This window comes from Barbus barbus, assembly GCF_936440315.1.
Source record: "Barbus barbus genome assembly, chromosome: 12".
Classification (NCBI taxonomy): Eukaryota; Metazoa; Chordata; class Actinopteri; order Cypriniformes; family Cyprinidae; genus Barbus; species Barbus barbus.
Genome location: NC_136740.1, coordinates 11671281 through 11815459, shown reverse-complemented (window position 1 = coordinate 11815459; position 144179 = coordinate 11671281). Strand labels below are relative to the sequence as shown.

The following is a 144179-nucleotide window of genomic DNA, read 5'->3' as shown; positions in this document are numbered from 1 at the left end:
CTCAAGTTTACAAAAATACAAATAGAAAAAGTACAGTAACCATATATACAGAATAAACTAGCAATAAAATAAAATAACAAATAGATATGAGAATAAAAAATAGAATATGATTCTATATAGATTCTATAAAAAGTAAAGTGTATGTCAGTGATAAAGTGTCCGTGTGCTGTGCTGTGCAGTGCAGTAAAGTGTATAAGTGAGTAAAAGGATACTAAAGACAAAGACAAATGGTATGTAAGTCCCACTCATTTATCCTTCCGTACCTTCTACAAATTAGTGCAGATTGTACTTGAAAAATGTGCAAAGTGGAAGTGTGGGGTGATGTGATTAGAGTGGAGAGTGGTTTAGACTCCGAATGGCCTGCGGGAAGAAGCTCCTCCTCATTCTCTCTGTGTTCGCCTTCATGGAGCGGAAGCGTCTCCCTGAACGCAGCAGAGAAAAGAGTCCATTGTTGGGATGGCTGAGGTCCTTCACTATCTTCCTGGCCCTGGTCAGGCACCGCTTGCTGTAGATGTCCTGCAGGTTAGGGAGCTCGGTGTGAATGGTACGTTCCGCTGAACGCACCACCCTCTGGAGGGCTCGTCTGTCCTGCATAGTGCAGTTCCCGAACCAGGAAGTGATGCTGCCCGTCAGGACGCTCTCGATGGTGCAGGTGTAAAAAGTCTTAAGCACCCGAGAGGGAAGTCTAAAGTCCTTTAAGCGTCTCAGATGGTACAGACGCTGCCTGGCCTTCTTCACCAGGGTGCTGGTATGACAGGACCAAGTCAAGTCCTGCGTGATGTGAACACCCAGGTATCTGAAGCTGTCCACTCTCTCCACTGGAGTCCCGCTGATCGTGATCGGCTGGTACGACCGCTCCTGCTTCGTACTGAAGTCCACTATCAGCTCCTTAGTTTTGCTGATGTTCAGGTGTAGACTATTCACCTGGCACCAACTCTCCAGGTTCTTAATCTCCTGTATGTAGGCCGTCTCGTCGTTGTCTGAGATCAGGCCCAACACAACAGTGTCATCAGCAAACTTAATGATGGTGGTGGAGTTGGAAGTGGCCACACAGTCATAAGTGTACAGTGAGTACAGCAGGGGGCTCAGAACACAACCTTGAGGGGCTCCAGTGCTTAGGGTGATGGAGGATGAGGTGTGTTTACCCATCCGTACGGCTTGCTGTCTGTCCTTCAGGAAGCTGGAGATCCATTGGCACAAGGATGTGCTGAGACCAAGGACCTCCAACTTGGAGGTGAGTGTGGAGGGAATTATGGTGTTAAACGCTGAACTGTAGTCCACAAACAGCATTTTTACATAATTCCCTTTTCTGCAGTCCAGGTGACTTGTTGTGGTGTGGAGGAGGTGTGAGATGGCATCCTCCGTGGAGCGGTTATGTCTGTATGCAAACTGTAGTGGATCCAGTGTGTCTGGTAGTGATGCAATGATGAAGTCTCTGACCAGTCTCTCAAAGCACTTCATCACCACTGATGTGAGGGCTACAGGGCGATAGTCGTTTAGGCAGGTGGGCTGCGGTTTCTTGGGGACAGGAACAATGGTGGACTGCTTAAAGCATGAGGGGACTATGGACTGTTCCAGGGAGAGGTTGAAGATCTCGGTGAACACCGGTGCTAGCTGGTCAGCGCAGGCCTTCAGAACCCGACCTGTGATGCCATCTGGTCCTGCTGCCTTCCTGATGTTCACTCTCCTGAATGCCCTCCTCACGTCATGCTCCGTGATGGTGAATACGTTGTCCTCACCGGCTTCCTCAGCGTGCATGCGGTTAGCACTGCTAGCGCCGTTAGCGTGATTAGCTGCAGCCTCGAAGCGAGCATAAAAAGTGTTCAGCTCGTCAGCCAGAGAGGCGTCCGCATTCCCCGATCTGGAGGGTGGTGTTTTATAGTCCGTGATGGTTCTAAGTCCCTGCCACAGGCTCCTAGAGTCGCCATGTTGGAATTGCATATAATTATACAAATATAATTATACAAATATAATTATACAAATATAGGTATACAAATATTAAAAGAATACAATTTTTCAAAAACCTGTATTAGTTTTGCGTAATCTTGTTTATGTTGATTAAAAATATTTAAACCAATATTTATACAAATATAAATATCTTTACAAAACAAGACTTATTTATACTTTAAAAACGTTTGTCAACATATCATTCATGTAGCTTGTGTCTGTTTTGCTTTAATTAAAATGTGTTTTCTACCACAGGAACCTTGAGTGTCTGAATCTTCTCCTCAACACGGGAGCAGATTTCAACAGGAAGGACAGCTTTGGAAGGTGTGCTTACTTTGCACTTCCATAGTCATTCATTATGCAATATGATATTTCTGATTGTGAGGCTTGAGCGTACAAAATCTTCTTTAGGACACCTTTGCACTACTCAGCTGCAAACTGCAACTACCAGTGCCTGTTTGCTTTGGTGGGTTCAGGAGCCAATGTCAATGAGCTTGACAAGAGGGGCTGCACCCCCCTCCACTACGCCGCTGCTTCTGACGCAGATGGAAAGTGAGTTACTGTTTTGCATACAAGTGATTGGTGTGCATAACTTGTTAAATGACATGTATTTACCAGTCTCTCTCGTTCCCTAACTAGGTGCCTGGAATATTTGCTGAGGAATGACGCCAACCCAGGGATCCGTGACAATCAGGGCTACAATGCAGTGCATTACGCCTCTGCTTATGGACACCGCCTGTGTCTGGAGCTGGTGAGATGACTTAAAATCATGTGATTAGGTCTATGTTTTTAATATTTTCATCTTAAAATATTTCTGTATTCTTCATCAGATTGCGAGTGAAACTCCTTTAGATGTGGTAAGTGCTGTGATGCTCAGCATAAACCTCTTTAAGGTTGTCACGGAGTGATGAGACCTAATTAGATCTGATGTGTCTTGTTTTAAAGTTAATGGAAACCTCAGGGACAGACATTCTAAATGACTCTGATGTACGTGCTCCTGTGAGCCCTCTCCACCTGGCTGTGAGTACAGTCTCCATCTTGTTTGTTCACCAAATGTTGGGAAACATTGTAATTCTCTTTTGCTTTCTGGCTTAGGTTCTTCTCAGATTATATTTAATGGTTATTTTAATGCTTGTCCTCAGGCGTATCATGGACATCACCAGGCTCTTGAGGTGCTGGTTCAGTCTCTGCTGGATTTGGATGTGAGAACAGCACAAGGACACACGCCGCTGGACCTGGCTGCCTTCAAAGGCCACGTTGAATGTGTGGATGTGCTCATCAACCAGGGGGCTTCCATCCTAGTGAAAGACTACACGCTCAAGCGCACCCCTATCCACGCCGCTGGTAAGGTGTACGAAGACAGATTACGTGAAGTTCAGTTATTTGCATAATTTGTGACCAAACACAGTTGGGAATCTGAATTATTTTTATTGTTTAATTACAAGGAAAAAGTCATATTTTATAATAAAACCAAAGACTACAGGTGCATCTCAATAAATTAGAATGTCATGGAAAAGTTCATTTACAAACCCGATTCCAAAAAAGTTGGGACACTGTACAAATTGTGAATAAAAACAGAATGCAATGATGTGGAAGTTTCACATTTCAATATTTTATTCAGAATACAACATAGATGATATATCAAATGTTTAAACTGAGAAAATGATTCATTTTAAGGGAAAAATAAGTTTATTTTAAATTTCATGCCATCAACACATCTCAAAAAAGTTGGGACAAGGCCATGTTTACCACTGTGTGGCATCCCCTCTTCTTTTTATAACAGTCTGCAAACGTCTGGGGACTGAGGAGACAAGTTGCTCAAGTTTAGGAATAGGAATGTTGTCCCATTCTTGTCTAATACAGGCTTCTAGTTGCTCAACCGTCTTAGGTCTTCTTTGTCGCATCTTCCTCTTTATGATGCGCCAAATGTTTTCTATGGGTGGAAGATCTGGACTGCAGGCTGGCCATTTCAGTACCCGGATCCTCCTCCTTACGCAGCCATGATGTTGTAATTGATGCAGTATGTGGTCTGGCATTGTCATGTTGGAAAATGCAAGGTCTTCCCTGAAAGAGACAACGTCTGGATGGGAGCATATGTTGTTCTAGAACTTGAATATACCTTTCAGCATTGATGGTGCCTTTCCAGATGTGTAAGCTGCCCATGCCACACACACTCATGCAACCCCATACCATCAGAGATGCAGGCTTCTGAACTGAGCGCTGATAACAACTTGGGTTGTCCTTGTCCTCTTTAGTCCGGATGACATGGTGTCCCAATTTTCCAAAAAGAACTTCAAATTTTGATTCGTCTGACCACAGAACAGTTTTCCACTTTGCCACAGTCCATTATAAATAAGCCTTGGCCCAGAGAAAACGCCTAAGCTTCTGGATCATGTTTAGATTATGGCTTCTTTTTTGACCTATAGAGTTTTAACCAGCAACGGCGAATGGCACGGTGGATTGTGTTCACCGACAATGTTTTCTGGAAGTAGTCCTGTTTTCTGGAAGTATTCCTGAGCCCATGTTGTGATTTCCATTACAGTAGCATTCCTGTATGTGATGCAGTGCCGTCTAAGGGCCCGAAGATCACGGGCATCCAGTATGGTTTTCCGGCCTAGACCCTTACGCACAGAGATTGTTCCAGATTCTCTGAATCTTTGGATGATATTATGCACTGTAGATGATGATAACTTCAAACTCTTTGCAATTTTTCTCTGAGAAACTCCTTTCTGATATTGCTCCACTATTTTTCGCTGCAGCATTGGGGGAATTGGTGATCCTCTTGCCATCTTGACTTCTAAGAGACACTGCCACTCTGAGAGGCTCTTTTTATACCCAATCATGTTGCCAATTGACCTAATAAGTTGCAAATTGGTCCTCCAGCCGTTCCTTATATGTACATTTAACTTTTCCGGCCTCTTATTGCTACCTGTCCCAACTTTTTTGGAATGTGTAGCTCTCATGAAATCCAAAATGAGCCAATATTTGGCATGACATTTCAAAATGTCTCACTTTCAACATTTGATGTGTTATCTATATTCTATTGTGAATAAAATATAAGTTTGAGATTTGTAAATTATTGCATTCCTTTTTTATTCGTAATTTGTACAGTGTCCCAACTTTTTTGGAATCGGGTTTGTATTTCAGTAATTCAACTCAAATTGTGAAACTTGTGTATTAAATAAATTCAATGCACACAGACTGAAGTAGTTTAAGTTCTTTTAATAGTGATGATTTAGTCTCACATTTAACAAAAACCCACCAATTCAATCTCAACAAATTGGAATACTTCAAAAGACCAATAAAAAAAACATTTTTAGTGAATTGTTGGCCTTCTGGAAAGTATGTTCATTTACTGTATATGTACTCAATACTTGGTAGGGGCTTCTTTTGCTTTAATTACTGCCTCAATTCGGCGTGGCAAGGAGGTGATCAGTTTGTGGCACTGCTGAGGTGGTATGGAAGCCCAGGTTGCTTTGATAGCGGCCTTCAGGTCATCTGCATTGTTGGGTCTGGTGTCTCTCATCTTCCTCTTGACAATACCTCATAGATTCTCTATGGGGTTCAGGTCAGGCGAGTTTGCTGGCCAATCAAGCACAGTAACACCATGGTCATTGAACCAGCTTTTGGTACCTTTGGCAGTGTGGGCAGGTGCCAAGTCCTGCTGGAAAATGAAATCAGCATCTCCATAAAGCTTGTCAGCAGAAGGAAGCATGAAGTGCTCTAAAATTTCCTGATAGATGGCTGCGTTGACTGTGGACCTCAGAAAACACAGTGGACCAACACCAGCAGATGACATGGCAGCCCAAATCATCACTGACTGTTGAAACTTCACACTGGACTTCAAGCAACATGGATTCTGTGCCTCTCCCCTCTTCCTCCAGACTCTGGGACCTTGATTTCCAAATGAAATGCAAAATTTACTTTCATCTGAAAAGAGGACTTTGTACCACTGAGCAACAGTCCAGTTCTTTTTCTCCACAGCCCAGGTAAGACGCTTCTGACGTTGTCTCTGGTTCAGAAGTGGCTTGGTAGCCCTTTTCCTGAAGACGTCTGAGCGTGGTGACTCTTGATGCACTGACTCCAGCTTCAGTCCACTCCTTGTGAAGCTCTCACAAGTGTTTGAATCAGCTTTGCTTGACAGTATTCTCAAGCTTGCAGTCATCCCTGTTGCTTGTGCACCTTTTCCTACCCAAATTCTTCCTTCCAGTCAACTTTGCATTTAATATGCTTTGATACAGCACTCTGTAAACAGCCACACCTTTCAGTAATGACCCTCTGTGACTTACTCTCTTTGTGGAGGGCATCAATGTTCATCTTCTGGATCATTGCCAAGTCAGCAGTCTTCTCCATTATTGTGGTTTCAAAGAACAAGAGATATCCGGAATTTATACTGTAGAGATGGTCATTAATTGAAACTCAAATGTAAATATTCTAATGTTTTGAGATACTGATTTTTGACTTGCATGATCCGTAAGCTCTAATCATCAAAATTAAAACAAATGTTTTACTTTACATGCAATGAATCTAAAATATATGAAAAGTTTTCACTTTTTTTAAATAACTTGCAAGAAAAACTTTTTCACGACATTCTAATTTATTGAGATGCACCTGTATAGATATACAAAGACGGTTCAATCCTATTACTTATGAATGGGAGAAACTGCAACGCGAAATATGTTTGGATGCCCAAAATAGCTGCCCGGAGGCATTGCAAATATGGCCGCTGTGTGAATGCTTTCCTTGAAAGGGACTTTAATAAAACTCCGTCTAAGGAAAGTGTCCTGTGGCAACCGATATGGATTTTTCAATAGCAATATTGATAACTAGAGAGATATGGCTGATTTTTACATCTTAGTTATTAAATATCACTATCATTAAGTATTAAGTAATATTTATTACTATTAATTATTTCTGTTTATTACTATTACAGTTTTACTATTATTTTTTTTCTTTATTTTGAAGTGCTCTATTTTTTTGTAACTTTTTCTCAAAGGATAAAGATGTTAAAAATGAATATGACCACATACATGCTGGAATGAAATATTGCTAGTGTTATCTTTTCAATTTTTTTTTATATTTACACAAAGAACAGTGCTTTTAATTATGACAATGGTTAGAAATTAATATAAGCTCAATTTTATTTTATTTTTTAATATTTTAATATATAAATGTCTTTATTTTTACTCAACGGATTAGATATTTAAGATGGCAGGTAATGAAATATTTGTAAAATATTTAAAATATACATAGGTAAAATATACATGTTGAAATATTTGCAAAAATTGTCATTTAAAAAAATAAAAAAATTATATTTGTGTATATACTCAAGGGTAATGGATTTAATGATAGAAATTAATTTGATCGCAAATGTTGAAATTAAAAATTCTTAATTTTCTTATTGCTATTATCTTTTTAATTCTTTAAAAATATTTTTATATTAATCAAAATTCTTAAAAATGTTTGGAAACAGAGAATGCTTCTATTGACAAAGCTGTTTATGGATTCTTAACACAAGGCAGAGCTAACATTTTTGTTGTTAATCAGCCAAGCAAGAACAAGGTCAATACTGTTGACAGATTTATCATCCGGGTGGATGTATATCAGTCTATTGCAGATGCCAGAATGTTTTACTGTTCATGTATGGGCATAGACTCTCATGACGCATATATCTCTTTTCTTTTGCCTTGCAGCCACAAATGGTCATTCTGAATGTCTCCGTTTGCTCATTGGAAATGCTGACCTGCAGAGTGCAGTGGACATTCAGGATGGGATTGGCCAGTAAGTACATGACACTATTTCCCAGTTTCTCCATGTAGAAAATAATGGAAATTATAGATTGCGGAGTCATATTCATATAAATGATTTTCAGGACGCCTCTGATGCTGTCAGTGCTGGGTGGACACACAGACTGTGTTTACTCCCTTATTAATAAAGGAGCCAATGTCGATGCCAAAGACAAATGGGGCCGCACTGCTCTGCACAGAGGGGTAAATCACGACTGATTTTCTTCTGTATTTCTACTGGCACTGGCTCTCACCTGTGCTAGTGCTTCAAAGCGTGGCTCATGGGTTTGTGTGTGTTGTTCCGTTCAGGCGGTGACGGGCCATGAGGAGTGCGTGGAGGCCCTGCTGCAGCACAATGCCAGTTTCATGGTACGGGACTGTAGGGGGCGCTCTCCAGTGCACCTTGCGGCCGCCTGTGGCCACGTTGGGGTTCTGGGGGGCCTTCTGCATGCTGCCCAGTCAGTAGAGACCATTCCTGTCATCACTGACCACCCGGGCTACACGCCCCTGCACTGGGCCTGTTACAACGGTGAATAAACGCACTTGCCAATCACAGATCGATGCACCCTACCTGTTTAAAGGCCTGCTTGCACCAAGTCTAATGAAAATAATGCAGGGTTCCCACTGTCATTTGAAATGTCAGGGATTTTTAAAACTGGTTTCAGACATGGAAATGTCATGGAAATTTCTATAGTCCTGTAATGTAAAGTAAATTCTTACTACTTTGAATTTCTGGTTATGATCTGTTTGAAGGCTCAGGAGGTCGAAACCTTGAGTTACATTCAAATTTTAGCTTGTTTGCCTTTTTAGGGACTTTCATTCACTGACACGCGTAATTATGCGTAATTTTATTTTAAGGAATAGTTCTTTGCATACAAATGTAAATCCTCTTCAGCAATCTTTATGTAATGATAATGTAGTAATTATTACGACTGGACAAGTCAAGGAAATTCATTGGTCAGAAAGGGTGGGAACCCTGTAAATGGTACTTTGGTGTCTATTTGTTTGTCATTCGATGCAAAATGTTAAACCCGAAATGAAAGCATGTTATTCTGAAAAATACAGATGTCACTTGCATTAATCTGAGAAATGACTCATTGGGAAAGGGTTCATAGGAATGCAGTTTCATTTTAAAATCTCTGTTGAAATCCCAAAGGTCTGGTTTGCTGTGACTAGACCCTATAAGGTGAAATACCAACCAGCACAAAATATGATCGCCATGATTTCTTTATTTATTTTTTAGCAGGATTCCTGAAGCTTGTTAGATAAACTGTTATTACACCAAATTCTCTCTCTGCAGGTCATGACACATGTGTAGAAGTGTTGCTGGAGCAGGAGTTATTTCATAAGACTGAAGGGAACACCTTTAGCCCCCTTCACTGTGCTGTGTAAGTGGATTTGGTTTAGGTTGGTATGTGTTTGTTTAAAAGGGCAAAATATTGAAGCTGTTTTTTTTACCTTCAGTATAAATGACAATGAAGGAGCAGCTGAGATGTTGATAGACACACTTAGTCCTGCCATCGTCAATTCAACAGATTCCAAAAACAGGTACTGGTCTTATTCTGTTTATTCAACCTTTCATCAGTTAAGATCGATTTGGCTTGTGAGAACACGTTTTCATTTCATTTCTTTTATTTATTTATATATATATATACATATACATACACAGTGGTGTGAAAACGTTTTGGCCCCCTTACTGATTATTTTGCGTGTTTGTCACACTTGGATGTTTCAGATCATCAAACAAAATTAAATATTAATCAAAGATAACACAAGTAAATACAACATGCAGTTTTTAAATGAAGGGATTTTTTAAGAAGGGAAAGCAAAATCCAAACCCGCATGGTCCTGTGTGAAAAAGTATTTGCCCCCCCCCCCCCCCCCCCCCCCCCCCCTCACACCTGAGTTCAGTTTCTGTAGCCACACCCAGGCCTGATTACTGCCACACCTGTTCGCAATCAAGAAATCACTTAAATAGGACCTGCCTGACAAAGTGAAGTAGACCAAAAGATCCTCAAAAGCTACACATCATGTTGAGATCCAAAGAAATTCAGGAACAAATGAGAAAGAAAGTAATTGAGATCTATCAGTCTGGAAAAGGTTATAAAGCCATTTCTAAAGCTTTGGGACTCCAGCGAACCACAGTGAGAGCCATTATCCACAAATTTGCGAAAACGTGGAACAGTGGTGAACCTTCCCAGGAGTGGCCGGCCAACCAAAATTACCCCAAGAGCGCAGCGACGACTCATCCAAGAGGTCACAAAAGACCCCACAACAACATCTAAAGAACTGCAGGCCTCACTTGCCTCAGTTAAGGTCAGTGTTCATGACTCCACCATAAGAAAGAGACTGGACAAAAATGGCCTGCATGGCAGAGTTTCAAGACGAAAACCGCTGCTGAGCAAAAAGAACATAAAGGCTCGTCTCAGTTTTGCCAGAAAACATCTTGATGACCCCCAAGACTTTTGGGAAAATACTCTGTGGACTGACGAGACAAAAGTTGAACTTTTTGGAAGGTGTGTGTCCCATTACATCTGGCGTAAAAGTAACACAGCATTTCAGAAAAAGAACATCATACCAACAGTAAAATATGGTGGTGGTAGTGTGATGGTCTGGGGCTGTTTTGCTGCTTCAGGACCTGGAAGACTTGCTGTGATAAATGGAACCATGAATTCAGCTGTCTACCAAACAATCCTGAAGGACAATATCTGGCCATCTGTTCGTGACCTCAAGCTGAAGCGAACTTGGGTTCTGCAGCAGGACAATGATCCAAAACACACCAGCAAATCCACCTCTGAATGGCTGAAGAAAAACAAAATGAAGACTTCGGAGTGGCCTAGTCAAAGTCCCGACCTGTATCCTAATGAGATGCTTTGGATTTTGTTTACCCTTCATAATAAAAAGCTTCATTCAAAAACTGCATGTTGTGTTTACTTGTGTTATCTTTGATTAATATTTAAATGTGTTTGATGATCTGAAACATTAAAGTGTGATAAACATGCAAAAAAATAAAAATCAGGAAGGGGGCCAAAACGTTTTCACACCACTGTATATAATATTTATTTATATTTTAAGAGTTCAAACCGTTTACAGGGGTGCAAACTTGTCAACTTTCGGCGAAATTTGAAATGAAATTTTCACCTTGAAATAGGTCATTGACGTGAATCGTGTAGATCTGTAAAAAAAAAAAAAAAAATTTGAGGGGATGGGGGGGGGGGGGCGGAGTCATCTGTTTCACATCACTCAGGGCTTAAAGTTCGGATCTCCAGTGTGTGGGGTTTGGCAGTGTAAAAAAAAAAAGAAAGTCCGTGGTGATGATGGCGCAGTGGATAAGACACATGCCTTTGGTGTGAGAGACCCGGGTTCAAATCCACTGTGAGACACCAATGTGTCCCTGAGCAAGACACTTAACCCCTAGTTGCTCCAGAGGCGTGCGACTTCTGACATATATAGCAATTGTAAGTCGCTTTGGATAAAAGCGTCAGCTAAATGAATAAATGTAAATGTAAAATGTAAATGTAAAGTCCTACATTTAAAAAAACTTGTTGATATCACGTTCGAATTCATTAGTTTGCCTACCAATGGTATGAGAGGAACACAGCTTTCACTCTCAACCAAACTAACATTACTAGCCATCAGAAGTTTTTGCTCATATAAACACGAGACGCGCATAATAGCAGAGGAATGGAAAAAGAAGTGGCTGCGTCTCGAGCGTGCGACACATTGAAAAGGCTGCGAGGCGCAATGGTCAAAGATGTCTATCTAGCGCCATATTTACAAAGAAAAGCTATTTAAAAAGCAGCAGAGCTTTGTAAATAGCTCAAAATAATTGTCATCTCCATAAGAACTATATGATTAACAGAACAACCGGTAGTTTTGAAAAGGATTTTAATTTACCAGTAAAGACTGTGTGAAAGGGCCTAAACTCTTCCTCTGCATATGCGGTGAGTTTACGTTCATCTGGGAAAACCATGCGTTATCTCACTAGGTTTGTAATGTAAATCATTTATAAACCTGTGCCTTAAATCATTAATAAACCTTATAAATATTTCTAATTATGTGATTGATTGTACATTGCGATTTCAAAATAAATGTTTCTGACTTTGCATGTGGCCAAACATTAAAACACTTTTTGTGGTTGAGATCCATTTTGTTACTTTTTCTCTCTGTGACAGGACTCCTCTTCATGCTGCGGCATTCACTGATCATGTGGAGTGTCTGCAGCTCTTGCTGGGTCATAACGCACAAGTGAACTGTGTGGATGCTGGAGGCAAAACCCCACTCATGATGGCTGCTGAGAACGGCCAGACTAATGCAGTCGGTAGGACTTAGACGCTCAAACCTCAAATGTTTTTCGTTTTTGTAGTTAACTGAGTTTGTGTTTGTTTTTTGATGTGTCATGATGTCTGTCTGTGTTTGGCAGAGGTGTTGGTGAGCAGTGCAAAAGCAGATCTCACGCTACAGGATGCCAACAAAAACACTGCTCTCCATCTGGCCTGCAGTAAGGTATGAGAAACACTGTTCTCTCGTGTCTCAATTCCTCATAAGTTGTAAGCATCTAGTATAGATTGTGTGATGTTCTCATAAATGTTACTGTCACTGTATTGGTTTTTATTTGATCTCTATAGGGTCATGAAACCAGTGCCTTGTTGATCTTGGAGAAGATCACTGACAGAAACCTCATCAACTCCACCAATGCAGCTTTACAAACGTATGGTCAACACACAGAAATTATGCACTTACACTGATGTACAAAAATATATTAAACTATAAGCCTAATATTAAATTGTCATGTTCCAGGCCCCTGCATGTGGCTGCCAGGAATGGCTTGACTGTGGTTGTCCAAGAACTACTAGCTAAGGGTGCTAGTGTGCTAGCCGTGGATGAAAATGGTAAATGCTGATGATTTCTAAAGTTATCATGACTATAGTTTTTAATGTTTGTTTAAAATGTTTAGAGATGGAGAATATGTTGGTGACCCTTTTATTTGTGTGCGTGTACTTGTATGTTTTAGTGGTCGACCGATATATTGCCAAGGCCGATATTTGGCATTTTTCAAATATAGGCATCGGCCAATAAGTTTTTCTGTTTGGCCGATATGTTTGAGGCAGGACTTTTTTGATGGCGTTGAAAACGGTAGCGCTTGAGCACACAGTGCTCTCATTCTCCCTCTTGTTCGGTGTCGTCGTTAAACAGTTCTGTCTAATACGGATAGAAGTCTGTCTAATAATCAAATAGAACTGTTAAACATGGGAATTAAAATGTATACAAAAAAGTATCATAACGATTGCTTTTATATTATTGGTATAAAGACATTATTATACTTTCTCATTTGCCATCAGCATTCAGCAAACACGCATTTATATAATTTAAACAAGTCTTTGAATGACTAATGAACATTTGATTTCACAAACCTTGCAAACTTAGTCGAATCCAGCTGAGAGATCTTGTGAAGTGTGCATTTGTTTATTGCCTGATCGCGTGTTTTCTGCATAATGGTCGGCCCGTGCAAATTGAATGCTTCACTGGAGATGCACGATCGACAAACTTTAAACGCGTGATTTCAAACTATGCTGCAATTTATCCATTTGCCCACTCCAATATTCATGTCATTTTCGTTGTATGTAAAATGAGTGTTACCTTGGCTTTATTTGAAAAAATATGATTCCCAATGCGCACAAACTTCCCAGAATACTAAGTGCCCTGTTGGTTACAGTGTTTACTTCCTTTTTAATTATATTTTTATTAAATATTTATTTGTGAGAAATACTTTGTCATCTAAAGTGTTTATTTTACACATTTATTTTTTTAATCCATTTTCAAATGATTTAAAATTTCTTAAATATTAATTAAAGGGGTCCTATTATGCTTTTTGAATTTTAGGCAGTGTGTATGTTTGGGCATAAAAAGATAAAGGCATAATGAACGCGATATTGCGTAGCTTGACAGTGAACTACGAAGTCAGCTCTGGCTACAATGTTCTTCCACAAGACGCATGCAGTTGTGTTTATTAACCGCTAGAGCACTAGAGCACCAAAAGTTACGGACTAAGTTACGGAGTAGGGTTGGGAATCGAAAATCAATTCCAATTCCAGAATCGGATAGTTGCAAAATTACATTTTCAATTCCGCCTATCAATTCCTGTGTGCTCTTTTTTTTTTTTTTTTTTTTTTTTTTCATTCAAAGAATTAATTCAGAAACACTGATTCATCCAGTAACAAAAGTAAATCTTGAGTGAGTCATTGAATCATTCAAAATTGATTGTTTCTTGAGCAGCAAATCAGCATATTAGAATAATTTCAGAAGGATCGTGTGACAACGAAGACTGAAATAACGATGCTGCTGACAATTCAGCTTTGCCTCTCTCAGGAATAAATGACATTCTACCGATTCTTCTTTTTTTTTCTTCAAAAATACAATATATTGTGAAACATAAAATTGTATTTTTGAGGGAAAAAAAAGAATTGGTAGAATAAGAGACTTTTTGAATGTTACTGTGTTTATGTGCATTTATTTTATTGTTTTGTATGTGAATTTTATCAACTTTGTTTTTTACTTGTATTTTACAGGCTATAATGAAATTTAGGAAATCATGGAAATTTTTAAACTATAAACTCATGTGATCCTGGAGCACAAAACCAAACAATAGTAGCAATAGCCAAAAATACATTGTATGGGTCAAAATTATCATTTTTTTAATGCCAAAAATCATTAGGATATTAAGTAAAGATCATGTTCCATGAAGATATTTTGTAAATTTCTTACCGTAAATATATCAAAACATAATTTTTGATTATTAATATGCATTTCTATGAACTTCATTTGGACAACTTTAAAGGCAATTTTCTCAATATTTAGATTTTTTTGCACCCTCAGATTCCAGATGTTCAAATAGTTGTATCTCAGCCAAATATTGTCAGATCCTAACAAACCATAAATCAATGGAAAGCTTATTTATTCAGCTTCCAAATGATGTATAAATCTCAATTTCGAAAAATTGACACTTAAGACTGGTTTTGTGATCCAGGGTCACATATTTTGGTAACAAGGTTTACAAATAAGCAAAACAAATCATTGATCTCCCAATTCATAATATATCTATATATATATAATTTTTTTTATTTTATTTTTTACTTTTGTTCTCTACTGTATAGATTATATTTGGATTTTTTTTTGACTGGTCTTCTCTCGTTTCTCTTAAAGGCTACACTCCAGCCCTCGCTTGTGCTCCTAACAAAGATGTGGCAGATTGCCTGGCGCTAATCTTGGCCACCATGATGCCAGTGTCTCCCGGTGGAGGTGCAGTGCCCAGCCTCACGTTCAGTGCCATCAATCATTACACCAGCCCCACCAAAAGCGTCACGTTCAACAGTCTGCCCATGCTCCGCTCCGAACACAGCTCCTACTGCAGTTTCAACAGCATCGCCCGCCACGATGGCTGCTACAAGGACGATGAGCTAAACGACTCTGACTCAGAGACGTACTGAGGAGGAGGAAAGGAGAGGCGCACGTCTTGTCTTAATTACCCAGCGGCCGGCCACTCCGCAGAGCCTTAAGAGTCTCTACACACATCACACACAAACAAACACATGTATGAGGCGCAGCAGGCTGGCCCTCCCAGCCCCCTTATCCATCAGCTCAACCTCTGCCAGCATATCTTGCCCTACACAAATATGACGGATAAGTGGGTGGGCCTCTCGACATGGCAATAAAAGACAAGAATCAGCAGCCTGGGACCAACTTTTGCACAAGCAGTTTGACACTGTCATAGTGCAACTGGAATTGGACGTTCAAATCCTCCGTCGCGAAAGACTGGGATATTTGTGATGCTTTCAACAGTTTCAAGTCAGTGTGCACTTCTGAATCGATCATTTACAACTTGGAAAGAAATGATTTATTTTTTAAAATGCGATTTTAATACCTGTCAATTTCTCTGTCCCTCTGAGGGGGATAAATAAAAAAATTAAAAATTAAAAAAAGAGTTTCGGTAGTTTCAAAACCACAAGGGCAAATTGAGGACATGAACATCAGCATTGTAATGCGTTTGGCCACAAGCATGAGTGATGTTAAAATGCTAACTGTCTCCATCTTCAGTTTTAGGATAAATTATTATTTTTATCTATGGTATTTATTTTTCCTTTCCATATTTCATCATCATTTTGTGCCTTCATAAATTACTGTATGGAGGGAAGGGGCAGCTTGAGAGAACAAATCTTCGATGCACAAGTTCAACATTATGTCTGTGAAAAGCACTGAAAATGAAGAGGCAAACGGCTCCCAGCATGCTTTGCTCCAGAATGAGGAACACTGTGTAAACCAATGGTAGAACAGCATTTGATCTCTTTGTATGTTGATATATGAATATAAATATATATTATATTTTTTCTGGCTCCTATTAACATTTTTGGGCAGGTATGCTCGCTTTGATTTAGCAAATGAAACCACTCGATCCTTCTGTGATGGCCTGTCAGAAACCTGTGTTTGTCTCTTTTCAAGCTTTGATTTTTGGAATGATTGAAACTGGAAATCTGTTCAATATAGCTTCCCGGCTGGGAGGGGGTCAGCAGGGATCTGTTTCCTTTCCTGTCCTTTTCTTGGGGAAAAAGGAGAGTGATTGGTGCGGTCGATGGCCGCTGCTGCCCCCTACTCACAACGAGATTCCTGTATATTTTATGGTTGATCAAATAAATAAATGAGTTCAGTACTTTGAATCTTATTTTTCTTATCAAATGTTTAAAGCTGCAGTCCGTAACTTTTTTTTTTTTTCTTTCAAATGTTAAAAAATTTATATAAGCGAGTAGATCATGAATCCATTTTCCAAATCGTGTTTTTGGTTTATCCTGAATCACTACGGTACACCTATAAGTTTTTATTACTGTCAAATGATTAATCATGATTAATCGCATCCAAAATAAAAGTTTTTGTTTACATATGTATGTGTACTGTGTATATTTATTATATATACAGGTGCTGGTCATAAAATTAGAATATTATGAAAAAGTTGATTTATTTCAGTAATACCATTCAAAAAGTGAAACTTGTATATTAGATTCATTCATTACACACAGACTGATATATTTCAAATGTTTATTTCCGTTAATTTTGATGATTATAACTGACAACTAATGAAAGTCCCAAATTCAGTATCTCAGAAAATTAGAATATCAATTAAGACCAATGCAAAAAAAATGATTTTTAGAAATGTTGGCCAACTGAAAAGTATGAACATGAAAAGTATGAGCATGTACAGCACTCAATATTTAGTTGGGGCTCCTTTGGCCTGGATTACTGCAGCAATGCGGCGTGGCATGGAGTCGGATCAGTCTGTGGCACTGCTCAGGTGTTATGAGAGCCCATGTTGCTCTGATAGTGGCCTTCAGCTCTTCTGAATTGTTGGGTCTGGCGTATTGCATCTTCCTCTTCACAATACCCCATAGGTTTTCTATGGGGTTAAGGTCAGGCAAGTTTGCTGGCCAATCAAGAACAGGGATACCATGGTCCTTAAACCAGGTACTGGTAGCTTTGCCAGTGTGTGCAGGTGCCAAGTCCTGTTGGAAAATGAAATCTGCATCTCCATAAAGTTGGTCAGCAGCAGGAAGCATGAAGTGCTCTAAAACTTCCTGGTAGACGGCTGCGTTGACCTTGGACCTCAGAAAACACAATGGACCAACACCAGCAGATGACATGGCACCCCAAACCATCAATGACTGTGGAAACTTTACACTGGACCTCAAGCAACGTGGATTATGTGCCTCTTCTCTCTTCCTCCAGACTCTGGGACCTTGATTTCCAAAGGAAATGCAAAATTTACTTTCATCAGAGAACATAACTTTGGACCACTCAGCAGCAGTCCAGTCAAGACGCTTCTGACGCGGTCTCTTGTTCAAGAGTGGCTTGACACAAGGAATGCGACAGCTGAAACCCATGTCTTGCATACGTCTGTGCGTGGTGGTTCTTGAAGCACTGACTCCAGCTGCAGTCCACTCTTTGTGAATCTCCCCCACATTTTTGAATGGGTTTTGTTTCACAATCCTCTCCAGGGTGCGGTTATTCCTACTGTTTGTACACTTTTTTTCTACCACATCTTGTCCTTCCCTTCGCCTCTCTATTAATATGCTTGGACACAGAGCTCTGTGAACAGCCAGCCTCTTTAGCAATGACCTTTTGTGTCTTGCCCTCCTTGTGCAAGGTGTCAATGGTCGTCTTTTGGAAAAATGTCAAGTCAGCAGTCTTCCCCATGATTGTGTAGCCTACAGAACTAGACTGAGAGACCATTTAAAGGCTTTTGCAGGTGTTTTGAGTTAATTAGCTGATTAGAGTGTGGCACCAGGGGTCTTCAATATTGAACATTTTCACAATATTCTAATTTTCTGAGATACTGAATTTGGGACTTTCATTAGTTGTCAGTTATAATCGTCAAAATTAAAGGAATATATCAGTCTGTGTGTAATGAATGAATCTAATATACAAGTTTCAGTTTTTGAATGGTATTACTGAAATAAATCAACTTTTTCATGATATTCTAATTTTATGACCAGCACCTGTATATATAAATGCACACACATACAGTATATATTTTGAAAATATTTACATATACATTTATATCTTATATTTTATATTCTATATAAATATACTTACTTTAAAAAAGTAAGTAAAAGTAAATATACTTAATATATAAACACATTTTTTTATATATACATTCATGTGTTTGTACTTATATATACATGATAAATATGCAAGCATGCACATATATTATGTAACAACTTTTATTTTGGATGCGATTAATCGTTTGACAGCACTAGTTTTTATATATGGGCTATTTTAGATTGGTTCTGGTAGGTACCGCTGCGGAGTAGCCCAGCACATGCGTGATTCGTCATAGACATAAACTGAGAGAAGTAGCTCCGGCTACAGTGTTCTTCCGCAAGAAGCATGCAGTTCTTTTTATTAACCGCTAGAGCAGCAAAAGTTACGTTCTGCAGTAGGGTTGGGAATCGAAAATCAGTTCCAGAATCAGATAGTTGCAAAATTAAAGTTTCAGTTCTGTCTATCAATTCCTGTGTGCGCATCTTTGTTTTTTTGGTAATGAAAAGAGGCTATTAAAAATGTATTCGAATCATTCATTCAAGAAATTAATTCAAAAACTGATTCATTCAGTTCTACCTGTGTGATGTTGTTCAGAGCAGTAACCTGAATCTCCTGTACAGGTTAGATACTTTTGGGTGGGTCCAGGATTTGCCATCGCAGCAGCAGTTTTGGAGCAGACGCAGAAGAGTGCTCAGAGAATGGTGTGTAGAGGGAGACAATGCCTTCGGTTTCTCTGGCATGGAGGTGGAGACAACGTGCAGGTGAATGAAACATCCAGCTATAGCTACACCTATAGGGCATTTATGCAGTATAATAAAATGGTACCGTTTTCCTCTGTCACTATAAACACTCTGAACTTATTTTTTTTCCTAATTCTGAATAGGTATAAACTGCCAGTCGTCATCATAGTAATCAACAACAATGGCATCTACAGTGGAGTGGATCCAAAGACTTGGAAAGAGATGGAAAAGATGGGAGACATGACCACCATGTGAGTCTAGACTAGAGCATTAAAGAAAAGGTCTGGGATCATTCTAGGTGCCCAAACCTTTTACTGCTAGGGCCAAAAATACTTAAATGTGGGTCTATTTTCTTCCCTCGTGTGATGAGGCAAGGCAGGCCAAATCAAAGGTCATTAGGGATCAACTTTGTCCCGCAATCCCTGGTTTGGACATCTCAGTTTTAAAAGGTTTAAAAGCGGAAATATGAAAAATTGTCAATAAGAAAAACTAAAAATCAATAACCGATCAATAACTAATATGGTTAAGATATTTTGTGCATCCCTAGTTAAAGCTCATGCAGGAATTTCAGTTGCACTTTATTTTACAGTATGTGAACTTACATGTACTTACAGTGTACCTACCTAAGAAAGTTCTGGTAATATAAGGTAACTACACAGGTTAGGGTTAGGTTTAGGGGTAGGTTCAGGGTTATTACCTAGTTATTGTTATTGCAAGTAACTAGTAAGTAAGTACATAGTATGCACAGTAACAAGACTGTAAAATGAAGTGCTACTGGAATTTCCCTTCTTCTGCTTTTAATCTCTCTTCTAGTTGGTAATTTTTCATTTCCGAGATATGTTTTATCTACGCTTCTGGTCAGATGGTATGCACTTCTCATTTTTGACAGTAGAGGGTATTGTTAGTTTTCCTACCAGGATATTAAAACATGCCAGACGGATTCATCCATGTTTAACACTTAATACTTGGATTAATATTATTTTATAATTCTAGATCTAATGTTTATAAATGTCAGGTCGACATGATACAAGATTATCTATAGCCAGGACAACAGAACCACTCTGTCATGAGACTAAAACAGATTTTCATTACAGATTTCTTGTGTTACAGATTTTATTTTAAGCGTTGCAAGCAGCCTAGTAAAATGAGTGTGACACTACTTATCTATGATTTATTTTGGACTAAGATGGAATGAAGATAATACAACAAATTGCTCCATGTTGAAAGACTGGGTTTAACTGCAAATGCAATGAGACGCTGTTAATAAAGTTAATATCTATCGAACCTAGAATGTATCAAATCTTGTGTCTTAGTGCTCCTCCGGTGACACTACTACCAGAGGCGCGGTACGAGCAGGTGATGAGTGCATTTGGGGGCCGTGGGTATCTGGTCCGAACAGAGGAGGAACTACGCAGTGCACTACAGGAAATTTTGAACAACACACAGATGCCCAGCCTCCTCAACGTACTTATAGACCCAGCCTCAGACCGCAAACAACAGGTACTTCACACACACACACACACAGACAGCCTTGCATTATAGTTCAATCAGCTGGAATATCATTAACAGTTTAGATAAAACACTTAATTTTATATTCTCATTTTAATCCTATAAAGCATACTGAATTGTATTTGATATGCAACCAGGGCCTCTAAATTGTCATCATGATCAAAACTTTGCTGAAAAACCTGTTATACACAATCTACTACATGCATTCTATCTCCTGATTGATAGTATATACTTAATAAGCAAATCAAATTTCAGCCGTCCCCCTTCAGGTTGTGGGTCACGTGTCTATTTGCTGTGAAATCTTTACTGAGTTTTATGAAGTCAATATAAGAATAACTTTTACAGTATATTGTGATAATATTTCAAGATGAACAATTACCACTTACTGGGCTGAAGCAAGGAACGTAGGTTCACTTGATTATCTATACATTGTTTTTTTTTTTTAATAATGTTAAAATGTAGTATCAAATATGATGCATCAGGCTTTTAAAGGGATAGTTCGAAGGTCTTACGTTTATTTGTTCATCTCTTAATCATCATTGTATTGCACTGCATTATATGTTTTGCCGATCACACTTTATTTTAAGGTCCAATTCTCACTATTAACAAACCATTAGCTACGGCTTTTGCCTCAATAAACTCCTAATTTGCTGCTTATTACTAGTTAGTTAGGCAGCTGTTAAGTTTAGATATTGGGTAGTATTAGAGATGTGGAATATGGTCTTGAAGAATAAGTGGTTTAAGCAACTAGTTAATAGTAAGAATTGGTCCTTGTACTAAAGTGTTACAATTTTGCCCCACAATAAAAACCACAGACCTTTGATTATAAAACTAAGCATTTAAATATCATCTTACTACGACAAATTATTGGGAAATATAGAGTGAAAACTTATATTTTTATCTATTTTATACAAGTAGTCTGCTATACTGTTATAATGATCTCAATGATTTACAAGCTTTCAGAATTTTAACATATTTTGTGGCAATTTAATTATCAGCAACTGCTCCAAAATGTATATTTTTGTTCCATTTGAGCCACTGCCTGTCATACACAATAATAGTCAGATAAATATTTGTTTATTAAACCTTTAGACAAAATCTAAAAAAATCTAAAAGAAAGTTTGCATGTGTTTTTTGCTCAGTATCATATTTGATAAATCAGGTGTTTATGGATAATATAGTATAACGTATATAGGAGAATATGGGGCTCATAGAGGGGAAAAAAACACCTACATTTTAAGTTATTGGAAAAAGCGCGGTGTGGTGTTGGACTTCTGACATGTTTGACTGTTGAAGTGAAAGTGAAGTGACATGTGGCCAAGTATGGTGACCCATACTCGGAATTTTTACTCTGCAACTAACCCATCCAAAGTCCACGCACACCCGGAGCAGTGGGCAGTCATTTATGCTGCGGCGCCCGGGGAGCAGTTGGGGGTTCGGTACTCAGTCGTGGTATTGAGAGTGGAGAGAGCGCTGTACACTCACTCCCCCCACCTACAATCCCTGCCGGCCCGAGACTCCAACCCGCAACCTTTGGATTACGAGTCAGACTCGCTAACCATTAGGCCATGACTAAAACTTCATAACATCACAAGACCCGTGTAACCGTAAATTTCAATGCTCAAACGTTTTTTTCTCCCCCTCTCACATACACACACATTAAACATAACTGACCTTTCTATTCTTGAAAGTTATGAGACCCCCATTATTGAAAGTTGTGACCCTCTATGTTGTGCTGGGTGTATCCTGGCAACCACATGCAGACATATTGAAGGATTGAGTGTCATAGCGGCCTGGAGCACTGAAACTCTCTGAATATGTCACACTGACACTCAAAGGGCTTCCCCAACGATGAATGGAAACTTTCTAATGTTACAAAAGCATTTCGAGATAAACAGGATCGACTTCAATGGAGTTGATTCATGTGCAAACAGAACTTTTGTTGTCTTTAATGTTCATATCATAATATGAGACTTTGTGTTTATCTCCTAGGAGTTTCCCTGGCTGACACGTTAAAATCTTTAGAGCTTAGACGGATATCGGATGAGATCGGATCATGTCTTGATGACCAAATGCTGTTTCTTTCACTACATTTGGTTAATTTACTGTAGGTGGCACCATTTCCTATTAAAAGAAAAGCTGTATCATTTTACATGATCTCAATCTCTAATGACTGAAATTAATTTCTATAGATTCCAGTTCTTTCTATAAGTACCTAAAGGGAAACTTAGCTTAAAAATAAAAGATCTGGCATCATTTACCTCGTCGTTTTAAACCTTTATGACTTCACGTTTTCTATGGAACACTAAAATATAATTTTTTTGTAAGAATTTTCACGCACATCTTTACATACAACAACAACAGTTCATAAGGTGCTGCAGGAATACTTGGGCACACGGTTTTACATTTATACCACCAGTTCCTTCATCCTGAAGTCAGTAGGTTATTGGTTAAATGGTTGAAATTATACAAGCTCAAAATACAGTACTGTGCCATTTCATTCATATTTCATATTTTCTGCAGTAATCCAAAAGCCAGTTGAAAGATCTTATTGACTTTTTGTCAAGGTAACCCTAGTAAAAAATATATTTAAAATTCTTGTATTTCATACTAAGCATAGTTCAAATTTACTGACATATCGCTCAAGACTTACTGATATAAAATTATAATTAAACTTTATTTGGAGTACTACTTCTGCACATGTCTTAATATTAAGCCTAAAATGTGTTTTAATGTCACTATTGATGAGGATTGTTTGATCTTTGAATAATATCGGTCTTTAAATGCAAGATATTTCAAGTGTACCTGAATTATACTTACAATAGTTCCACTTTAGCACAGTCCAATATACTTCAGTATTTCATTAGTTGGACTTCAGCAGTACTTCTGCACAATTAAAGTGCATTAAGCACAAAATTAGTTGTTCCAATTCAGCAGACTTTAAGTATACCAGTTTAGAATGTTAAAAGTACAAATGCAGGTTTTTTTATTAAGTGCATAATATGTAAATGTATTTGTAGTATACTTAGCATGAAACAAATGTATTTCAGATACATTTTAGTATGTTTATTTTTCACTGGGGAAGCCTAACTTCCAGGTTGGCTTATAAAGAATATGTCATCCCTGCAGCACTTCGATGTGACCATGTCTCTCAAACTTAATTAATTAATATGATTTGTGCACCATATTTCTACTAAGAGCTTCTAAAATTATTATTCACTGATAATATGTATATCTACCATGCCTCTTTTCCTCAAAATTCATACAGGTTTGAAATGAATTGATGATTTTGAGGTGAACTATTCCTTTTATAGAGAAAATGCAAACAATTTCTAATAACAAATTAAGGGTCATATATGGCAGTTTAGACTATGTACTGTATATTTGATTCTTTTAACCGTCCAGGTGTAGAAATGTTCCCAACAACCTTAAAACATATTTACTTATTAAAAGAACCATTTTCACAGCCAAATCTGAAAATGTTTGAAAAGGTGGGAATAACAGGATTGTACAAAAGCAGCCACGCTTTTAAAGCCTTATCATTTTTTAATTATTGTGCACAAACAAAAATGGCCTTACTTGCTGTACATTGTTATTGTATAAAGAATTATAGTGATTTAAAAATATTTTTCTAATAACAACTTCACAATTAATGTAATTTGATGTTCTTTGAAAGATTTTGTCTCCAGGGGAAGTGATGGGAAATTAAAATGCGATTCATAAGAGCCTGTCTTTCTCTGATTGTCTTCTTTGTTCTGCACTCTGTCTGATTGGAGGCGTTTACAGACTGCATCTCCCATCAGGCTTTTAAACGGCCCTCTTCATAATTGCTCTATCATTAATTCTGAGGGAAAGTAAAGGCGCCAATAAATTGTGAGTAGTGGGGGGCAATAAGTCCTGAAAAAAAAAGGACACAGAGAGGGAGGGTGAGATAGACGAGAGGGGTTGGAAAACATCTGTGATATTCCACTACAGAGCATGCAGGCTAATTCTGTCATTTTATGCATGTGTGTACATCACATGCCAGTGGAAGCCTGTCTCAGATTCAAGTCTTCCAGTTCAGACATTGTATATGGTCACACCAAGTTATCACACTGATTTTGATAAATGAACACCAGTGTGTAGTTTTGCCCACAGAAAATTTGACTCTCTGTCATTCTATATAAACTGAGATTACTAATAAAGTTGTGCTGATTTGCAAAAAGCTTACAATCACAAGTAGTTTCTTTAAAAAATAAGAATTAAGATTTTTCAAAATACTTATCAAAATAAAAGCAGTTTTAATGACAAAAAGACATTTAATGTATCATTGAGATACTATTGTAGTTTTCAGATTTTGAATCAGTTTTTGTTTTTATATTTTCCATTTTTTATTAATTTTTTATTTTAAGTTTTTATTGAGTTTTAGTTATTTAGTTAAAACCCTGCTTATAATCTGCGGAGGAATGGAAAAATATTTTAAAATAGTCCATTTAATGTCACAGAACTTAAACAGTTTTTAAATAACTTTTTTTTTTTACAAAATCTGCCATTTTCTATTGCTGTGTCCATGTTGTTAACAAGGTTGTTATAGTTATCTAAAATAAAATCGTAAAAAAATCATTTAAATATAAGAAATATTTAATTTCAGCTAGTTGTCAAAGAAATATTTCTCATTTTAATTTAGTTTAACTTGATGTACTAAAACAACTACTAAAACTGAAACAAAAATGAATAAAAACTACACTGACGTATAAAACAAAGACAAAAACACAACAAAATTACAAAAAAAACTCAAATTAAAATGAAATTATAAAAAAAACTAATTTAAGAATACAAAAATATAATAACTCATAATAATACAAACTATAACAGCATCTCAATTATGTTAAAATAACAACTGTAGTAAAACACCCACAGATATAGAAAAAAACAGCTGGGTTATGTTTGCATATTGTTTTAACTTTGGATTAGTCATATAGTCAGTATCTTCAAAATCATTCTTATATGAGAGAAAATAGAACAGATAGTTCTAACCTAGCTCAGAGGAAAATATGAATCAAGTTTCAGGTGTTAACAGATAATAGAAAACTTCTTCACCTTATGATTGTCAAAAGAAAAAAATGCTATGAAACATCATATTTTTTTGAGAAAGTTTGAAATGCTAAAGCAAAACCCACACTTTGGACTTTGGCACTTTAAAATCAGCACCCCAAAATGAATAAGTAACAAGTATTGGATTTCCTTCAGCAAAAAATATGCAGGGTGGTGTTATCAATAAATGAATGGCCGTAGTTTAACATTGCCTCTGGCATGAGATATCATCTTTGTGTCCAAAATGTTCGGCTGCAGAAGGGACACTTAGCCACCAGTTCCTCACATGTCACAAGCTCAATAATTTCTGGAACCTGCTGTTTGATCATCTTTCTGAGCTATATAACAGAACTATTAGGACGGATTATGGCATTGTTTAGTGTGGTGGCACCAGAAACGGAGCTGGACAAATATGAAGTACAAGCTGTTGCCCTCAGCATGTTTCTTGCAAAACGTCTGATTTTACAACATTGGAAGTCTGAGGCAGTGCCAACGTTTGATAGGTGCATTGATCATGGAGTTGGGAAAGATATTCCATTTGGAAAGGATTCGTTTTATTAAGGAAAGGAAAGAGCATGTGTTTTTTTTTTTGACCATGTGGGAGTCATTTATTAGTTTGATGGGCAAATCTGCAGATTGTGCTGGTGCATCATAGTTGCTGTAATGTTTTGACTTAGATCTCTTTTTTTTGGCATCATTGTTTGCTTTGCTTTATTTAGTTTGTTTATTGTCTCTTATATATCAGCTTGTAACCACCAAATGTAAGAAATTGTTGTATTATATAATATTTAATAAAAAAAATAAAATAAAACATTGCCTCTGGCATGACACCCTGTCATTTCAATGTCATTTCTATCCATACTGTTTTGTTTTCCCTGTCCATTTGAGGCAGGGGAAACAAAGGCAGCGCTGGCAGTAGTAACAGGCTAATATTGGCTACAGAGGGCAGCTGACCGGCTGCCTCCTGTATATTTAGCTCAGGGCCAATACATGGGAGAGGTGTAACAGACATTGGCTGGCATTCACTTCTCCTAAAGGCGTGGATCTAGTGTGTGTGCATGTGTGAGAGAGCGAGAGAGAGAAAGGCGGGGAGGGAGAGCAGTAGTGCAGGACTGCCTCAGATCACTCTTCGGTGCTATTGGAGGTAGACCTCAGCCGGCAGCATGATTCTTTTCACACTTGGACTATATTTTCAACTCCTCTGCTATGTGGCATCATTCTCATACGTGGATAATATATTCCCTCTTCCAACAGGTAAGACATCACTCTTTTTTGCACATGTTTGGTATATGCTGATATTAAGGGTTTTCTCTTACAGAGAGAAGTATGATTGCACATGACATGCAAATCAAATGAATTGCACTAATGAAACACCAACAAAAACATATTTGGCTGACTCTGTAATTTCACGAGTCATGCAAATTAAATAAATGCAGTTGCAGAATATTGATAACATGAATTAGGTTGCTCTGCAAACATGTTATGCTCTGAAATATGTGTGGCTTGAATATTATGGGGAAAATCTCAAGTACAATTTGTATTTCAATACTATACTCAACAATTTGGAGTCAGCAGGCCTGTAATAAGAAAAAAGTAAATATTTTGTCATAATTTTGCAATAAATTTCCCCAAAGGCATCAATGAATTATTTCTGGGTATTACCTCTAATGGCAAAATGGCTGTGTTTCAGCTTTGTCAGCCAACACTGCAGTGAAAAGTTGAATTAGGCAAGTGCTTGTTTTTGCAAAGTTAACATCTTTCTGGACTTTCTCTTTTAATATGTTTTCAAACAAACAAGTTTCAAATAATAAAACAATACATATACTAATGTTTGATTTAACAGTGATTGACAGATGTTAGTGGACCATATTCTTATACACTGTAAAAAAAAAAAAGTTTAGTCAACTTAAAATTTTAAGGCAACCAGCTTCAGCAGATTTTTGAGTTTTCTCAACTTGTTTAAATGCATCAGAAAAGTGAAGTTATTTCTAAGAAAAGCTCCAGCATTACATATTTGCAGATCGATCTTTAGTTTTAGTAATGGAGGACCTTTCATTACACTATTCATTTCATCTACCTGATAAGTATCGTAGTATCAAACACACATAGTCATGTGTTTCAGTCCCTCTTTTCCAAAACAGTGGAGAGAAACACTGTTTCGCTGGACCACGTGTCTATTGAACCTTATTTCCCCTCATCTAGATCTCCAGTTGCTGGAAACCAGGAAGAAATTCAACCCCTGCTGTTTACTGAGTCCACCTCCGCCCCCTCTCTTCCCTCCACCCCCTTCACTGTGGCGGCAGAGCCCTCTGGTGAGTCCTGATGTAAGACCCCTGATCAAGAACCTGGATTTCATGTGTAGGTTCCAGGTACTACAGGGTTCAGGATGTCAATAAGTACATTTATCTGTCTAAATGACCACAATAGTTTAAGCTGATAAAGAAATATAATAGATGTAAATAAAACCACTGAAACTGCTAAGACTGTAACACTTTATGGACTATTTTTTATTTAACATTTTCCCATTTCCATCATCGTTTCCAGATGTAAATTTCTATGACTTCTCTTATAGACTGAGACTGATGTTCCACCAATTGTCCCATGCAATCCCACAACTCATACATGCTCCCCTGGGCCTCAGGGACCAGCAGGGCCTCCTGGCCCTCAGGTATGTGCTTCCAATTTTCATGTTGAGGATGAACCATAGTTGGATGTCCATCTATGAAACAGGTGACTTTAAGGCATATTTACATCCATTTTTGACACAAAATGTACAAGACTTTAAAAAGAAACCATGAATCTGTAAGCAGCTTTTTTTCACATTGATTGAAATGTCATGCCGCAATGATCTATAGTTGTTCTGTTTGGAGGCTAGGTTGATTTTGTATACTGTTCATATGGCAAAAACTGTGTATAAGAACATTTGACAAACTAGACAGAAACAAGGGCCAATGGGGAAAAAAAAAGGAAAAATCGCGTTTAGAACATACATGTATATCGGAACATTCGGAACATGCTCATGTTGCTTTCATATTTTGAAAAAAACTTTATGCCATTTTTATACCAGAAGAGTTTCAGTTTAATGCTTTCAAATGTCATGTGGCGTAACAATCAAGTATCAAGTTTATCATGATCATTATTTTTTTTTATTTTTTTTTTATGAATTATGTATTAAAATGTCTGTATTTTTTATGAGAATTATTAATTCATACATTATGCTTTATCGCACCACATGACATTTTACAACCAAAACTTGCCATTTGATAAAAAAGGTCAAATTACTAATAATTTATTGCTTCTAATTATCATGTTTCTAAATAATGGCCACTCCACAAGACCTTGATTTGGTAATGTGAAAAAAAATATATTATTCAAATATTTCAATTAGTGAAGCAGTTTGGTTAAAATATTCTTTCTGAGAAATACTAATAAACAATTAGGCCAAACTACTTAAAAAATTACATTCTTTTAATAATTTTTCCCCCTTCATTATGACATCAGGACAGTTGTATCTCCCTGACATATATTTCGAAATTTAAAACTTAGAAGAAGAACACCATAGAAAATAATTTATTAATGCCATTTTTACTTTTATTTCTGAACATATGAATTGACCCAGACAAAATATAATGTCATATCACTGACCAGTTAGCTATATTTGCATGTACAGACCCTGACAAACCCAAAAGTTAAAAACTGTCTAACATTTTTATAAGTAAAAGCAAGTCACATGTGTAGTTGGTGCTTCAAGGAAGCAGATTGGGTTGTCACAATGCACTGTAAAAAAAAAAAAAAAAAAAGTTAAGCCAACTTAATTTTAAGGCAACCAGCTTCAGCAGATTTTTGAGTTCTCTCAACTTATTTTTGTAGGAGATTCTCAACTTTTTTTTTTGAATACACTTAAAACAACAAGTTGAGAAAACTGAAAAATCTGCTGAAGCTGGTTGCCTTAAAATTTGAAGTTGGCTCAACTTCTTTTTTTTTTTTACAGTGTGGTCAGTTCCAGAACTTCCAGCTCTGTAATTAGCCTTCATAACCCTCTCAGCATGTGAGACCCGTGTGAGTTCCCCAGACGTCTTTCTGTAGTGACACGGATGTGACCAGTTTGGCCCCCCGCGACACAGCAGGCCATTAACACGCCACATTTAGAGCAGATGGAAATAGACCCTTTTCCATTGCCAGCCTCTGCTCCATTCTTAGAAACAACCCCAAGAGAGACACCCACAGACTCTCAAAACCCCAAGAGAGAGTTCACCCCTGCCCTGCAAGTTCAGTCCAATCTCAATACAGTTTGATCTCTGTTATAGGTTATCAATTGTGTAGGGAATATTATTGAGATTGTCAGCCAAAAACGTTATAAATGCAATCTTTTGTAACACTGAAGTTTTCAACAACGATGATAATTTTAAAGGCGTAGTGCATAATTTTTTAATTAAAACATTTTCCAACTATAAGAAAGCCATTCATAGGCTGATTTCCACACAAAGTACCAATGCTGTGATGCTTTGGTCATTGTTTTGTTTGAGTTTTGGGTGGGACTATCGCTTTTATGTCAACCAATAGAATGCAGGAGGAGTGTTTGGGAAACATGTTTGGAAACAGTCATCATTTTGGCATTGAAATGGCTTACAATAATTATAAGTTGTAATCATCACTCTTTGTCAAAATTTACAAAAAAATATTGCTGATAAGGCTTTAGCAAAAGGTTTTAGATAAGCACTAAACAGTTATGTTTATTTTATGATCAGGGTCCTGCTGGACTGCCTGGACCAAAGGGACCAAAGGGAGATAAGGTACGACACATACTATAAAAATATAAACATAAATATAAACACACAAACAGCATGAAAAGCAATTAAGAATGAGAGAAATGAGGCTGACTAAGTGGTCCAGTGAGTTATGGAAGCAAATAAGATTATTGTTATGGTTGCACTTTATTTTACAGTCCTAATCAGCATGTACATACTATGTACTTATTATAGTAATTATAATAACTTTGTAATAACTAGGTACTAACACTGAACCAGGCTCAGAAAACACAAAAGAAGATATTTTGAAGAAAGTTTCAACTGTTTTTGCTAAAACTTTATAAACTTCCTTTATAAACTATTCAGTGACACTCAAGACTGTGTATACTGTAACACTCTGGTGAACTGACTCTGTGCTAATTCCCTCCTCCCCTCCTATATGTTGCTAGGGTGAAATTGGAAGACCCGGACAAAAGGTGAGACTCACTGTCCTCTGTTCTCCAATAAGTGGATTTACTTTGAAAAAAAAGGTAAGAAGAAGGAATGAGAGATGTACACACTTTTACAGCTGCAGCATAACGTGAGCTGAAGGAAATTCAAACCAAGCGCAACCTTGACAAGGATACACAGGTCACATGATTCCACATAATCTTCGGTATGTTATAAGCAGCAGAGAGCTAAACATCAGGGGACACTTGTGGTCACCATCATTAGGTTCAATCCACAATGGAATATCCCCATGGCTCCTGTCCCACAATCACATTGTGGGCTTGTGTGGTTTCCTGGAAGGCATTTGGGACCAGAGTCAGTAATACCTACAGCGGGCCTGTGGGTAAACCGAGAAGCCACTAAGCTGCTGCACAGGATTTTGGGTGTGCTGGTGCATTGTTTTACTCCAAACAGGCACTGAGAGTTGAGTGCTGCTGGTGTATGAAGCTTTGCAGCATTGCATAGTAATTTAGCTTAGTGCTGTGGCAGCCCAATAAATCATTCACTCTCCCACAATGCTGGGCTCCTGCCCTTAGCACATAATTTAATTAAAGCCAGGAGACTGATGGGGCTTGGTTTAGTTTGTTCTCTCTCTCTCTCCATCTCTTCTGATGACTGTTTTGTCCCTCAGAGCACTCAGAAGACATGTTGTCCTCACCTTGTCCTTACTGCCCTGCAATTGAGCGGACAATCGTCTTTAGGTGTTACACACATTAGATGCGTTGGAAAAGAGACGGCGGCCATGAAACCTAGCTGATACTCAGTGAAATCGTAAATATTTGATTTCTGTAGACCATTTGGGCTCTTTACATTTGGCCACATGCCTGTCTCAATTGCATTTCCGATGTACTGTACTCTATTGATGTTATCGTTAACTAATTTTCTGTAATTCAAAGCTTAAATTAAATAAAATTCAAATTTAAGAAGAATTCTCATGACTGATTCAGGGAAATACATGGCTCTCCTTTTAGAGGTGACATACTCCTGTTCCCGCTGCATGGAGACTTGTGTGGGTGTTACTGTATTACAGTGATTTCACTCTGATTTGTCAAAAAGATTTGTCTGGGGCAGCGCTAGGCAAGTTCGGTCCTAGAGTCGCTGTCCTGCAGAGTTTACCTCCAACCCTAATCAAACACACCTGAACAAGCTAATCAATGTCTTCAAGATTACTAAGGCTATAGACCAGGGGTGCCCAATCCTGCTCCTGGTGATCGACTGTCCTGCAAAGTTCAGCTCCAACTCTAATCAAACACACCTGAAGCAACTAATTAAGGTCTTCAGGATCGCTTGAAAATTAAAGGCAGGTGCGTTTGATTAGAGTTGGAGCTGAACTTTGCAGGACAGTCGATTGCCAGGAGCAGGATTGGGCACCCCTGCTATAGACCTTTTTCCTGAGTAACCGATGAGCGATGCCATGACGGATTCTAACTTCCGTTTGGGTGCTCTCGTGTTCCGGTCTCCATAGAAATCCGTTAAAACGCAGTAGCCCCTCATTGCAGAACAAAGATCCAGGGGGTGGGGTTGGATCAACATCTAGGGGGTGGAGTTTGGTAGGTTTAGGGGTGGAGATGTGTGGGTTTAGGGATCAAGGGGTGGAGACGGGTAGGTTCAGGTAAATGTAAGGTGGGAGGAGTTGGATCTAGATCCAACCACACCCCCTGGATCTTGTGTTCTGCAGTGAAGACCATCTCTTAAAACGGGGTAAAAAAAGATTGACCGAAATGAAACTTTTTCAATATAACTAAATATAAATATGTGTGGAGGGTTAAGCTGTGCTGTTGTTGACTGCCACAGTAACGGCGATAAGCTAAGGAACTCCTTTAAAGTACTTGCTTTGCATATCAGAAAATCTGTCTTGTCTGACGCTGTATATGGCTTGCAGCGATTAAGTTAAAATACTGAGTGTGAAATAATAAAATATGTTAAAATAATGTTTGCTCTTATAATTATGTGGACAAAATCCCATTAACTTCGCCCCAATCGGGAGCTGTATGAGCGCTCATCTGTTTTCAATGCAGCCTCGCATCGCTTCATGTCATTCCCACTCATTAAACAGGTCCTTTACTGCAAAAAGATGGTCATTGCGACACTGTAAAGTGATTAAACAATGGTGCCACATGATTTAAAAACAATTACTTTTATAGGTTTCACGTTAGGTTATCGGTTCGGAAAATGTGTAAATGTGACTAGAAACCGCCCGGATATGTAAAGCACTGTTCTAATCGGGCGAGACTTTCGCGTTCAGAAAAAGGTCTATAGGTAGATGAGGGTTTTTTTCAGGGTTGGAGCAGAACTCTGCAGGACTTTGGCTCTCTAGGACTGAACTTCCCTGGTCTGAGGCATCACTTGTTCTTCAAACATATACCTTTTAGTTGCGGTGTTCCGCAGGGATCAATTCTTGGACCTGTGTTGTTTTCCCTGTTTATGCTCCCCTGGTTTCTGTTTTTGATAAATATGGCGCGTCTTTTTATCTGTATGCCAACAACATCCAAGTCTATTTTACCTTACAGCTTAACAATAAACACTCTCTTCAGGCACTGTTAGAATGCTTATAGAAATTAAACTATGTTTTTAAGCTTTTTTTCCCCAACTTAATAAAAAGAGATCCAAAATTATGATGTTTGGCCCAAAGGGAAACTTATAAAAAAAATCTTTATATTTTTAGACTATAAAATACGCTGGCCCGGTTTCACAGACAGGGCTTAGACTAAACCAGGATTAGGCCATAGTTCAATTACGACATTTAAGTCATTTTTATTAACATGCCTTAGAAAAAACATTACTGGTGTCCATCTTGAGACAAAACAAAGGCACTGATATGTTTTAAGACCAGTCAGTGCAAGTTTATTTCAGTTGAAACATTTCAGAACTTATGGCAAAATTTGGTAATTCTGTATTTTGTCTGAGCATTGGCATCCTCTGAGGTCCTCTGAGGGGTTGGCATTATCTTTTCTCAGGTGTTCGGTCATCTCAGATCATTTAAGGGTTGGATCCAGACTGAAGCTTCTGTAATTCCTGGTTACGACGGGATGTTAAAGTTGCTATTCTAGGTATTACCAAATGTCCAGAGTTTTGCGACCTTAGGGAGCGGGTTGGATTGTAGCATGGTAGAAGACGAGTTAGGCAGGAGCTAAACCATTTAGGGCCTTATAGGCAAGTAATAATATTTTGTAAATGATACAGAACTTAATAGGTAGCCAGTGCAGAGACTGTAAAATTGGGGTAATATGATCATATTTTCTTGACTTGGTAAGAACTCTAGCATCTGTAGCTTGTTTATTGAAGATGCAGGCCAACCACCTAGCAGTGCATTACAATAGTCCAGTCTAGAGGTCATGAATGCATGAACTAGCTTTTCTGCATCAGAAACAGGTAGCATGTTTCGAAGCTTGGCAATGTTACTAAGATGGAAGAATGCTGTTTTTGTAACATTGGAAATATGATTTTCAAAGGACAAGTTGCTGTCTAATATAACACCCAGATTTTTTACTTTAGAGCACGTAACAGTACATCCATCTAATTGCAAATTGTAATCCAAGAAATTCTGCGTACTGTTTTTTGGTCCAATAAGTAATATTAGTAAAAGTAAAGTCTTATCTGAATTTAATAGGAGGAAATTATTGGTCATCCAATCTTTAAAATTTTTTACACAATCTATTAGCTTAGATAGTTGAGAAGTTTCATCTGGTCTTGTTGAGATATATAGTTGAGTATCATCAGCATAATAATGAAAACAAATCCATATTTTCTAATAATATTACCAAGGGGCAACATGTATATTGAAAATAGCAGAGGACCTAGGACAGATCCTTGTGGTACTCCATACTTTACTGGTGATAATTGAGATGACTCCCCATTTAAATGAACAAAGTGGTAGCGATCGGACAGGTAGGATCTAAACCATCTTAAAGCCTGTCCTTGAATACCAGTATAGTTTTGTAATCGATCTATGAGTGTGTCATGGTCTATAGTGTACGCAGCACTAAGATCAAGTAATACTAGCAATGAGATGCAGCCTTGGTCTGAAGCAAGAAGCAAGTTATTTGTAATTTTAACAAGTGAAGTTTCTGTGTTATGGTGAGGCCTGAAACCTGACTGAAATCTTCATAGAGATCATTTTTTTGCAAGTAGGAACACAATTGAGCAGACAACTTTTTCTAAAATTTTAGACATAAACGGAAGATTTGAAATGGGTCTGTAATTTTTTACTCAAGCTTCCATTTCCTGTCTGCAGCTGCTGGGCTGCTCAATGGACACACAAATATAACCACATTACACCTATTTTAATGTCTTTACTTGCTCCCTGTCAAGTATAAATTAACTCTTATTTTTCTACAAAGCCCTCAAATCCTGGCACCTCAATAATTCTTGCTCCTGTATAATTCTTCTAGAACCTTAAAGGGATAGATCACATAAAAATTAATATTCTGTCATCGTTTACTCACCCTCAGATCATGTGACCTTGGCCTACTCCCTGTCCCCAGAGTAAAACATAAAAATTGAGGTGATTGCGCTTTTGCTCTATTCATATTAGACCGGTTCCATTCATCAGGCATTGATTTTAATATTCCCTTAAGTGTGTTATTTTGGGTGTCTCTTGTAGATTGTTGATTGTCTATTACATATTTAGTTTTTATTTCTATATATTATTCCCTTTAAATTCATTATTGTTACCTTTTGATTCTTTTATTCATTGTACAGTGCTTTGGTCTACTTTGATTGTGTTTAAATGTTCTCTTAAAGAAGAATAAAGTACTTTTAAACAGAATATTTCTCTGTATGTGTAAAATGATGCTGTATGTGTTACAGGGACGCACTGGCCCTCCTGGTCTCCCAGGACGACAGGGACCAAGCGGATGGCAAGGAACAACTGGGCCTAAAGTGAGTAATTAATTCCATCCTCACATTAAAAATAGCTCACCAAGGCTGCATTTTTAATATAAAAAATAAAGTAAAAACATTAATGCTGTAAAATATTATTACAGTTTAAAATAGTCTTCTATTTTAATATATTTTCAAATGTTATTTATTACTCTGATAGAAAAGCTGAATTTTCAGCAGCCATTGCTCCAGTCATCAGTGTCATGTGATCCTTCAGAATCAGAATCGGCCATTTTAACATGCTGAATTGTGCTCAAAAAACATTTCTGATTATTATCAGTGTTGAAAACAGTTGAGCTGCTTAATATTTTTCTGGAAACTGTGACAATGTTATTCCTGTGACCCCTGTGTTTTTAACAGGGGGAGAAAGGCGACCCTGGGCTGATGGGAATGCCAGGGGCAAGAGGACCAATTGGACCCAAGGTCTGGACAGCCTTTTTTTTTCTTCCTGAATTAGGACTCCTACAGTCATACTGCCTTGTCATATAGACATAAAATACTGTACTCTGTTCACTGAATATTGTTTGTTTATTGCAGGGCTTACCTGGACATAAGGGAGAAAAAGTGAGTTACCTCTCTGAACTCACTTTTATTATTCAGTTCATTCTTTAATTTTGTATCCCAGTTGTTCATAGTTAAGTTATTCTTTTGCTGTTTTGATCTTGTCCTGTTAGGGTTCACAAGGTTTCAGAGGTGAAATTGGCTTAAAAGGTGACAAGGTAAGTTACCATATTGCAATTAGTTTTATACTGCAAATTGTAACTGGTCTAATCCATCATTTATTTTATGTACATTTTTGTACTGTTTCAGGGATCAATGGGTCTTCCTGGAATGCTTGGCCAGAAGGTTTTGAATATATTATTGCATATTATTATAAATATTTTGTTAAGTTATGGGGTAGTTAGTATTATATATAAAAATAATTAGCATATTATTTGTTAACATAATGAAACAAAGGTATATATGTGATTTTTAAAATAATTTCTCAGGGTGAAATGGGCCCAAAAGGAGAACCTGGAAGCTCAGGGAACAGGGGGCCCACCGGCCGCCCAGGAAAAAGAGGAAAACAGGTGATCCATCCCCAAACACAGATATAACAACATGATAACAGTGCAAAAGCATTGGAAATAAATGACTGTTATTATTGATTTCTGATGCAGGGTGCAAAAGGTGACATTGGTACAACTGGACCCATGGGTCCAGCAGGCCCTCAGGGGGCCCCAGGTCACCCTGGCCCTCCTGGTTTGCCCGCCTCAGGTATTAAATTTACATACAAGTGCTAATAGTTCTCAAATCTGGTCTCTAAAAAAATATAGTTTATTTGGGAAAATTACATGGAAGATTTCGAACATAAAATTAATCAAGTAAATTAAAATCAATGTAATTGAAATTTTATTTGTATTTTTAAAAATAATGAATTAAAATTAAGAAAATTTGGCCATTTCTAATTATTGGGAGGTGGGGTGGGGGGCTTGTCCTCTTCAATGTCTACGGTAACGGTCCTGTCAAGATCACATGATGATATTGCAGCATTCGCCATGTGCAGACGATGAAGCACATGGATCTTAAATCACCACAGGAAATCCCACCACTGGTCTATTTAGCTTCAGAAGCAACCTGATCCATGACTAAAACAGAAGCCCCAAAGGAGATTGAAGCCATTACATCATGTCCTTAACTGAAGGCCAGAGCGGCCAAGCTTCTCGCAGAATTACAAACATTATGTCATCACTTTATTCACAGGACAGCTGCTGTCTTGTTTTGGTTTCTGTGCATATTAACTCAATTGCTTTCTCTTCGTGATAGATGAAGTCCAGGTTTAGTAGCTCTTAAAATCCCTCCTTTACTTTGCATCACATGGAGGGACATTTATGCCTTCGGCTTAATGTTGTTTACCTCTCCTCCAGGACTTTACATGGTAGAACAGAAAGGAGAGAAAGGACAACCTGGCAGCCCGGGACGCTGCGGCTGTAATGCCCCCTCCTTTGACCACAGGGGCAGCTATCCCAGAGTGCCAGCAGTAAGCCAGCAATGCCACCTTGCCATCTAAGCCTGAATATTCCCAGATATCTGTGAACTGCACTGGATTGATTGTTATTTTTGGATGATATTCAATTTTAAATCATTCAATTCATTTCGCCAGTAAAGCAGTTGATAATATTTAATGTCTGTGCTGCAGATCTTTGTGGTGAATAACGAACAGGAGCTGAACCGCCTCCAGACTGATAATGCTTTTGCCTTCCGTAAAGATCAGAGGTCGCTTTACTTCAAAGATATTGATGGCTGGATGCCAATTCAGGTGCCCATTAATAATGTGATCTAAACAAAATCCAATTTATAAATGGACAGATGGCATATCCTTTATCCAGAACCTTTATTTTTATCAAATCTTTTGTGTTTAAAAATTATATGAATGTGTTAGGAAATGTGTTAGGTTGTATAAAAGGTTTACTATTTAGTTTATATTTTTATTATAAATGCTACGAGACACTACAGACAAAATCATTGTTTATTTCCCCCTCACTGGTCAATTTTGCTTCCATAGCTTGTCTTCTTTCAGACTAGTGGAAAGAAAAGAACATCCAAAATACACACAAGTTGTTTTTTTCTAGTCACACTTTAACTATTTAAATATAGAAATCTATAGAAATCCACTTTAGTATCACTCACATACACCGAGCTTTACAGTTTTATTCTTATCTGTGTTATGAAGGTTTTTGCAGAGGGGTTTGTTCATATATAATTTTTTGAAAATTGAAAATTTGTTGAAAATGTTTATTTTATTTTTTTCTGCTTCTTGACATTATTTTCTGATTTATATAGTGATATCCAAAATCCCCTTTGTAATATATATATATATATATATATATATATATATATATATATATATTATTACATATACACACACATAAAACTTTATGTATAGTAGGCTAATTATACATGCAAAAATAAAATATAATATGAATTGTAGCATGTTAATATGTCAACTTCCCAGAAGAATTTCATGTCAGTCTGACTGTTTTTGAAATGCATCTTATTTCTTAATAGTTTTACACACATAGTGATTTTAGTCTCCAAGGTCTGTAAAAGACTCTTTGATTGCAGCTAACACCGTTCCAGTCGATGGAGCGTGATCCCGACCAGGAGGGTTTCTGCGGAGACCACATCGTGCAAGTTGAGAACGGAGAGGAGTGTGATGACGGAAATAAGGTGGTCACAGATGGCTGTGTCAGTAAGTATCAGGTTGAAGCGGAGGTGCTCCAGCTGACAGCTTATTCCCAACAACATGCTGTCATGCAGTTTAACGTGAGAGTACAAAATGGGAATAATCTGGTCCTGTATAGCAAATGAAGCTGAGAATAACACCTTCATTCAAAAGTCACCGCAACATATGTGCTCATAATTCATTACATGGCGCTCTGGAATACTCCATTCTGATTGGTCGATCACTGCATTCTGCGGTCAAATATTTTTGTACAGTGACTGCTAAACTGTAAATCTGGCTCTTGTCCCAGGCATTCTATGTCTTACATAGTTGTGTGCTGGTTTCAGGCCTTGTGTCGCACCGTGCTCTCTTTCTTAAAATACTGTTAAACTAGTTGGCTCCTGAAGAGCCCGCCCACAGCGGCTTAGGCGAGTGGTACCGGCAAGGATGGTGTCAATGATCCTCCCCCCAACGGCCGCCCCGTTCTTTCCGGTGGTTCACAACGAACTCACCAGGACGTGGCGCATCCCCTACTCAGCATGTTCATTCCTTCACTTTTGCCGCTCTCACCACTGTTAATGTCACTGAAAAAAGCTCCCCCTCTGGAAGAGGTGGTCGCTGCACATCTTTGCCCTCCATCTCCCATAGGATTGAAGGCCCATGCAGTGCACCCATCTAAGCCCCGCAGGACTACTTGGCAGACAGGGCTTATTCGGCAGCTGGCCAAGCTGGCTCAGAGCTTCATACGAGGTGGTGCTCCAAGTTTTTCAGGTTAAACATCTCTGCACAATGGATGAGTCCGGCCATAGTTCTGATGCCTTCAGGAAGCTGCACACAGCAAATGAACAACTGGCAATTGGCAAGGTGATGGCCAACCTAGTGGTGCTGGACCGCCACCTTTGGCGATCAAGGATGCTGACAAGATGCCTCGCTCTCCATCACCCTGCTTTGCTCTGGGTGATGGAAGCTCTGTTCAGGCTGGGCCTGTCCTTCTCACTCTGCATATGCCCAAGAGAAAACTACCGCTGTGATAGCAGACCAACATACTCGAAAGAGCACTTCTCCTCTTCTCTTTACCACGAGTGTCAGTTCTCCGCCTCCTCGCGGCAGCCTGCCACTCGAAAGTCTCAGACCTCTTGCAGAGGACAGGCGTTCGGTTGCGATTGATAGTCATGACAGATGCCTCCAACTTAGTTTGGGGAGCACTGTACGGGGGTACACCATCATTAGGCTCCTGGTCCAGCTTGCATATCACCTGCCTAGAGATATTGGTGGTTTTTCTTGCTCTAAAATCCGTCCTGCCAGCTTTGAGGGGGCACAATGTCCTGGTCCGCTCGGACAACTTGACAGTGGTAGCCTTTATAAATCGCCAAGGCGGTGTCAGGTCACACTACCTTTAAAGGATGGCGAGACACCTCCTTCTATGGACACAGTATAATCTGCTCTCACTGAGGGCAGTTCACGTGCTGGGCAGACTGAACCAGGGAGCGGACATGCTGTGCTCAGACAATGTGTGCTGTATATGACAATGTAGCTCCAGGAGAATAGAGACTACATTCCCAAGTGGTTCAGACGTCTGTCTTCGGGAGGGCAGAGGTGAACCTCTTCGCCTCAGAAGACAACTCTCACTGGCCAATATATTTCTCAAAGGAGCGGGATGCTCTGGGCCATTTGTAGGAAATCGGGTGTTGAAAGGTCCTCTTGGTGGCCCCATTCAGGAATAATCAGATGTGGTTCCCCGAGTTGATTTACCTGCTATCGGCATCCCCTTGGCTAATTCCATTGAGGAAGGACCTCCTCTTTCAAGCAAGAGGCATGATCTGGTATCCCCAGCCCGAGCTATGGAGCCTTTATGTTTGGCCCCTTGACGTGAGTCTTTACAGCTCCCAGTGAGGATGGCTAATACCATTTTTGAGGCTAGAGCCCCATCTACAAGACACCTCTACGCCCTTAAGTGGTCAGTCTTTTCTGACTGGTGTGCAGCACAGAATGAGGACCATCCTCTTGTGACATGTCATCTATAGGGCCTTTTGCACTTCGGGAACCTTTTTATAGTACCTGAACTAATTGTGGAACTACCCACTTTTTGGCGTGTTCGCACCGCAGTAACTAGGAACGGTTTTAGTTCTAGGAACTCTGTTTGGAGGAATTACATTAGCTCCTTCTTCGAAGTAGGGTCTAAAATAGTTCTATAAAAATTATCAGTGACGTAAGTGTACGCTGATTTGCCAAACGCATGCAAAACACTGGCTAACCGGCATTTTTAAAAAGCCATGTAAACATATTTACTCCACAAACATGGAAAACAGCGATAACAGCGTTTACCTGTTGTCTGCAGTGTTGTGTTATTTTCTCAGCTTCGATGATATGTAACACTACAAGTTGTCATAAAAAATGTTGTCTCTTAGGCCAACTTTTTGCTCTTTCAATCGCGTAAATTGTGCGTTTACATTCCATCTCCATCATCACAAAACCCACAACACTCAACAAAAACAGCTCTGATCACAGCATCCTCTATTTACCGGTTTTTGACGTTTGTTAATGCCACGCAAAAAGACATCGCTGTCGGCCGCTTCAGAGTTCCTGCTGCGAATGCAACCAGGAAAACGACCAGAGGGAGAAATTGGTTCTCTAAGAAAACTAAGTAAATAGAACTAATGTTAACCTTTCTGCAAGAGCTTCTGGACAAAGGAATCATGCATTCATGGCTGGCCAGTCTGTCGGAATAAGGGTTTGAAAGGAGCTTGAAGACTGAACCCACCTCATCCTCATACTGTGCTGACATGGGACTTATCCATAGTCCTTAGGGCCCAACACGGGTCTTCCTTTGAGCTGTTCCAGTCAGCCGACCTAAGACCTCTGTCTTAAGACCGCTCTACTTCTATCATTAGCATTGGTCAAGCGAGTGGTTGACTTAGAAACACTGTCGGTGCTTCATGGCTTGATTTTGACGACTGTAGTCACCCTTGAGCCAAGACACTGCTATGTGCATAAGGTGCTCTCCTCTCCGTTCAGAGCACAAGTTATCACCCTTCTGGCTCATCCTAACACTTCCTTTACTCTGCCCGGTTCGGGCTCTTAGAGTTTAAATAGAGCACTCTAGCCACTTCTGGCATTCAGAGCAGCTCTTTGTTTGCTTCAGAGTCCACTCTAAAAGGCTGGCAGTCACGAAGCAGAGATCTTGCTGGAATCTTGAAGCTATAGCCCTGGCTTACGCCTCAGTGGATTTGCAGTGTCCTATTGGAATGAGGGCCCATTCTACCGCAAGAATGTCCTCCTCCTGGGCTTGGTCCAGCGGAGTTTCAATTGGAGATATCTGTGCAGCTGCTGACTGGTTTTCTGTGTTTACCTTCGCCAGATTTTATGTCTTGGAGTTCCCTGGCCTTCAGGCATGGATTTTGTCCGCTTAGTTTACCTAATACCTTCTGTGAGTGGAGAAGGTCTTGTAACATGGACCCTAGCCTGGAGGCTTATGTCTCTTAATTGGCTCATGCTTCTTAGGAGACATCATTACAGGTGCTCTGGAGTGTTGTATAACCTGCTGTGCTATAAGGCTACACAAGTCGATGACTATTGCTATCAGTAGAAAGATTATGAAGAAATGGCGCTAAGAGCCGACTTATATAGCAGCCGGCTCCACTCCTTTTGGCGGGTTGAAGTGCAATTTTTTCGTGCAGCTACGCAAACGTGAACAAATCAGGCTTCAGTATTCAGAGTAAACAGAAGTTTCCAGATATATGTAGCAATGCAACGCTCATTCTGTCATCTCAGGGAACTGAGGTAGTAACACCAGGGCATTCTTCTTATTTTTTATTATTTCTTTTCACTTATGTACATTAGGGTTGATGTTATTTCTTAAGTTGTTTAATTAATGATTATTGCATTACTTTAGTGTTATGTCTGTTTGCCATGTTGGTGTTTTGTATTTGTGTATGACATCTCAAAACTGATTTTAGTCATTTGGTATATTAACATTATTTCAGTTCATGAAATCTATGTTTTTAATTTGAGTTCAGTCTGTAAAGCTTAAAATGAACATTTGCTACCATATAGCTGCCAGCTTTTTACTGTAAATTTCACTAATCTTTTTATTTTCTCAGAGTGCAAACTTGCTTATTGTGGGGATGGATATCGCTATGAAGAGGCAGAGGAGTGTGATGGAAAAGATTTTGGCTTTCACACATGCAGATCCTTTTTGCCTGGGTAAGACTGTTCAAGCCTGTTTAAAATGGATAGAGCAAAGCTAAAATCCCCCTTAAGGAAAATTTCTCATCCCAAAGAGAATTTTTTTTTTTTTTTTTTTACTCACTACTATACTCTAGCACAATGTTATATTAAAATAATATTTTGAAAGAATTTAGCTTTGATTAAATTAAATTTGTCCAAATAACATCCCTGTCTTTCTGTCCACAGATCTTATGGACACCTCAAGTGCACAGCTGACTGTTTCATTGACTCAACAAACTGCAAGTATTTCACATGAGGACAAAAGAAAGTAGTGTCTCGTTTCAACTAGCGAGATCCATATAAACGACGACACTGAAAGCCGTAGATTCAGTGGATAAACTGAGAGTAGAAATCATTGACGGAATTATCACAAACACATTAGCTGAACTCCTCTGTTGACATGATGCTGAGAGGCCATGTTGCTCACTCCGGAAAGGAACGCTTGGCAAAGCCATGTTTGTGCTCGCGCTCTTAAGAACTCTAACAGGACTTCAGATGCCATTCTCAATTCATTCAGCCTCTGCTGCCTGCCATTAGGCCCTGGCTCGAATATGGCCAGCGTGGTTGGCTGCATTAAGAGGAAACAGGTGAGTTGGTTGCCTCTTGGAGATGGGTAAAGGACTTCTCAATACCTCAAAGTACTGTAGTACTGTTTCAGAGAAAAGCCGTTTTCTCCTGGTCCACCCCACCTTCCCTCACATAGGGTGCTCTGTATGTGGAATGCATTGTGACATTGTTACTATAGTATTTTGCATGAGGCTGAGATTGCTGTAGACATGTCAGCAGAGATCATTACCAAGGCATGTAACAGAAAAAAAACAAAAGTGGCTCATATCTTTAAATGTAATATTATGCAGGCTTAGACCAAACTGGTGCTTGGCCTTGGGAGAAACCTAATAATTTCATTATCTTAAATAACACTGATGTACATTAGGTTTAGTACAGTCTTGCATACTGGGTCCAAAATTAACTTGTTGCCATACAGCCCAATAATGGGTAAATTGAAGAATAAAATGGAATTTAAGAGCTCATAAAATGGCACAATTATAAGCCAAAAGACTGTTTAATTGACAAACATCACTTGATGATTGTTCAGAAGTGTCAGCATACCATATACAGTACAATACCAACATTCAGTATCTTCAATATTTTTTGATACTAATCAAACATAACCAAAAAAAAAAAGATTTACAGCTCAACGAGGGAGTCAAACTCAGTAACATCTCTGAACGATTCTGATTCAAACACCTTACTCAAAAATAAATTCAAGGCAGCATCATAAAGAAATGTTAGAAATGTGTTTACCAATACATATGTGACCCCAAAAAAGATGGCAAAATTGTGACTGGAATGGGAACATATATTCACCCTATAATGATGCTTTTTTTAAATTTCTTTGCAAATTGGATGTCATGGTTTGCGCAGTTTGTTGTCGCGTTCAAGAAACGTTCAATTTTTGTTGAAGTAAGGTACATTTTTGTCCCATTTGCAACCATTTTACTCACCCTTATATGAAACGCTACATCTTATAAACCATGTATACACTCATTTTAGTGGTTTCTTGCAATTTGCATTGTTGCAGTGACCCAAATGGCCAGTAAAACCATTTACTTAAGCATCAAATTCACATTTTACTTCAGTTTGGCACATGGCAGGTGTTATTTTTGGACCCTGGGGATAAGATGTGTGTTTTCACAGACTATTTAATGTAAAAAGGCTGCATAAATGTACTTAAACACTAACCACAATAATACTACTGACTGACAATATTTAGGATGTTTAAGATTAGAAGATCATGCTTTCCAGGCTCTCAGTATGTTTTATGGGGTCATACTTAGTTAACATTTCCATCATATCTCAGGAAACCACTTAAAGATATCCATAACCCCTCCACCTCCATGTGTGGAGTAGGGTGCACATATTCCACAGTTTAGCTTAGTTCCACGCTGTTGTTTATTGGGTTATGGGTCTGAAGAATAGGGAGGAAAAACCAACCAATCTCACGAGGAAACCTAATTATTTTACAAGGTGGCGATTTGTTTGAATTCACACAATGTGATTTTCAGAAAACAGTAGGCATGAAGCTCCGTCCCTAAACCTAACCATCAGTGGGGTGTATGCAGGTTACGAATTTATTCAATATAGTCATAAATTCGCCAAAACGCAAAATAGTTTGGAATTGCCGTGAGGTTGTGTTGGAGAAACCATTCAGTATGTGAAGGCTGTACAGCTGTTATTGAACATTTTGTACTGTCTGCTATTGCAGGGGTAGTATTTTGCTGCTATTCAGGCTAAAGACTGTTGGATTAAGGCTGGACTGTGTTTGTCGTCCCAAAAGCTTTAAACTGATTCATGCCCAAGTCCAGTCTGAATATACCTCAGCATATACAATGTGCTTTAGCCTTTGTGATTACAGGACCTGAGGTGTAGCATACAGCACTTACTTACTGTTAAATTCAGTGAAAACTTCCATAAGTATCTTTGAGTTTTTTTTATCAAGCCAGTTTTCCATAAGCTATATGATGCATTTGCTACAGAAACCTCTTTGCTTACATTTCTGGGGTGATATTCTTGATTTATCTGTAGATTTAATGTAAAATATTACAGATATATTATCGAAATAAGTCTTGAATTTATTATTCTGGTGAAACTGGTAAACTGCATGCTTATATTGTATACTCTTGTTCAAAAGAGCAAAATTGCCACATACATTGATGACTTATGATAGGCAGGCATTTTTGGAGTTAGAGTGCATTTAGCTTGTAACTGACTGTTATCCTCAGATTTGTACAAATTGAGGAAAGATGTTAACATCAAATATTGCACAACAAAAAAATACAAAAGAGACTGAATGTTTTGTCCTAGTGTAATTTGAAAGCTGTTCTCAGTATTAAAACTTGTTTGATACTGTCCTGTAATATTAAAATAAAGCTTGAAAAGCTTGAAACTTTTACAGTATCAGTGTTGTTTATATTGAACCCATTCATCTTCTTCTCCTAAACATGAATTTTGTGAGGATTTTGTCTTCATATTCTTTCATCAAAATGTTGTTATACATTACACCATATTTTCAATGCTAGTTGCCCATAGTCAGAGCCAATCTGTAGATTTTGAGCAGTCAGAGGTGACAGATTAGCATAAAATTGTTTACTGTATGATGGGCACAATTGTTCAAGTCATTTTGAACTCAACAAACTCAGGCAGAAATATGCACCTTGTTGCTATGAGATGCATGACAAATGTATTCAAAAAATTGGCTGAACATGTTTGATATCCTCTGACTGGATGGAATCATTTGAAGCTAATCACCATACACTGTGAAATCTGTCATATCTGACTGCAACTATCATCGACTTCCGTCCAAATTGCAAATTGGCAAAAGTTGTGAAATGTATTCCAGCCTTCACTCAATTAGTATATGATGGCCAGTTATTCTGTTACCATTTACAGAGAAAATAACCAAGTCAGAGAGTGTATGATGTCTAGTGTCATAAAATATGTTCAGATTTGAAAAGTTGTGTAGTGCATATCACCTTTATAGGCATTGTTTTAGGGTAATATACCAACAGAACAAATGTGATCTTGTTTTTGTACCACAGCTCAATGAACGAAAAGTTAATGTTGAGTTAGTCGTTATAATTTGTTGACTTTGTAAATGGTTACAGAGAAAACTGGCATCACACACTAACATGTTCCAAACAATACAACCCCATACTGAAACGTGCATTGTTGCTTGAAGACATATGACGAATGAAAACAATATGTGTTGTAAAATTGGCTCAAAATATCAAATATATTTGATATCCTCAGACTAGATAGTGTGAAGCTAAAAAAAGTCAGACTGCTGAAAAACTGCAGATCATTTCTGAGTGTTGACTCTCTCAAGGCAAACATCTGGGCAAAAGTTATGTAATGTATTTGATTCTTCACATTTTTGACAATTTTTGCTCTGCCAGAAAAATAGTTCCAAATGAAGGCAATTGGGTCACTCATAAAGACAGAAAAGGCCACTTTAAACCACCCTCACTATACACAAACAGACCACAGTGTGATTCAGAAAGTGAAAAGTACTGTTAGACTGGATTTTCTGTTCCACAGAGGTGGATTATGAATGTTACTTTATGTTGACTGAAGTGATTCTTACAATTTTTTAAAGTTATTTTTGGTTCATGTGATATCAGGGTTGGCAAGCTTTCTCATTGCTGAGTTTTTCTAGCTCATCAAGGTGTTGTAGCTGACTAAGCTCTGTGCTAGAACACAGCCAGCCGCAGTTACATCAGCATTTCTGTGCTGAGTCTCCAGCTCTGCTGCTCAGAGGCTGTATATATGGGCGCGAAGCCTGACAGTGATTGACACTGTATTGATCACGGAGGAGACGGAAGGTGACTGAGAAAGATAAAAGGCAAGCTGTCGACAGCTTTCCAGGAAAGAAACACATTCTGCCGATGGAAGAATGGACCATAGAGCCTGAAAAAGTCTTGTGCTATGGCTTTGGACTGGCATTTTTTTATTGTGTGTGTGTGTGTGTGGGTTTGTAAAGGTTGGCAGGAACCCTGAGTTGGGTACACAGATTTTTGAAGATGGTTGCCGTTCAGTAAACATATTACACAGCCATATCTTTACCCACTAATCACATTACGGTAATTTGCCTGCAGATGAGCTAGGCAATATCTTATAGTTGCATTGCATAACACAATCTGATTTTGAACTTTGTTGGGAACATGCCAGTATGAGACTTTGAAGAGGGGGCTGCATGGAACAGGGTGTGAGGTGAGACCCCCGTTGCATTTGCAGGGGCTCAAATGGGGTCTTATTTAGCTAAAGCTGCCCAGGACTTTCCATTGAGGCTGGGTGGAAACTTTCTAAAAATCTTATAGTCTGGAATTTGAAATGTCTGCTGGTGAAATCCTAAACTGTTTCCCAAATCGCTACCTATATAGTGCACTGTTTTCAGGGTAGTAACTGAAGAAATGTAATCTAGATTATGTAATCAGATTCCAAAAATGTTAATTCGATTATATTACATTTTAAAATGCTCATAATCAGATTAATTACCTTTATTGATTATATAGTCAGATTAGATTACATAAAATGTGTAATCTAACAGACTACACTACAAAATGTATGTAATTTATAATCAGTTACAGACAATTTACAAGAAATCTACCCAACACTGACTATTTGTAGTGGTGTGGAAAACTTTGGTGGACATTATCGAGTGCATTCATTCAATCCCATAACGCACCTAAACAACCGATGTACACTCAAAAGCTAGCTGCAAAAGAATTTTTGAGAATTTACTCCCACAAAAAGATGACGTCTGAAGCCCTTGAAGCACACTCAGGGTCGAAATTTGCTCGCTTCTTTCACTCATTCTGTGGACTAATGGAATGAATGAGCAAAGAAATAGTGTATGGGGGCAATTTTGGAAACAGCTCTATAGACTGTGATTACATTAAATAGGAAAAAAGACAGCTGCCATATTGTAAGTATGATGAAGGATTATACCAATGCAGCTTTAGTGGTGTCACATTTCGGGTGCCGGTGTAGGACGGAGGACAGGGGGCCTCACAGGCAGGAAACAGAGAGGACCCAGCTGTCACCCGAGGCCCCAGTGAAAATCCCTGACCTACGGAGGGAATGGCAAACATGCAAGGTGCAATAGAATGGCAGGGAATGAACAACATACACAATAAACTAGAAATGAATGGATGGATAATAGCCGGGAACAAAGGGCCAAATCAGAACTCTTACATCTTAGACGAGTGTTCATCAATATAAAAAGTCTAATACAGAGTCAACTAGCTAAATTTTACTGACAAGGGCAGTAAATGCTATAGAGTGCAGTGATGACATTACTTTTTTTTAAGACACACCCCAGAAGTTAGCATTTCCTTGTTTGCCTCGACAAAGAGTCAGTAGGCTGTAAAAAAAAAAAAGTTTTTCTCCTGTATGGCTCTTCAGCGTTTTTTTGGGGTGATTAAGGTGCTATATAGCACCACTGCCATACAAATAACCTGTTAAGCCCCTTTAAAGGTTCTTTACGAGCCAAAGAACCACTGTTGGTGCTGTTTAGCACCATTTTTGTTGAAGAAATACAATGCAATTTGGCACCTCTTATGGTTCAACATAGCACCATTTGACAAAGGTGCTGTATAGCACCTTTAAAGATATGGTGCTATATAGCACCAAAAGTGGTTCCCCTATGATTTGTGGGGAAGTCGTGGCCTAATGGTTAGAGAGTCGGACTCGTAATCCAAAGGTTGCGGGTTCGAGTCTCGGGCTGGCAGGGATTGTAGGTGGGGGGAGTGAATGTGCAGTGCTCTCTCCACCCTCAATACCACGACTGAGGTGCCCTTGAGCAAGGCACCGAACCCCCAACTGCTCCCTGGGTGCCGCAGCATAAATGGCTGCCCACTGCTCCGGGTGTGTGTGCACTTTGGATGGGTTAAATGCAGAGCACAAATTCCGAGTACTTGGCCGTATGTCACTTCACTTTCACTACAAGCCAAGAACCACTTTTAGTACTATGTAGCCCCATTTTCTTTTAGAGTGTAAAAGCAGACTAGTGAGTAGATGTTTTCCTGTTCGGTGTGATGATGACTACTATTTATGTAAACAACAACCTCTGATGTAAATCCTCTCTCAAATATGCGTATGTGTGATTCATAGAATGATCTTTCAGATGTGAAATCTATGATTCACGAATGATCAAATCTCTCTGCCTTGTAAACGACTCCTAATTAATGTCATTAACATATAAAAGATCACCGGTCATCGTCCAAATCCTTTAATTTAGAACAGCTTACACACTTTTTCTTGTTGGAGGATTGCAGGTGTTTGGAAATGTATGTCTGCTCAGATGATGTGACGATAAACATGTTTCCACGTCAAAGGCAGTTTTTACAAATATGAGCGCACACACACTCTAAGATCAAATCTGCACACTTTCTAAATGAGGCCCCAGAAGTGCTAAAATTGGCCTCGTTTCCTGGTTTTGCCCTACAAATACATAATCTCTGCAGCAGTTTAATATATTTCATACAAGCTGTTTGCAGCCTTCTAATTTGATTGGTTGAGCTGCGTATAGTGTTGAAATATGCAATGTTCGATGGACATGTGAGAGGAGTGGTGAATGGGCAGCAATGGAACTGATGCCATAGAGGTCATGTGATGACAAAGCCAATGTTGCCATAGTATGACAGATTGACCTCTTGCCTCAATACAAATAATACAAATGTCAATGCTGCAGTGTTGCAGGAAAATCACATTTTGAATTTATATTCTGTTGCAATTTGTTGTGGTGTCCATATTTTAGGGTAGGTTTACGAAGACAACGTTCATTGCATAATCCAATACGTATAAGACATTGAATCATTACCTCAATTCAATCAACAAATCTTGATTCAATTAGGAACGAAAAATAATTAGGGCTAATTTTCAGAAAACATTTTTGAAAAGATTAAATTTTTCAAATGCTGTCATGTGCAAGAGTTTGCAGAAGACGTGTGACCTTCGCTCAACAGTTAAATATGTCAGTCTAGCACACTGAAAAGCAGAGTAGTGGAATGTGTTTTGTATTAACTTGTTGAATTAAATGTTGTACAAAAGCTTGTGATGCTGCTTAGTCAAAAATAATTTACATTCTGATTGGTTGGCTGAAATCTAATAAACATATTAGACATCTTCTTCCAAGAAGCTTGCATTCAGGTCACTGGAAAACTCTGTTCATGGGCCAAGAAGTTTTTGATAGAGTGCTGGAAGGGTGTTGCAAGAGTTTAATTTGGCATCCAATTGCCATCATGCTGCCTGCCCAAGAAGTTCTCCCGAATGTTTTCACATCATCCCCTAGAAATGGATGGAGCAACACTGCATAGATAAAGTGTTTCCATTGAGTATGGAACGCAATATAACTCCTCTCAGAACTGTCATGACGGCCATTTAATAAATACTGTATTCGATTGTAGTAGTAGTATATTTAGTCACTACAGATTGGTCATGTAGAATACACTCTCAAAACAGTAAAAGTGAACCACTGCCTCTGGATATTTTCTATGCGTTTTGACAAATAAACACATCAGAAACCGTTCTCCCTCTATCACACATGCACAAGTGCACGTAAAAACAATCCTTCTATTCTCGGCCCTTATTACTGAGTCTAGAGATCATCCTTGTTGTGGTGAGAGTATGCCAGCAACCACATCCAGATATTGAAGGACTGAGTGTCATAACGACGATGTAACATTACTTGTGTCTAAAAAGGTCACTTGAATGGATAATGCTTGTTATTGGTCACCTCATGAATTTGAAAATACAAAATTTGTCTATGTTGCGAGAAACTTAGCATATTTTTTTTTCATTTAAAAAAAAGAAAACCACTGCAGACAATTCAGTATAAATGACATACAATTTAAAAATTACAAATTAGCAAATACATATAAAAAGGCATACCATACAGACATATTTTAATACTAGTGAATGACAACATGGATCATGTGTGCTATTCTTAGGATGTCAAAACTTTGACTGAATTTAAAAGGATAGTTAATCCACAACAAGATATTTTGAAGAATATTGTTAACCAAACAGCTGACAGTAGCCATTGACTTCCTATGGAAGTCCATGTCTACCATCAACTGTTTTTGTTACCAACATTCTTCAAAATATCTCCTTTTGTGTTCAATAGAAGAAATACATGCATACAGGTTTGTTGACCCCATGCTGTTCAAAAACTGTATGACTTAATATCTTATATGGAACATAGAAGATATTTTGAGAAATGTCTCAAGATTTTATACTTTTTTTAACCAACATACTTCAAAATATATTTTGTGTTCAGCAGAAGAAGAAAGTCATACAGTCACACAATTCTGACATATACAATGCTAGGAAGGCATATTTATAAAGCCAATGGTTTGTCAGATTTTAGTTTAAAATTTGTGCAATTAATTAGAATAAAACGTAAACCTAAGAGAACAGTCATCCTCATATGTGACCCTGGACCACAAAACCAGTCTTAAGTGTCAATTTTTCAAAATTAAGATTTATGCATCATCTGAAAGCTGAACAAATAAGCTTTCCATTGATTTATGGTTTGTTAGGATCGGACACAATTTGGCTGAGATACAACTATTTGAAAATCTGGAATCTGAGGGTGCAAAAAAATCTAAATATTGAGAAAATCGCCTTAAAGTTGTCCAAATGAAGTCCTTTGCAATGCATATTACTAATCAAAAATTACATTTGATACATTTATGGTAAGAAATTTACAAAATATCTTCATGGAACATGATCTTTACTTAATATCCTAATGATTTTTGGCATAAAAGAAAAATGGATAATTTTGACCCACACAATGGCTTTTGCTACAAATATACCCCAGCGACTTAAGACCGGTTTTGTGCTCCAGGGTCACATATTATGCGTGAATCATTTAGTAATCTAAATCTAGGTTAATGTTAAAATATAAAAACATAATCCATGCAATGCAGCATGCACAAATTTATATCATTCATATGATTAGAGAATAAGCATAGTGTGATTCTTAACAATAAAATCAACAGTTAGAATTAATATTCATATAAATAAGTCAATAAATAAAGTCACTGAGGAAATATCATGACATCTTTCCTTTTGTAGAGCCAAAGCTACATGTTCTCAATAGTAGGAAACCTTTCCACAAAATCATGAAGAAGAAACTCTCCTTTGGTCCCTCTCAGCAAGTTGATCCTACAAGTCCTGAATTGGAGCCATTGTGAATGCGTTTAAACCAAGATTATGTCACTGCAAAAAATAGCCCACCACAGTATCTGTATATTTAACATAAGTACTTGGTTTTATGAACACACTGCATGTTTATCTGAATCCCCAAAGATCTCTGAATAACTCCTTAGTTTTGTGCTAGTCTAAACCGAACGAGATGAGAGTATCTAAACAAAAGTAATGCAATATTTCAAGTGAGGAGAAAAGCACATGTGCAGTTTTACTGTAAAGAAGGGTACTGCGACTAACACCTTCACTGCCAGGTAAACAATATCTTCAGCTTATCTGCCGTTGTACTCTCATGCCTAAAAGTGTATGAAAAACATACAACCCTTGTCAACAAAACACTTGATCACGCCACTGAAGGTTTCTAAAAATACACCTGTTCCCTGAAAACACTTGGAATCACACCCTGCCCCCCTCAGTTAGCATTATTTTGACGCGGCCGTTTAAATTTCGCAGGGATGACTGTTACTGGATTCTGCACATGCCACATTATCCAACACACTCTTACTGGTCAGGCTTTGCGAGCCCTGCCCTCACAGAAACTTCCCTGTCTTCAACACTAACTTCGGGCTCGGTTACCACAGCGGGTGAAAGAGTTACAACTTCACCACTGAAACCGACGAGCTCCGTAAGAAGCAAGCCCTGTTCGCTGTGCGGGTGTATTTGTGCTGGTCACACGATCTCATCTGATTCCAAGCCGTACTCCTCATAAAGAGCATCCAGGATGGACAGCTGCTTCTGCATAGCTGGCAGGTAGACGTCTAGGTCTCGATGCATGCCGGACATAAAGCCTTCCTTCAGCTCATCGCCTTCATGAGAAACCAGAGCAGCCATAAAGCCCTCATAGGATGGGGCAGCTCGTAGAGCCAGCTAAAATGAACATAAACACAGTCAGAAAGGCCTAAGGGGGGTTGAATGCATGTTATGTTTTTCCAAAGCTGTATATTATTTTATTTTCAATGGAACACTAAAGGACATTTTTTATAGAATCTATGCACAGCCTGTGCCATAAAACGATCAATTGTTACAACTCTTGGAATTTTTGTTGCATTGTAATGGACATGCCAGTGTTAATGTATTTGGTCTTGGCTGAATAGATCTGCAACATTGCTGCAGAGCAAGTACAGAGACTTACTACTACAAGTGTATTCAAAGACAAGCTGCTGTGAACATATAGCATACATTAAATTATTCGTAGTAGATTTATATGGGTGGAGCTGGGGGAGGTGGAGGGTTTCTGAGAGTATGCTATGAGGTGGGCGATATGACCAAAATCACGATATGAGTAATTCTATTTCATGGTAACGATTTATCGATTATCACTTTAAGAGCTGCCCAGTGTTTTCTGTCTCAGCTGTTTGTTTTCACTTAAGACCTAAATTGCTGTGTTTATACTTGCAAAGACGGGCATTTTGATACATACAAGCGTGTGTATTTAACTGTTCAAGGCTTATAAAGTTCTTAGAAACAGTCTCTCAGACAGCTCATGCTATGTTGTGATGATGTGATTGTTAGCAGATTGCATTATTAGCTTACGCCATCTTAGAGAATGACTGCACTAGATGTTTCATAAAATAAATTTCTGTATAAATAAAATGGCATAAATGGTCAGAGCCAGTAGCCTGAAGGGCAGTGCACTAACATGTAGCTTCCTGTCTACTCTATAGTGTCCTATCGCAATAAAATGGCATAAAATAAAATATAAATATGTAAAAAAAAAAAAAAAAAAAAAAAAAAAAAAAAAAGTATAAATATGGAGGACCACACATAGCAAAAAAATAAACCAAAAAGTTAACCAAAAACCAAATTTTTAGTTAAAATAAAGTAAAGGTAAAATTGTATAAAGCTCAATATAAACTGTATAAACTCTCAGCACAACACTTACTGCAAAGACACTTCGAACAACCCATCCATGATATTGTCGTAGTGTCTTTCCATATGAATTATCTGAAAGAAGAAAAAAGGGGACATTACAAAGCACTGACTGAAGGACAGTTGTTTGAACCAGGTGTTCTTTTCTTTTTGCAACACAAACTGTTTTAGATTTGATCATTTGACTTACTAAGAGCTCCTTGGACATCCTTTATCCCTGTATTGATTTCAGAAAGGAATTCTTTGAGGAACTTGAGTCCACGTTTAAGCCACAGCAGCGCTTCTGTGGCCGAGTTCCGCACCTGCACCACCTCCGTCTCCACCTCATGCAGCACGATGCTCTGCAGCGTGGGGAAACTCTCAGGATCGGACACCACCTTCTGCTGGATTTTCTGATGGACAAAATAAGGAGAATGAACTCTCAGACCAAGCTATTATGCCCTCTAGTGGTTATTGTGACATCCAGAAAAAGTACAGTACCCTGTTAAATACTTCAACTGAATAACTTGGGGAAAAGTTCTGACCTCCCAAGCAATAATTCATATATCATAATATGTAAGGAAACCCACAACAAACCAGTCTCAAAGTCGTCACAGGCATTACTTTGAATGGTCGAGCTTAACTATATATTTGCTGTATTACAGTAATTACTCATTACTGCTCATTATTACAGATGATTCAATTCTGTACTGGAAACATTGAATTGTAATTGTCAGATGCATCAATGCATTTTTTCACAACAATACTATTGACATGAACGTCATCCTAGAGTAAACCTATAATCTGTAAACCCACTGCTCATGTCATTTAAAATATGTATAATTATACATGTATTTCATAGTTTGCATTTACACTTACCTTAATGTTTCCCACAAAATCTATTTTAACTGGAGCAAAGACAGTTGGTCCAAGCTTGTCTAAGGGGAGAAAGTCTTTGTAAGTAATTTGTTGGTTAAGATGTTAGTTTCTTCCTAAACATACACTACGATTCAAAAGTTTGTGGTCAGTGCATTTTTTTATTTTTTGAAGGAAATTAATACATTTATTCGAAGAGGAAGAATCCATTGATCAAACGTGGTAGTAAAGACTTTTACAAGAAATGATAATTGTTGCAAAAAAAAGAAAAATTGATATTACAAATTATGTTGTAAATGTATCAACCCCAAAAAACTGCAAATTTTTTCCTAATTACATTTGACAATTTTACTTTTTTAAACTGTATTTTGGATTAAAGAAATGCAGCCTGAGGGAGCATAAAAAAAAATCTTACCAACCCCAAACTTTTGAATGGTAGTGTACACATATATTGGTGAGGGTCACAGTAACTGTGAGACAATTATGACAAAAATTCAATGTGAAGATCTAGAAACATTTGTGAGAAATCACAATTTATGCCAGTTCATGTGCAGTCCAATGATCTATGTGCACACAGAGCTACTGTATTCCTGATGTGCAAGTGTATTGAGTCGCCACAACCCAGAGAGAAACGCCATTAATCTTTACCCAATCCCAATCACCTTCAGAAGCACCATGCCCATTCAAATTATGAAAAAAAATTGAGGCTTAAAAACTGTACCAGAAGTAAACCGGTGCATGACACCCCAGTCACCTTTGTAATCACCTTGATGCAGTGTGTTCTTAAGAAGAAAGTGATGAAAAGTAAGGAAAATCTTTTGTACAAAGCCCTTATAATTGATTGCTCACAGAGATTTTCTTATTTTTGGCCCCCTTCTTGGTCAGATACTCACCGAACTGTCCCAGTATAAAGACATAGCAGAGCATGCAAGACCATGCCTGAGAGAGAATGAGGTATTAACTGTGCAGACTAACATGAGATGCAAATAATAAAAAAAAAATGTTTAAATCATAATAAGCACAATACTAATGAAAGCAGAGAATCCGACAACCTGGACTGATGGAAAAAGAAAAAGCAACGAAGGGGTGGAAAAGGGAGAAAGAGTGAAAGATAGAGTGTCCTACCTAAAACTGGTACTATAGCATAGCAAGAATCCAAAAAGGCTTGTGTGGGAATACCACTGTTGTCCTCCAGTATTATATCACTAAATCTACAAGAAAAAAACCAGACATTCAGACAAGGACAATACATTAGTACACATCAACAAAACACATTTATTTGATGAAATAAAACAATACAAAAGCAGGCAAAGCCAAAGCAGAAGAAAACCAGTTTGGAACATGCAGTCCTTAATTAAGAACAGCACACCTTAAATACAGGTTTTATAAATGAGATTATACAACCGTCACAGTGATATAATACTGAAAAGGTTTTCATATTTGAATACCGACACGTTGCTTTGATATTTCACATTACTGACAGTTCAATTTTATTTGGTTTCAGCCCAATGAATGCTGTTGGAACAGATTAGTGTTGTAGTTACGTGATAACCTCATTATTACATAAAAGAGATGAAAGAATTATGAATAGCAAAAGAATCTACAAACCCTCATCACAGGCTGGGCCTCATTTTGAGCGACCAAAAGAAAACATACGACGATAAACATTTAATCATGAACCACTTTTATCTTTACATGATGAAATCACTATGTTGAAACGGCAAGACATTAATTTCCTTGTTTTGGAACTTTCCACAAGCAAGGTACAATTACCAGTCTTTCCAGCAGAGGGAGGTGCTTGACCATTAACTTCTACTTAAAGGGATAGTTCAGCCAATAATGAAAATTACCCCATGATTTACTCACTCTCAAGGCATCCTAGGTGTACAGGTCCTCCTCAAAAAAATAGCATATTGTGATAAAGTTCATTATTTTCTGTAATGTACTGATAAACATTAGACTTTCATATATTTTAGATTCATTACAACACAACTGAAGTAGTTCAAGCCTTTTATTGTTTTAATATTGATGATTTTGGCATACAGCTCATGAAAACCCAAAATTCCTATCTCAAAAAATTAGCATATTTCATCCGACCAATAAAAGAAAAGTGTTTTTAATACAAAAAAAAGTCAACCTTCAAATAATTATGTTCAGTTATGCACTCAATACTTGGTCGGGAATCCTTTTGCAGAAATGACTGCTTCAATGCGGCGTGGCATGGAGGCAATCAGCCTGTGGCACTGCTGAGGTGTTATGGAGGCCCAGGATGCTTCGATAGCGGCCTTAAGCTCATCCAGAGTGTTGGGTCTTGCGTCTCTCAACTTTCTCTTCACAATATCCCACAGATTCTCTATGGGGTTCAGGTCAGGAGAGTTGGCAGGCCAATTGCGCACAGTAATACCATGGTCAGTAAACCATTTACCAGTGGTTTTGGCACTGTGAGCAGGTGCCAGGTCGTGCTGAAAAATGAAATCTTCATCTCCATAAAGCTTTTCAGCAGATGGAAGCATGAAGTGCTCCAAAATCTCCTGATAGCTAGCTGCATTGACCCTGTCCTTGATAAAACACAGTGGACCAACACCAGCATCACTGACTGTGGGTACTTGACACTGGACTTCAGGCATTTTGGCATTTCCCTCTCCCCAGTCTTCCTCCAGACTCTGGCACCTTGATTTCCGAATGACATGCAAAATTTGCTTTCATCCGAAAAAAGTACTTTGGACCACTGAGCAACAGTCCAGTGCTGCTTCTCTGTAGCCCAGGTCAGGCGCTTCTGCCGCTGTTTCTGGTTCAAAAGTGGCTTGACCTGGGGAATGCGGCACCTGTAGCCCATTTCCTGCACACGCCTGTACACGGTGGCTCTGGATGTTTCTACTCCAGACTCAGTCCACTGCTTCCGCAGGTCCCCCGAGGTCTGGAATCGGTCCTTCTCCACAATCTTCCTCAGGGTCCGGTCACCTCTTCTCGTTGTGCTGCGTTTTCTGCCACACTTTTTCCTTCCCACAGACTTCCCACTGAGGTGCCTTGATACAGCACTCTGGGAACAGCCTATTCGTTCAGAAATTTCTTTCTGTGTCTTACCCTCTTGCTTGAGGGTGTCAATGATGGCCTTCTGGACAGCAGTCAGGTCGGCAGTCTTACCCATGATTGCGGTTTTGAGTAATGAACCAGGCTGGGAGTTTTTAAAAGCCTCAGGAATCTTTTGCAGGTGTTTAGAGTTAATTAGTTGATTCAGATGATTAGGTTAATAGCTCGTTTAGAGAACCTTTTCATGATATGCTAATTTTTTGAGATAGGAATTTTGGGTTTTCATGAGCTGTATGCCAAAATCATCAATATTAAAACAATAAAAGGCTTGAACTACTTCAGTTGTGTTGTAATGAATCTAAAATATATGAAAGTCTAATGTTTATCAGTACATTACAGAAAATAATGAACTTTATCACAATATGCTAATTTTTTGAGAAGGACCTGTATATGATTTTCTTCTTTCAGATGATTGCAATCAGAGTTATTAAAAAATGTCCTGGCTCTTCCAAGGTTTATAATGGCAGTGAATGGGGGTTGAGATTCTGTCTTCTTCCGTGAACGCAAGTATGAAAGTTAGCGGAAGCTAGAGATTATGGTTTACAGAGTTGGATATTTTTCTTACACAAATGCAACGCTTTGCTTAAGACGACATTTATTAAGCACCAGAGCCATGTGGAGCACTTTTTATGATGGATGTATGCGCTTTTTTGGGCTTCAAAATCCTAACCCCATTGATTGCTAGTTTAATGCTTGGAAGAGCCAGGAATTGTTTTTTGAATATAACTCTGATTGTATTTGTCTGAATCTGAAAGAAAGTCACATACACCTAGGATGGTTTAATAGTTAAACATTTTTTATAATATCATAGATAAAAGGTTTGACATTTTAAAAAAAAAAAGGAATACGATTATTTATGCGTCTTCCTGTAGAAACGGTCCAATTTGTAACATGGTTTCATGCATAATGTGGAACACAGCAAACTATAAACATTATGTTTGGACATTTCAAATGGACTTTTCAAATAGATTTTAACTACAATTACGGTGGGTCCAGATGTGTGATATATTTAAAACAGTTTTGTACGCAAAAGTGATGTTAGAGAATAGTTTTTCTAAAAGTTCTAGTTTGGTTTTCTAAAATGTGTGCGTCTAATGCTTAAAAAAAAGTAATGGGACACCTAAGGGTACCCTATTTGTGGAAAGTGCCTTTTACATCATGATCCAACCAGATGAGACGCAACAAGTATCCAGTCTTATTTTGTCCTAACTGAAAGCAAACTTTTGTGACATAAGTACAATAATTTATCTAGAATTTAATATATAGATAACTTCAATTAAAGCGCATTTCTGTCAACAGGTTTTTCATTTGTTTTGATGAACTTTTAGGTGTCCAAATTGGTTTGTGTGGTATTTCACAGCAAGCCACAAATTCACTCAACAGACTTTACCTTTGAATATACCTTTAATAGAACAGACAGGATTGATCGCTTGTCACTTTATCGCGCTGCACCTGGTTACTCAGGACACAATGTTAATCAATGGAGATTTATAGTCCCACAATCTAGATTTTTTACTGAAATGCTGACTTTGCATATAGCAAACAAAATTTAGTAGTGTTAGCTTATAACTTGACATTAGGATGACCATAGCAAATTTTCAAACCAAAAACAAGATTCTGAATGGCATAAATGTGTGCAGTACATTCATCTTGTTCCCTCAGAGGATCACAGAAACGGAGGCGCCTCATACCTGTGGCTCATGGTACTGAAGAATGTGTCCACCTTATCTTCCTCTTCCTGTTTATTCTCAGACTGAGGCTTATTCACTTCCAGGTCAGCCTGGATTTCTTCAGTGACCTTTTCTTTGTTTTGTGTGGGGCTCAGTGAGACTTCCTCTTGTTTTTCTCGGGGAAGGTCTGCTTCTTCTCTCGGGATGTCCTTCTCCTCACCTACCGATTCTTCAGTGTCCTGTGTGCTTGATGAAAAGCCATCACGAGGCTCCATGGGCTCCTTCTGGTCCTCCATTAAACCACTTCCTAAACAGAACAAGACATAGGCAAGACAGGAAATGATAGTTGAGGTCTGCCAAATACTGCATGCATAATCATTTCTGAATCTGACTTAATGTTTGTCATACTTGTAAGAGATGTAGGCATGTTTTCTTGAGGAGATGGAGGTGGTTCGTTTTCTGGTCCACTCTTATGTGCTGATGTTCCGGAGATGTTTATTAAGTCCTTTTGTCTGCATAACACACATTTTAAACTTTGTAGAGAAAAACAAAAGGACATCTGACCCACAAGAGTACATTAATATGAACTAAACTCACTTTTTTCCTGGGTGCCGATTTCTTGGATCAGTGGGTTTGATCTATGGAGAAAAAAAAAGAAAAAAAAGAGAAACATTCTATTTTAGGTTCTGACAAAACTAAATTAAAGGTGCAATAGGTGATTGTCTTCAGAAACATTTTTTATTATTCTGGTTGAAAGTCTCTTCACATCCTGATAGCAATCATTAAGTTAAGTGGTCTAAATTTATTTATCTGTATTAATATATTCTGTGGAAGGTGTAGGACCAAGAAATGTTCGTCCAATCAAAACGCTCGGTCCGAGCGTTTTAATTGGCTTTCCTACCTGCCTGTCAACGTATGTATTTGTATACCTCTGCGCACCCTGTTCGCGCAGACACGATATGTCATCAGCACGTTCACGCACGCTGTGCAGACAGAGCGAGAATGGCAGGCAAACATCAACAACCTTCCTGGTATTGCAGTACTTTTACTAACTGTGCTATAAAGTTTTCTCACCGGTGAATGACACACAGCCCAGCGCTTCCCAATTCCATATTTTGCATGTCTAGCTTAGTTAACACACCTGATTCAAATAACCAGCTTGTTAGAAGAGAGCTACGTGCATGAACTATGTTCCGATTGACATGCTCCCTACACAGTTTTCATTGCTCCCTACTCCCTGAGCAGGGGAAATCTGTTGAAGTTTACCACTTCGGAACATTCATTCACGGATTTGCGCTACGCAGCGTCTTCACACACAGATGAAACTTACTAGAGAAGTGTAAAGTGTGACATAATATACCTCTGTAAATAATACAATTTAAATTCACATCTCGCATGCTTTAATGCCCTTTATATGGAACATACGCTCGCTTTGAACTGTAATCATGGCGGAATATCTAGTGATGTCCACTTTGCAGGGCACTTATGACTTACGGTCAGAACAACAGAACAACCGTCGTTCGTGATAAGATATACAGTACATATGAAATGTGCAGAGCGGGGAGGGCGCGAGGAGGACTGTAATTGGAAACCGTTTATGTAGCCTATTGTAGTAATTTAATGTTGTCTCTGGTATTCTGCTCTTTGAGCGTATGTGCGTTCAGGGGGCGTGGCTTTGGAAGGTGATTGCAGGGAGGGTGGGATGTTCGCTTTCAGTGCTATCAGGCTAAAGTTAGCATTTCCCAAGATATCCTGTTGCACCTTTAATTTACAACCATTCAGTGATTATATTTAATATACAGTACCTTGTGTGGTTTGATGGTAGCCACAGGAGGAGAGCCTGGAGGGGTCCGACTCAGAAGGTCTGGATTGAAGGTCCAGCTAGCAATCTGCATACACTCCTCCAGGGTCTTCAAGAAGGTGGTGCAAGTGGACTTCACTAGATTTCCAGTCTCATTCCCTACCTGAAACTCACACACAGCATAACAAAATTTAAGAGTAGGTTACAATTTAGAGTAGGTTGACCAGTCTGGCTTTTGCCCCTCATTTTTGTGATAAAGACAACTACAAAAAAAATCTGAATGATAATACAATTCATTAGTGGAAGTATGAACTAACAAACACTCTGTATTGATGTTTGACCAGCTTATATATTGTTTAATTGTCATATATATGTTCTTGAAAGGTGCAGTAAGTGTAGTGAAGGTTGACTCAAGACAAGCACTCCCTTACCTCCCCTGAATCGACTGCCGTCTCCGCTTGAGAACTTTCCTGTATTTTGTTCACTTGCTGAAGGAGAAGGTCACAGTAAAGCCTTAGCTCAGACATTTTTGTTTTCAGAGCCTCTGTGTTTTCCTGGAGCTCTGAGAAGATAAAAGAGACTATTGTTGACATTATTTTCTTCATAGACTTGAATTGACAGCTCTTTGAAAAACTGCAAAATGAACAAACACCATGATCTGAATGGGTTATGTAATCTCACTGGTTAAAGTCCCCATTAAATCATATAAAACACAGTTTCCTGTATTTGACATATTGTCTATTAAAACATATATCATTTAAAAGTTTGGGGTCAGTTATGTTATACTTTTTAAAATTAAATTCAGCAAATTAATACTTTTATTCAGCAAGGATGCAATAAATGTAATAAAATTTACACTTTCATTGTTACAGATTTTTATTTCAAATTAATGCTGTTCTTTTGAACTTTCTCTTCAACAAAGAATTTTTTCAACCTTTTTAACACTGATAATACTATGAAATGTTTCTTGAGCACCAAAATTGCATCATGTGACACTGAACACAGAAGTAATGGCTGCTGAACATTTAGATTTCTAGTTTTTATTGCATTTTTTATTAAATAAATGCAGCCTTAGTGACCATAACATACTTCTTCAAAAACATTAGTACTGACCGCAAACTATCAACCTAAAAGGTGGTGTATATTACATTATCATATTTCACAGTCATATTAACACAAGCCAGATGATCTACATAGAATATCTTGTCTATTACAGCAGAAATACAACACTCACCCTTCTCTCTCTTGGTTCGGTTGTCTGTGAGGCAGGCTTTTGCAGTCCCCAACGCCACAAGCCATTTCTGCCTCTCTGCTGCATTAATTGCCCTGAGATAAAAGTATTGTTCTCCTGGAATGATCAGATCAACCCTTGTGAAATCTGATGGGTGAACTACAATAGAGAGAGGGAGGACAAAGAGATCTGCCACTATAATTGTTGTAATACAGTACTTTTGGCCTTGTTAAAAAATAAAGACTCTTCACACTCTCACTTTTTTTATTTTACTAGTCTATTACTGTGTTCACCAGTGAACACACAATTCTGCTCCTTTTCCCCGTTTTATTAAGTAAAGCAATAATGATTCCAATCACAGTGTCATTTTCACCACATCTCAAATGAAGCATTATGTTTAATAGGATTGTATGGTGGAAATGATGGCAGTGGAAATGTATATTTTTGTAATTTTTCAAATAAATTGCTTGTCCTTTTGTTTTCGTCAAGGGTTACTTCATATCCAGCATTTTATGGATCCTAAATATCGTCTCAAAATCTATTAGGGAGAACATTGTTGTTGTAGTGGCGAAAATTATAAATAATTTTCAAACAATAAATGTTGTAAAAAGGTTGTGTTTACGGTTACAAACATTCAATGATTCATACTTTCATGATGAATTTTTATAATTAAGATTAATAGTCTTGACAATAATAAAATGCTAAAATAAGACATTCGAAAAGTAGCACACAAAAAAAAAAAGTTACAGCTTTACTGCAAACTTGGATATAAAGCCCCTGGGATATAAAAGTTCCCCACTTGCGCAAGCATGTGTTTATGATATCCTGAAGCATAAAAAGAATAGCTGCTTGTGATGTAATGGTTATTAGGTTTCCTGCTCAGGTTAGGCATAAACTTACCCTGTATTTCACACACAGATATTTTGATGCTGCCCTTGCATCCTTTCCATGCATCTTCTTGAGAGTCATAGTAGGAAAGAGTGCCTCCCTCAAGAACAAACCAACGAGGCTGCCAACCTTTTAAGGGAAACAACAAAGCAATTATGAGATTTTTCACTGTAACTGACACATGTAACAATGTATTTGATGCCGTTTGAGATCCATGAACATAACACGGTTTGATTTGTTCTTCCAGTCAAGTGGAGGCTTTTAACTGGTCATAGTTAGAGGTGAATAAAACACAATCAGACATAATATTAAGACCAAAACAAACTTTTCTGTAAACGCTTTTGGCAGTTTCGGCATAAAGAGCTAACGTTAAAGAGGATGATGGCTTAACTTCATTTATGCACTAACGTTAACGTTGCTTGAGCTAGCAAACAGGCTAACTGCTTTAGAGATTCCCCTGATTTACGTACTATAACTTTTAACTATCGCTGTATACATACCGCTAATATAGTTGGTCCATTTATAGAGAACTCCCTCCATGATAGACCTTCTCTTGACAATTCATTACTTAGTCGTGGCAAGACTGAGCCCAACACAGCCTCTTTGAGAAACTCAAGATAATTCTTAACTACGACAACTATATAAGAATGGCGCAAAGTGACTGCTGGGAATTGAGATTACGCAACCGACTGGCGTAAAAGCTTCGAGAATACCAGTCCATGTGATCATGGAAGGATACGCCCACGTTCGTGACGTCTGTGGGATTTTCGTTTAGCGAACCTCTTATTGGATACGGTGTGAGTAGATGGGCGTAGTTGTGCTGAGATTATGTTCTGTAATGTCCAATGAAAATTAGATATTCATCGCTAAGGCGTGTCCTAAAAAAACGGACCAATAATAATTCCGTGTTGTATTTTAGGGCGGGAATGTTTAAGCTGGGAATCAGTGAGGTCCGAGAGTCGGTTCTTTCGAACAGTTCGTTTCAAAAGAACATAGTGAACCTTTTACGCCATCGCGTAATAATATCTCAACTTGGCAAATTACATTCTCTAAATTAAACGGTCGTTGATTTGAAAAGTGTAATTTAGACCCTAAATAAATCATTTGTATTTTTATAAACCAAATTCATTGTCTCTTATCTAAAAAAGATTTTGTAAGTTTAACATTTTAATAAATTTCAGATATTTTAATATGTAATACAGTCATAAACATGTCCGGTACATTAATTGGCAAAATTTCTGTCGTTTATAACGTTTTGAATATTTTTTTAATAAAGCTGTTTATTGCAATTGTGATATTTCCCAACTTGTTGAAGTCATAATTAAGCTCATAAAACAAAATGTAATTTGCGTTTTCAGAAAAATAGTCAAATTCATGATCTTTCATTCATGTATAAACATGTCAATTTGTAACTGTTCAAGTTTGTGAACAGTTTCAACCGATTCATTGAAAAGAATCGACTCGAAAGAATGACTCGTTCATGGATCGGACTGATTCGGACATCCCTAGTTTGGGAGAGACCCCTGTAGAAATCTCGCTTGCCACGTAGTCGCGGCAGTACAACTTGTAGTTTGGGAAGTTTTATGAGAACTTTGTTGTGCATGAAACATTAGTTGAACAGTTAGAGAGTGTTAAACTGTTCTTTATATTAAGATGATTCCAGAATTGTGGACATGCATTTTTTCTGCATTATTCTTTTACGTGCATGGAGCAAAACTTCCGGAACCAGAGGTGAAAATAGAAGTTCTATACAAACCTTTCCTTTGTCATCGTAAATCCAAATATGGAGATATTCTTCTGGTTCACTACGAAGGCTTTCTGGAGACTAATGGCACAATGTTTCATTCCAGGTGACATCTAATGCATGTTCATACACTGCAAATAGGCTACACACTGCAAGAACAGGCTTTATTAACCCAACCCTGCCCTTTTGCAATGAGAATGCATTGGTTAACTGTCAGAATGTGTTTATTGTTGCTGAATCCCACATTTTTTAAGCTTAAACAGTTATGTTTTGCAACATTGTAGGCCTACTGTAGCTGGTTTCTGTCTGGTCCAGAATGATCATTAGCTGGTCAGCTACCTTGATCCAAAAACCAGTTTGACCCCAAGCCGTTCGTTGGTGTGTTGCTGACCCAAGATGGATTAGTTTGGACCAGCGAATAGACCAGATAGAAACCACCTACCATGTTCCATAACTTTGCTACCAACTCAAGTTTTCCAATAGTGTGTGCATGTCTATAGCCTTTAATACTAATGCATATGTCTTGTAATTGGCAGCCGCCATCATGGAGACAAAAACCCTGTTTGGTTCACGTTGGGGATCCGTGAGGTGATCAAGGGTTGGGACAAGGGTCTTCAAGGCATGTGTGCAGGGGAGAAGAGGAAACTGACTGTCCCTTCAGCTCTTGCTTATGGCAAAGAGGGCAAAGGTGTGTCAACAAGATGCATATTATTTAATTATTTAATTTCTGTATTTTCTTAAATGGGTGTGTACAGAGTATTTACAGAGTGTTAACTTTTAGTTTGTTACTTTTTCTTATTTGTAAGTCGCTTTGGATAAAAGCGTCTCCTAAATGACAAAGTAAAAGTAAGTAAAGCATATGCATAAAGGTGTTCACCTTCTGCTATTAAATTTGTCTTTGACATTGCATTAAGTCTGTCTAAAATACCCCTATAGGAATTGTAACTCTGATTAGCTATATTGACTACGGCTATGCTCTGTTCGCAGGTAAAATCCCTCCGGAGAGCACTCTGATCTTTGACATTGAGATCATTGAGATCCGAAATGGGCCTAGATCACATGAGTCCTTTCAGGAAATGGACATCAATGATGACTGGAAACTTTCCAAAGCAGAGGTTTGTCGAAACAAACGTTTCTGTGCGTCAGAAAGCAGCTGTCCGTCAAGCATGAGATTTATTATACGCTCTTGAAAATTAAGGTTCCAAAAGGGGGTCTTGTAGCAAGGCAGTAGAATAACCATTTTTGGTTCCCCAAAGAACCTTTCATAGAACCATTTTTTCCTTTGTCTAAAGAATGTTTCAATAATCTAAAGAACCTTTTTTTCACCATAAAGAACTTTTTGTGCAATTGAAAGGTTACATGAATGTTAAAGGATTTTAATGGAACCATCAATGCCAATAATACATTTCAGTGATTTATTTGTGTTACTCTAAACCTTTCTGTTTTAGGTCAAACAATACCTGCGTAAAGAGTTTGAAAGGCATGGATATGCTCCCAATGACACCCATCATGAAGTGATGGTTGAGGACATCTTCCAAAAAGAAGATGAAGATAATGATGGATTTATATCAGCTCGGGAGTTCACCTACAAACATGATGAACTATAAATACTTCACACTCCTGCATGACAACAATGTTTACTTTCAGAGAGATTTCTGTATTTTTTTTCTTTGACATTTACAGCTTGTCGGTATCATTTCATGTCGTGTTTCAGTAGTTCTAAACAAGTTTTCTGTTATCTAGATCATGTCTGTAAGTTATTATAATTTTCTTTTTGTTTTTTTAACTACACTTAGGTGGTGGTATGATTTAGCTTTTATAGTATTTGAAGCCTGTCTTCTTCAATTGCAAAGTGTTAAATTCTGCTCAAAGAGAATGTTTTTCCCCAAAGTGCCTGCTGGCTGAAACAATGAATATTTCAGAACATTTCAGTGTTGATTTTTTTATAGTACGTGTGTCATTTTTTCAGATTAATTTTGCTATAATGTTTACTATATTTAGAACATGTTTAGGTCAATTTGTCTGGAGTAGCATACAAGTATTTACATGTGAATAAAGTATATCAGTTCTGTGCTGCTCATCACTATTAACGTTGTAGTTTTATACACCCTCACTAGAGGGAGCTCTTCTCTTAGCCGGTTTCATGACACAAAATAACTGATCATCTCAAATGTCTCACATACAGTACTCTTAGAAAATGTAATGTTTAATAATAGGCAAAACTATCGAAAACGATGAGACGCTCAGTAAAAATGTAGTCAAGTGGCCTTTCATTGACAGATGACAGTCATCATCACACCTATATAATGCAGATGACTAGTGTGGTGTGTATAATAATTTGCATACAACAGCATACTCAGTTACGCTTAACAACATTCCATTCTTACTGTGGCATTACACAGTTAACATAAACTGTTGTAAAATTTGCGTAAAGTTTACAGTTCCATTTTAGTTTGCTCCTGTGGATTTGCAATCCCAAATCATTTTGGATAAAACCTCGAAACCAATAACTTTTCACTGGTGCAACATTCATGTAAATCAAACAAAACTGTCCCCCAAACAGAACTGAAAAGGTAAAATTTACATAATATATTGTATATCCTTCATCTAAAAAACGTTTCCTTTAAAAATCCCCTTTTTAAATACTAAATAAGAGACTTTTCTGGAAAAAAAAAGCAAGCAACCAAACAATAAATAGGCTCGTTACTTGCGCCTACAGAGCAAATGTCTTTCTTTATAGGCAAATAACTGAAGAATTCATGAAGTGTTCAGCGTCTAGGATCCTTTGATCAGCAGAGACAAATCCCAGGTTACTGCAGAATGTAACAGTGTCATTACAGTCAGTCACTGACACAGAAGTCAATGGCTCCACCGAATGATGGTGTTCTTCATAATATCCTCGCCACACTGCAAGCGAACTACGCAACCAGACCAAATTATAACTTCTCAAGATTCCATCCACAATTCCTGAAGACGCATCACGCGCTTGCAGTGTAAACGGCTTCATTTATTATACACACATCGTAAACTGGCTTGCTATTTTGCTGCAGCAACGTTTTTGTCATAAAAGTTGTTCACGGGCATTGTGACCCGCACTCTTCGTTTCTCCTTAAAACGGCCAGACCGTGAAACTGTCCAATTTCTCCGGCACGTGTGTTCATTGAAGGAAGGCTCCAGCTGCGAGTCGTCGTACGTCTCGTTGCTGATCAGATTGCCGTTCTTGTTGTCGCCGCCGGTTTGTTTCACCGACGTCGCATTTCCAAATTCCTGCTGGCCTTCTTTAAAATGGTTCTTGTTTTTTCCAGTTAAGTTTTTCCACCAGGGGTATCTGTCTGCCATTCTGTCTTATTCTTCAGTTCACACTGAAATGCATATATTAACGTTTATAAAATTATGTGCGAACATTTTTATTTGTATACATACAATATATTTAAATTACTATGTTTGTTATCTATCTATCATATCTAGTTAGTTTAACTCGTCATACTTTAAATGTTTACATTTCAAAGCAAATCTATCGGTCTGTCTATCTATCTATCTGTGTATCCGTTTGTCTGTCTGTCTGTCTGTCTGTCTGTCTATCTATCTCATCCTTCAGAAACACTCACCTTAGCTTCAGGTGCGTTATTGCCAGCCAGAGACTGACTATCAAGTCTTTTGTTTCTTTTAAGAAAACATCCAGCAGAACTTGTGGCTTTTCTGTCTATATCTTAACTCATAACATCATACAGTGCTCCATCTCTCTGTCCAAACTATAATGAGTGATGAATTCATTCATTTATAGTTCACCTGTTGCTCATATGCCCTCCTTCCTCTCTCTCTCATTGGTCTGTTGAGCTGCTGCAACTGCCCTCAGGAAGCTGCTTTCAGGTTCTCACTTCACCTGTGATTTGGTGAAAAAGTCACTTTGGGGCATATACGGTCTCAGCTGTCTTATACTAAAACAATGCTGCCGTTCACACCCCTGAATTTGGAACAAGAAAACCAAGCTTAGAGAAAACCAACGCCTAAAGAGAGCTGACCAAGCATCAATTACAGCAACATATTTCACATACTGCAAATAAATGTGAGGTGTTGCAGCTTTAAGTAATAACACACAAACTTTCAGAAGCTCATTTTGACTGTCAAAAAGATTTAAAAGTAACCAGATTTACATAAATCAGCATTTGATAAATTACAATTATAATAATTACAATCATTCACAGAAATATCTTCAATTTAAAAAAAAAAAAAAGGCCTTTTATCAAATAAACAATTTGAAGGAACACAAACCAAGGTGATGGTACCACATGTGGACTTTTTTTTCAAGGTGAATAACTGAATAATATTTTAGCGAAATCACTGAAATGGGACCAAGTCCAAGGAGGAAGGGACAAGCACTAACTAAAAGCTCACAGAAACATTTTGTCCATTCACAGGGTGATGACGTAGATCACTTAATTGTTGTCAGGGGGCGAAAAAAATATGGCATGAGTTAAACACAGCATTAACACTGGGTGAACAAAAAAGAAAACTATTTACACTCCATGTAAAATTAAAAAGTGCTTTACACATGATCTTAACTGTCTTGCCTTCATAGCACACATACATTTACCAACATCATAACCCAAAAATATATATATATATATATATTTTTTTTTTAAAATCATACTTCACAATATCTTGTATGTTAATTGACCATAGTTTCATACAGTATAAAAAGGTACTGTAATTTGATTCAAAGGAGTCCACCCCCCAAAAATTGCTAAATATTTAATCACGCTCAAGCCATTCAAGATATAAATGAGTTTGTTTTCTTCATCAGAAGAGAAATTTTGCATTATATCACTCGCTCACCAATGTATCCTTTGCAATGAATGGGTGCCGTCAGAATGAGAGTCCAAAAAGCTGATAAAAACATTGCAATAATCCACACAACTCCAGTTCATCAATTATCATGATTAATTAACATCCTGTGAAGAGCTTTTCTCTTCACAAGATGTTAATTGTTGGACTGGAGTCGTGTGGATTACTTGTGGATTATCGTGATGTCTTTATCAGCTGTTTGAACTCTGAATATGACGGCACCCATTCACTGCAAAGGGTCCATTGGTGAGCAGGAGATGTAACGCAACATTTCTCCAAATCGGTTCTGATGGGGAAACAAACTAATCTACATCCAAATTTGCTGGTAATTTTCATTTTGGGTGAACTATTCCTTTAAATAAAATGCCCATCAATAATAATTAATTCTGTTTTCAACACGAATGTTCATTTTCTCCATGCTTAACAGTATTTGTTTGGGGAATTTAAACACATTTGAGTGAAATGTGCATAAAATGTCCAAATTTGTACACACAAGAGAAAACATAATATCTTTGAAATTTGTGGCAGGCTGCTTTTTAAAATGTACACACTCTTTAAAGTCTTTAAGCAATGTCTTCATTTCAGCTGTTTAAAACAAGATGTCCTCATGCTCTATCAGGAGCTGAACTATCAGTTTCTGGTATCTCATGTCGTTGAGAGTGGTAAGTGTGTTCAGGTCCGGGGGCCGCATGAGTGTTGGGCCAAAAACGATTCCTAGGTTCTCCGAGTTCATGTAATTGTCCTTCTCATACATGGTGACCCTGATAAATAGAGAAATGTGGAAAAAACACCTCAGACAATACAGTTTTGATAATAAACATGCAGGTAGGTAACTGATATACTTTCCATGGATGGGGAAATGTGGCAAAGCTGGCTTGGCAAGTTAGAGGTAAAGCACAAATCCCTGAGGATCATTGTGTAGGTTTTTTAGTTCCTGAAGTGCACTGAGCTAAAGTGCCATATTGTGTTTCTCGTTTCCTTCTAATCAGTCTTATATGTTTTATATTGCAGGGTGACAGGAAGTAAAATCACTCTTTAAAGCCACAGGGAGAATGCTTAAATGGAACAAAAACTTGAAAACCCAACGGCTCAATGAGGTACAGAGCCATGCAACGAACTATGGGACCGGCACCTAAGGGAGCAGTAAATGTGTGTGGAAATTCAATACATTTACCGCTTTACCTCTTCAGGTGTGTCATCAGGCACCGCAGGGTCTCATAGTGGGCTGGAGGAAGTTGGAGGAGACCATCATGAACTGCCTCCAGTCTAGAATCAGGGTCTGTTATTTCTGATAACAAAAAGTGTAAGAAAATGTTAGAAAATGTTTTGCACAATACTGTTTAGAATTGTGCAAAATCAGTTTTTCTGCTAAAACTGGCCACTATTTGACACACTTTACTGATGTTAGCAAGTACAGTCCAAAATCTGAGACCACTAATGAAAATGATTTATTTTTGTATTATTATACTTTTTCATTTACAAGTTACACTGCTAAAGGTTTGGAGATTTTTAAATATTTTTAAAATGTTTGCTCTTATGCTCACCATGGCTGCATTTATTTGATCAAATGTACAGTATAAAAAGCAATGTTTATTTACAATTTTTTCCTTTGATGGCAAAGCTGATTTTTCAGCAGCTATTACTCCAGTCTTCAGTGTCACATGATCCTTCAAAATTCATTCTAACATGTTGATTTGGTGCTCAAGAAATGTCCTATTATTTACACGGTTGAAAATGATTGGGCTGCTTAATATTTTTGTGGAAACCATGAGGTTTTTTCAGGATTCTTTGATGAATAGAAAGTTAAAAAGAACAACATTTATTTCAGATACAATTCTTTTGTAACAACTGTGCCCCCCTCCAGCTCTGCCTCCCTCCCAGACGAGCTCAATCACTTTTATGCTCGTTTTGATCAAAATAATAAGGAGATCTCACTCAAAGCTGAGCATCAACCCAGTGAACTGCCTCTCACTCTCTCCACATCAGATGTTTACTCCACTCTGCGTAAGGTGAATGCACGGAAGGCAGCTGGCCCTGACGGAATACCTGGTCGTGTGCTTAAAGCCTGTGCGGAGCAGCTAGCTGGGGTCTTCACGGACATTTTCAATCTGTCCCTGGCCCAAACAACTGTCCCCACTATCTTCAAAACCTCCACCATCGTACCAGTACCGAAACACTCCACTGCCTCGGTCCCTAACGACTTCCGTCCTGTTGCACTAACCCCCATCATTGCCAAGTGTTTTGAGAAACTGGTTGCATCCCACCTAAAATCCTGTCTCCCTGCTACACTAGACCCATTCCAATTTGCCTATCGCCACAATAGGTCAACAGAGGACGCCATCTCAACAGCACTTCACTCTGCCCTCACCCACCTGGACAGTCAAAACACACATGTGAGAATGCTGTTCATAGACTTCAGTTCTGCATTTAATACAGTAATCCCCTCCAAGCTGATCTCCAAGCTCAGCCATCTTGGAATCAGCACACCCATCTGCAATTGGATTCTAGATTTTCTGACTAACAGACCTCAGTCCGTCAAGTTAGATAACCTCTCCTCCTCCATCATCACCCTGAACACCGGCGTGCCACAGGGCTGCGTACTGAGCCCTCTCCTGTACTCCCTCTTCACCCATGACTGTGTTCCTGTTTATGGCTCCAACACCATAATCAAATTTGCAGATGACACCACGGTGGTAGGTCTGATCAAGGATGACGATGAGTCAGCCTACAGGGATGAGGTGCAGCACCTGGCTGTGTGGTATAATCTACAACTAAACACCCAGAAGACAAAGGAGATCATTGTGGACTTCAGGCGGACTAGGAGTCATGCACACACACCCATCTACATCAACGGAGCTGTAGTGGAGCGTGTGTCGAGTTTCAAGTTCCTTGGCATCCACATCTCTGATGACCTCACCTGGTCCCATAACACCTCCACTCTGGTCAAAAAGGCACAGCAGCACCTTTACTTCTTAAGGAGCCTTAAGAAAGTTCACCTGAATCCCAGGATCCTTGTGGAATTCTACCGCTGTACCATTGAGAGCATACTCACGAACTGCATCTCAGTATGGTACAGCAATTGCTCCGCATCTGACCGCAAAGCACTCCAGCGGGTGGTGAAAACTGCTCAACGGATCACCGGCACCCAGTTAACTTCCATTGAGAACATTTATTATAAGCGCTGTCTGGGCAGGGCAAGAAACATCATCAAGGATGCCTCTCACCCTAACCATGGACTTTTCACCCTCCTTCCATCCGGCAGGCGTTACAGGTGCCTACGCTCTCGCACTAGTAGGCTCAGGAAGAGCTTCTTCCCCGAGGCTGTGACACTTCTGAACGCCACACCACCAATCTAACCTGCACCTGCTTATTACTGCACTGGTCACAGTACTTTACACACATGCATTTGCACTACTCATATTTTGCACAGACTGCACATTGTTAAAGTTATTACACTATAAACTGTCTAAAGTTGTTACTGTACAAGCACAGTAAACTATTTCTATAAAATATTGCACTACTGCTATTTTGCATAGAATACATTGTTCTATCAATACTTTGCACACTCATCCAGCTGTATTTATTTATTACCACTGTTCTCACGTTTCTGCTGTTCATAATGTGTATATATATAATCTGTAATCTATATAATCTACATTGCTCTGTTAATAATGTACATACAATCCCTACATTGCATTCCTATTTATATTCTGTATATACTCTGCTCAATACTGTATATAGCAATTCCACTGTACATTCTGTAAATCATATCTTCACTTACTCTGCACTTATATGTATATAAAACACTATATTCTTGCACTTCCGGTTAGATGCTAACTGCATTTCATTAGCTCTGTACTTGTACTCTGCATAAATGACAATAAAGTTGAATCTAATCTAATCTAAAAATGTTTTCGTCACTTTTGATCAATTAAATCATCCTGACCCCAAACTTTTGAATGTCATTGTCAAATTATATTGGACCTCTGAATAAATGATTGATTGATTGATTGATTGATTGATTGATTGTTTCATTCATTCATTCATTCAGTCATTCATTCATTTCAAAATTTATTAATTCATTGTCATTAATCAATATATTCATTGACATAAATGATTTAAGTGTTGTACCAGAATCAAAGGGTATTTAATGACAAGATCAAAATAGTTCAAAAGTAATGATCATCAAAACAGAATACAAGAGAAAATTTCTCGTTAATTATAATGCATATAATTGATATTTTATAATTAATATATAGTTATAATCTCTTACTGGCCGCTTGAATAAATTTGGAGTAGACGTCATATGTGATAACTGGAATGGGCAGATCTCGCAAATAAAGCTTCAAAGCTCCGGCAATTATATTGATGTCTTGGTAGATATTGGCACTGATGTCTGCTTTCTCACCATCTGCAAAGGAGAATTAGTTATCAGTTATGAGTAACAGATTAATCACTATACCGTCCCAACAATACATTGTTTTGAATGGAAAAGCATGGGTTATTCCATCCAGGCTGCATGTTGATAAAATAACAGTGATATAAAGGATTATGAGTTCATTCAAGCATGTAAGTGAATGTGAAGAGACCAAATGTTAGTTGAACACCTATAATACATCAGGTTTGAGGCACAAACAGTTATACTAAACCTCTCCAAACCTCTATCGAAGGCCAGTCGAACATCATCTATGTGTTCTGTGAAGCCTGATACTCTGTACAGACCCTCTGATTTCAAACCTGGAAGAAGCAGAAGTAACACATTTACTTCAACTATCCAATCAGTGGACTTGGAGGTAAACATGTAAATTAGTATTCATCAAACTGGGACTGCAACTAGCAACTAATCAGATAATCAATTAATGTTTTGATTATCCTTTTGATAAATTGGATATTCTGTGTCTTGCCCAGTTCATCTATCATCCACTCACATGTGTGTATAGGAACTTAATCCCTGATTCTCCATTATGGAAAATTTAATTATGTGGAACTGTTATACAGTTATAAAAATGTAATTTTTCCTCCTTTTGCCATTTTTACAGGACAAAAGTGACGACCCCAAAACATAAGGATCTGCCTGTGAGGGACCATCTTCATAAAATACAAAAGCAGCTATATCATTTCATGTATAAAGATATCTTATAACATACAAGTAAAAAAACAAAATGGTATATTAAGATGTAATTATAATGCCATAATAATTATTATGCCAAAGCAAATGATTAAAATACAATCTAAACATATGATTTCAAATTATATATATATATATATATATATATATATATATATATATATATATATATATATATATATATATATATATATATATATATATATATATATATATATATATATATATATATATATATATATGCGTGTGTGTGTGTGTGTGTGTGTGTATTTGTGTGCGTTTGTACATGTTCATACTTATTTGTTTGTATTTGCAGCCTTACACTGTAATAATACATATTTTGTAATATGTAATGCGTGTCATTAAAAAAAAAAAAAACATTTATTTTAATAAGCCTTACAAACTCCAGTGAGCAAGCTAAAGATGACAGAAAGAATGTCAACTCATTTTTAAGTATGCCCACTGCAAGAAAGGCGAGATGAACATTAAAATAATATTTTTTCACCCTAAAATCATATTTGTTTTTCATTTCTAGCACTGGTTTTCAAAACTATGGCTATCAGTACATAAATATTTACTTTTCACTGAAATTGTATGTGGAAAGTAGCATATTTTACTTTTCTGTTTTTTGTAAAATGTTTTCAGTCTTTTAGGCTAGCACAAGTGAAAAAACAAATACATATTACAATACAAATACATATTTATATTATATATTATATTTCTTTCTATAGTAAGAAACTGATTGAAACAAAGTTATTTTATTTTATTTGTTTTTCTCTCAAATATAGCAAGCACAATGTCAATTTGCTAATATATTAACTAATTTCTCAAAGAATGCTCTGTTTAATGGAAGGCGTCACCCAATGAGTCAAAATGTGGAGAATGTTTGCACATCTTGATACATGACAAGGAGACGCCAGAGCAGAGGGCAACTGTGAGATGCCTATAGTGATTAAGTGCCTTCCTAAAGGCCACAGGTGCTAGAGAAGATCTGGGATCTCCATATTAAAATGTTCTAGCACTCCATTTTAGAAGTGATCAGTACCTCTGTGTTCGATCTCTTTGATACACATGTCCAGAACCATCGGCCGTGGCGTGTTGTGGGCTTTGACCAGCGTGGTGAGATCGCAGCTGAAGACCTTCTTGATCCTGCGGAGGTCTGGCTGACAGTCACTGGGCATGAGTTTGGAGCACTGTTTGTGTACGTTCAGCCCACAGTCTGCAAGAGTAACAGGTCAAAAGGTTAGAAGAGCGTGACCCTGTTGTCTCAAAAAACAGACTCCAAGAGAATGGAGACCCAAAGTGTGTATGTGTGTGTGTGTCTAGGGGTCTTATGGAGGGTTAGTATGCATGGAGAAACAGGTGTGTGTCAGTCAAACTGGGTGTTAAAGTGTGAGAATATCAGTCACATTCTGCCTTGTGTTTGTGGCTCTGTCATTCTGAGAGCGTAGCCTTGTGCGACTCTGGGTGTGTTTGCCAGCGGGCCTACATACAGTACATACACGTATGTGCTTGCAGGTGTATATCAGGGGCCTCTTGTCATGTGCATGATGGACACCTGCTTAAGTGAAAAACAATTCTTCTGCTCTCGCCCCCGAATACACTTCTAGCCTGAATTTTGTGTCCAACTGTTTTACACATATTTTATTAATTTGAATCAGGAATCTGTAAGTTTGCAATCTATTATTTGCTTTTCAGCAACACAATATTCACCCAAAAATTACATTTCTGTCATTAATTACTCACCCTCATGTCATTCCAAACCCGTGAGACGTTCGTTCTTCAAATTAAGATATTTTGGATGAAATCCGAAAACTTTCTGACCCTACATAGATAGCAACGGAACTGACACGTTCAAGACTCAGAAAGATAGTAAGGACATCTTTAAAGGAAGAATAAATTGTTGAATAAAGTCATTATTTTTGTTTCCTTTGCACACAAAACAAATTCTCGTAGCTTCATAACATTAAGGTTGAACCACTGATGTCACATGGACTATTTTAACAATGTCCTTACTACCTTCCTGGGCCTTTAATGTGTCAGTTGCATTTCTGTCTATGCAAGGTCAGAAAGCTCTTGGATTTCATCAAAAATATCTTAATTTGTGTTCTGAAGATGAACAAAGGTCTCACGGGTTTGGAACGACATGAGAGTGAGTAATAAACAACATCATTTTCATTTTTGGTTGAACTATCCCTTTAATGCATAGAACCCAAATTCTGGATATGTTGAGACGTTTTTTAAATTTGAATAAAATGAAAAGTAAAGACTTTCAAATCACATAAGCTAATATTTTATTCACAATAAAACAGAGAACATAACAAATGTTTAAACAGAGAAATTTTCCACTTTTTTTCCACTAAATGAGCTCATTTAAAATTTGATACTTGCTACAGGTCTCAAAAGTTGGCACAGGGGCAACAAAGGGCTGAAAAAGCAATACATTTTGAAAAGATTCAGCTGGGAGAACATCTTGGAACTAATTAAGTTAATTGACATCAGGTCTGTAAAATGATTAGCTATAAAAGGGATGTCTTAGAGAGGCAGAGTCTCTCAGAAGTAAAGATGGGCAGAGGCTCTCCAATCTGTCAAAGAGTGTGCAATACTTTAAAAACAACATTCCTCAACGTCAAATTGCAAAGGCTTTGCAAATCTCATCATCTACAGTGCATAACATCATCAAAAGATTCAGAGAAACTGGAGAAATCTCTGTACGTAAGGGACAAGGCCGAAGACCTTTGTTGGATGCCCGTGGTCTTCGGGCCCTCAGACGACACTGCATCACTCATCGCATGATTCTGTCATTGACATTATTAAATGGGCCCAGGAATACTTCCAGAAACCACTGTCGGTAAACACAATCCATCGTGCCATCTGCAGATGCCAACTAAAACTCTATCATGCAAAAAGAAAGCCATATGTGAACATGGTCCAGAAGCGCCGTCATGTCCTGTGGGCCAAGGCTCATTTAAAATGGACTGTTTCAAAGTCGAAAAGTGTTTTATGGTCAGACGAGTCCAAATTTGACATTCTTGTTGGAAATCACGGACGCTGTGTCCTCCGGGCTAAAGAGGGAGAGAGACTTTAAAAGCCAGCATCTCTGATGGTATGGGGGTGCATAAGTGCATACGTTATGGGCAGCTTGCATGTTTTGGAAGGCACTATGAATGCTGAAAGGTATATAAAAGGTTTTAGAACAACATATGCTCCCGTCCAGACGTCGTCTATTTCAGGGAAGGCCTTGTGCATTTCAGCAGGACAATGCAAAACCACATACTGCAGCTATTACAACAGCATGGCTTCATAGTAGAAGAGGCTGAGTGCTGAATTGGCCTCCCTGGAAGCTGGAAACCTATATCAGGCAAGAATGGGACCAAATTCCAACACCAAAACGCCAGAAACTCATAACCTCGATGCCCAGACGTCTTCAAACTGTTTTGAAAAGAAGAGGAGATGCTACACCATGGTAAACATGCCCCCGTCCCAACTATTTTGAGACCTGTAGCAGGCATCACATTTTAAATGAGCTAATTTTGTGCATAAAATTGTAAAATTTCTCAGTTTAAACATTTATTTTATCTATGTTCTATTGTGAATAAAATATTGGCTCATGTGATTTTAAATTCTTTTAGTTTTCATTTTATTCAAATTTAAAAAAAAAAAAACGTCTCAGCATTTCTGGAATTCGGGCTGTAGGTGTCATGAACTAACAGTCCACAACTACATAATGAGTATATGTTTTGTGGCTGTACCATTGAAATTGAGTATTTTACCATTTATGGACTGGCTTCATCCACTTCCATTGGGTTATTATAGTTAACTAAAACTAAAACATTTAGTATTAAAACATTTTCATCACTCAAAATAAAATAAACATTAAATAAAATAGAATGATAAAAAAGTATAACAGAAATAATAAGACAAACATTTTATTTACAGAATTATTAAAACATATTAAGCTTATTTTTATTCCCAGCTGCCAAGAAATATTTCTCGTTTTCATTTAGTTTAACTTGATGTACTAAAATAACTAAAACTAAAATGGAAATAAAATAATAAAAACAATACAACAATTATAATAATACAAAGCAAACACAACTGACAACAGAAAATCTAAACATAAAATCTAATTCAAAATATTAATAAAAACTGTAATATCACCTCAATGAAACTAAAATAACGCTGACTATGTTGCTTTGGGAGTTTGAAGCTTTTGAGTTCCCTTGATTAAAACTGACAAAAACAGCAAAAATGTTCTAGTTTGGAATGACATGAGGGTTATTATGGCAGAATATTAATTTTTGGGCGAACTTTAAGCTATAAATGTACTATTTATTACTCTTTATTCATAGTATATCAAAGTATATTTATTACTGTTTGTTCAATATATACATTATATAAGCTCATATTAATTTATATACTCAATCTTAAAATACTATAAAACTTAAAATATTAAAAATGTACTAGCCCAAGTACAAACAATGTTGTAAAAGTATTGTTCATTGTTGTTTCATGTCAGCCACTCGATGGACAAATGTTAACACATAAAACCTTACTGTAAAATGTGACCTTTTTCCATATTACAGGTCTTTGCTCATACTCAGGGCTTGATATTTGAAAAAAAAAACTCTTTAAGAATTAAACGTCAGCATATAATGTACCCCACACAAATTGTGTTACAGACATTAATGATATCTCAAATTATGTGGCATAAGGACAGGTTTTGAACCAGAATATAATATTTAGGGACCAGAACATCATTAAGATTTAAGAGTTTTTTTTTTTACTTTAGAGAGTAAGCAACCACCTAGCAACCATCCAGAACACCCTAACAGCCATATAGCACTGCTCTGGGAACCACGCACAACACCCTAGTGTTTGTGGTGATGTTTGCATTTCACGCAGCCTTAGCATTTTCTTCAGATAATGTAAAAATTTACTTTCAATTTAATTTAAAAGTTTTGCTACCAGTAGTGAATGCAAAACTCTCCCTTTGACTCCACAATTAGAACATGGAGTGGAACAGGTTTTATGCTATTTAATTTGTAAGAATCCTGGTTTGATACCATGTTTTGACACTGGGACTGTGTGTGTATATGCAGGGAGATGTGGTAGTAGGCTGGTCTGTCTCTCTGTGTGTCTCCAGTAGCATGCACATGCTTCTCAACTGCTCCTCATCTTCAGCACTGCCATTAAATCACACTCTGTGTCAGTTTTACTGCCTGCCTGAACCCCTCCTTCACATCTTTAGGCCATCGAGAAAAAAACTGAAGAAGACAAAAAGAAAAACACTCTGTGTTCCTCCATATGAGCCTAGGGACACATTCAACTCTGCTCTAATTCTCAATGTGTCTGATGACACTGGTTTGCCCGGGGGCCAGAATGAAAGAAGAGAGGCTCCTGTGTGAAAAGAAAAGGCTTGAATAATGGCCCGAATGGATGAGACCATTTACAGTGTGAAAAACCAACAGTAAAGCCTTGTGACTGGATTGAGTTTATGTACAGAGTGTTTTGGGAAAGTGCTGTCAAACAATAACCAGCTCCATGTTTACATGAGATCTGAGCAAACCTGTAATCGTGGAATTAAGGTGCATTTGTTTACCCAGGCCGCATCTAGGAACATCCTGTTTTGAAAATGGTTAAGGATTTATTATGGTTGTTATTTTTACATTTCATTTCAATTTGTCTTTTGCCTCATAAAACAAAGCAAAGGTAAGCAAAACAGAACAAAACAAGACAAAACAGAAACCAATCACAACAAAACACCACATATAACACAAAACAAAACCTAAAACAAAATACTAAACAAAACAAATAAAGGTCATTTGTGACTAAATCACACTGTGAGGGTTTATTTTGCAATCATGATGGGCTGACTTATGTTTTACTAAATGCCACAGCTAACATAAAATATTAATGAACAATACTTTTACAGCATTTATCAATCTTGTTAATTAATTAACAAAAATGTATTATGTTACTTAAAGGAACAGTTCAACCAAAAAAAGAAAATTGTCATAATTTACTCACCCTCATGTCGTTCCAAACCTGTATAATTTCTTTGTTATGTAGAGCACAAAAGAAGATATTTCTAAGAACCAAACATTTGTTGGTCCCCAACGACTCCCATAGTAGGGAAAGAAAAAACTATGGAAGTCAATGGCTACCGTCAACTGTTTGATCACCAGCATTCTTAAAAATATTTTATTTTATGTTCAACATGAGAAAGAAACTCATACAACTTTGAAACGAACAGAGGGTGAGTAGATGACAAAATTTTCGTTTTTGGGTGAACTATCCCTTTAATAATATTAATTAATATAGTAAAGATTAATATATTACCGGTTACTTTCTATATACAAATATTGTATATTTTTAACATAAAGTTGTATAAATGAAATCCACAGTTCACCCAAAAAGCAAATAAACAAAATATATTTTTTTTGTGTTCGACAGTAAATGAGGGCAAATTTTCCATTTTTGATTAACTATCCTTTTAACATTAGTTTGTGTTATGTTATGATCAAACATGAATGAATAATATAAAACACTAATAACAATAGTTTACTTATAAATTAACCTAGATTCACCTGGATTAAAAATAATTCTACAAAAATTGTTAGTTTACGATGCATAATTTAAAATAATTTTACTTTATTGTAAAGCTATTGTAAAAATCATACAGTATGCATCACATCTACATAACCAATAAAGTGTCATACAGTACAGGTGTGTGTGCATCTATGCATCTGTTTATGTATGTTTATCTGTGTGATTTGAAGTGTAGCCTGATGCAATTGCCATTAACACAAGGAGACCTAGTTTACCTGGGTGTGCCTCTCTCACAGTACTCTATAGTGTACACAGTATGTTCTACTATAAATAGTCAACACTCAACAGAAGGCACTCAACTGGTTTGGACCAGGTGTCATTTAGGAATCTAAAATACCCATACATCAGCATTCTAGTTAAAACCCTTATTGTCCCAGGTATCACTTTCAGTATTTAGTCTCAGGTTGCCACAGCACATTGGAAAAGTTCTATAACCAATTGGGCATTGGTACCAGAATGGCACGAGAAATTATCTGGATCCTAAGCGGCCTTTGGATTGTAATTTGATATGAAAAATGCTCCTTGGCTGGTGCCATAATTCTAATGGACACTTTATTTGTGTGGGAGGGTTTGTGATTGGTGGAGGGTTACCTGAGCAACGGACGCCCTGGGCGATAAGACCCCACATGAAGTTTGCACAGTATTCACACCAGTGCGGCCCTCTGAAGGTGTGCACCTACACCAAAGGCAAAGCAGTCATTGTGAACCAAACACACACTGAAAACACACATACATACATATTAGGCCAGTGAATCATTCATCTCTAAATTTTCATTTCCAGCTAAAGCTCATAATGAAAGTTCCACAGAAAATGAATGATAATATTTTCAGAGTATCTCTTACTGTACTTGACAACTAAGAGAGCGTGCCTTACAGAGACTGGACAAACATAAAAAGAAAAGCATCGGACTACGCATTCATAGTCCTATGATGTATAAAGAACTATGGAAGCCTGTTTCCACCACTGAATTAAAAAAAGATAATTACAACTTTTTTTCTTGCAATAGCGAGTTTACATCTCGCAATTCTTTTTTCACAGACTTGCAATTTTTCAATTGTGAGAAAAAAATAGTTAATATCTCATTCAGACTTCATAATACAATTGTGTTTATGAGTTTACATCTCATAATCCTGAGAAAAAAAGTTAGAATTTTGAGTATATATATCAAGCAATACTGACTTCATAACTCTTGTGAGTTTATATCAAAATGTCAATTGTGATAAAGTCAGAATTGTGATATAAAAAGTCACAATTCCCTTTTTCAAAAACTTTATTCAGTGGTGGAGACAGGCTTCCATAATAAACCATTAGCATTATTATTTTATACATTTTGGCAGGTATACTGAATAATATGGTTTAAGTCCAGTATTTGTTCCTAGGGATATTAAATATCATTTTAATTAATTTTTAAATGTAATTACCACTTGCCTGAAAAAACCCAAAACAAAACAGCTGTGAAAACAAATACAAATAAACAAAACAAAATAAAACAAAAATGAACAAAACAGAAGATAAAACAAAAAAAAAATCAAAACAAAACACAAACATTAAATAAATAATATTTATTTAATTTCAATAGCCACTTGCCTCAGGAAAACTAAATAAAATAAAACATGAAACAAAACAAAAATAAACAAAGCACAAAACAAAAATAAAACAATCAAAACCAACCAAACAACCAAACACAATGCAATGATTAAACAAATTCCGTGAAAGGACAAGGAAATGTGACTAAAGTGATAAAAATTTTGTTGTCTGTCATCATTGCACCATCATGGCAAAGTGTTTGTACACTAACTCTTCGGTCACAGCTCCAAAAATTTATTAAAATTCAGTGTGTTAAGATTAACATGACGTTTGTTGTAGGAAACGACAGCCAGTGACGAGTGAAGCTGTTGCTGTAGCTCTCTGTCAAACCCTGAGACAGCAACCAAGCACACAAGGGTCAGTTTGATGGCAGGAAGAACTTCAGAGACAAACTGCTCCTATCCAAAGTTCTGAGGAAATAATCAAGCCTCTAAGACTGGGGGTGGTATCGAAAGAATGTAGATAGGGTGGACCCCCTGTGAAGTCACAGCCCTGATTTTTTAAGTTATAATATATGTGAGTCAGATTACAGGATTGCTAGGGAAAATAATGTGTCTGGCATCTGTTACCAAGCTGTCACACGCAAAGCATGTTCCCATGCACGCCCTTGTGCTGTCAAAACACAGAACAAAGATGGACAAAAGAAAAGACGCAACACAGGGTTTTGGAACAAAGCCCAGGTGTACGAATGCAGAAATGTAAATATCATAATCAGAATACTCTTCATCTCTGTCCAGAACTAGCAGCTGTTCCAAAACCAAATGAGCTGTCTACATTCTAGTTGAAATGCCACCTAATAAGTGACTGATTTGCACCCTAAATAGCGCAGAAACTCTGCATTAGCAGATAAATAGCACTCAATACACATAGCAAACATGAAAATAGTTTGTTCAAATTTTATACATTTTTTTAAAGTAACTTTTTTAACAATTAGATTTTATTTTATTACTCTTTAAACATTAAAGTATCTGTTGATTATTTATATGTATTTACAATCAATAATAAATATTTCTCTTGCTTCATCCAGTGTCTTGAATTTACATTTTTACAAAGCTGGTAACAGCACATTCTGGGATTTCTTTTTCGATGGATTTGGCCAAAAATATATTCAATTGTATATATATATATATATATATATATATAAAATGTGTGTGTGATATTTTATTTCTTAACAATTACATTTTATTTTCTAAACAAAATAAACTATTTTTTCATTACTAGTGCTGTCAAACGATTAATCGCATCCAAAATAAAAGTTTTTGTTTACATAATGTGTGTATTGTGTATATTTATCATGTATATATAAATACACACACATACAGTATATATTTTGAAAATATTTACATGTATTTACATGCATATATTTATATCCATATAATTTATATCATATATAAATATATTTAATATATAAGCGTAACATACTTTTCTTAAATATATACATGAGTGTGTGTATATATATATATATATATATATATATATATATATATATATATATATATATATATATATATATATATATATATATACACACACACACATACATACTATATACATACATACATACATACATACATACATACACAATTAATATACACAGTACACACACTTATATAAACAAAAACTTTTATTTTGGATGCAATTTATTGTTTGGCAGCACTATTAATTACTATTAGTATCAAAATAATTATTATGCTTTTTTTGACCAAAACAAAATATCTCATGAGCCAGCATAAATTACATTGCCTTGGCATCGGGAACACACTAATGGTATCTTAAAACGCTACATACTGAGTGCGCTCACTAGGTTTTGGAACAGCCTCTGTAAGAACTCTCATGAGAAAAGTACTATGAGTAAACCATGATGCTCTTATGACCACTGGTGACATAATGAGGAAGATGTTATAAGGAAACTTCCAAGCGACATAAAGTCAGATGATTGCTTTGTTTTGCTCTTTTGGGGTTTAAAAAGGAAGTCAGATGACGGTACACTGTGCTGATTCTCAGCCTCAGTCAATTTTCAGAAGCTGAAAAGGCATGAAATGGGAGAGGCCATTCAGCAGCTCGGCAGCGAGAGATTATTGATTTGTGCGATCAATCCTATCAGTCAGTAACGCCGTTAATGGATTAAAAGCCTAGGCAATTAGGCTTATTGACAGATTTAAGGTCATTGATACGAGGCTCACAGTATGTGTACCGTGCATTTGAATGCTGTCAGCATATAAACATTTGAATGAGACATTAGTAAACATATGAAAAATCTCATGCTAATGCCAAATATAGAAGTGACTGACTTTGTTAGGACCACAACCAACATTTCAAATTTTGGTAGTTTTGAAAAAACAACAACAAAAAACATTCAATCTAAACAATTGAGAAAATCGCAAACAAAATATATGCACAAGGCTTCACAAAATATCTTCAGTGTGCCCAATATCAACATTTTATATAGATAGTTGACTAAAATAACTCATAATTCTGCATAAAACATTTGTTTACATTAAAATTGATGTCATGCCAAAATGATCACAATAAAGAGAAGATAGTGAGACTGTAATAAAATATTATTTCAAATAAGAATAAGTCAAAAGATAGTTATCCAACTACCTTCCCCTGTTGAAGATGCAGCCAGTTTGGCTCTTTTTGCATGTCAATAAGGAGTTTATGAGATGAACATTTTGAACCATTCAAAAGTTTGGGGCTGGTAAGATTTTTGATGGTTTTTAAAGCCTCTTATACTCACCAAAGCTGCATTTATTTGTTCAAAAATACAGTATTATTGTGAAACGTTATTACAATTTAAAATAACAGTTATTATTTTAATATATTTTAAAATGTAATTTATACCTATGATGGTAAAGCTGAATTTTCAACAGTCATTACTCCAGTCTTGTCACATGATCCTTTAGAAATCATTCTAATATGCTGATTTGTCTTTCACGAAAATTATTAACAATGTTATTATCAATGTTGAAAACAGTTGTGCTGCTTAATATGTTTTTGAATTTTTTTCAGGATTTTGTAACATTATAAATGTCCCCATCCTTGCTGAATAAAAATATGATTTATTTATTTAAATAATCTTACTGACCCCAAACATTTGAACAGTGTAGATATCGTAATTCCAACATGATATAAACATAGCACAACCAGCACCCACCTTAAAGTTGTGGATCTTCTCATAATTGCAGTGTTTCTCCGGTTGGTCCTTGATTGTGGTCCGTCGGCTCAGTGGTGATGGGCTGATCTGTGAACAAGCCAAAATCTTTAGAGGCTTCCAGAGGAGGGCACCCTTACTGCCCAGATTCACCCCCAGAGCTAACGCCAACAGCTCCTGGTGCTTACGATCCTTCTGCTTGGCTTTGTGAGGGGCTAATTCACCTTTAGCTGACCCCTTAGTGCCAACAACCTCGGCCCTGGGCCTCGGAAGAGCCTGCATCTCCTCTGTAGAGGAAGATGAGAATAATATGGAATGGGGGATGAAAGCAGAAACTGAGTCAGTCCTCCACTCCTTGGTGATCTGGGTCGAATGAGAAGGGGGACAGCCTGGTCCTGCATGGGCAGGGCTGGGGGTGGGAGGTATGGTGGGTGGGCTGCCTGGGGGCAGGAGTGTGTCTCACACAATAGCATACATTCAGCACTCCGAGAGAATGGCAATGCGAGAGAGAGGGAGAAGGAGTGATTGTGTCAGTCTTGTAGGAGATACATCTCAGCAGGTTTATGCAGTGGGATCAATGGAATCCAGAACACGATTCCACCACAGTTCCCTTGAGAGCGGATAATCCTGCAGCTCAAAGCCAAGAGCTCGGCTTTATAAGAAATAAAATCAGAGATCTGCTCTGAGAAGAGAAGGTTCTATTTTAAGAAAAGGTCTTTTCAGGTCTAGCACTGAGAGGTTTTATGCGGTTAACCTTTTAGACTTCTCTCTGTCTCTAAACTTCTGATTGTAACTTCTGTTCAGGACTGATCAGGACTGAAGCAGATTTACAGCTGTAATCCTGGATCACAGGATAATCCTATAGTGCCAGAATCACATGTTTCAGGATTCAGACTAACTTAGACCCTGTTTAAACCTGACCTTATGATCCATTTCGGGTAATCTAATCAAAAGTGGATAGCGATAAATACGGATGTAAACTGGGCGCAAAGTTTTTGTGATCTGGATACAGAGCCCCTAAAGGGACAAGTTGGTTTTATTATTTCCATTTTAAAAGTTTTGTGAGTGAACACCAAGTTTCTCGGGGGGATGCATACTTGTGCAAGAGACCACAAACGCATTGGAATATAATTTTTTCTCCCATCTCATATTTATTTTTTCATCACCATGTCCCTTAAAAGGAACACTCCACGTTTTTTTGTAAATAGGCTCATTTTCCAACTCCCCTAGAGTTAAACATTTGAGTTTTACCGTTTTTTTTAATCCATTCAGCCGATCTCCGGGTCTGGCGGTAGCACTTTTAGCTTAGTTTAGCATTGATCATTGAATCAGATTAGACCATTAGCATCTAGCTCAAAAATAGGCCGATATGGCTAGGAACTATATTACTCCGCACCTGAAAGTAGTCCCCAGCTATATCATAACTAGTTACCTAGCTGGAGACTACTTTCAGGTGCTGCGTAATATCATTGCGCCTGCTGCACCGATGGAACGGCAGAAAAGTTCCTTGATTATTACGCCGGAATGAGAGTATAGTTACTTCCTAGCCTTATCAGCCTAGAAAATCGCAACTTTTCATTTTCCGTCAGCCTTAGTACACGATGTAACTACAGAAGAGTCAAGCTTTAAATCGGAAAAATTACCGAAACTCTTTGGTCATTTTTGAGCGAGATGCTAATGGTCTAATCTGATTCAATGATCTATGCTAAGCTAAGCTAAAAGTGCTACCGCCAAACCCGGAGATCGGCTGAATGGATTTGAAAACAGCAAAACTGAACTGTTTAACTAGGGGAGTTGGAAAATGAGCCTATTTCCAAAAAAAGTGGAGTGTTCCTTTAAGGGTCTCCATACAAACCACATTTGAAGGCACACTGAAAAGAATTTGGTGTAGGATTTCTTTTGAAACAATTTTTAGTAAATTTCACAAATAATCACAAACAAAAAAGGCAAGTAACACACTGAATTAGACTTGAATTTATGTAGAAAGACTGAAAATATACTCTCCAATCTTCAAAAACGTTTAACGTTTAAGCCTCTTTGAATAAAAGACTAAATTAAAACTGTTCATCATATAAGTGATTGTGTCTCTTATAAGAGGAATTTGATTGAATTGCTCGATTCACATTGCTTTTACAATGTCTTTATGAACTTACCGGTGTGTCAACATATTAGTTGCATGGACTTTTGTGTTTCAAGGATAATAAAAGTCATGACATCATTTTTATTTTTGGGTTAACTTAACTACAGTGCATACTTTGAATTACTGCCTAAGTACAGTACCTGTATCATCCACTGTGGTAAAACAGGAGTAGTAACTTTACAGGTTACATTTGTCTTTAAAAGAAATTAACGTTAAAACACTCTAAAGAATAAAGGTTCTTTATTGGCATTGATGGTTCCATGAAGAACCTTTAACATCCACTGCACAAAAGGTTCTTTATAGTGGAAAATGGTTCTTAAGATCATTAAGCTGTTCTTCACATGTTTCTTTTCAGAAATGATGGCTGAAAGGTTCTCTGGGTAAATATAAATGGTGTACTAGGTGTAAAATGCAACATGTCTTACAGGACCACCAGCCCTTGTCATTTGGATCATCCAAAATGGATGTTACAAAATACCAGGTGCAAATAAGGATTTCTGCTGTTGCACCAAAACCAAGACTCGTGTCCAGGCTGGGGGACCATGACCCCTCACAGCAGGAGGCTGATGCCGAATCCAGCAACACTGTCTGGGTATTTGCTGAAGCATTCTGCACACACACGAGACTTCCTAACAATCGCAGATACAGCAGAACTGACAGACCAGAATGGGTGGCCGGTCATTTGCATGATTACATCAATTAACAAAATTATGAGATTAGGAAAGAATAATGGAGCTGTGACATGTAAAAAAGAAAGAATGCTGAAGAGGAAGAAAAACAACCTGGTTACAGCTCACATATTCAAGATATGCTACATTCAGAGATGTGATGTACCTGATTTCCCAGAAAAGTCAGGCGGAGGTGAGGGTTGTGTATGAGCACTCAAAGTATGAGTATTGCTAAAAAAGCACTGGTGTGGTTTTTATTGCTGCTGACCTCCACAGTGACACACATTTTTTGTGTGCTGGGGGTACAGGGCAGTTAACGTGTTCTACTGGTCGACTAATATGGGTTTTTCAAAGCTGATGCCAATATCTAGGGCACAAAGCAGTTGATGCTGATATAATGGCAATTTATATAATCAATATAGTGCTTTTTGGTTTGTAGTCCTAAAACCAAAGAGTTTTATTAACATGTACTAAAATTAACATATATGAGGAAAGCATTACCTCTGAAAGTGTTTTACAAGTCTTTGGTTTATGAGTAAAATAAGGTTTATGAACAGACAAAGACAATGTTAGCAAATTAGTTTCTTAAAGCACACAACAGTTTCGAAATTCATGTTTGAGGCATAGCAGTGTGTATAATTTATGTTGTTAAACGAAACAAGTTTCTTCAGGTAATGTTAAGCACAGAATCACGCACTGAAAACCACTATAATAAAAAATCCATGGCAAATTAGCTGGTTAGCCTACAAAATGACATCCTGACATCCCCTGTAAAAAATAAGTACACTTTAGCATACTTTTAGAAAGGGTATTTTTTATAGAAATAATATACTTTAAAACAATATATTTTTGACCCAAATAAGTAGGACTCATCTTTATATGTAATTTCATAATTCTATTGTCTTCTACGTGTTCTTCGGAAAGTAATGACAAGCATTTACAGTAAACTAAAAAATACTTTAATGTAATTTCAATTACTTGTCATGTCATGATAGTGTGTGTATACCAAAGTTTATACCAAAGTGCCCTTTTATTTCATTAATATTATATAATCTCTAAGTACAGTTTTATTAAAAATGTGTAGTACACTACAAGCACATATTTAATACATTCAAAAGCATTTTTTTACTTGAACAGCTTTAGAAAGCTATTAGTATATGAGAGCTACAATATTTCTAAAATTGAAGAGTTCAGATGCAAAAGCCTCTAAATGCCGTCTGCAATTTTCTTCTAAAATGAGCATTTTTATCAGGCTCCTATATTTATGTTCAGTTATTTCACTTTAATTGCATAGAAACGGACCTATACATTGCCATTAGAGTAAAATTAATGAACCTAAACATACCAGCCTGATAAAAATGCTAATTTTAGATGAAAATTTCAAATGGCACTTACAGGTTTTTGCATCTGAACTCTTCAATTGTATACAAGTACAAAGTACAGTATGTCCCACTTTTGCCTGTATACAGTACATACAGTATACTCATGTATGGCGATATATAACATATCTCAACTGCTTAATTGCATGCATATTATCACTAATTCAAAATGCTTAGAGGACCAATATCCAGTTCAGATAACCTAAACTGCAATACCAACACTGAAGTAAAAACAGTGACAGTCACACTTTTAAGCTATACACTCAAAAGAAAGATGTTGGGGAGTTACATACAGTGATAAAAGGGAAGAGGGAGACGGGGCGCACAGAAAGTGTGAGTGCATGAGCAAGACTTGCACTTTTTGTCCTAAGGCAGATGGCTTCTTGTCTCCTAATGAAAGACGCACAAAGTGAAACACAAAAGAGAGACAAAGCCTAGTCTCTTTTTAGAGACCACTGTATTGACAGAAGAGACCCCCGCAGCTGAGGAGACAGACAGAACTAGGGCACAGAAAGTGTGTACAGTACAAAACCGCATCCTATGCGATACACACAGAGGGAAATGTGCTATATTCATTTAATACACTATTCATTCAAAATACTGTCAATCACTGTCTGCACAGCAGGACATTAAAGAAAAAAAGGAGGACAAAAATTGCATTTTGTCAAACCGGCCAAGCAAAGAATGCAACATTATTATGACTTATGTACAAGAAAACTGCAGGAAAGTAAAAAATTGATTATTCCAATCCTTCAGTTTAAAAGCTGTGGTGCTGAAATATAATGTAAACAACAATGATAAATCACCACAAAGCTCAGTGCTAATTCTAATAACTCCAATCCATCAGCAGCAGCGAGTGGTTTTAGTTGGAACTTGCCAGGCCAGCAGAACACTTAAGCGATTACTGTTATTAGAGGAAGAGAGCCATGTGAACTCTGAGCTGCACAGGTGACCAGACAGGCTAGGTGAGCATTTCATTCAGATTACCACACAAGAAGACTGCCATCATAGAAAAACACACCCAATTCTGGTCCCTAAATGTGACCGGCAAATACTGTGAATCAAGACAGTGACGTAAAAGAGATTCAAGGTGTGCAAGGTCACTGTAAAATCTCAAAAGGGACTAAATCACCTTAATAATTTGATTGTTAGGTTGTTGTTGATGATGATGATAATGACGATGTATCCATTGTAACACATTAGCTAAACCTTCCAGGGCGAGTAACTTATCATGAAAAGCCTTAAATATAGATCTATAGCAATTTCCATCATTAAAACACAATGGTAGATCATAAAGACCAGAATTGATTGTAATTTAACTAAAACTGAAACTATTAAAAAATTGCCTTTGTTAATTGAAACAAATCTCAAATTAAATATAAATAATATCTGAAACACTTTAAAAAATAACTGAAAATAAATTGAAATACTAAACGGATTGAGAATAAATTAATAATAATAACAACTAGTGCCGTCAAACGATTAATCGCATCCAAAATAAAAGTTTTGGTTTAAATAATATATATGTGTGTGTACTGTGTATATTTATTCTGTATATATAAATACACACATATGCATGTATATTTAAGAAAAATATGTTATGTTTATATATTAAATATATTTATATACAATATAAGATATAAGACTATAAATCTATATGAATGGAAATATTCCCAAAATATATACGGTGTGTGTGTGTGTATATATATATATATATATATATATACATATATACACACACACATAATAAATATACACAGTACACATACATATATTATGTAAACAAAACTTTTATTTTGGATGCGATTAATCGCAATTAATCGTTTGACAGCACAAATAATAACGCTATTAAAAACTAATAAAAATAACAGAAACATAACAAAACGGCTAACCTTTAAACTAAAATATAAAAATTGTATTCAAAATATTAGTAAATACTACAACAGTAAATCAATAATGCTAAAATAACACTGTAAAAGATGTTTAGTGAAATTAATCTAGTAAGTGTACAAGAATTGCAGCCACAATGTAACAATGCCGCAATATTTTACAGCCAACACTAAAGTGATAACTGCATAGTTATTATCATGAATCACAGCATGAGTCAGAGAATACCAAAATGGCAGATTCATTGAGTTTGCGAGTTTTGGGTTTGTCATTTCATCTTCATTGTGCCAGATGTAAAAAGCTGTCTGGATTAGGCTGTGGGAACTGTTCCAGAACGTTATGTGTACTGTGAGACCAGATCAAAGAAAACTTGGATTTCTGCTGGTCTCAGCAAAATGACGGTGATGATTTATTTGTATTTCTAGAGGCGCACAATTCAGAATGACTGTACAGTACACACACAATATTCAGAATAAACAGACAATCAAAATATATTGTGCGTTTTAAATTTTCAAGCAATAGTGTTGTTTGAAGAAGGGTGGACTGCTCAGAAAAAGCTTACGGTTTTAATTGATGTTCTTTCTACATTAAATTTGCATCACAGTGTGTGAGATATGAGGAAGAAAATTTGATGAAGTGAATACTGAGCTGCACAAAGCAGATCTTTTGAAGTGTACAAATCTATATTTACAGTTTGACAGCTTGTTGAGGCTGCCCCCTAGTGGACATTTATACAAAACAGAAAGCTGAAAAAAGGTGTATTGAGTTCATTTATATTAATTAGAATGCTTAGCCAACTGAGTAACATTAATTCTCAAATTATCTGTCTGGTGTCTGCAACAAAAACAAATATGCAATATGCAGACATGATTCTGGGTGATAAACAAACTACACTTCCTTTGAATAATTCACAAATGTTTGATCATCGCTTATGTTTATTTCATGGAGCTCTCATGAAGAGCCATTTCACCTCAAGAGTGAGGCAACAGAATTCATAAAGAGGTAACGGTAGACCTGACTGATTTGATAAAACTCCCGTCAGTGAACCAGACACTGCGTCTGATAAATGAGAGAGGAGACAACACATTCATGGCATTATCTTTCATCAAAGATGCACACCATGATGATGAAACACTCTCAAACTCTTCTAATCTTTCAAATGCATGCAAAGAAATGCTTCTTATTTGTCTAAACACCATTCTAATAATGATTTGTGAAAGGATGGTGTCTGACACCATGATTTGGGTTGGTTGTGTTTAATATTAACAATAAAATCTTGATAACATTTATGAGCACATAATGAAGCAGTGCCAGTGCCTATATCCCTGTGCGAAAAGACCGAAATGAGAATTTAAGATGAATGCTCTCATCTACTGAATTCTGCAGTAAATATAATCTCAATTACCAAATATGGCTCAAATAAAGGAACTAAAACAGCATTATTGTTAGTTAGTCAGAGTGCTGAAATTAGCAATAATGTAAAAACAACCAAATTTATCCCAATTTCCTGATAGCTACAATATATACAATGAAAAACAACAAAGGTCCTAAAGCGAAGCCCTGTGGTACTTGACAAAAAACAGAAAATTTGTATGACTGATTTCAACAAAAACTGCAACAAATTCTTTTATCACCATCATTTGGCATAAGTGACCATGGTTTGATAACAATGTCTATTGATTATGCAGTATATTATATCTTTAAGTCTTTGATCAATCATACATTGCTCACACTGTAGGCTGTAACTTTAGTAACGCGTTAAGAACATTATAACCTATATATGAAGAGGTATGCCCCTCACCTTTTCATCCTGCTGGAAAGTAACTTTTTTGGGCTCAGAGCAGGTCCGGTTAAGTCGGTGAGTGATTTTGTCCCTCAGGAAAGAGGAGTAGCCCAGATGCTGATAGATGGGGTTTGTGGTCATCTTGGCGATGTATTCTGCTGCCTTTGTCTCAATATAGAGAGTAATGAGACCGTCTGTAACCAGATCGTGAACTGACTCAAAACGTTTCTCTCCAACAAAGTGCTTTCCATCATAAAAGAGTCGGTAGTTCAGAGTCTGGCCACCAAATCTGAGTGACAGACAAGCAGTGTTCATATTATATTACCATATACTATTATACAGTATAAGCCTATATAATATTATAATGATTATATTATAATGTTACTGTACATTGTAAAACAAAGTATTATATAATATAATATAACATGGATTTTTAAAGAAATTAATACTTTTATTCAGCATGGATGCATTAAAATGGTCAAAAGTGACATTGTTACAAAAGACTCCTATTTCAAATAAATGCTATTCTTTTGAACATTCTAGTCATAAAAATTCTTGAATAAAAATGTATCATGGTTTTCAAAAAAGTATTGGGCAGCACACCTGTTTTCAACTGTAATAACAATAATAAACATTTCCTGAGCATCAAATCAACATATTTGAATGATTTCTGAAGGATCATGTGACACTGAAGACTGATGCTGAAAATTCAGCTTTGATCAAATAGAATAGATGAATAGATAATTATTTAAATTGTAACTATTTCACAATGTTATTGCTTTTACTATCATTTTTGATCAAATAAATGAAGTCTTGGTGAGCATAAAAACCTTTCGACCCCAAACTCTTGAATAGTAGTAATATAAAGAAATGTAAAAACATCAAGTAAAATATAAAGTAACTACTGTAATATAAAGAAGAGGATGGATGGATAGATGGATGGACAGACGGACGGATGGATGGATGGACATACAGAGAAAAGGATAGAAGAATAGATGTGTGTACCTCAAAGCAAGTGTATATGTTCCTGGTTGTCTCTGACTCTCTCTGATGAGGTAAGCACCTTCTGTACCAGCCAGCAGTTCATCTGCACGCTCTCTGGAAATCAGACCATGGAACCTGTACACAGACACCATCATTTACCCTGGTACACACACACACACACACACCTCATGCTTACATATTCACATGCACACATACTCTCACTCAATTGACACACCATAAATCACTGTCTTTTTCTCTCTCCCTCATACACTATTTCATATTTGAACCCTCAAGCACATCATTACACAAAATCAATATGCACCACCCCTCATAACACTCTTAAATAATAAATTCTGCCAAGTCACTCTAAATTAAACACACATTTTTGAAGAATGGGGTAAGAATTAACCAGATGGATACCAGAAGTTACATGAGGAATAGTAGTATTGATGCTTTGCTTCCAAAACACCACTAATAAAGTTAGACACTCACTCTCTTCCATAGTATTTGGGTCTGCTCTCCATCTGCACGTTCGAGAGAAAATGTAAGAGAGAGAAATATAGTTTTCAACACAAATTACTTTGTCTTACTGGTGACAGGAGAGTCTTTTCTAACATGATTTTGTGAACATGGAGACATCTTCTCCAGTGTTTAGTCAAATATATGCAGACTGAATCAATATGAGTCACGTTTGATAAACCTTGGGAGTGTTTACACACAGTTTCCTGCACTTACCTCCTGTGGACATGTGATCCTCTTTGGTCTCGGTGCTTCCTGCTGTAGCTGGTACACTGATGAACAAAAAGTAAAAAATAAAAAAATAAAAAAAAAAATAATATATATATATATATATATATATATATATATATATAATTTTTTTTTTTTTTATATGAATATAAAAGTTGATATATCAATAAATTGATATTGAATCTTTCACCATGAGCAGCAACCCAACAGGATACATTTTTACAGTTTATTTTGCCTCTAATCTTTAGATTGCTGTGGTAAGATACTGGTGTATAGATAGAGCATGTCAAAACACATCATTCTCTGTTAGACATTAATCCATTAGGTTTGAGCTTGATGACACACCTACTATCACTGCTGTCAGACTAAGCTACTACGCATTATAAAAGTGGATTGGGTAATATTGGTAAAGCTATTGAAAAATGAACAATGCACAAGAGGCAAACAGATAAATCAACACCAACAGTTGGTCAATTTGGGAATGGCGTACACGAAGGGCCAGTGTTCAGCTTAAGGGGGAGTTAAGCTCTGATGTTTTGATTGTGCCAGTTTGTTTGAAAATGTAGTACAGAGAATGGAGGCTAATACCAGGAATTCCTCAGGTTATCATCTCCCAAATAATCGGCTTGCACAGGTCAATTTGCGGTCAGTTCAAACAACATTCCTTTGATAGTGAGTTACTTCATTCAAAATGATAAAAATAGGGACTTTGAATTTGGAGCCACGGGCTACGTCACTAAAATGGAAAATGCACCTGTATCTCCTAAAGGCGTCTTTCCACAACTGAGTTAAGGCTGCTCTGGGCACAAAATTCAGCGTAAATGCGCAATGCTGCATAAAAGCCAGACTAAATTACGTCTGCTTAGTCCCACCTCAGCCCAGTATCAAGTATACAGCTGTAGGCTAGTTGCTGTGTAAATGCATTTAAGCCACCTCTGAGCAGCATTAAATAGTGTATGTTAAAACACCTAGGGCCTAAATGCCACTCCAGAAGCGCTTCTGTGCCACTTTTTCAATGACTTTTATGTGTTTGAACACAGTAAAACAGACTAAATGAAATTAAAAATAAATTAATGAATTAGAAATATTTGGATTTATGATGTGACATTCGATTTTTTTGTCCAGAACATATTCTTGAACACATCTCTTTTATGATGAACGTTTTAAAATTCAGCATTCAAAAACTTTTGATATTATTGGAGGGCGGAGGCATAAAGAAAAACCAGAAGTCCTGTTGATACCGCTGTTGATACAACAATCATAATAATGAAAAAAAAAAGTTTCATAAGAATGAAATTCTTGTAAAGAAAACATGATTAAGTAGTTTGGGAACTTTATTATTATTATGTAGAAAAAAAATACTTTAATAAAACTGCTTCACTGCTTATTATATGACAAAGTTTTTCTGCCAAAACAGTCATGTGGTGCAACAAACATGCAGAAAAAAAATAAATAAACAAAATCTAAAATTACACCATAGAGAGGCACCCTGCACACCCAGAAGTCACTTTAATTATCAGTTAATTAGATTTTTTTAAATGACAAGACAAAATCAGTTCAGGTTGTAAAATGTTATGTGGGATGATTTCTCTAAAACAAAATATTTATTAATTAATAATTTACGATACTTGTAAAAAACTACTATATTTCTATATAGTTTATATCTATATATTACTATATAATTTTTACATAAAAAAATACATTTATGATTAAGTTGTGCATTCAAGGTTTGAGGAAAATCTTTAAGAAAAATTTATGTTAATTTTTCAATTAAACATTTTAACCCAAATTGCATTGCTGATAATGTTTGTTTTTACAAAGCATATTGACTAGAGGACTAGGCGATATAGTATATTATCAATCTCAACCAATTAGTTCTGTAATAAAGAAAAGTTTTATAATGGCATTTAGATCAGTGAGAAGAGAGCAGCACTAGTGAAATTATCAATGCGGCTCAAAAACAGCAGCAGATGTGCGGGGATACTTCAGCTCGACATGGACGTGACCTTCTCTTGATGACTTCATTAAAAGCTGCTCATCACAGAGAGCAGCAATTGGCCGCCACAGACAGAGTCTGGCCTCACTACTCAGATTTTTCCTCATAGGAAGCAGGAAGGCATCTAACAGCGATGCCAAGTTTTTGTCAAAGAAGCTCAGAACAAGCAGTGGGTTCTGGACAACGTCCACCAGAATGACGGGGCCTGCTCTAAAAATACTGCACAGTGGGAGTGATTGCGAGGGAAAATGAATCGAGGGATGGGCTACAAAAATTTGAGATAATGATTACTGGCCAAGGAGATCTTCGGCAAAAAGTGCTCTAGAATTGCTCCTGTCCACGTCCTCTGTGCCAGACCACATTCCCATGATACAATGATCTTGTTTGAAGCCCAGATTATTGTATTTCTTCAGTTGAGTGTATGTTATTCTGGCTGTTTTTGCAATAGTGTGAAGTCTGTCAACTGGATCTAGTTTTCTACATTCAAATTATGCAAATCAGTACATGTATAATGTTAAAAATACTTACAGTACGATTTCCATATTGGTGGCTGATAATCTTCAGGATCTAAAAAAAAAGGAAAATATAATAAAACAATGTCAGGATGTCTTCTGTTATGTGCTACGAACGTGTTAAAATAACCATCTCTTGTCAGCTTGTTCTCACTTAACACGGTATGGTATTTACTGTGAGGTTAGAGAGTGGCTGTGATCCAAGGTTATTATATTGTTACATTAATGTTAAGTTGTTCTGTAAGCTGTGATGTGTAATGCGCATGGCTAACAACACAATCCTTTCTGTACAATCCCCTCAAGGGTGTACATGTTTTAGCACTTCTTTCATTTAGTCTCCCTGCTCAAGGACAATAAATATACAAATGTGTTTGTGTAACACACTTGTACAAGGAAAATACACACACAGACCCCTTTCGTCATGAAGCAGCAAATGTTTTTTAAAATTTAAAACACACAATTATACAATTGAATCAAATTAATAACAATACATGCAGATAAATTAATTAAATGAATCACAGTTAATTGCATATTTAAATATCTAGTTGTTTTTGAACTTGGGCAGATGAAACGGAGCGATAATCTTTTTCACAGTTTCACTTATTAAAGGAATGAAAATGAAAAATGACAATTTACACACCCTCAGGTTATCCAAGATGTGCATGAGTTTGTTTCTTCACTGGAACAGATTTGGAGAAATTTACAATTATATCACTTGCTCACCAATGTGAATGGGTGCCGTCAGAATGAGAGTCCAAACAGCTGCTAAAAACACAATAATCTACACATAATTCACATGACTTTAGTTCATCAGTTATTGCATTTGAACTTTAAACCATCACTTCTGGCCAAAATACGAATCCATTATCCATAATAACACTTCCTACATAACACTTGTTCCTTAACAACACTATCAACATTTGTTTAGAACTGTTTTGGACTGTTCTCTCATGAAAATGGTGCTTGATCTGTGCATATTTCTCTCCTAATTCAGATGAGACAACTTTTTCACTGGCAAAAGCGATATTATGGAGAGACAACTCATAGTTTAGCCTGAAACAGTTTGAATTTAAAACTTCGTAAGATTTGTTTCTTACAAACACGCAGCTTTTCACTTCACAAGACGTTTACTGATGGACTGGACACATATGGATTATTGTGATGTTTTTAGCAGATGTTTGAACTCATTCTGACGGCACTCATTCACTGCAGAGGATCCACTCGTGAGCAAGAGAAGCTATGATAAACTTCTCCATATCTGTTCTGATTATGAAAACACCTTGTCTACATCTTGGATGGCCTGAGGGTGAGTAAATTTGAGATATGAGATAATATGCCATTTATATACTCTTCTATTGTTATTGAAACGCTACACCCAAATACAGCTCCATTCTGTATAGTTTGTAAATTAGTTGGAAATTGATGTGTTCCAATTGTCTGAGAAATGCTCTTCCAGCGTATATGTAACTTCAAATAACATAAATACTCTCTAAATAGGGTGTGATAAATGAATGGTGAAGCAGCACTTAAAGTAAGCAAGTCATTTCTCTAAGAAATGCAAGTCAGAGCCTGACAGGGTTCAGTATGGCTGTTGAACACAGTCTGGATATGCAGGTTCATATGCATATATTATGCATGCATTCCAATCAGAATAGCAGCCCTGCACTCCAAGAGAAGACAGTTTAAAACAGAAGAACACATTGAAACAAATAGCAAATAACTCAATTGTTGTTAATTTAACATGTTAACTGAGTGCAGAAAATTACTTTTTTTTTTAAACGAGATAAGAAATTAACATATTTAATCATGCCCTCTTGAACTGTATGCAAGTTATGCACATTTTTCTACCATCTGAGAAATTTAAGATTGAAGTACCAGTGCAGAGCAAATGCTGCAGTCAACACAGGTCCAGCTGCTACTAAAAACCACACTGAGTGAGTAAGGAGCCATTCACACAGGACACATTGTTCGATTCAAAACCTGTTTGCAGGGGTCTTGATGCGTTTTAAATGCCCATATGATGCATATGAACACAGATCACAGCCTGGTCAGCTGTGGACTGTCCCTTGTGAAAAAAAGTGCCTGAACATTTAAATATTTATATAATATTTATTAAATTAAAGGTCACACTTTGTAGTAATGTTCAAATAAAGTTTTTACTTTAAAGGACATTTTAAATCATTATGTTTTTATCTTTTGTCATGCTTTACAGAAGTTAATATATTTTAAATGCACTAAATTGCTGCTAAAAACTGCAATTTGCTTAATGTCAGTTATGCTTAATAATTGCTTGTTTACTCATCAGTTAAATTATCTTAATTCTGAAGGCAATGTTTATCAGTTAATATATGAATAATTGCACATGAACAGCCAGCATATCATGAAATATATATTTTTTAATTGATTGGCAGCCCTAAGCATTAATTTATTATTTATGAATTATTACCGATCCCACAGTAAACAGTATAAAATCTGTCAAACAGCTCATTAAATTATTCACCCGAATCATTCTCTGAAGTCCAAATACAGAAGCCTGAAAGCATCAATAGTAAAATAAATAAAACAGGATTTTCAGGAATAAATCACAACAGTTCCTTCTCAGTGGTTTCACAATCTAGCCAGACAGGCTTCTAGAGAATCAATATTAGTACATAAAATAGGTCTGACAGTAACTTTACAAACCCATAAACAGAAATTTGGCAATAAGACAAAGACAGTCATTTCATAATCACCAGCATGTGTGAGAAATACACCAGACCGTGGCGCATCAGCATTTCCTCATCCAAAAAAATACCTGAAACTCTGATCATTCATGGAAAGACTAGCAACGACACACACATTGTGTGTGTAAGTCTGAGTTGAGAATAGCATTATACAGTAGGGATGGGCGATATGTTATCGTTTGCGATATACCATTGAAAATTCTCCTCACGATAAAAAAATTGTCTCCTCAAGATAATAACAATAAGTCTAGTTGATGACGTAGTTTTGTGCGCGCCCGATTCACTGTTCACGTGCGGAGTGAACAGTGCGCTCAAGCGCTCCTAAAAAGAAAATTAAGCGTAAAACCCTAAAATAGATTTCTCATGTATGTGAGGGGCCCCAATTTTAAGTTTTCTTTTATTATTATTATTATTATTATTATAAGTTGTTTCATTATCAGGAAAAAATGCAAGTGATCCGCGCGAGCACGTCATGCATGCGCATTCTTTTCCGCACAAACACTTGAATATGAATAATAGTCTAGACTCTAGAGCATAGCCTCATAAACTTGTTTTAATAAATCGCTTATGCATTAAATAAAGATACAAAACAGGTTGTTAAATATGCTGAATGTATTGTTCAAATATTTATAAAATGTGAAACTGTAGCTAATCTTATTCGCAGTCTAGCATTTTGCAACCTGCATAACATAGTAAATTATTTTTTAACATGCAATGATACAAAATAAAACCAAAAAAAAAAAAAAAAAAAAAAATGTAGACAAATAAGAATGATGTAGCCCACATCTCTTGAGCGTGCGTCGCACTCAGCATGCGCGAGCCGAACACGCAAAATCTTGCTCTCTGCATGAATGCAACGCAGATAGCGACACAAGTTTGTTTGAAACACATAAAAAGTTTAAATAAGATAGTAATATTAACAATGAACATTTATGTGACATTTAAAATAGTTTTGGCGATTTTTCCTTCAGTCCGCCTGTGCATGTCTGACCCAAACAGCAAAGCAGTCTAAATCTCCGCGATGTTCTCGTTAAATATGCAATTTCTGAGATAGTACAATGAATAAATTTCTAAAATGTTATGATATGGAAAGCCTGAAACAGATCACAGCAGTGTAGCCATACACAGGCTTTCAGTCATCAGCAACGTGGTAAACATGCATGCCAGTATGCATATGATTTAATATGAAGCGTCACGCATTATTATGGTTGATAAGAGCAATTAATGGAGATGAGCTGTTGATCATAATTAGCATGGCCATAAGTTGGCTTTGTACAGAAAGTTTCAAGATAATTGCATTAATAATTACTATATGAAATGAACTTAATCTTACGTTACGGACGTGACACAGCGCTGAAGCGTCCTGACGTCATAAATCTAGACCTTATAAATCCAAAAATCATCGCTGTTTAGACTTAAGTGAGTGTATTTACTTTTCAGACAGGCCTCCATCTTTCTACAAAATACTTACTGTTGACATAAATTTAAAAATGGGCAGTCTTTGATATCTAATTTCAAAATATGAAATAGTCGAATGAAAATGTATTTTTACTATAGGTCCACCCCTCATATGTGGTGGATAAACATAGCGATTTCCTTCAAATTTCTATTGAAGCACGTTAATGCAGTAAAATACAGACCTAAACGCACAACTTAAACAGGGTTTTGTTCTTTTGGTAAAAACTTCATTTTTTCATGGTAAGGTTGACATTTGCATGGAATTATTCATACGTATTATATTTACATTCTAATGATATACAGGTCCTTTTCAAAAAATTAGCATATTGTGATAAAGTTCATTATTTTCTGTAATGTACTGATAAACATGAGACTTTCATATATTTTAGATTCATTACAACACAACTGAAGTAGTTCAAGCCTTTTATTGTTTTAATATTGATGATTTTGGCATACAGCTCATGAAAACCCAAAATTCCTATCTCAAAAAATTAGCATATCATGAAAAGGTTCTCTAAACGAGCTATTAACCTAATCATCTGAATCAACTAATTAACTCTAAACACCTGCAAAAGATTCCTGAGGCTTTTAAAAACTCCCAGCCTGGTTCATTACTCAAAACCGCAATCATGGGTAAGACTGCCGACCTGACTGCTGTCCAGAAGGCCATCATTGACACCCTCAAGCAAGAGGGTAAGACACAGAAAGAAATTTCTGAACGAATAGGCTGTTCCCAGAGTGCTGTATCAAGGCACCTCAGTGGGAAGTCTGTGGGAAGGAAAAAGTGTGGCAGAAAACGCAGCACAACGAGAAGAGGTGACCGGACCCTGAGGAAGATTGTGGAGAAGGACCGATTCCAGACCTTGGGGGACCTGCGGAAGCAGTGGACTGAGTCTGGAGTAGAAACATCCAGAGCCACCGTGTACAGGCGTGTGCAGGAAATGGGCTACAGGTGCCGCATTCCCCAGGTCAAGCCACTTTTGAACCAGAAACAGCGGCAGAATCGCCTGACCTGGGCTACAGAGAAGCAGCACTGGACTGTTGCTCAGTGGTCCAAAGTACTTTTTTCGGATGAAAGCTAATTTTGCATGTCATTCGGAAATCAAGGTGCCAGAGTCTGGAGGAAGACTGGGGAGAGGGAAATGCCAAAATGCCTGAAGTCCAGTGTCAAGTACCCACAGTCAGTGATGGTCTGGGGTGCCATGTCAGCTGCTGGTGTTGGTCCACTGTGTTTTATCAAGGGCAGGGTCAATGCAGCTAGCTATCAGGAGATTTTGGAGCACTTCATGCTTCCATCTGCTGAAAAGCTTTATGGAGATGAAGATTTCATTTTTCAGCACGACCTGGCACCTGCTCACAGTGCCAAAACCACTGGTAAATGGTTTACTGACCATGGTATTACTGTGCTCAATTGGCCTGCCAACTCTCCTGACCTGAACCCCATAGAGAATCTGTGGGATATTGTGAAGAGAAAGTTGAGAGACGCAAGACCCAACACTCTGGATGAGCTTAAGGCCGCTATCGAAGCATCCTGGGCCTCCATAACACCTCAGCAGTGCCACAGGCTGATTGCCTCCATGCCACGCCGCATTGAAGCAGTCATTTCTGCAAAAGGATTCCCGACCAAGTATTGAGTGCATAACTGAACATAATTATTTGAAGGTTGACTTTTTTTTTTTTGTATTAAAAACACTTTTCTTTTATTGGTCGGATGAAATATGCTAATTTTTTGAGAAACTCTCAAAATGTCGTCATTTGTATCGTTAATCGCAATAAATACCTGAAATTATCGTGATAAATTTTTTAGGCCATATCGCCCATCCCTATTATACAGCCCTGGAAAGTGTGTGAAAGTTCAGAATGAGTAAATGTTTGATCTTGTGTAAAGGCAGAAGTAGATCAAATAAGAAAGATAGATTGGAAAGTAGTAGCAGTTGTTTTGTTTTAGTAAAACGGTGTCTTTGAATGCATAAATCAATGTGTGTTTTCTTCTCTTCCCTGAATATGTGCTGGTCTCTTTGGATCCATGTCTTATTTCAGGCACTGTCTCTTTTAATGTCAGCACTTTACTGCAGCCAGTCAGCATTTCCTCCCTGCCTACACGCTCACAACCAAACACAAGCCCAAAGTCCAAAACCACAACACACACAGCGCTCAATTCAAACCCGCTACAACCAAACATACAATAACTGTTACACAACATGGGCTCACTCTGTATGTCTTGTCAAAATTCTAAATTTTTGTCAAATATGTTTATAGAGCCACAGGTGAAAAGCACACATAAAACTGAGCTGCCAAGCTAAGATACCCATTATGCCTTAACTTGGAAAAAAAGCCAATCGCTATGCTGGGCCAAAATGAAAGGATTACATGGTTTGAGGCTTTGGCAAGGAGAACATTTAGCAAGAACAGCAAGCAATTTAGTCCTTTTTCTTTCTGGAAGACGATGATATGGCGAGGTTTAAATGTTGGCTGAGGTTTGGATTTATGTTTTGCTGGTCTCAATCCTTTGTAATTCATGAAGCTTTGTGAAGCAAAACATTTTACATGCAGGCAGCAGTGCAGGACAAAATATGGAGGAAAAATTTAAATATTTAAAGGGATAGTTCACCAAATAATTATAATTTGTCATAAACTGTGCCTCATGTCATTCCAGAAGATATTCTGAGAAGATCCAGAGGATATTTTGAAGTAGGGCTACATGATTTGGGGATAAAATCTAATTGTGATTCGTCTGAAAAAACAACAACACATCAGGTCTGTATAGCTAGTATGGAAGCCCGTTTCCGCAACTGAATAAAAAAATTTTAAAAAGGGAATTGCAACTTTTTCTCACAATTGCGTGATATAATTTCAAAATTGAGAGTTCTAAAGTCAGAATTGTGAGATATTTTGACATTTTTTCTTGCAATTGTGCATTTATACCTCACAATTTTGAGAAAAAAAAAGTCAGAATTGCAAGTGTGTATCACGCAACTGTGAGTAAAAAAGGCAAAATTGTGTGATAAAAAGTAACAATATAAGAAATATTACTATTTAATATTACAAAAAAATCAAGTATATATATATATATATATATATATATATATATATATATATATATATATATATATATATATATATATATGTGAAGTGACATTCAGCCAAGTATGGTGACCCATACTCGGAATTCGTGCTCTGCATTTAACCCATCCAACGTGCACACACACAGCAGTGAACACACACCCACCGTGAACACACACCCGGAGCAGTGGGGAGCCATTTATGATATATATATATATATATATATATATAAAAATATATTTTAAATGACAAAAGCATTTCAATTAAGATATACATTATTAAATTCAAAAAGTCCGGCTGTGCTTAATGGGTACATTTTTGTACCCTTTAAGCACACCCCTGTTCCCATTAAGCTCACATCATGCTTTATTAAAAATTCTTGTTTTTTTAAGGAACATTTTTTAAGAATAATTGTAAAAATATGTTTTTTGAAGGTACAAAGTCAGAAAAAAACAGAACACTAAAATCAAGCAACAAGACATTCAATTTGATCAGTTATATATTCATAGTGAAGTGTCATTTAAGCTCATTGCGACATCTAGACTAGTCCATGTTCAGCTAAGTAAAACATTCAAAAATGAAACTGAATCATTTAAATTGAAGCATTTAATTCATGGGGATGAACATAGAAACTAGCCTCATTATGAAGCCTCTTGTTAAATGGATGTCAACTTATCTGTAGTCTCTTAAGGATGGAATACACTAAATTATTTTTGCCCCGATTTTAGACAGATTTACAGTCTGGAGAAGTTGATGCTAGTTGGCAAAGGTCAGTACCAGTCTGTAGATTTGAGCTGACAGAATCCATAGAAAATCGATTAACTTAACTTAAAGTGACGATCATCAGTTAATATTTAAAGTCTCTTTATGAAGTTTTTACATAGACGTTCAATGTGGAAGAGCTTAAAGAGAGCACACTGAGCTTAACTGGAGCAGAAACTATTTTTAATAAATGTAATGTAATATTTATTAAAATGACAGGATTTGTGCTAAAAAAATTGTCTAGGTCATGTATTAAGTTCCTACATATTTTAATATGAACAACCATTATTAACAACATCTATGAAATTATACGTTTTCTTATTGATGTCAAACTGAAGCTGTGTGATTGTCATAGCATTGCACCCTTTAAGCTCACCTTACAATAATATGAAATCTTTAAAAATTACAGCACTGTAAAACAACAGACTAGCTATAAACTGTCAATTTATAGTATTATGGATGTAAAAGTACAAGCCAGTAATGCCTGTGAAGTTATATATTAGCGTAGCACACAATCTTCTACAGCTAGTCAGCTAACTGTATTCTGTAGCATCTGCGCTGTGCTGCTAAAACTATCTTTTGGATCTAATGTAATTATTTCCAACATCCAAGTTCCAGGTTATAATATGCAAAAGTCTGAACATTAATCTCTTAATTTTACAGTAAGTAGTGAAACTTGCCCAAAATAAAGGCTTAAACATCTAAAACCGCACATTTAAGGGGTTTCTCTTTTGGTGAAAGTTTTTAGACACCTTTCAAAATGGCCGCCAGACAGTGTGAACACAGAGGCTGTGTCCAAATTCAGGGTCTGCATCCTCCTTAGGATCCTTCCTACCCGGTTGAAGGAGGAGGGATCCTCCGACATCCGCAAAACCCGGAAGTCGGTGTTTGTGAATTTGGACAGCCTACCCTTCTTTCAGTTCCCTCCCTTACCCGTTGCTCATATCCTGTCGCCTAGCAACCGTGACAGCGCCAAGCAAGAAGCGGGAAAATGGACAAACAAAGAGTTATTCTCCTCATTTTAATTCTTTTGGAAGAAATAAAGCAATTAAATAAATTAAATACTTTCTTTGCTCGTTGTCGGAGAGTTTTTTATATCAGACTACAAGACAGTCACATCCAGGTAAGCCATTATAGCCTATTTTTTAAGTATTCTACTAATTTCTCCTACAAATTCATTGAGCCGAAGCATAAACTTTAGCTTGTTTTGTCAGAGAAACTCCTCTCCCACTCCGCTACCGCTCGCTTCGTCCGCCATTACGCTCTGCCGAAAAGAATTATGGGATAGGTAGGACGGGAAAGGATCCACCACACCCATCCTTCCAATTCGGGGAAAAGGAGGATGTATTTGTGGGCCGCATTTGAAGGATCCTACGAATTTGGACAGCCTTCGTCGCGGCGCTGTGACGTAACATCCTTCAAATGAGTACTCCGAAGGATGCAGACCCTGAATTTGGACACAGCCAGAGACTCATATCTCAGTGTGTAATGATCTGATTGACTTGAAATTACAGGAGGTGTATAGTAACAAACATATCAATTAGTTAAGACATCAAGTAATTAAATAAATAAATTATTATTTATTATAAGGATAAATATGATAACTCACAGCACATGCAGATCTGAGTTCATGTTTAAAGTGAATCATGGGTCCATAATCCAAAATAACACTTTCTTCAGTGAAAAAGTCCATCTCCTGTCGTCCTCTCACATTAAAATCCACCAACATATTTGTTTTGAACTGTGCTTGATTGTGCATATTTCTCACCCGATTCAGATGAGAAGACTTTTTCACTGGAGTATAGACGACTTTAAAAAACATCTTAAATCAAGCTTCAGTTGTGTGGATTACTTGTGGTTTATTGTAATGTTTTCATTCTCTTGTTCTCACGGCACCCATTCACTGTAGAGGATCCGTTGGTGAGCAAGTAATATATTGCTACTAATGAAGAAACAAATTAATCTACATCTTGGATGACCTAAGGGCGAGTACTTTTTCAACAAATTAAAATTTTTGGGTGAACTATTCCTTTAATTGGCCCAGTGTCCACTTTACAGTATTCACGTTAGATGGATTAGCTTTCAATCTGTGTTTATGTGAGCGTATGTTTGGATTAGAATGAAGTTGTATTGTCTGTTGGAGCGCAGGGGTGCTGGCGTGCTGCAAACAATACAAAAAATGAATTATTCTTCAGTGGCTCATTTGGAAAATGTGATTTCTTTTGGTGATCTGCCAGGTGCTTTCTTTTCACTATCGCTGGATCTAACAGAGAGCCTGGAGAACACTGACGGAGGAAACTTCAGGGTTAGGAGGTGCAGACCGCCTATTCACAAAACACTCCTGGCTACTTGCAGTATGTTAATTAACAGTGAACAAAAGCTTCGAAAAGCCTGAATAGGAAGAATATTGCAGTCAGTGCTATTAGAATGGTGAAGGTTGTGCTTTGTGAAGGCTATGAAAGGACGTTGCTGAAAGATACTGTACAATATCAAACTATACAGCATCTTTCTTGATTGGACACCAGAGTTGCTGCGGTCCTCAGGAGAAAAGGCTTTTAATTAAGCAAATGTCCTGCCTGAATGCTACAGGCAATCTGTGAGGAATGTTTGCCATTACTGAAAAAAGAGACTAGATGAATCGGATTACAATGTGCTAAGGACAAATTGTTGGAGATATGCTGCAAAAGCTCTTATCATATTCAACTTCTCTGTAGCGCTATAGCACAGGCATCCATTTGAGGTAATATTTTACAGGCTGGGTAATGTTAAATGTCACTTGCTGTTGATTTCGGGCTGAAGCAGAAAAGATTTGGTTGCTTAGAAGATTCTGAGAGCGTTAAAGCTGCTTTGAGATGGAGAGTTGGACGACTATCTGCAGCTCACACACACCCTCACAGCTCCCACTTTCTTGGGCAGACTCTTATCTCTCACACACATTAAAGCCCAGCGGATGAGAGGGAACAGGCTTCCTTAGGGCAAAACACACATAGAAATGCAGATGCACACTAGCAGTATGTACTTCAAATGAACACCCCGTCTAAAATATCTGCATGCAGAGGAACACGACCTTAATAAAACCTCATGACAAAATATACTAATCCCAACACCCTCACATACACACATACAGTATCATTCGATTACTATATACACATTCTACTTTGACTTCTATTATTTTTTACACTGATACGATTTCTAATGCTTGCAGCTAAACACTTGGCTGATCCCTACAATATGTGTTTTCAGGTTTACTGTCCTTGTGAGAAGTGTTTCCCTGTCAATAGCAACAGCATTTACAGGGCCATGGCAAAGAAATAATGTTAGTCTTATGTGAATGTTTATTGAATGTGAGGCAATTAAAAGATATACTGGCAAGAAACATCTTTTTTATTGAGTTGTCCTCGCTACTGTTTGATTCACAAACATTGTTCCTCTTCAGGAACTCGAGCTGCGTCGAAACGCTTTGGGAACGCCTTCAGCGTGACCACGCTCTGAATCACGTGTGTAATCAGACCAATGGATGGGCGAGACGTCACGGCCGGGGTGACATTGAGACCAGGAAGCATAAAAGCACGTGCGGTGGAACCGGCATCAGCTTCTAGGAATGAAGCAAGCGCTCGCAGGGATGCCGGAAGTGTGGCCCCGAGACGCAGCATCTCGTTCCCTCGAGGAACTAGGTATACATACGTAACCTTGAGACGTTCCTCTTCAGGAACTCGAGTTGCATCGAAACGCTTTGGGAATGAGATGCCGCCAGACTTTCAAATCCCTGCCTAGAGTGGATGGAGCACAGCTAGGGCGAGAGAAAAAAGGGTCACGAGTGGCTAAAGTGGGCAGGGACTGCGTCCTGAAGGACAACTTCTAAGGAGTGAGTCTTGATCCCCAAGAAAGGGGAGAGCAGAGGACTTGAGGCTATGGAATAGCATCCTGATCCACCACATAGCACAAGCTTCTCTGGCCGGAGGCCTCAGCCTCTGGAGGAAACATGTAACCAGGGGGTGTCTACCCACTGACTGGCCACCAAGAGGGGCGCGGTAGGCCAGAACCGCCACGTAGACCTTCAGGGTGGAGTGGGTTAACCCTGTGGTGAAACGGGCCTGCACGAACTCCAGAACTGTACCAATCGGGCAGTTGACTGTGTCGAGCTGGCAACTGCCCGATGTGGAGCATAGTAGTAGATGTCACGGGATGTCACCCGCCCGTGACATCTCGCCCATCCATTGGTCTGATTACACACGTGATCCAGAGCGTGGTCACGCTGAAGGCGTTTCCAAAGCGTTTCGACGCATTGTCTTGTTCCCTCGAGGAACTAGGGTTACATACGTAACCTTGAGACATTTTTGATGGATTCTTTTCAGTGAATCAAAAACATAGGCTGAATTTGGAACAGTATACTAGAAAGTTATGCTGTTTCAAGGTAATGACTCTTTTAATGATTCATTAAAAAAGACTGGTTTGAATCAGTCTGAATCCTTCACTCATCTGAATCCATTAGAGTGATTACTGAATCAGCATCTTACTTATCAACATTTTACTTAACAACAGGATACTGTTATTTATTTCAGTTATAGAAATAATTGATTTCAGTTATTATTTCAGTTATAGAAATAAAACAGTTTTTGTGCCAGTATCAATACAGACTGCTTGTCCACATATGAAAATGTTACTCACAAAAGTTAAACATTCAACTTTTTTTTTAATAAATGAACAAATTTATTACAAAAATGGTATCACAGTTTTGTTCATTCAAGACAGGCTGTCAAAAGATTGGCGGACAAAAGATTGCCCCACACAGATTTCACATTGGGTTTTATTGACCCGTCGCAAAGAGCTTGATTGACAGACGATCTGACCAATCATAATGCCAAATCCGCCATCTTGTTCGACAGCTACGGCCGGAAACTAGAGTAAATTAAATTTTCTACCTATTAGATTGTGTTTTATTAAAGGTGCACTAAGCGATTTTTGCCAAATGGTGTTGATATTTGAAAGCACCAAAACAAACACACCCATACCCCAACAGGACCTCACCCCTATTTTGAAACTTCCACCCCACACGTACGTACACAACCCTGGCATAACGACGATTGCAGAAACAAACGAAGATGACACACAAGCATATTCAAACAAAAGCCAACACTGATAAATTGTGAGAAACAATGCAAATCCAACGTTGCTCACCTATCAAAAAGAAACAACGCAACCTCGGCATCCGATTCAAGCCCTTCCCGCTCCTTGAGTTTCTTTCCACCGCTGGAAAGCTGCTCCGATATTTACACAGGTCCTACCTTGTGCCTGATCGTAACCCCTATTTTTAATGTTTTGTTCCTCTGATATTTTCCTCTTTTTTATCTTCCAGTTCTCTCCATCTATAGTCAATCTGCTAATATCCGTCCTGTACACTCAAATTGAGCGCTCTCTTCTCTCTGTACAAGACACGCCCCCTTACTGCTGATTGGCTGCAAGTGTGTTTTGGGACATGGTCCGGCACTGTGGTCAAAAGTGTTTTTCAAAAATCACTTAAAAGGCTACGTTCACACTGCAGGCAAATGTGGCCCAAATCAGATTTTTTTGCTCACACGTGACTCAGATCTGTTTTTGTCATGACAGTGTGAACAGCACAAACCGCATGGAATCTGATCTTTTCAATTCCGATTTGTGCCACTTCCATATGTGGTACTAAATCCGATCCATGTCAGATGTTTTGCAATTCGACCGCAGTGTGAACGGTCATGTCGGATTTCATGCGGCTTTTACATCACTCTAGATCGACATTTGTCATAATTCCACGCTGACGAGAGACTTAAATGATTTTACATACCCAAAGTTATCAAGATAGTAGCGAAAAGTAATCAGTGGAAGTACAGTGATGTGTCAGAACTCATATGCATTACAGTGACAACTCCACAAGCAAAACATGAGGGCTCGTATCCTAAAAGTTTCAAATCTCCGCTTTCTTTTATCACATCCTTGTCTTTATTTTTTAATATTGCCTGCGCATAATTTTGCTGGCTTCTGCAGCAGATCACACCATAAATAAACGCATAATCTCTTAATTCATATCCTCCGTGTTTACTTCCGTATGACGGTGCGCTGCGCAAGTGTTGCCAAATCTTTCAACGCAGAATTGAACTACTTTTTCCACTGTTGCCGCGGGTTGTTTTTCAACTTTGTGGGTTGACACCCAAAAAAATATTTACCCCCTGAACATGATCGGGCTAGATTTGGACTAGTTTTGAGAAATAATTGGTGGATTTTACCCCAACCCTAAACAATAATGCAAAAACAGTAAGTATTGTTGTACAGTGTGACGAAATTAGGCTATATTGATGTGCGCATGCCTAGTAGCCTCAGCTCTATTCCTTATAGCCTTAACCACAAATCAGACAGGAGAGTAGATACACTTCGATGGACTTAAACTGGAAAAATGGTGTGTTCCACAGAAACAAAATAGGTTCTGATGTTTATTCATGTTTATTTCGTGCTTTAAGTACATATGAAAAGACGATCGGTTCACGTGTTTGAACTGAGGCAATACAGTGATCTGTCATGACATATTAAAGAGCCACAAAACGGTATTTATTGCTTGAATTTCTTTAAAAATTACTAAATTTAAAAGCTGAGAGTCCTGAGACTTTGTTTCATACCAGAAGTAACTGCGTGAGAACATAATGTGAGAGTGGCATTGTCTGTCGGAGATAGCAACAGTAACTAAGGAGTGTGGGTCTTTGTGAAGTGTCAATTCACCCTTTGCTAGGAGTCTGATTGACAGGAAATCTGACCAATCACAATGACGAATCTGGCATTTTGTCCAACAAACAAACCAGACAGATTAACGTTGGTGGACTCGAACTTGAAAAATTGTATGTACTGACGCCTTTCCACAGTTGAAACAAGATATCTTCTGATGTACATTAATGTTTATTTTGTGCTATAACTAGTAAAGAGGAGGATTTGATCAGTTCACGTGCCACTTGAACTCAGGCGCTACAGTGATCTGTCATGACACATGAAAGTGTTAAAAATTACAAAATATGAAAGCAGAAAATTTTCTTCAACTGATTCATTCAGTGACACTGATTCAGGAACAAAACACAACTATTTTGTTTTGTTTAAAGACGCAGAATGGTTCTGCTTTGGTATCTACTGTCTAGTTTGTAACCAACAATACACAAAGAAGCTGTCAATATTGCATGTAAAATGAAAATGACTTCTAGTAAAATTTGATTGTTGTGTCAAGTGAAGTCTAGATGTGTAAAAACCCCAAAAGAATTATGAAGAAAACACTGCCTGTAGAGACATTTGGTACCAACAATGTCGGCAAAACCGTATCCACACACACAGCAGCCTGTTTCAGTGAACTCACATATGTGAATATGCAATACACACACATTTAGTACTGATCCAGTGTTTTCGGGGACATGTTCCAGCTCCTATGGGGAGGCCATCTGTACAGTATGCTGCTCTGGAAGAGCTGGGGTATATTATATAGACTCTATGTCTCTCTGAGGCACAGAACGTAAACCCACACATTTCTTCCACTTCACACAATGAGCCTAAAGAGTGTGGGGATATTCTGTGCAGAAGGCAGGAACAGAACTGGCAAGAAATGTGGAGAATTTTGTGACTATGTGTGAGACGAGGCATCAGACGGAGCAATCATAAGGGAAGGCAAGATGAAGTGTGTTTATCCTGTAACACTGTATGCAAGTGAGGGTGGGTTTGGGTATTTTCCTGTAAGGCTGTATGCCTTTGTTTAATTGTGTGTGTGCACATACAAGCGCATGTTCTCTTGGAAGCCCCTCACTTCTGATTGGCAAAGGAAACACACACACACAGTCTCACGTAGACAAACGGTATACAATGTCTGGTCTACAATGCATTTTATTATAGCCAAAAACTGCCCACTTATGAAGAAATAGATAGTCTGACTGACATTTTAACCATCCAGAGAGTTTTTGTTGTGTTGTGTGTACATTTACTAGATTGCTTTCTGTAGGCCAAAACCCGGAAACAAGTTAGCAGTTATAGCGAACAGGAAAACTCATCTATTTACTAGTCTGCTTTTGCAGACCCATTATGTTTAGAATTGTGCTCTTGCAAACTATTCTGACTCACACTTTCAGGAAAAGTGTTTTTAAATAAAGACTAAAGAGTTGTCAGAAGCTTAATGCAGGTGACGTTGAAGTCATATGGCCGTGGTGTAGTTCGTTAAGCCTACGTTTAGCTTTTTACTTATGGCGACTGTATTTAGGCCTCAAATTTCATAGAAGTCGTGTTCCTGTTCATTTATGAAGTTTATCATGATAACCAAAACATGAAAGAATCTAACTTTTGTTGGTCACAGAGCTTATATTCTTCAATAATCCCAAAAATCATATTGAGTTTTATTTGAAGGAATGAAGGTGGTGTTAATTTGTGTGATGGCCTACAAACAAGCTCCTAAAAATAGTTTACTTGTTTATTTAAAAAATGATTAACAATAATATTGAAAAGATTTTTTAATGATTATACAATAATATTAAAAATATATATTTTTAATCTATATTAATAATCATCATCATAATTATTATTAATCATAATGTCCATAAAACAAAACTTAGATAATAAAGCATAATATATATTTTTTCAGTCATGCTTTAGTTTGGGGACCAATTCTCACTTTTAACTAACTGTTAGTGTTAACTAAAACTTTTCCCTCAATAAATTTCAAATTTTCTGATTATTATTAGGGTAGTTGGGGAGCACCTAAAAATGAAAATTATCCTATATGATTTACTCACCCACAAGCCATATAGGTGTATATGACTTTCCTCGTTTAGACAAACAATTGGGAGTTATTTAAAAAAAAATGTCCTGGCTCTTCCAAGTTTTATTATGACAGCGAATGGGAGTTAAGATCCATTAAAGTGCATCCATCCATCATAAAAAGTAATCCAAACAGCTCTGGGGGGCTAACCTTCTTAAGTGAACTGATTGCATTTGTTAAAGAAAAATATCCATTTTCAAAACTTTATAAACTGTAATCTCAAGCCTCTGCTAACTGTCATACACGCATTCACTAGAGAGTGGCTTTCCAGCGGTTGACGTATAGGCGTAGCGTCAATAGGGTCTGGCTGCAAACTTGCACTTGCACTCTTAGTACTTGCACTCTCAGACACTTGCGCTTCCACAAGTGACGTCACTTGCAGTCTTTTTCTTTTTTCTTTTATTCAATTTATTGATTATTTTTTGTTTGAATCGCTCAACATTTTACAACAGTAGCCAGGTCAGGGCTCCAAACTGCGACTAAAATGGTCGCATTTGCGACCAAAAATATTAATTTGCGAGTGAAGTTTTTGCTGAGGTCGCCACTGGCGACTATATATAATTTGCATGAAAGGACTTTTTTCCCGATTGTTTTGCGCTCACATCTTTTGTTATGTTCACGTATTAAACTTACATAAGACGATGCGCATCAAAGTTTTACTGGAAAGAGTTTCAAACAGTCCTCGTCTCTGCCGCACACAGTCTGCTGAACGCAGTGAGAGAGACCTGAAAGGGCCTGTTTACACCTGGTCACTTCATGCATTTTCTCTGATCGGATATCTATATGATTTGTTAAAACGTTTCCCCATTTACACTTGGCCACATAAATGTGTCTTCGCAAAACGGATATAAATCCGTTCTTCAATTCCCGCTTCATATGCAAATATAACGGAGTTCACGTCAATGAAAGCAACGGATAATTTTATTAATTATCAACTAATTTCAATATCAAGAGTGCGCGCGGCATCAGCACTGGAAAGATAGGCTAGTCTCGCTACTTTTAATGAAGAAGATTGTGTGTTGAGCGTCTGCGGCTTACTTTCAGGTTCATTCAGTTTGCGCGTCGCTTGCTGAAGAAATAGTCCGCTACTCATCCGCGGTGATGCGTGTTGCATTGCGCTGTCATATCTGACTATAACATGCCATATAGCCTATAAAACGCTCTCACAGGTCTATTACTTTAATATTATGGGAGGAGTAAAATTACCATATGTGGTTTCAACAACCAGATGCACTGATGTCCATAAACTCATCAGTCAGCTAGAAAAATAACTATAAAGAGGAGTGTTTTGCTATATTCATGCGCTGTTGCATATTAATATTTTTACTTATTCTGTTGTACATGATTCAACTCCTATAAAATTGCATTTTACTAATGAAGAAAAACAGACTGAATGTGTGAAAGACGTGACAACATTTATAGGATGCACTGCACTCAGTTGCCAAGTGATGCTTATGGTCCATGATATTGGTATAGATTCTGTGTAACGAACAATTCTTTGTGACTGTATATTTCAAGTTGTAAAAGACATTTAATTCACACTTTAAATGAACCTTAGTCCCTCGGTTGACCTGATCATCTACAAGATGGATTAAAATGCTGATAAAGCCTAGAAAAGATAAGACATAAACACATGACAAAATGATTGAAATGTTAAAATAGGGGGGAAAAATAAAATGATAATAATAAAATAAACCACTTTTATTCTGTGGCACCTAAAAAAATAATTTGGCACCTAAGTTTTTCTTTTATAGGAGCCAATGGCTCCTTACTCGATTTTTTTGTCTGGAGCCCTGCAGGTGGTGAAGACAACAAAAAATAAACTAAATTACAATGTCACTTACAATCGCTTGCTTGCACTTTCCGCTACCTGCGACGTCACTTGCATTCGACACGAATCGTGTGCATTGCCAATGGAGACGAGAAGCTGTGGGGGTTAAATGATTAAAACTAATTTAGTACAATAACGAACAGGGTCCTGCAAGTCATCTGTAGGAGAAAAAGACAAGACCCGCAAATCCGTGGCAGAACAGCAGAATATGAACGCAATGCGCAAAGTTTCTCGTTAAGCGTTTTCCTCCCGCAGAAAACCATAAACACTTATAAACCATAACATTTACTTTACATTTATTCATTTAGCTGACGCTTTTATCCAAAGCGACTTACAATTGCTATATATGTCAGAGGTCGCACGCCTCTGGAGCAACTAGGGGGTTAAGTGTCTTGCTCAGGGACACATTGGTGTCTCACAGTGGATTCGAACCCGGGTCTCTCACACCAAAGGCATGTGTCTTATCCACTGTGCCATCACCACCCCATAAACATAACCGGCCGTGTTCTGAGGTCCTGCGCTGATCAGCTCGCTGGTTTGTTCACTTCCATCTTTAATGAGTCCCTTGCTACCTCCGTGGTTCCCACCTCATTTAAAAAAATCCACCATTATCCCTGTGCCAAAGAACAATAAACCCTCTTGCCTGAATGACTATCGCCCAGTTGCCCTCACATCTATAGTCATGAAGGTTTTTGAAAGACTTGTAAAGAGCCACATTTGCTCCTCCATCCCTGAGACTTTGGACCCTCTTCAGTTTGCCCAAACAGATCTACGGACGATGCCATCTCTCATGTCCTCCACTCTTCCCTCACACACATGGACAGCAACAATGGGAATTATGTAAGGCTGCTATTCATTGACTATAGCTCAGCTTTCAACACTATAGTCCCCATCAAGCTGGCTTCTAAACTCACAGACCTCGGCCTAAACTCCTCACTCTGTGACAGGATTCAAGACTTCCTCACCGGCAGACCTCAAGTGGTGAAAGTTGGCCAGTTCACCTCAAACTCCATCACCCTGAACGTAGGAGCCCCACAGGGCTGTGTCCTGAGTCCCCTGCTCTACCCTCTCTATACGCATGTCCTCTCACAGCTCCACATCTATTATCAAATTCGCAAATGATACTGTGGTTCTGGGCCACATTTCCAACAACGATGAGACCGCATACTTGGATGAGGTAGAGAGACTCACATCATGGTGCCAGGACAGCTGTCTCTCTCTGAATGTGAGCAAAACTAAAGTGCTGATCATGGACTTTAGGAAGAGACAGCAGCGGCCCTACACTCCTCTTATGATCAGTGGGACCCCTGTGGAGAGGGTGAGCAACTTCAAGTACCTCGGTGTAAACATCTCAGAGAACCTCATTTGGACTACACACATCCAAAAACTGGTTAAGAAAGCCAGGCAAAGACTGTACCATCTGTGACAGCTGAGGAAATTCAGGGACTCACCAGCAATCCTGAAAACTTTCTATTCAGGGACCATAGAAAGTGTATTGACTCAGTGCATCTCAGTGTGGTATGGAAACAGCACCAATCAAGACTGCAAAGCACTACAGAGAGTTGTGCGCTTAGCTGAGCGCATCTCAGGGTCTGCTCTCCCCTCCATGCAGGACATCTACCTCAAACGCTGCAAAAATAGAGCTGTCAAAATCATCAAGGACTCTAATCACCCTGGTAACCGACTATTCACTTTGCTTCCATCTGGTAAGCGCTTCCGTAGCCTGATGGCAAAAACTGAGAGACTTAGGAGGAGCTTCTTCCCCCAGACCATCAGGCTCCTAAACTATAACTCTGTGTCATAACATCACTTGACTTCATGTAAATATCACTATATCAATAAGCTATTCATAATTTTTCTCTACTTCATATTGCTGCTATTTAAATACCCTGTACAACTTTTTTGCACATTTGTTTGCACATTCCTCTTATATTACTATTTAAGTCAACAACATACTGACTTGCACATTTATATTTTCTATCTTTATTTTATTTTATTCTTTTATTTTTTCTACTTTTCTTTTTCTTAATATTTGTATACTTTATAATTGCACTGTCCTTGGAGCGGACCTGACTTACATTTCACTGCTGGTTATACTCTGTATAATTGTGTATGTGACGAATAAAAATCTTGAATCTTGAATATTGATTGAGGGATCTAAAATATGGTCATGTAGAATAGGATATTAATATGTGCTTTATAAGAACTAATAAACAGCCAATATGCTAGTAATTTGCATGCTAATAAGCAACTTGTGAATAGTGAGAATTGGTCCCTAAACTAAAGAGTTACCATTTTTTCTTTTTGATATGTATTTAACTTGCTACAAAGTGTCTCAAAATAAACTAAAACAAAACTGACAAATGTGCTCATGTATAAACCTGACTTAAAAATACTACTGAAAAAGCCCTGTAAACACATTCTCCAGGAAGTTGTGTAAAGCCATTCAATCAGATTAGAGCTTGCCAGATAGAGAAAGTGCTTTCCAGTTTTGTGTGCAAAATGCATCAGACGGTCAGTGAACAGATTGCTGGGGGTCAGTGGGCCTGCCCTCTGAGATTACACATATATACACACACACGTGCACATGTACAGTACACAAGCACACAGACACATCGGTAGCAGGGAGATCCATTGTTTGGTAATGTGATTCCAGAGGGTGATGGATGACCATGGGGATCGCCACAGAGGTGATTAATAATAAATGCAGAGACACAGGAAGAGGTGAGCATTAAAACTCTCTTCTCTCCTCTGGTTCTCAACAACACTCCATCCTCCAATAAAACTGCAGGCTTAAATAAGCCTCTTATTACACTCAGACTTACTGACTGTAAAACTACAGCAGGAATCACATGAGAAACCATAGAATCTATTAAGATGACCACTAATGAACAGAACGTATTACAGTGGCTTCTGTCAGACACGAAAGCCTTTAAAAACAAGATTATAATAATGAGCAACTTTCCGAAGAGTGAAGGAAAGAAAGTACCAGTTTCAGGCCAGTAAGTGATGTGCACGCCTCATTTACCATCTCTGTCATCACAGGCTGAGGTTCCATTCAGTCTTTCATTCATGCTTTTTTTAGCTATGTGCAACAGCTTAGTACAGACCTTGAAAAACCGAGGTTCTTTAACTTGACCGCCGCTATGTGACATTTAACCAGACTGTTCGCATGAATTGATTGTAAGAGTTCTTCTATTCTCTTTTTCCTTAGCTGTTGATTTTGATGTTAAGCAACTCCAGAACTAAGAACAGAGCTTCACCTTATCTGATGCTGCCTGATATACAAAGAGGCCGAGTAAAAGGACACGCAATCGCTGTTGCGAGTTATCTCTCTTGCTGTTTACTTACCAGAGCTTTCAATCATGTGATCTGTTCCTGTTGTAGGACTTGCATTAACTCCCTCTCAACTCCAGTGAACCAGAAGAACACAGAAAACAGACATAGCTTTCAATATGACTATGACTAAGCACAGACGGCAGTCAATATGAAATCAAAAAAGACCATTTTTGGGTCAATGACAAAATGCATTGTTTTGGTCCAAATCTACTAACGTATTCAAAAATGTAAAAATACAGTGACTCGAATACACCAAAATTCAATGTTTTTGAATTCTAAATTAAAATGTATTTTCTTATTGTGGGGAAGTCGTGGCCTAATGGTTAGAGAGTCGGACTTGTAATCCAAAGGTTGCGGGTTCGAGTCTCCGGCCGGCAGGAATTGTAGGTGGGGGGAGTGAATGTCTAGCGCTCTCTCCACCCTCAATACCACGACTGAGGTGCCCTTGAGCAAGGCACCGAACCCCCAACTGCTCCCCGGGCGCTGCAGCATAAAATGGCTGCCCACTGCTCCGGGTGTGTGTTCACGGTGTGTGTGTGTTCACTGCTGTGTGTGTGCACGTTGGATGGGTTAAATGCAGAGCACGAATTCCGAGTATGGGTCACCATACTTGGCTGAATGTCACTTCACTCACTTCACTTATTGTATATTACAGATTAAACACACACACACACACACACACACACACAGAATACACATTTTACATTTACGTAATTTCATATACAAATGTAAAATGTATAATAAAATATATATAATAAATGTATCAAAAGCGACAGTTAAGATGTTATAAAAGTTCTTTTGAACGTTCTATGCATCAAAGAATCCTCAAAAAATGTATAATGATTTCCACAAATATCTTTTCAACGCTGAAAATAATAAGAAATATTTAAATGAATTCTGTGGATCATGTGACACTAAAGACTAAAGTAATGGCTGCTGAAAATTCAGCTTTGCCTTAAAAAGAATACATTTAAAAATATTAAAATAGAAAACTGCTTTCTTCTAAATTCTTAAATTGTAATACTATTTTGCAATATTACTGTTTTTTAATATTACTTTATTTTGGTAAGAGACTACATCCGGTCCCACTTTATATTAGGTGGCCTTAATTACTATGTACTTACATAAAAAAAGATGTACAATGTACTTATTGTGTGAATATTGTTTTGCAAAACACTTGTGCTGATATTGAGGTGGGATGCGGGTAAGGTTAGAGACAGGCTGGAGGTATGGGTAGCTTTAAGGGTGGGTTAAGGTGGAAGGGTCATCAGTGTAATTATATGTGTAATTACAGAAATTAATTGCATATGTAATTACAAGCAGGTATTTTTTTTAAATATAAGTACAATGTAAAAACATGTATGTACATAATAAGTGCACTGTATCAAATTATAAATTTAAATGTATAAATACACAGTAGTTACGGCCACCTAATATAAAGTGGGACCACATTTTCTTTAAAAAATAGTACCAACCTCAAAATCTGGTAATGTATGCATATATAAGCATTTTTTAAAGGAACAGTTCACCCAAAAATGAAAATTCTGTCATTAATTACTCACCCTCATGTCGTTCCAAACCTGTAAAACACAAATGAAGATATTTATAATGCATTCCGAGAGCTCTCTGACCCTCCCATAGACAGCAAGGATCCTAGCACGATCAAGGCTCAGAAACGTAGCAATGAGATCAGTAAAATAATCCATGTGACATCTGTGGTTCAAAAGTAATGTTATAAAGCTACGAGAATACTTTTTGTACGCACATTTTTTTTGTGCATAAAATTATTCTCATTGCTTTATAACATTACAGTTGAACCACTGATGTCACATGAATTATTTTAACAATCTCCTTGCTACGTTTCTGAGCCTTGATCCTTGCTGTCTATGGAGGGTCAGAAAGCTCTTGGAATGCATCAAAAATATCTTCATTTGTGCTCTGAAGATGAATGAAGGTCTTATGGGTTTCGACATGAGGGTGAGTAATTAATGACAGAATTTTCATTTTTGGCTGAAGTATCCCTTTAAGTAATGGCGTGTTCAGCATTACTTAATGATTAAACCACATAAAAGTCAGATTACAGAAGTACAATTGTAAATGCCGTTCCACTTTGACTTTAAAAGAATGAACCCCTTGCAGATACATAAGTGTGTAAGTAGTCTTTTAGCAGATGCTTATATCTGAAGTCTTATCCGAAACGACTTACTAAAGTGATACTTATGGCCGGGACAATCTGTCTGGAGCAATCTGGTGTTAAATGTCTTGCCCAAGGGTACAATAAAGAAGTGAGTCCCTCCTTACTGGGATTAAACCAGTGACCTTCTGGTCAATTGCCCCAAGCTTAAGACAACACCAACCCTTCAGATTAAAAGAACTCAAATCAGCACAAACCCATGAAATCAGCCATAATTTCAACTTCATAATTTCTGAAACACTCACATGCTTGCAGCTCTGAGTTGCAGCCCCAGTTTTCCTTTAGGGAAACATCAAAGCTCGAACTGGCCTTTGAAGTCAGAAGAGCTGAGCCGAGCGGCATCCATCTCGCCAGTCTGCCCTGCATTTGTTTACAGCTCTGTTTTTTGGCTAATATAAAGCAGAACGTGCGTGTTACACACACCCAAACTAGATGAAACAAAAAAGCGTTTTTCTAACATAATGATACTCCTGTGACAGACACAGCGAGCCTGGTAGAGGCGCGGTATACGGCATCCGATGATTACACCAGGGGCACGGAGCTAATGACAGCTCTCCTTACCACAGGCAGAAAAGACTCCCCGCCTTCTGCAGGCCTCGTGGCCGCAGTGCACTTCTGCTTTTTCAGCAACATGCATGTGAGATAATCTATTTGGGAATGGATGGCGACCACGGAGAGTCATGGCTTGGCTTGATCCCTTTACTGGATCTCAAGAGCTCGTGGCTTGGCGTGGAGGAGTCGTCGTGGTTCTGTGCGTCTGCATGAAGAGTTACAGCTAGCATAAAGTGAATTAGACAAACCCTCTCTTTTTCTCTCCCAAGGTCACTATTGAGCTTTAATGGAATGAGTGCCTACACGAAAACGGTTCTTCTTTACACGCCCATTCAACAAAGCTTGTTATTTGAACTTGTACTCCCTTGAGACGTGTACTGTCCCTCAGATCACACACATCCCTCCCTTCTGTTCTTACAAATGCAATGATGAGTGGCACAGCATGAGAACAGGGTGTTAACATGCATTTCTGTGTGGGAGTGATTCTGAGTGCGTTTTCAACCTTATCTCTCCTCACACTTGTGATCAGTGTATTTAAACACCTGCACACTCTTTTGTGCTTCTCACACCTCCAGCCAACCTGACGCTTTTTGCTCTGTTTTGTGTCCAATTGGGGACGGTGGTTTCCCTTCCACCCAATGTTTGTTTCTTATCTAAGGTCACAAAATGTGAATAAGTCACTATATACACTGCCGTTCAAAAGTTTGAGGTCAGTGTGATTTTTTTGAAGTTTTTTTTTTTGAAGAAATAAATACTTTTATTCAGCAAAAAGATCAAAAGTGACAGTAAAGACATTCATAACGTTACAAAAGACAAGTAATTGTATGAGAAGGTAGACAAACTTCCACACATGTAATAATGCAGCTCAAAAAACACATGACACCCAGCTAGGAAGATGACAGGTGATTTTAAAAGCTCATTTTCAACATCAATAATTTCCTGGGGATAATAAGAGCAGGATAATAGAAAATCTTTCAAGTGAATAAAACGGAGGGACAGCTTTTAGGGTAATTCGTTTTCATCACACGCCCATGAAAATGTTTGATGACTCATTTTAGATGCAAAAAAAAAAATCTGAAATGCTGGGATTTAGGATATATATGTCTGTTGTAGCCTAGATCCCTTGAGACAATGGGTGGGAAGTGTCCAAACCAGTTTTTGGTTCCCACGTTACAACATGTTGAAATGGACACAAAAACCCCTAAACATGTTGTTGTTGGCATTACTGGCAGTGATTTACTTGGGATATCAAAAGTTGACACTGATGACAAATTTATAAACAATGCTAACATTACACTATTGCTGTTTTGCCCAAATTACACTTGGTCATTCCATGAAATTAGTCTTTTTTTTCTGTCGGGATGTTTACAATTGTAAAAAAGTTGTGGCCTAATGGTTAGAGAGTCGGACTTGTAATCCAAAGGTTGCGGGTTCGAGTCTCGGGCCGGCAGGAATTGTAGGTGGGGGGAGTGAATGTCCAGCGCTCTCTCCACCCTCAATACCACGACTGAGGTGCCCTTGAGCAAGGCACCGAACCCCCAACTGCTCCCTGGGTGCCGCAGCATAAATGGCTGCCCACTGCTCCGGGTGTGTGTTCACGGTGTGTGTGTGTTCACTGCTGTGTGTGTGCACGTTGGATGGGTTAAATGCAGAGCATGAATTCCGAGTATGGTTCACCATACTTGGCTGAATGTCACTTCACTTTTTTCACTAAACTGTTAATATTTGTACTGTTAATATTATTAACTGTAAATGTTATGTTATAAAATGTTATAAAAAATGTTTTTTTAAATAAATACAATATTAATAAAACTGACTTCTAAAGGCATAATGAATTGGAAGAAAAGACTAATCTTTTCTGTCATAATATGATGTACATCTGAATGGATTAATTTCATGCCAATTTAAATAAACACAATGTTAATCAATTGCATAGTGGCATTCAAATTAATATTTCCTGATATTTCCTCAAATAGTTTGATAATCTGTTGTTTACTGTACAAAATCATGGAAACAGGACTGATTATGTACAATTTTGTAATAAATCTCACAAAATATAAGATAAAACTTATTTATTATTTATGGATTTTATGGTAACGGGCTGACACATGATTTTAATAAAATATATATAAATATACTGTCAAGAGTAAAAATAAAGACAAAATGCTTATAGTTCCACATAAAATGTCAGCGCATGCAGTAACCAATGATATTTCATGAAGAAATAAAAATGTTATTTGGGATTACAATTCAGCACTGTGCACATTTGTGATTTGTAGTTCCCACCAGTATCGTGATCAAACTAAAGAGTCTGTTTTTGCTATCAAGCAAGTGTGATCAGATCGAGGTGGCCTTTAAAACTCGTGCGCAGTGAGTGTGAAATTACACAATCATCTGCCAGCGTGCATTGGTGATAGCTACGACTGCTTGCTTTTGCATTGGTGAATGAAAGTCAAAGGTGGGTCTAGTTCACCCTGAATGAAGAAAAGGTATGACACACCTCTTCACCGTGTTCTATCCTGCCTGCTTTAATTGCATCCAAAACCACAGAAATTAAAACTGCCAGTGCCAACCATCTCCATTCTGCCATCGTCACGTCAACTGCTTATTCAGATTCCCAAACAAATTAGTCCAGTTTCATTTTGATTGATCAGTAGGCTACTCACCCGAAGAAACGGAGGAACCCGACAGACTGGAGTTGCTGGACGCTGCCATTGCGTCTAATTCACTGAATCTACCCGCTTACTGGCGTCTGTTAGGGCTTGACAGCTCTTCCATCTCAGTCTCTGCACTCCTGACCTATCTTCAGCTCTCCAGAGTTCCTCCTAAACAGTTGATAATATCCAGCTGTGAGTGTCTGATCAGACGGGAGTCGCCAGCGCTGCCGCATTTACAGGCGCGCGTGTGGCAGCAGAAGAACCAGACGATGAAACTAGTTGATACAACCTCAGATATACGTACAGAAAATGTGACAACTCATCTACTCTTCATCGTAATGAACAGCAGAATTCAAAAAAACTTCCCGGCCGTTCCGTGTGCTGTCAGTGCCAGTAGGTTTCGCCATATTTAGAGACAGAGATTTGACTATCGCTTCCATGTGCCACTCCAAGGCTCGTAATAAACACACAGTGTGTGCAAAGGCGAATCCGCCTTCTTAAAGTGGAAGAGACGCGCGCGCATTCCTCCTGTCTGCCTGACCTGACCGTGCTGTAAACCTACTTACATGCCTCTCAGCTGTGTGCTTCTGTAACCATATAAGAAAGTTGCGTTCCTTTTGCTGTTCAGAAATGTTGCATGTTTAAAACTTTTGGCTTTCCTGTGCTTTGACATGCTGCACATTCCAATACACTTTGGTGTTCCATTACTTAAAAAAAATAAATTAAATTAAATGCTTGTTGTTTTGTTGCAAGATCTATCAAATATGCTTGACAAACTATCTAACAAAAAAAAAGTAGTGTGAAAAGTAGCTAATTTTAAAAACATCAAATGTCTTATTTACAGCACTGTACATTTTAAAGACGTAATTTTGTCACACCCTTGAAAAGCATGTTGCACTTTCTACAAATATAGTATAAGAGCCTATGTCTACTTTTTCCTGTCTAAAAAAAGGTCAGTAAAAAGAGATGGGACTAGGCTACCTTTAGAAAATGTTTAATATCAATCTCAATAGGTCAAACTAAATATTTTTCTGTTGATCATTGTTTTTGAGGCTTGCCCTGACTTGTAACCAGCATTTGTTTAAATACAGTTTAAACCTATCATTTCTAGCAATAAACTTCAATTAAATAGTTTGATGAATGCAGTCAACACTGCTAAAAAACGGGAGTCACAATTTTAAGCAATCTTACATTTTTGCAAACAGAACACAGCAAACTGCTTAAATTCAAAATGAGAAATAGCCTACATTTTTGGCGTTATTCAAAAATAGCTTTTACTACAGTATATTGGTCAAACTTAATATTGATTTTAATTGTTTAATACATTTACATTTTACATTTATTCATTTAGCTGACGCTTTTATCCAAAGCGACTTACAATTACTATATATGTCAGAGGTCACACGCCTCTGGAGCAACTAGGGGTTAAGTGTCTTGCTCAGGGACACATTGGTGTCTCACAGTGGATTCGAACCCGGGTCACTCGCACCAAAGGCATGTGTCTTATCCACTGCGGCATCACCACCCCACTTAATACAGCTGATAAGGTCAAGGCTTCTGATGTTGACAGGCCAAAATCACCTTTTTGTCTTTGTCATGCTCAAAAGTTAGGCCTATATGTCTCTTGAGTGAGCTGTGGCATGTTATACAAGGCTATTTCTTCATAAATGTCAGGTCAGAGCAAGTTTTTATTGGGTCAAGTTGTCACATGTGTTTTAAATATTATGAATTTATACAATTTACTCTTTTGTTGGACATGATATATTTATGTTTAAAGAATTGTATTGGTTTCTATGTTTATATTTTGCAATTTATTATTTTTACCTGGTTAGATTTTGTTCAAAAGTTGCATTCTAACAACATACTCTATGAAGTGTGACAACATGCCCCACTTTTGAGGAAAATTCAACTTGTGTTCAACCTACTAACAGCCGTCATGTTCAATGGCTTTTTGTAGTCAAGAAAGACGTTGACATATCGACAGAAGATGACTTTTTAAAATAAAGCAACCCTGAGAAATAGCCTTATTAACTTAGGCAAAACTGTGTCAAATTGTAGGCTTTCTCTATTGCACAGCAGATGCATATTGAATAATATTGTATATTGGAAAAGTTGTGGGTTGGAGGCTGCTTCTCTCAAATGGGCCTGTAGGGGTGTGTTTTCGGCTAAAGTTCCTGGATTCACTGAGATCACATGACTTCGAGGCCATATAGTCATATGACATTCAAAGTGTGACAAGCTGACCTGCATTTAAGGCTTCTGGATTTCTGATTGGCATCTGGCTTCAAGGTACCGCTATTATTATTACTGATGATCAATTATTTGATTTGATAAGTCATCACACCTGCCATTCCTGTTCACATATGCATAAATTAATCGGAGTGTCTATTTACACTAAGTGCAAATAGCCCATCTTGTTAGCAAAGGCTATTTACACTAACTCCGCCCACTAACGTGTGATTGCGTTAGTCAACATTAAGAAAAGAAGCTAGATCAACATCAGTTTCAGTGGCGTAGATGGTAAGGCGCATGCTTTTTGACGCGAGCGAAAAATTTTTTCTCCCTTTTCAAATCTCATATCGCATCAGAAAGGCATTTATTTTCAATAAAAATGAAGGAAATAATCAAAAAGTTGAAAATAAAGTATCGGGTAGGTGTAGGGAGGGCTTTATTGTCCCAATAAGGTGGCATCCATTTAATAAATTTGAATTAAAATTATAATTTACACTCAGTATGTTATTATTGCGTACTGTTTTATAATGTACTACAATACTGAGGTGCAGATAATTGCCACTATTTGCAATAAGTAGTATAAATAGCACAAAATCTTGCTATTTTAACATAGTGTAAATAGAATCTATAGCTATTTGCACTTAGTGTAAATAGCATATCGTTAAAAAATACTGCTATTTGCACTTAGTGTAAATAGAATCCATCTCTATTTGCACTTAGTGTAAATAGCATCTGTCACTAAAAAATATGCTATTTGCACTTGGTGTAAATAGCAATTGCTATTTACACCGAGTGTAAATAGCGTCTATTGCTATTTGCACTTAGTGTAAATAGCGTCTATCGCTATTTACACTTAGTGTAAATAGCCGCTGCCTAAATTAATATGCTAGGTTTGCTTATTTTAGATAATCCACAGATCGACCATACATTTGTCTCATCTGATAGGTTTAGGCTTGTAATAACATGTAGCAGATAATACGAGCCTTTTAATATCAATCTGGATCATTAATCCCCGTGTCATATTTCTTTGCTGTCTGCAGTTAAACCTCAATAATGCTGAAGGAAACGCTGAGGCTGCTGTTCCTCTGGGCTCTTCTGGAGTCTGTCAGCTCCCGCGGCTGTTCCTCGTTCTTCTGCCGGAAATCGCACCGTGTGAGCGGGTCACGTTTTGGAGTGGACCCCGGCAAACCTCTGATGCTCACCCCTTATCTGGAGGAAGGCAAGATACAAGAAGGTATGCTTGCTGTTTGCATAGAATAATTTCAGTTCCTATTCTTTAGTTCTTCTTTTAATTTAATTAGCTGCTAAATAGGAAGTTATCTTTATAAGATCTTTTATAAATAATTCTTGAAAGGTGTTTTCCATATTATGGAGAAGTTGGTGAGAGACTGATAGATCAGTTTAAGTTATTGCTGCTATCATAATTCACTGATGTTTCTGACCCGTATGCTAATACACTTTAATTCTTGTATTGTGGATGTGCAGCCAAAAAACTGAGTTTGGTGGGACCCCTTCCTGGTGCCAATGTCAAGAGTTACTCAGGATATCTCACTGTGAACAAGACCTACAACAGTAACCTTTTCTTCTGGTTCTTCCCTGCCCAGGTAATATAATGTTATGCACCTATTTTTTTAACACTGTACATGAACAGCTCTAAAGAGAAGACTGATCTGCTGACTAGCTTCTGTGTCAGTTGGCAACACTTGAGTCAGGTGTTTTCAGAAGTCGTTCACAACAAATTATACAGTTAACAGCATTATACAGTTTCTGGTTTAGATTCAGTGATGTTATTACTGCACACTTATTTATTGTAGCATGTTTTTCTGTGATTAGGAGAGAGCAGAGACAGCACCGGTGCTGCTGTGGCTGCAGGGAGGGCCTGGAGGCACTTCCATGTTTGGCTTGTTTGTGGAGCACGGCCCATATTTTGTACATAAGAACCTCACATGTGAGTACAAATGCCTGTATGCTGTGTTACAGTATGTTGATGGAGATTAGCATGTTGTTTCTGTGTCTTATAAAAGTTGTATTTATAGATGTTTTTGGGCCAGAATTTAGTTTTTTTTTGTTTTTTGGATAAAGGGTTAGTTCATCCCAAAAATTAAAATTTTCATTAATTACTCACCCTCATGTCGGTCCAAACCCGTAAGACCTTCGTTCATCTTTGGAACACAAATTAAGATATTTTCGATGCAATCTGAGAGCTCTCTGACCCTCCCATAGACCGCAAGGATACCATGATCAACGCACAGAAACGTAGCAAGGACATCGGTAAAATGAGCCATGTGACATCAGTGGTTCAACCGTAATTTTACGAAGCTACGAGAATACTGTTTTTTGCGCAAAGAAAACAATAACATAACTTATTCAACAATTCTTCTCCCTGAGTTACCATCTTCCACCATTTTGGAGAGTACCCAGAACGTAATGATTGCGAGTAATTAATGACAGAATTTTCTCTTTTGGGTGAACTATTTTGGGTGAACTCCTTAATAGTAAAACCCTACACTTCAGAGATCAATGTATGAAATGACCTTAAAACCTTAGAATTTAACCCTTTAATGTCATTCTGCAGTGGGCTATAGGGATTTCCCTTGGACATCACGATATTCTGTTCTTTACATCGACAACCCGGTGAGTAGACATGTTATTTAATGGACTCGAGCTAACTAAGAACTAAGTTGTATTAAAGAATAATAATTTCTGTAACAAATGTTGCTCATTGTTAAAGGGGTCATCGGATGCAAAATTCACTTTACAAGTTGTTTGAACAAATGTGTGTTAGAAGTTTATGTACACATCCATCCTATAATGATAAAAAATCCTCCCAGTGTTTTTTTTTTTTTTTAAATCCCCTTTCTCAAATCAGGCTGTTCTGAGACTCCAGTCAGAATGATGTAGCTCTGTACAGGCCACAAGACCTTCTTACCTTAGACTCGCTCTGAGTGAGCTGTCCGCAATCTGCCATTGTGTCAACTCCGGTGCAGGGGAAGACAATGTCTCCGATTAAGCGATTGAGGTGTTTTGTTGTTTGATGTAATAGTGAACATAGCAGTCGTTATTTACTCCCGACATCTGAACCGCTGAAGACGCAGAGGATTAACGTTACTTTCGTTTTTGAAGGGAATGCGCCAATCCCGATCTGCCTAAATGCGTTTGTTCGCGCAGAAGAAGTGAGTATAAGGGTTTTTTTTTTTTATCAGTCTTTGCAAATCGCCTTTCTTAATATATGCTAGTTAGCAAGTTTCACGGCTGAAGTTTACAGTCTGCTCGTCACCGCACGGAAGAGAGGGGTGGGGTCAGCAGAGCTCATTAGCATTTAAAGCAACATGGACGAGAATGGCTTGCTGGAAACAGCTGATTTTGACAGGTAGTGTTTTTTACACTACCATTGAGAAATTTTAACCAAAGTATGTTATAGACTTTTCATTAAGACCCTAAAGAATCATCAACTTGTGGAAAATGGGCATCTGATGACCTCTTTAATGTTAGTGCGTTAACTAATTGTAGACCTTATTGTAAAGTGTTGCCTATTGTTCTTTATAATTCTTTTGAATTTTAATCCATTTGAAACATTAGTTTACTTTATAAATTTGTCTACTGCTTTATTGTATATAAATGTTCAGTTCTTGTTATAAGAAAAGTTATTAAACCTGTTATACTGTATTATGATGACAACATTTTTGCAACTTATTTTAATACTGTGATAATGCCGTATACCATGATAAAAGTTTCAGTAATTATCGCAACATGAGAATTTTATACTGTCATATGCCTATACCGGCGAGTTTAGTGTATTTTATTTTTTTTTTATTCTTTATTTTTTTTTTTTTTTATTTTCTGAAAATAATTTGTATAAAAGTAGTATGCTTAAGTCATTTTCACTTAATTCCTAAAACATATTTAGGAAAATGTGGTGTTATTTTCCTTGCTTTTCATGCAATTTGAGAATTGTATATTTTATTTTATTTCTGAAATGAGAGAAAATGAGGGAAAGAGCATTGCTGCATACATCTGAGTGTCTTTAAATGGAGATGCATATTTTCTGTCGTGTCATCCACACAGAATCTAAGAATAAAATTATTACACGCATTATTTCTTTAAGAAGGAACTGAGTAAATTAAGTCATGTATTTTATCACTTGACAGCCTTGCTGCAAATACTAATACAGTATGTGAATCCGGTGTTTCTATGACCGATTTTAATTTAATTATACATACTAGATGGATATTTGTGGTTTATTTTTAAGGTTGGGACAGGATGGAGTTTCACTGAGGATGACCGAGGATTTGCCCAAAACCAGGATGATGTGGGCAGAGACTTGTACAGGTACAGTGGCAAAAGTTTACTATATATAAGACAACGTGAGATGTATGTTATTTTTATATATATATATCCATCCGCAGCGCCCTGACTCAGTTCTTCCAGATATTCAGTGAGTTCCAGTCTAATCCATTCTACGCTACAGGCGAGGTGAGGAAGTGGACCTCATTTTGGATTGATACAATCAGAATCCTACTCTCTTGGACGGTAAAAATACTGTTGTTAACTAGATTTAACATTTAAAATCCATAGTCATATGCAGGAAAGTATGTTCCAGCAATTGGCTACTACATCCACAAGAACAATCCCTCTGCCAAAATGAAGATCAACTTCAAAGGAGTGGCTATTGGAGATGGTGTGTGTGACCCTGAACTGGTGAATATAAATTTTCATTTAGTTTTTTTTAAACCCATCAAATGCCAGATAATTATAATTCACCAACTGCTATTGCTCTGAACTGGCTCTAAGGCGCTATAAACATGACAGTATGACTTCCTGTCAAGCTTCTTTGAGATATGTATTGTGAAAAGCACACAAATTTGACTTGACTTTGGCTTTTGTTCATATGAATCTCTTTAATCCACTTTTGTCTCAGATGCTGGGAGGTTATGCAGATTTCCTTTATCAGACGGGTCTCGTGGATGAACTGCAAAGGCAGCATGTGCAGATGCAGACGGATGCAGGAGTCAAACTCATCCAGGAGCAGAGATGGGTGGAGGCCTTTCAGGTGAGTATGATAAATCGGGACACCCTGCGCCTATGACACTGGGGCTTCTTTATTACATCCGTTCTGAAAACCTCGTTTCTCCGTTAGGTTTTTGACAGCTTACTGAATGGTGATCTTACTCCTTATCCCTCATTCTTCCAAAATGTCACTGGTTGCACCAACTACTTCAACTACATGCAGTGTCAGGTACCCACTATACCTGGGAATAAGGTGTTCTTGATTTAAATGGCTAGGTGTCTCATTGCGTGTTTAGTGTTTTTTTTTTTTTTTTTATTTCTTTTTTTCCTAAAACAGGAACCTCCAGACCAGGAGTACTTTTCTGTGTTTGTGACTCTGCCAGATGTTCGACGTTCCATCCATGTTGGAAATCTTACATTCCATGACGGCTCAGATGTTGAGAAGCATCTGCTTCAGGATGTCATGAAGTCCATCAAACCCTGGTTGGGCGTCCTCATGGATAATTATAGAGTGAGAAAACCATTTCATTGATTGGGTTGGGAATTTTATGGCCTTTTGTTAAATGACATAACTCTTTAATCAAATTTATCCTTAGGTTTAGGGATGCGCAATATATATTGCTTCCATATTGATTATGGGACTAAATTGGAGGGTTTTTTAATCAGATGATGATTATGAATTTCTTCTGTTTTATATTTAAATTTAATATCTAACTCTCTAAAAGTTAATCTTTAAAAACACTTATTTAACCGCAAAAACAATGATTTAATAGACTGGCATAAATTTAAATAAAAAATAATTTAACCATGTAAAATCTGGCATAAAATAGTTTTTAAAGGAACAGTTTATTGATCCTTTAGACAAAACATACAAACTTTCTTTCAGATTTGTTTTTGTTTTTTTTGAGTATCACTGCAGCTCAATGTTATTCAGAGGCCCAAACTTAGCAAAAATATACAATTTAGAATTTATATGGCCCAAAAATTCAAATGAAATTCTGATGGCTTGTGATGAAGTAAATTGGATCTTTACAACAGTATAGCAGACTATTAAAATGATTAGCTATCACTTTATAATAATATATCTTAGTAAAATGATATTTAAATGCTTTAGTTTTATGATCAAAGCTCAGTAGTTTTTATTTTGTGGTGCAAAACATAGTACAATGTTAATTGAGAGATGTACAAATAACTGTTCAATTTTAACATGATTTTTCTTAAAGGGGGGGGTTAATGCAATTTCATGCATGTTGAGTTATTTGCACTGAATTCTCATGCTAAACATGGCCAAAGTAAAAAAAAAATATAGTATAACAGTATTTCTGTGCCAAATGCACACTTCTGGGTTTCTTACAAGTTTCAGAAAGTTTTTTTTTTTTTTTTTTCCGATCATGGCTCTTCATGATGTCATGAAGGGTGGAACTCCTTATATGGGCATTTCTCCCGGAAGAACGCGTCGGCGCACGCATCTACCAGAGCGAGAGCAAGAGTGCAGCCATCAACGCGCTTAATTTGGCTGCACTGCACGGGACTCGCTCGGGAATGTCTCCAAATAATTGTGTTTTTGGTTGTAAGGGAAAGATAACTTTGCTCAGCTCCCAGAAGAACCCAGCGTTACATGAACAATGAATGCAGTTTGTTTTTTGGAGCAGCAACGGAGTTTCACAAGTGTGTTTGTTGAAGAATGTTTTATAAACAAGGCCCAGTTCGACTCTGTATTTGCGCATTGTTTGATACTGAAAGATGGAGCGGTCCCAGCTGTAAAAGATCCTGGTCATGATTCGGAACGGCAGACAGTAACTTCAAGGGGTTACGGATGCCCATTTTCCACAAGTTGATAGGATTCTTTAGGGTCTTAATGAAAAGTCTATAACGTACTTTGGATAAAATTTCTCAATGGTAGTATAAAAACACCCTTTTTAACCTGTAAAAATCAGCTCTGTTTTCAGCGAGCTGTTTTTAGTCCATGTCGCTTTAAATGCTAATGAGCTCTGCTGACCCCGCCCCTCTCTTCTGTGGGGTGACAAGCAGACTGTAAACTTCAGCCACGAAACTGGCTAATCAGCACACATTAGGAAAGGCCATTTGCAAAGATTCATAAGAAACCCTTATACTCACTTCTGTAGATGAAGCTGGATTACGAATGATTCGCGCAAACAAACACATTTAGGCAGATCGGGATTGGCGCATTCCCTTAAAAAAATGAAAGTAACGTTAATCCTCTGCATCTTCAGTGGCTCATATGTCAGGAGTTAATGACGACTCCTATATTCAATATTACATCCAACAACAAAGCACCTTAATCGCTTATTCGGAGACATTCTTGTCTTCCCCTGCACCAGAGTCGACACTATGGCGGACAGCTCACTCAGGGCAGGTCTAAGTTAAGACAGTCTTGTCAATCAACTATCGTGGGAGTGGCCTGTACAGAGCTACGTCATTCTGACAGGAGTCTCAGAACAGCCTGATTTGAGAGGGGATTTTAAAATGGGGATTTAAAAAAAAAACACTGGGAGGATTTTTTTTATCATTATAGGATGGATGTGTACATAAACTTCCAACATTTGTTCAAACAACTTGTAAAGTGAATTTTGCATCCGACAGGCATCAAATGTCTGTTTTGTTGGCAATCGGCGTTTAAGTGCTTGTCACTCTTTAGCTCCGCCTACGGTGTGCCTCCAGGAGCTCGGCTGTTTTTGGAGAGAATCGTAAAGCTGTATCTTTCTTTTATAAATATGATAAAACTAAAGTCTTTTTGGAGATATGAAGGATGCAATACTACTCTATAGGTACTCAAGATTAACATGAGATGTGTGTTATGTCCCCTTTAAGAAAATGATATGAATGAATAATCAAGTAAGCCTAAATTGCTTCAGTCCGGAACTCTCACTTTGGATTAATCTGTGGGATGGATCTGATCGCCTGTCCACAGGTTTTGATCTACAGTGGACAGCTTGATGTCATCGTTGCAGCCCCTCTGACTGAGCGCTTCCTGCCCACAGTGAACTGGTCTAAAGCGGACGAGTATAAAAAAGCAGAGCGCTTCCCCTGGAAGGTCCAGCCCAGGGATACTGAAGTGGCAGGTTATGTACGACAAGTGGGAGCGTTCTTACAGGTGAGGGTTTGCAGTACTGCTAGATATATTTCTTTTTTCAGCCAATATAGTATCTAATTTAGAAATTATCATCATTAGCAGAAAGCTATACCCATTTTGACTACTGGCAGTTCCAAAATCTGCTCGTCAGTAGATAAGAAACGAATATATTTTCATTTATAATAACTATAATACATTTGGTAAATGTATTTTAAATAATTTGTAAACTAAGTTAAATTTAACATTTATCATTATTGTAAAAAAAAAACAAAAAAAAAAACACTTGCTATAATTACGTTGGCTTATGCCAATATATACAAACGCATGAAATGCATTAATGTTCACTGATAACAAACTTCTGTTTTCTTCTCTGTAGGTAATTGTCAGGGGAGGTGGGCACATTTTGCCTTATGACCAACCAGAGAGATCATTTAACATGATTGACAGATTCCTTTCTACTGTGGGATTCTCATCACATTGATGCACTAAACTCAAGTAGAATGTAAACCACTGAATGAATCATTGTTCAGTTGTATAATATGTTTTTCAGTACAAAAGTCTGTGCTATTATGAAAAGGGTTAGGGGTTGTAGTTTTTTTTTTTTTTTTTTTTTTTTTTTTTTTTTTATTGGGCTGTGTTAAGTGTACGGGCTATGTATTATTGTACAGTTTTTGATTAAAGTATGATATGAGTACTACTTTTGTCTTTTAATTTTGAATCCATAAGGTTATCATCCATTCAGTGTGATCAGTACTTGCAGTTAGCTATACAAGCATAATTATACATTCCTCATCATATCTGCACAGCTAGCAAAATAAATACAACAACAAAAAACAGAAAAACCCGTTTTCACTATTAACTGATAGTGACTGATATGACATGTTACCTGACATGGACCAATTCTCACTATTAAATAGTTGCTAATTAGTATGAGTATCACAAGCATATTGGCTGTTTATTATTATGTATAGAGCACATGTTAATGCCTTATTCTGCATGACCATATTCTAAATGTCTTAATCCTACCCAATACCTAGACTTAACAACAGTCTTACTAACTGTTAATAAGCAACTAATTAGGAGTTTGAGACAAAAGTTAATTGTTAATAGTGAGAATTGGTCCCCAAGCTAAAGTGTGACCAAAAAAATAACCTCTCCTTAAAATAGTGGGACTGTATTTCAGTGATCTAGTAATTAATCTGAGCGTCTTTATATCGGATAGGCCTGTAAAGCTGTACTATAAACTGTCTAATAAAAGATATGCTTCAGTGCATACAGAAGCTAAGAGGAAGACACAAGAGGAAAAACTACAGAGATAGACATTCAAAACTGGTATGACCTACTTCAGGAAGGAAGCAGGTTAATTTTATATTAGGAGTGGAAATGGAAAAAAAAACTGGGTAAATAGAACATGCCAAAAAAATGAAAGTCATTTAGTTTTAATTAGCATATATTCATTTTTATTAATCTATTTTTAACTTTTCTCATCCGTTTGTATCCTGAAGTGTTTTAACAGCATTTCCTTCGTGTCTCCAGCAGGGGGCGACAGCTGAGTGTTAAAAAACAAAACAAATAACCCCCAATATTTCATATCGGTAGTTAATTACGTCATGCTACACTTTACTGTATGTTTTTTAATGCAAATTTTAATATTTCTGGTTAATGGCCATGACCAGGTTGTTTTTTGTAACCAGTCAATCCTATTCAAGCATTACTCTTTTCTATTTAAAAAGGTATTTTAAAAAAATTGTATAATATAAGAACATTATTATTATTAATGTGAAAAAATATAATTTATAAAAATTCTATAAATAAATTCTATATATAATGAACTTATTTGCTGCAAAATGTATTATATAGCCTGTTGGCATCAGCCATTGTTATAGAAATACTACATGGAATACATTCTTGTTGTATAAATTAAATGTAAAGTTAATTGATTATGACATTTTTCATAAGCTGGCATTGCAGTGATGATAAGACTATGTGCGATGTATATATGTGTTATCTGCAGGGACAGGGACGTTTTTAATATTATAATATTTCTCATCCTGGGAACGTAATGGCACTATAAAATAAATTTTAAAGGCTTAATTCTAATTACTTGGCAGGCATTTTATATCTTTGTATAAATGGTACAAAGTTGTCTCTTGAAGGGTTCTGCCCCAGTGACAAGTTGTGTACAGGTATAGATCTTTCTTGCACATTTGTTTTTAAACATGTATGTGACAGTATTTTTATCAATGTTATTAGTGCATAAATATTGAGCCAAATAAATGTTCATTTAAATTCAGTAATTTTTTGTAAATTATATTTTGCTACTAATGTGCAATGGGTGTTTCTGTATCAAAATCCTTATAGGACAGATCTGTCCACCAGGGGTCCCTATTAAATAATCAAATAAAAATTGAACTTTCATGATTGTCATTAATCTTATATTTTCAATGTAAACAATAATGAATTGGCAGAGCTTTGTTAAAGAACAAGTGCTTTATTTTCATATTGTAATATAGCTGTTGTGATCTCACATCTGTACATTTGCATAAACACAAACTGTTCAAGGCATTAATAAACATATAAAATATACAAAGTTATGCAAGCGTGTGTGAATTCATGAATTCAATATACGTAACAAACAATGCAATGTTTCAGCTCTGAAATGAACAGGCAAACATTTGAAGACTGCAAGTGCTATGCAAACATTATTTACAAACAAGTACCAAACATGTACTCCTTCCAAAAAGAAAGGTGGTTGCATTATGGGAACACGATTACAAAAATGAATGAAAATTTATACAATATTTATAGTTTTGTTGCAATGATACATTTATAGTTTTATTAAAGTGTATTCATTGTCCACCACCTAAAAAAAAAAAAAAAAAAAAAAACTATGCACACAAAAGCACACAAAAATCTCCCTCCGTTTTGTAAGAATGCTATTACAAAATACATCCATCCACCCATCCTAACAAGGACTGATGCCAAATCAACAATTTGAGATTAATGTCTGTTACTCACTGAGAGCAAGTGAAATATTTCCAGTTCAGTGTGTTGTTGTATGTTATGTTGCTTGGGTAAGAGATGACGTGGCCCTGCGCAGACCAACTTGCTTTGAAATGTAAAGATGCAGGAGATGAAATAAAATGCAACTTTAGGCTGTTTAAAGTCCTCCATGGAGATCCAAACTGCTTTTTAGCAAGCCCCTCCCACCATATTATTACATCATCATGTAGGGTTAAACCATGGGTTAAACACTGCAAAACTTGTGAGTGTGAAGTCTGAGATGCTAACGGGAGTGAAAATGCATGCATACACAGATCTCAAGTTAACTTTCAAGCTCACAATCCAAAAACATTGAAACCCACACCCTTTGTGGGCATCAGAATCCCATTCGAAACCACATTATAATGCTACATGCACAGAAAACACTGAATGTTGTTTTTGAGTTACTTAAAGGGTCAGTTCACCCAAAAAATGTGATCATCATTTTAGGTGTGGTCACATTGAGCAAAAAAGGTCCATTGTCTAATGAAGTCTGTGTGAGTGTGCTTTATACAGTACATCTCTACACTATGGACACTTTAAAACCAAGCAGTTTCTGTTTGTTAGTGCGGTGAATCAGTTGCGAAATCTGCGTGGATTTGTGAATCTTTCTTCCTCACACGAAATTCTTGTTCTCTTGGATTCCTGTTGAAATGACTGAATTTCGTTCACAAAAATTTGGCAAACAACAGTAAATGTAATTTCACCTTTACTCATTTTTTTCTGCAGAACACTAAAGAATGTTTTAGAATTTTTCTGTCCATACAGTGAAAGTCAATGGGGTCCAAAAGTTTCAAGATCCAAAAAATAAATAAAGTAATCCAAACAACTCAAGTCTTCTGAAATGATACGATCAATGAACAAAGTGGTTATTCGCTCTCAAATAGAATCAAATTTAATCATTGATCAACTCATCTACACAGAGCACAACTCAAATATGGAAACAAAGCAGTAGCATCAAACCTAACTGGTTTTTATGTGACACACAAGAACCAATGAGATTTGCTATTACTGATGTGTCACCATACAGTATTTAATCAGTGATTTAATGTATTTTACACTACCTTTATGTCCTTTTTGAAGTTTGAAATGTTTGGACCCCATTGACTTTCATTGTATGGACAAAACTCTTTTTCAAAATATGTCCTTTCGTGTTTTTCAGAAGAAAGATAAGAAAGATACAATTATGAAATGATATTAGGCTGAGTAAATGATGAGAGTGTTAATTTTTGGGTGAACTATCCTATGTGAACTATGCTGGGAAACAACCAAACCACCATAAGGTCCATCAATAAAAGCACAATCGTGTTTCCAGTTCACCTTGATGTCACCCATTTCACAGTGACAAACAGGTTTTCTCTAAAGGGACAGTTTAAAGTCTTAAAGCTCCAGGAGCACCACCAAAACCCAAGCCTTTGGTTCGAATCGTGTCCTTCTTTGGGTGAACCCATTCTGGGCTCCAATCCGATTGGTCCGTACAAGTTGCGTTGCTCCATGGATTGACAGTGGCTGGCTCTCGCTGGTGTGGGAACTGGGAATCGCTGAGTCTTCTATATGGCTATTCCATCCTCTGCTGCTCACAGAGGTCAAAGTGCATAGACAGCTACAAGATTTCCACCTCTCAATGTGGAGGTCGTTTTGCATGCTCTTGTTCCAAACACAGTGTTGCAAGGAAAGGCGAAGGGAATCAATATGTTCCATTTAGGAGGGATGAAAAATCCTCTACAAACTGTGAAAAACATGAAACAGAGTTCTGAGCTTAGCTGCTGGAAAAAAAGGCCCTTTTTCAGCAGAGGGGAAACATTTTGGTGCATCTCTCCTCGTGACATTTCCAGCTTGCCTGTATTCTCATCACAGGCCTCCTTGGTTCAAGAAGGTAGAAAATTCCATAAACACCAAAATGAGCCCGAAACAAAACAGTGTCCACAATAAAACACTAGTAATTAGTCTTTACAAAAAAAGCTAAACAATGTCAAGGCCTTAAAGTTCAACCTGAATTGAAAATAAATGCAATGATATCAAGGTATTACTAAGGACTGACATTCTTCCCTATGTGAGTATTTAAGACATTTTCAGGCACATAGTGACATTTGGAAAGCAGTATTTAGATCGGTCTAGATAAGTACATGCGTAGAAATAGTAAAATGCTACATGTTCGCAGCGGAGAGAAACAAAAGTGGACCAAATTGTGTCATTACTTGCAATTAGACAAGGAAAATGCGACTAAAGTCCGTGACACACCAAGTCAACAATCGAGGAGCGTCTCGCTGCAGCCCACAAGATCCAGGGGGCGTGGTTGGATCCAGATCCAACTCCTCCCACATTACATTTACCTAAACCTACCCATCTCCACGCCCTGATCCCTAAACCCACCCCATCTCCACTCCTAAACCTACCAATATGATGTCACACTTGGATGTGGGCGGGGTTGGATGTCCACTGCAGGATGCAGCGAGCCCTACTTGCAACAATCGGCCAATGTCAGTTCCACACCTTCACCACTAGTCGGACCCTCTCTGTGGCTTTTTGGCCTATGAAATCAATCTCAGGTAGTCGGTGAGAAAGATAACTCTGATTGGCCAACTCAATCTCACGGCAATTCGTCCATATTTTCTAGGTGGCTAATTTGTATGAATTGTTACAACCTCACTCAGAGAAAAATCATGCGTATATTACGAGGTGGCAATTTCGTAGGAATTTGTACGAATGACCACCCTTAACCCCGCCCCTAAACATACCCCTCACAGAAATCATACAAAATTGTATGAGTAAAGTCATACACATTAGTACGTATTAGCCACCTCGTAAAGTACGTAAGAATTGGTTGTGAGGTAGCGCTGGATTGACTGCTTAGCTTAGTGAACCAGTGCGCAAGAAGAAAAACAAAAGTGAAGAAAACAAGCAGCCAACAAAGTCAAGAGGCTGCACACAGATGGCTGTTCTAATTTCACATCTTATCTGAGCATTCTGGTATGCAAATATTTTCATAATGATATGGCAACGAAATAACATCTGGAATGAAGTAAGTTGTAAGAAAACTATCTGTAGTTCGGGTTCCCTTTGAATACTGATGCAAACTACTGCCACCTGCTGGTATGGAAAGTTATTTCCTTTCATGCATCTGCAGAATGTGCATACTAGCTGACCTTTGGCTAAAGCCTTTGCGGCAACTTTTTGGCCCAAACACAGTCGCCTTTCATCGCTGCTAGTTCTTTAATGCTGGTTTGGTGTGTCACGGTCTTTAAGGTATTTAGGACTCAATATCTTAAAGTGACAATGGCCATTTTATAGCTCATCGGTCCATGATCATACACTCATGAGGTATATGGGACTTTGCCCACATATCCCTTACAAAGCTCACCTTGGAATATTATTATAAGGGCAGTTCACACAGAATGCGTTTTCACATTCCATTGCATGGCATTTATTCGGTTGCGTCTCAATCAGCTCCCTAGGTTGTGAATCAGTGTATCGTGCACTGGTAAGAACCCTGGCTCATTACACACTGAGACAACTGCTTCTGAGTTGTAAAATGCCACCATCAAAACTTCTATCATGTAATGATATGTACTGAGTTGAGGCAGTTCAGAAAATGGGATGTATTTTCCGGTAAGGGAACACAGTAACCATAAATGTGCCCTGGTTTTGTGGTGCATTGTGAGATTTTTTTAAGAACCCTGTTGAAAAAAAACAAGCATATGCTGGTTAGGTATGTTTTGAAATATGGCTGCTGGTTCTTAGCTGGCCATGTGCTGGTCCTAAGCAACTAGCTCCTGCTCAGGACCAGCACTTGATCATCTTAAACCAGCTCATGACCAGCTAAGGACCATCTTAAACCAGCTCAAACCAGCAGCCATACCTAACCAGCATATGCTGGATTTTTCA

At 37.5% G+C, this 144179-nt stretch overlaps 7 protein-coding genes across 9 annotated transcripts in view; 5 read left to right on the top strand and 2 right to left on the bottom strand.

Annotated features, from left to right (window-relative positions):
• The window catches only part of LOC306878091 (serine/threonine-protein phosphatase 6 regulatory ankyrin repeat subunit A-like), a 33433-nt gene extending 16769 nt beyond the window's left edge, over nt 1-16664 (top strand). For both annotated transcript variants that reach the window (XM_079430205.1, XM_079430204.1), the window contains 16 exons: nt 2203-2271; nt 2359-2499; nt 2587-2698; nt 2778-2804; nt 2893-2967; nt 3090-3291; nt 7641-7728; nt 7820-7937; nt 8043-8262; nt 9034-9121; nt 9198-9281; nt 11909-12054; nt 12157-12239; nt 12362-12444; nt 12534-12625; nt 14937-16664. In XM_079430205.1, the coding sequence (XP_079286331.1) occupies nt 2203-2271; nt 2359-2499; nt 2587-2698; nt 2778-2804; nt 2893-2967; nt 3090-3291; nt 7641-7728; nt 7820-7937; nt 8043-8262; nt 9034-9121; nt 9198-9281; nt 11909-12054; nt 12157-12239; nt 12362-12444; nt 12534-12625; nt 14937-15220 (1912 nt within the window). In that variant the 3' untranslated portion in view covers nt 15221-16664. The remainder of the gene's footprint in view (nt 1-2202; nt 2272-2358; nt 2500-2586; nt 2699-2777; nt 2805-2892; nt 2968-3089; nt 3292-7640; nt 7729-7819; nt 7938-8042; nt 8263-9033; nt 9122-9197; nt 9282-11908; nt 12055-12156; nt 12240-12361; nt 12445-12533; nt 12626-14936) is intronic.
• A 2156-nt stretch (nt 16665-18820) lies between these two features.
• LOC306877629 (2-hydroxyacyl-CoA lyase 1-like) lies at nt 18821-24301 on the top strand. The gene is made up of 4 exons (XM_079429493.1): nt 18821-19081; nt 19204-19311; nt 20374-20560; nt 22562-24301. Exons 1-4 carry the CDS (start codon nt 19059-19061, stop codon nt 22583-22585), a joined length of 342 nt encoding a protein of 113 aa, XP_079285619.1. The 5' UTR covers nt 18821-19058; the 3' UTR covers nt 22586-24301.
• A 2342-nt stretch (nt 24302-26643) lies between these two features.
• LOC306877931 (uncharacterized protein) lies at nt 26644-44366 on the top strand. Its single transcript, XM_079429980.1, has 17 exons — nt 26644-26896; nt 27845-27954; nt 28215-28310; nt 30391-30435; nt 30840-30866; nt 35689-35760; nt 36121-36183; nt 36298-36324; nt 36435-36479; nt 36571-36606; nt 36750-36830; nt 36921-37017; nt 37668-37780; nt 37940-38059; nt 38866-38992; nt 43066-43168; nt 43379-44366. The coding sequence occupies exons 1-17, from the start codon at nt 26806-26808 to the stop codon at nt 43446-43448; spliced, it is 1323 nt and encodes a 440-aa protein (XP_079286106.1). The 5' UTR covers nt 26644-26805; the 3' UTR covers nt 43449-44366.
• Nucleotides 44367-51582: 7216 nt separating this feature from the next.
• On the bottom strand, nt 51583-65078 carry LOC306877533 (pleckstrin homology domain-containing family A member 8). The gene is made up of 13 exons (XM_079429343.1): nt 64868-65078; nt 64380-64496; nt 63483-63638; nt 62680-62810; nt 62253-62411; nt 61045-61085; nt 60856-60959; nt 60469-60754; nt 56813-56898; nt 55691-55749; nt 55023-55224; nt 54846-54907; nt 51583-53830 (listed from the first exon to the last, which is right to left on the bottom strand). Exons 1-13 carry the CDS (start codon nt 64905-64907, stop codon nt 53633-53635), a joined length of 1641 nt encoding a protein of 546 aa, XP_079285469.1. The 5' UTR covers nt 64908-65078; the 3' UTR covers nt 51583-53632.
• A 787-nt stretch (nt 65079-65865) lies between these two features.
• LOC306878399 (peptidyl-prolyl cis-trans isomerase FKBP14-like) lies at nt 65866-68196 on the top strand. The gene is made up of 4 exons (XM_079430733.1): nt 65866-66217; nt 66648-66799; nt 67099-67226; nt 67560-68196. The coding sequence occupies exons 1-4, from the start codon at nt 66021-66023 to the stop codon at nt 67716-67718; spliced, it is 636 nt and encodes a 211-aa protein (XP_079286859.1). The 5' UTR covers nt 65866-66020; the 3' UTR covers nt 67719-68196.
• A 2034-nt stretch (nt 68197-70230) lies between these two features.
• Nucleotides 70231-127394, bottom strand: LOC306878152 (beta-chimaerin-like). The gene is made up of 14 exons (XM_079430309.1): nt 127224-127394; nt 126929-127087; nt 99551-99589; nt 97015-97070; nt 96772-96803; nt 96301-96414; nt 95314-95584; nt 87442-87528; nt 83288-83372; nt 77130-77303; nt 75616-75693; nt 75230-75367; nt 72139-72244; nt 70231-71717 (listed from the first exon to the last, which is right to left on the bottom strand). The coding sequence occupies exons 2-14, from the start codon at nt 126975-126977 to the stop codon at nt 71546-71548; spliced, it is 1401 nt and encodes a 466-aa protein (XP_079286435.1). The 5' UTR covers nt 126978-127087; nt 127224-127394; the 3' UTR covers nt 70231-71545.
• Nucleotides 127395-129128: 1734 nt separating this feature from the next.
• LOC306877666 (putative serine carboxypeptidase CPVL) lies at nt 129129-137948 on the top strand. Of its 2 annotated transcripts, none has more exons than XM_079429566.1 (13): nt 129129-129208; nt 130192-130385; nt 130637-130755; nt 130985-131099; nt 131727-131785; nt 133401-133480; nt 133558-133624; nt 133727-133849; nt 134070-134201; nt 134289-134387; nt 134496-134669; nt 137091-137273; nt 137629-137948. In XM_079429566.1, the coding sequence occupies exons 2-13, from the start codon at nt 130205-130207 to the stop codon at nt 137731-137733; spliced, it is 1437 nt and encodes a 478-aa protein (XP_079285692.1). In that variant the 5' UTR covers nt 129129-129208; nt 130192-130204; the 3' UTR covers nt 137734-137948. The 2 variants fall into 2 exon arrangements, with proteins under 2 accessions (XP_079285692.1, XP_079285693.1); XM_079429567.1 differs by lacking the exon at nt 129129-129208 and adding an exon at nt 129378-129439.
• Nucleotides 137949-144179: the final 6231 nt, after the last annotated feature.

Excerpts from the sequence above, each read along its gene's own strand:
- LOC306877666 (XM_079429566.1), top strand. The coding sequence starts at position 130,205 with ATGCTGAAGGAAACGCTGAGGCTGCTGTTCCTCTGGGCTCTTCTGGAG. Across the intron at positions 131,786-133,400 it reads TTCTTTACATCGACAACCCG|GTTGGGACAGGATGGAGTTT; the intron begins GTGAGTAGACAT and ends TTTATTTTTAAG. Across the intron at positions 134,670-137,090 it reads TCCTCATGGATAATTATAGA|GTTTTGATCTACAGTGGACA; the intron begins GTGAGAAAACCA and ends GCCTGTCCACAG.
- LOC306877533 (XM_079429343.1), bottom strand. The coding sequence starts at position 64,907 with ATGGAGGGAGTTCTCTATAAATGGACCAACTATATTAGCG. Across the intron at positions 62,412-62,679 it reads CGGCAGTCGATTCAGGGGAG|GTAGGGAATGAGACTGGAAA; the intron begins GTAAGGGAGTGC and ends TGTGAGTTTCAG. Across the intron at positions 60,960-61,044 it reads AATCGGCACCCAGGAAAAAA|ACAAAAGGACTTAATAAACA; the intron begins GTGAGTTTAGTT and ends TGTGTTATGCAG.
- LOC306877931 (XM_079429980.1), top strand. The coding sequence starts at position 26,806 with ATGATTCTTTTCACACTTGGACTATATTTTCAACTCCTCTGCTATGTG. Across the intron at positions 36,184-36,297 it reads GAGGACCAATTGGACCCAAG|GGCTTACCTGGACATAAGGG; the intron begins GTCTGGACAGCC and ends TGTTTATTGCAG. Across the intron at positions 36,607-36,749 it reads CTGGAATGCTTGGCCAGAAG|GGTGAAATGGGCCCAAAAGG; the intron begins GTTTTGAATATA and ends ATAATTTCTCAG.
- LOC306877629 (XM_079429493.1), top strand. The coding sequence starts at position 19,059 with ATGGAGGTGGAGACAACGTGCAG. Across the intron at positions 19,082-19,203 it reads GAGGTGGAGACAACGTGCAG|GTATAAACTGCCAGTCGTCA; the intron begins GTGAATGAAACA and ends AATTCTGAATAG. Across the intron at positions 19,312-20,373 it reads ATGGGAGACATGACCACCAT|TGCTCCTCCGGTGACACTAC; the intron begins GTGAGTCTAGAC and ends CTTGTGTCTTAG.
- LOC306878399 (XM_079430733.1), top strand. The coding sequence starts at position 66,021 with ATGATTCCAGAATTGTGGACATGCATTTTTTCTGCATTATTCTTTTAC. Across the intron at positions 66,218-66,647 it reads GGCACAATGTTTCATTCCAG|CCGCCATCATGGAGACAAAA; the intron begins GTGACATCTAAT and ends TGTAATTGGCAG. Across the intron at positions 67,227-67,559 it reads GGAAACTTTCCAAAGCAGAG|GTCAAACAATACCTGCGTAA; the intron begins GTTTGTCGAAAC and ends TTTCTGTTTTAG.
- LOC306878152 (XM_079430309.1), bottom strand. The coding sequence starts at position 126,977 with ATGGCAGCGTCCAGCAACTCCAGTCTGTCGGGTTCCTCCGTTTCTTCG. Across the intron at positions 97,071-99,550 it reads ACCAATATGGAAATCGTACT|TGTACCAGCTACAGCAGGAA; the intron begins GTAAGTATTTTT and ends TTTGTTCATCAG. Across the intron at positions 83,373-87,441 it reads AGAAGATCCACAACTTTAAG|GTGCACACCTTCAGAGGGCC; the intron begins GTGGGTGCTGGT and ends CCTTTGGTGTAG.